Genomic DNA, 114,602 nt, shown 5'->3' with positions numbered 1-114,602 from the left:
ATGGTCTCCCGAATCTGTGCCTGTGTGTCCATCTTGAATTTGATTTTGGGGAGGAATTTGTTGAGGGGGGACAAGTCCAAAACTGGTGTCCACCCTCCCGAGACCTTTGGAATCACCAACAACCAGCCGTAAAAACCGGGGCCCGGGTCCGAGAGTTGAGATATAGCCCCATGAGGAGTGGGTGCGATATCTCTTTTTCCAGGACGCTCTCCTGCTCCGTCGAGCTGGGCACCTAAGGAGGAGGAGTGGATCTTAGAGGGGGGAGGTCCTCCACCCAAGACAGCATGTACCCCGACTCTAGCACCGACATAATCCTGTCGTAGAGTCCCAGAGCACACCACTGATGTGCATGCCGGGACAAGTTTCCTACTTGGAGGGGCTGAACGACTGGCGGTGCTGAATCGGGGCCCAGTCATTGGGGGTGCTGCCTTCTGGCCTTGGGCATGGCCGGTCGGCTTGGACGGACATAAGGTGGTTTATTCCTCTGCCACTGATTCTGCACACGCTGCTTTGACTTAGGCGGCGTGGTATATGGAGGGGCCCTGGTGGCCGGTCTCTTCAATGGCATAGAACCCTGGAGCCCCTGAGAGGTGTGGGCCAAATATGAGGCCACCTCCCTGTTTGTCTCTGCCCTGTGGCTGACAAAATGGGGCGGGAACTGGCCGAAGAGGGAGTGCTGCTGTGCTGGGATGGACCGCAGGGCAGCCCTCTCCTCCACAGGAATGTTAGAGAGGCTGAGAATGGCATCACGCTGCGCTAGCACAGTATTGAAGTGAAGGCTGGTAGCTGTGTCTGCAGCTGCCGTGAGACCATATGCTACCCTATTGCCAAAAGCGTGTAACCTCTGGTCGGTGAAGAGGCCAGGCGGGACAGAGGAAGGAGACCTGTGAAGGAACGCGTCGAAGGTGTACGCCGTGGAAACCTCGAGGAGGCAGCGGCAGGCCAATTTGTCCCACTCTGCTAACGTTTTAAAGGATAGGGTAGCTGAAGTGGGGAAGGTGGTGCGCTGTGAGACCAACATCCTGTCCTGTGCGGAGGGCTCTGCTCCGCTGTAGGCAGGGTGGTCCTGTGTGTACCAGGACCACACCCCTCCCTTGGAGGAATCTTTAAGGAACTTTCCCGGGGAAAAGGCGCCCGGGGCAGAGAGGGACTCCCTGCCTGGAGGAGGGATGGAAGCAGCACCCCTGACAGTGCGGGCTGGCTTATTAAGCCATTCCTGCACCATTTCTGGCACTCTGAGTCGCCTTGTGGTTCTGGAGTTAGAGTCACATGGCGTAAGGAGGGTCAAGGGTAACAAAGTAGCCTGAGGGACTGATTCGGCATACGTGACCCTATTGGGGAGGGTCAGTTCGAGCTCGGCAAAGTCCGAGTTTGGTTCAGGCTGGTCCCTAGGGAGGCGCGGGCTCAATCTGTCCCCCCTGGGATGTGGGCGAAGAGTGTGCTCCTCTGCTTGTTCGTCCTCATCCGAAGACAGGGGCTCCCACTCTTGTTCGCAGTCCATCCCCTGCTGGGTGCCATCCCAAGTGGATGTACCCACTGGGGCGTCCTGTGAGCTGTGGTCAGCCCAGCGGGATGAGCTGGGACGATCCCAAGCCGGGACCATGGCCGCCACTGTTATGTCCTTGACACCTGAAGCGGGTGGGGAGCGTGTGGACCGTAGGTCCAACCATGCTTGGGATGGTGGGTGCCACACCTTTTCAGAGAGGGCGTCCCTGGATGCAAGAGGGACCCACGAGTGCTGTGAGGGGACAAACACCCACTCATCTCACTGTAGGACCGAGGGCTGGGCAGGTGGGAACCGCAGGCTCCGCCGGGCCGAGTAGGCCCCCTGAGCAGCCGTCGGTCCTGACAAGGAGGCCGTTGTGACCGTGGAGGTAAACCTGTGGGTTGACAGAGGCCCGATTTGTGGACAGAGTGGCAATATTGGTCGAGGAGCTCGACCTGACTGACAAGAAGTCGATCCCACTTGTCGGGGCTGTGTGTGTCACCCTGTGAGATGTGCTGGGTTGGGTCCAGTGGGGAGCGGACAAGGGGCTGGCCCTTGGTGCTCCCGGCAACCCAGCGTGCACTCTAGGTGCGCCCCAGTACGGGTAGAATGGGGGTAACCACCCGTGGGCACCAGCCATACTGTGACCCTAACCCCAAGGGTCACTGGCGCGTTGACCTCCATGAAGGGAACAACCTGGCCAAGTCGGAGGGAGGTCAGGTCCGACTTGGGTGTCAGTCCCTCCCGAAGACGAGCGGGCTGACTGCCCAGAACCGCCTGACACGCGCGGGCCTCCCCCAGCAGGGGAGACCGGCCGGATAGCGGGAAGACCTGCAGAGCAGGTTGCCACGCGCCCCGAATCCCCTCCCGTGGGGAGACAGGGGTGGCTTGGCTCGGGGTGGGCAAAGTAGAGATCCCCCCTCGGAACCAAATTTTTCTCCCCCCCCAAAAGGAGGTGGGGGAGGGGGGTCGACAGAGAAGGGAGGAGGGGGAACAACAATGGGGCCCGTGAGGGCCGTCTCCGAGTGGGGACCCGGGTAATGGCCGGGCGCGGCCTCCCCTTGGGAGTCCGCGCCTAGCTGCGAGTCCCCACAGCCCGGAGAGGACTTGCCATTCCCCCTTCTCCCCGCCTCGCGCTGGGACACCTCAGGAGGCGACGCTCGTACCTCTTTCCCCCCGGTCCCCTTCATGACCGTTTTACTGGTACGAAAGTCGCCTCCGCGATCAGCGTCTAACGACGCCTCGCCGCGGTCCATATCGGGAGGAATCATGAGCTCCGGGCCTGGGAGAGTCTCTTGCCGAGTCTCAATCCCAGCATCATGATCCCTGCCTTCGTGGTATGGCACACGATGGAACCCGCGCTTAGGCACCCAGCGAAAAACCGACCCCAACAGAGAAAGGAAAGACAGGATCGACTTAGAGGCAGAAAAAAACGAACGAATCGAGGGTGCCGAGTCGAATCGAGTACACAGAATGTAAGAATACAATAAACACAAGCCGCATGCAACAAAATAAGGCCAAAAGGATATGCTGAATAGCCGAAAAAAGCGTAAGACGAGACAGAGCGTAAACCTGACAAGATGGCGTGGAGAGCCTTGGCCAAAGGAATGATTCAGCACTTACAGCTTTTAGAGGCGTTTGATTGGCTGAGAGCGGGCGGGCCCGTCTTTTCACTGTTAGCCGCGCGAAATTTGGCCAAGCTGTAATACAGGTTATCAACTGAGGAAATGGACGACACATGCTTGCTGTTTTTGCCAATTTTGATTGCCTTCAGTACTGCTCGTAATTTCGAGAAAAAATAAGATTGTGGTGGAACTACAACGCTGAGTCCATTCCAGTTAGTAAATAAGAAAAGTAAAAGGACAGTGATGAATTGGAGCAAAGAAAAAAAAAAGCTGATAAAACACACACACACACTAAGAGGCTTGTAACTGACTTTTATTAATGTGCATGCCAACCCAGGCAAACAAAAAGTACAGCCCTTCCCGCACATCCCAGGAACATTGAAGGTTCCAGACTCAATGGTCACACTAAGGGTGGTGTTTTTCTCTGGATTAGTGATTGTATTTCTGGCTCTTCCCGACCTGTGCATCCCAGGCACTCGCACAACATTCCATTCTCCCCTGATCACACTTGGGAATTTTGGGGTTTCTACCCCGGATTAGTGATTGTATCTGGAAATGCACAGTACCAAAATTATACAGTATAGTCCAAAGTGTGGCCTTTATCAACTAATTTTTGACAGTGGGTTTTCCCCCATTATTTTAACCCCGTGAAACATGATCAAATGACAACATTGCAATGTGGTCCACATTAAAAACAATAGTAATTAATAAAAAAAAAATATAAAAAAAACTAACAAAAAACAAAAACAAAAAAAACAAACCAACCCCAACCTATTTCAGAAAAAAAATCAAGTAAAGAAATGGCATCTCCTGAAGAGTATTGCTCCATTTCTGACCAGTTTAGCTGATGGCTAGTGAGACAACAAAAATACTTGTCATTGGTAAAATAATAAAGCTTGACATAGAAAAAGAAAGGGAGAAAAAGAGTACTGTCATAATACTCCAGTCGTGAGATCGGTGAGATAAACTGCTCAGACACTGTAAGAATTGAAAATTGTTTCTAGCAAAAAAGAAAAAAAAAGAAAAAAAACAACAACAAAAAAACCCAAAACTGATATAAGATAATAAACACATGTAATGTGTTCATCACAGCACTCAGTGATTATTCCTGAGGTATCTCGGTTTTTAAAAAAAAGTGATACCCAAAATCCCTCCAGTTCTTCCAAACCTGCATCACCACTCCCTCACCTTTCAGCACTAATCGCAACACACAGTTTGAATTCTCTTCGTTAAAAAAGAAAAAAAAGTACGCTATAAACTGTACACAGTGGAGACCTTAAGATAAAAACTCGCATCCTCACAAAAGAGGGCCAAGAGAGAGTGTGACTTCAGAAGCACTTTTACCAAGTTACAAAGTTAAAAACAAAGCTGAAAACATACTGGACATACATACATTCTGAGGGTGAGACAACCCTTCGGCTATAAACATGATCCACGAGATGGCCGTTTAGAAATCTGGCAATATTAGGGAAAGAACACCAGGGAATCCACACTGTCATTGAGAGCCTTTAACTTAACAAACAAAATCAAATGTTGCTCACTGTTCAGCTGACTGCAAAAACAAGTCATTATGGACTTCAGAAAAACAAATTTTGCTTTCCTTCAAAATTGTTTCTGTGGTCAGCTAAGAGAGGAGTGTGTATTTACATGATATACCTTTGAAGCAGCTGGTAAGATGAGCTAACATATAAAGACTGTCACTTGACAAGTTTCCTTGTATTTTCCCTAGGGTTATTTTCTGTAAAAGTTTTGTTACAAAAAGGAGGAGTTTGTATTATACTCCATGTTTGGTGTCATATACTGTACCATGTCAAACTGAAAACATGAACTTTGGCTCTCCATAGCTTTGTACTTGTCTGCCAACAGGATGTACACAATGAAATGGTGACCAGAAAAATGGGTATGCAAACCTACGTGTGGCATATGGATCTTCACAATCGTACCATAACAAACAACTGCTCTGCTCTTAAAATAGCATCATGCTGACTCAATGCTGACAACAAAGGACAGATTTACACATCAGATTTGAAAGACTGGTTGTGCAATTATCATTAATCGATCAAGTTGTTCACGCTAATACAGAACTTGTGCAGCATTCATTATCAGTCAAGTTGCGGAAAACATGCAATGCATCATACTGTCAATGCATAACTTCCATGCTCAGTTCCCACCCCATCTCCCCTTCACCTTTCCTCCCTGCTATTGTCATCTGTACTAAATAGAGAATTTGCCACCAACTCACAAATGCTTCACAATCATGTACCAGGCTGATAAAGAATTGTAAGAATGCTGCACAGTCTGCCATACTAGTTTTAATCACATGAAAAGTAATTAAAACTATATGACTTTCTTGTTCTGATCTAAGTGCCCACCAAAGCACCTCTCCCAAACTTCCCCACAGCCTTTTGATTCTGAATGGAGTTGATCTGACACATGAGGACTCATCTTTCTGAACTGATACTCTTTACAAACCCATCCCGACTACGCACGCACACATACACACACCCTCTCTCTCCAAGTTCTCCCTTCCCTCTAAAAAATAATGAATGGCTTTCTTTGATTCAAAATAGTCATGTGCATTTCTCCAGTACCATCCAGTTCAAGCAGGGATTGAAAAGAAAAAAAAAAGAAAAAAAAAGAAAAAGAAACCACATATGATTCAAGGTAAATTTCCCAGACATGTATGCAAACTGGCTAAGCACGTGAAGCGTACACACAAGACAGTTTGGTCCCAGATTGTCCAAGACAAGCCTTCCAGGGCAAAATTGTGGAGAAAGTAAGGGGGGTGTTCGGACTGACTAGACAAGTTCCAGAGTAGACCAAACAATGACTCCTTCAAGGTTCAATAATAATAAATAAATAAACCAAATAAATAGTACAGATGACAACCCCTTCGAAGAGAGATTCATCATGCTAAACACAACTTTCAAGTGAAATGTGGTTACACTGACAAAGAAATACTGATTTTGTGCTTATAAAACCCTCTCATCTTCCCTTTTAAGCAGATTTAAGGTGTCACTAACTTTTTATATTCAAAAAAAAAAAAAAAAAAGGGGGGGGTGGGTGGGGGGGGGGGGGAAGCAATATTTTTAAAGTATTAATTTGTGAAATATAGATATTTGATCTGTAATTCATTTTGCCAAGCAGAGAATGAAGTCAAACATGTTATCAAACAACAAACTTTCACCGACAGGTTCTGATTTTGTTGTATTTCACTGCTCAATCTGTTCATTAGAAACTGATGGAGGAAGGGGTGTAGGGGTTTTGCACAACTCTCTCTCCAGACCCACAAATAGAAGTATGACCAGAAAGATAACTATACTCTGCTGCCACAACTAGTCACAAAGTTACATCAGTTGTGGATCATTGTACATCTTGGGTCAACAGCTGATAGGCATGGTCATGGATTCAGTGGGAGAAGAATGCAGGAATGGGTGGGTACATTTGGTTTAACAATGGAACACAACATGGTCATGACAGCTAAGGAATGACAGAATACCATCACTGCAGATCTGTCATAAAATCCAGATCAGCAACTTTTTTTCTCCTCTACCAATGCATATCAAACTAAAATCTGGCACTTAGTTTTTACGAAACTTACACTTTTCAACCTGTACAGTAAATTCACTACCATATTTCCAACAATACAATCACTGTCAACTTTCCAATGATATAAAAAATTAGAGGTGCACCAACTATTTTGTCTCCTAATCCATACATTTCACAGTACATCACTGCGTCATCATGATATGTTGAATAAATGAGATGCCCTTAGTTATTCATACACTCTTAATAATAGGCTCTTTCTATGAAATGTTGCCCATCATTTGCAAGCAACAGATCATCCCGAATACAAGATTACCAAGTAACGCAAGATTACCAAGTAACACCGCCAGAACTATGCACACAAACCCCCCTCCTCATTCAGTAAAGAAGTATGTATGCAAATCTTACCTCACACAGGAAGAATGTGTCCATTTAGAAATCTCACCTCACACTGGAAACATGTGTCCATTTGGAAATCTTACATCCAAGTTCTTTCTGAACTTGTACCAAATCAGAATGGTGAATGGTATGACGTCTGAACTAAGTTTAAACTTTGCGTGCCCCATGTTCTAAATTTTTTTGTGCTTAAGGCTTGCACCCTGGAGAAAGTGAAAGCACAATCCTTTTCTCTTTATCAGTACACTGTTCTCACAATACACAAGCATTATCAGAATTGTTCACTTTTTTTGGTCATACTTTATTCTTCAGCTTTGTGCTGTGCTGTATTTGTACAGTATTCTGATACAATATGCTCAGACACCATACACAGTGCAGTGATCATGTATGTTGTGCAATTCTCAACACTATCTCCAGAAAAATTGCTGTGCAACAAAACAAAAACATTACAAGGAAGGCTCACAGCAACTCAGACAAGAGTATTATAGCATTATGTATACAGGATGAAATCAGATCACAAATGTGTATAAACATGTTTGTCATACACATTACTAATTGAGACAGCAAAAGGACCCAATTGTGAAGTGTCCCCCCCCCCACCCCCCAAAAAAAACAATATTGTAGTGCTGCGCCGTCTACCCAACTCACAAACTGACTGGAACAATCAATCAAAATACTCTAATGACTGGAATACTCAGTACAAATATTCTTTTGGGGGCACTGGACTCGTGCACAATTTTCACTCCATCTCTTCCCAACACAAAAATACTGTACAAATTCCCTGTCAACAACTCCATTAAAAAAAGAAAAAAAAAGAGCAATGGATCATTGATCCTATGGAAGATATGACACTGTTCCATTGATGCAGAGAAACTGAGAAAACGAGTGGTCAGGTCAACATATCAGGAAAGAGCAAAAATGTATGTCTTAGAGAGAGAGAGAGAAAGAGAGAAAATCCAGCCCAAGATTGTTGAATTGCAGTTAATCAGTCATACTAGACTCACTTCAGAGGCTGATTTCTGCAAAGCCACATGCAAAAAAAAAGAAAAAACAAAAAAAAAAAAAAAAAAAAAAAGAAAAAAAAAGGAGGAAATGCTCCATAAAAACAGAGAAAGATGACTATATTGACACTCCCACAATCTACGAGACCTTTTAAGAAAAGAACAACAATTTCAAGACTTACTACAGTAAAAGTACAACCGGATCAAGCATTACTCCAACCAATCCTTACACACATATTACATGTTTATATATTTTCTAATTAAAAAAAACAAAAAACAAAAACAAACCCATTCTGAGATGTAATTTAAGTGTGAGTCAACATACCACATTAAAATACAGGCTCTGATCTAGATAAGTTGAAAGCGATATTACCTGATCCTATATAAGGAAGTTTCATTTTAACAACCAACCAAAACACAGCCTTAAAGATTAGAAAAACATAACAGCCAGTTTCACCAGCACCACAATGATCCAAATGACAGATAAACAAATGAAATGAACATAAAAAAAAAGAAAAGAAAAAAACGAATCTTTTAGTAAATAATTAGCTCATGGTGGTTGTACAAAGGCATGCTTAAGGATCAAAGAAGACCTCAAACATCTCCACATCTCAAATGCATCACTGCCAACAGGAATTTTTTGCTCAACACTGTATGTCTGGAGAGCAGAAATAAACCAATAAAAAAAAGAAAGAAAAAAAGTGCTCAGACGAGCATGAAAAAATTCTGAACAGGTGTTACCAACAAATTACAATCCATCCATTTTGGACACGTACACACAACCTCTCATCTCCACAACTACACGCACTCGTCAAGATTATGTATTCAGTAGCTGCGCACAACATACACAATCACAGATCTGTACAAAATAAAATTACATTTACTTTTTTTCATATAAAGTCTCCTGTTCTAAATAGGATTAGAAACTCTGTGTTAGTCTTCCCACAAACACTGACAACATTTGTGTATATGGTACCAGTACACCAAATCGAGGTTACTGTTGGCCATGGGTAAATAACGGTTTCATGATTCACCTGTAAAAGTAATAAAAATTTTCCTCCTTCGTGTTCTCTGTGCTACTATTCTAAAACAGTAGCACCTTTCCAAGCATCACGGTTTGAAAAGAGAGAGCAAAATAAGCCAATAACATATATATATATGAATGTATATCATGGCCCAAGAACACAGTTGATTCTGTTTGCTTCTGGGAAAGAAGACAGATGGGGGACAGACACTTTCAAAGAGATTTTCATGATAAAAATCAGGGGAGGGGAGACTTTCTGCTAATTTTAGATGATAAAATTGTCAAGACAAAATGTGAGGGTAAATACAAAGGTAATCAATGTTGAACTGCAACAACCACCACCACTCGAACACGGTGGCTTGCTATCGTCCAACACTACAGTACAGGACGATGTCAAGACTGTTTACACATTTTCAAACTTTCGTGCATGTGTATAAAAACATAAATTCTTTTTTTTCCGTTTATATGATCCAGTTTCTGTCCCCCCCCCGGCCCCCCCAAGTCTCTCCCTCTCCACCCAGGTCATAAGTCATAAAATCCTGCCCAGGCTATTGTAAAGCTTAATTATTTACTATGCAAAGCACAGATTCTTGTTGTCAAAATTCAACTGTTTGTCTTGTTGCAATCCATTTCCATCTGAAACGTGCTCATAAAACCATAAACAATGGCAACCTTTTTAAACAAGAATTACCATTAAATCAGCACGTTATTCAGCAACCATGTGATGCTGAAAACGTTCTCATTCTGTACATAACATTGTGTATACAGGAAAATCAGTCCTTATTTTTGACTGAGGCTCACATTCTGCAGGAGATATGCAAGTCGTAAGAAATATGTAAACTGTAATAACAAGAACTGTTTGAAATTGTAAAGTATAACTCTAAGTGTTATATTTAGGACTTAAAAAAAAAAAAGGCAGATAAGTGGGTACAGATTTTCAAAAAAATGCAGGATATGCAAATTGCACGCATGAATATACAATCACGACTCTTTTTAACATATGAGAGTCTGTTGTGAACTGACAATGTCCAAACATGGATGGAATCATAATCATGTGATTAAGTACCGACATAAATTTTACCAGACTGGTTCTATACATACATATGTATATAAAGCATATACATACATATATATATATATATATCTTAACATATATACAATTTTATCTATTGATTTGTTCTTGCTAAGGCATTGCTAACACCTTCTTTGTGTCAGGTACAATAAAAAAAGAAAAGAAAAATGAAAAAAAGATACCTCTTCATAGACACAACAATGAAGAAAGCTGTGAACATTTTACAATGTAGTATATACAGACTATGTGTAACATACAAGATTTCCATTTCTCTCTCAAAATTGAACAGCTGCACCTAAAATGTAAATAGTGTTTGCAGCTAACACACGCTATCTCAGCTTTTTCAGCACAGTCCACAGCTCCTGTTCCCGTTACCAGATCTACACAGCAAAAATAACTTCTGCAGACGTGTCCATGTCTTTTCGACGCACTCCAGTCAGTACCTTGTAGAGAAGCAGCATTCACAACAGCTGTGTCTTACACTTTGAGAACACCAGTGCACATTCACAAGGCTCAATTTGGACTATGATAAAGAGAGAGAACAAAATTTCACAACACAATCAATATCTAAAAAAACCCGCCACATTACTCAAGAAGCTGGTCACCAGACATCCCAATACTAACCCTAAAACAAAAGGCTACTCGTAAACATTACTCCGTCTGCACTGGGGCAAAATAAAAAGACACCAAAATACAACCAAACAACCATGGAGGCTGTAACAAAAACAGACACAACAACCAACCATAGAGGGCGTAACAAAAACAGAAAGACACAACAACCAACTATGACGGTTGTAATTCAGGCAGATACAACTGTGAACCACAGAGTCCTGTCACTTTGTGACTGCTTTCCAGTTACCCAACAGGTATCACTGCTGCCTTCAGTGCCTCAGCTGAAGCTGGGAAACATGTCTCCCAAGCTGGAAACAAGAAACACCAGACACTTGGTGTCGACCATAGCAGCTGAAGGGAGACCACTACCACACTGAACACAACACATAAAATTGCCATACCCCCTTAACTCAAAGTCAGTTGGAACAAATCAAGATGTGAGGGGAAAAAAAAAGTGAATACAAAATACACGCCCAAAGCAAAGCAAGTCACAGACAGTGAGACAATCCAATCACGATGTGTGCCCATTTTTCATCAAGAAACAAAAAACGTTGCTTTCATCCGTTTAATTTTAATTCAAAACTCTTTCAACCAACTGACCAACAACCCAAGAAAAACCTTGATCACTGCTGCTGAAAATTTTCGAGCTCAGAGATTTACAGAAATTGATCCCCAAAAGATCCTAATCAATTCTGGATTGTTAGGATCTTGGGTTACACAGGTGAAAATGACAACCTTGGAAAAACAACAATCCTGATACCGTCAAAACCAGCCACCCACCCTCCAACCATTTCCTGTTCATATCCAAACCAAATTTCCATGCTACCTCCCACCCCCAACAACTTTTTCCTGTTCACATCCAAACACAATTTAAACTCTGTCCTCTCTTGCATCTCTCCTACAGAATGACACTGATTATCAACAGACTGGAATGGACTCAATATCAACCACGCGGAATGAATGACTCAGCATCTTTCCACAACTCCCCCACCCTACCCCTGTTCTCCAGGGTGACTTATGCATCAATCTGATGCTCTACAACAGCTGTGTCTTACATTTGAGAACACAAGTGCACATTTACGATGTATGTGTGACCATGAATAATAATTCTCAAATCGGAGTTTCACCCATCAACAAGTCACAGCTTAATATCAACAGCTGTCTATTCTGTCTATACTACCCCCACACTCTTCTATCAAGTCTTGTTTACTAGAAAAAACCCAGTTTACGAGCTAAAATAATCATTAAGAACTTTTTAAGACTTTCTTTACTTTTATAATCTACCAGTTATATCCAGTTTGAGCTTTTTCTTACTAAAAATGAAATATTCATGATTACTGATTCAAAGAATCAAAGCTCTTTTGAACAACTGAGAGTACTTGCTGGCTTAAAAAGATGGAAAAAGAAAGAAAAAAAAAAAGGTCTTAAAACACGCATCATCTTCAAGCTTAGGGAAAACAACTACAACAACAACAAAACCCAGAGAGGACACAAGAAAACGTGAGTCATGGAGAAGAAGTCCACCAGAGATCCTCCCTGTTTCAGCCAGGCAAGGGCAGGAAGCAATGACCAGCTTTGTGGCAGCCTGCACACACACACACAAAGTTTTAGTTTCAAATTTCGATAAACCCACTGGAGTAGGGAATATCACGACATTGTTTAATGAACAACATGTCCAACTCGAGAAAATAAATAGCAAATTAGGGAAAAAAAGTTGATGAACAAGATTAAACAACAGTCAATTTAATCACATTGCCTTATTTCAACTGTATATTTTTACGACAATTTAAAGACAATTGCAGAAATTTACACACAGAGTTCATTGAGGAAATCTTCACCTCCTTCGAATAATACACAAGGGCATATTCAGGACCCGGTGAACATTTACTCCACACAACACGCATGTTGGCAAGTGTGCATTCCAAACATAATGAAGGGTGCCTGACATTAATAATGATTCTGACTGCTTTGTCTGAAGAGCACCCACAAAACAAAAAGAAAATACAATAAATCTTCTGGAACCCTGTGTCTACCTACCTGACACTCAGTTGCCCCACCAGTCTTTGGAGGAACCACCGCCATAACTGCCACCGTAGCTGCCACCATAGTTGCCACCGTAGCCCCCATAGCCTGGGTTGTACTGTTGCTGGAAGCCCCCTTGGTTGCTGAAGCCTCCACCACCACCCTGGCTGCCCCCACCAAAACTCTTTCCTGCTGGCTTGTTCTGACGGTAGTCACGGCCACCAAACCCACTGCCAGAATTGAACCTATGAACACATCCAACCTGGAAGCTTAGCGACCTGTTCCCCAACAATGTTAACAGCATTCCTCTCTCTTCCCTTACTCTTAGGCTGTTGCTAAGTGTACAGATAAGAACTTTCAAGACTTAAAGGAAATTTTCTATCTAAAATTACGTTTAAATAACATACTTACCGTGACCCAACTAGTGCAGACTCCGGCAGGGGTCTGACATTCCTGTCCTGTGCAAACTATCCGCCCATGCGGAGCAGACGAAACTACGGCCGATAACCTCCCGGAAGTAGGTAACCTCCCCTTTGTCCCGCTGGTTATCGCCCTCTTTTGACGGCAATATGCCATCACCAGCGCAGCAAGCAGGAAGAACAGGAAGCGGGGAGGACGGGAGGGTCTTAAATTTGGGTCACGGTAAGTATGTTATTTAAACGTAATTTTAGATAGAAAATTTCCTTTTAATTACACATACTTAACCGTGACCCAACTAGTGCAGAATAGCACGACAAGGTGGAGGGCTCGCCTGTTCTACTGTCTGTGAGCTGTGATGGTCTGTTGTGTAGCTACCACAGAAGCGATGGCTCTTGCGCCATCAACCCGCAGGCGTGCGACATCTCTCTGGTAGAAGTCGATGAGCCATTATCCCTTAGGCGATAGGTGTCCCTCAAGTAGAATTTGACGAAAGTAGAGTGTACTGTGTCGCCTAAGGACATTAGTGCGGGTAAAGAAGACAGAGGTCCACAGCTGTATTGTGGGGGAGGTCTGTGGACCACAGCTGAGCAGATGAGCGCGGATGAGCGTCAATGCAAGGAGGTGCGCATGTGGTTTGATCTGATGATTCCACAACGGATGTGGGCCGATAGTGGAAGTGGTTTTTGTGTTTGAAGGAAACTGTGGCACGAGACAGAGGTAGGTCACCGTGTTGGGCCTGCCTCAGGCATGACAGCCAGATCTGTGGAGCTCCTCCATGCGAGCTGACAGGCGATGGGCACTCCCCCGCCCCTGGCCCCCCCCCTTTTTTGACGTTGTCAAAAAATGACAGCACTGGTATGTTGCCTATGCATAGGATGGCAGACATTTGGCAACAAAAGACTTGATGTCCCTGGTGTCTCTGGGACAGGGTTGTGTAATTGCCCAGGTAGGTACCATCACGAAGGGGCATACGGAAGGCTTGGTGGCTTCTCTGCCTGAGTGTGGCCTGTTGGAGTAACCTGCAGAAAGTTGTCGGCAGTCAATGGCTGGGTTGGATCAGGCTGTGGAAGTGCATTTCATGTGCCCACGGGTCACTGAGTCTCATTCAGTGATGGAATTCCCAAATGGAAGAGGGTTTCCATGGGGAAAATTTTTGTTGAAGGTTCTTTAGTGAGAGCTGTATTATCAGTGGTTTCTTAATTGCAAAGGGAAATCATTTGCAGCTTAGTCTTTCATGAATGACTATGTCTCTCAGACTAGAAGTCAAATTGCACTGGGACTTAGTGCTGTAGCCTTAGGCCTAAGTAGCCTTTGGGAACCTTCCCAATTATGAGTCCTAAGGCCCTCTTGATTGAGGGACCGGGGATGCAACTTGGGCAAAACACTCTCTACTATAAATTGTATAATCGAATTCCAGCCCGAATAGACTGGACAGCAGATGCCTCCTCTGCTGTTCTGATGGAGACTGTCGTACTCGACTGATTATCATATACTGTTCCTAGGAGGACACCAATCAGCATGGGTAAACCAGGAAACAGCTGCTGTGTGCTTCAGGGACGAAGGTGTTCACCATGCAGATTATGTTGCAATGTAAGGAAGCCGGAAAGAGTTGACGGGGTCTTGTGGTGCAACCGTGTGTCAGAAAGACATGGTGCTTGCTTCCGAAGTGACAACAAAGTCATCCTCTGACAGTCCCTTGACCGAAGGCTGGGGCTCCATGATGGGATAGCCTGCTTAGGCTAGCAACCTCTGGAAGTGTCTCATTGGAAAGACAGTGCTTGAGGAGGAATGGCCATCTGTAACCACAGCAGTGGCTGTGTGTAGAGGCCGAAAGGATCGGGCAGGGAAGACTAAGTGCAGAAAGTGCTTTCGAACGCCAATTGTTTGAGACGTTGATGCTGGATTTGTGTTCAAGCAAGGTGATGGGGTGAACTGATGTGCTTGAATGCGGCATCTGCCGTGCTGGTATGAGTGGGCAGTAAGGTACACCCCTGTGGCTAGTGGACGGTTCGTTGTGCTTTGTGGGACGCATCCGTCCTCGTCAATATGCCTTTCTCCCAAATGTAGAGGAAAACAATTATGACCCAGGCCTTCTGCTACTAGAGAGGAGTAGAAGAGATGGGCTGAGGGTGACTGTCTCCTGCCCAGTGGGCAGCTTTTGGGTCCGCTAAAACTTGTAAGGCAAGATAGACACCTCTTCATGGGAAGGCTGGCTAGGATGTAGGGCCTGTGTGGAGCCTTTGTCACAATCACAGTGGTGCAAACCAAGGGTTGTTGTAGGCAAGGGGAGAAAGAAGGGATGCCTTATAAACTTGGAAGGAATGAAAGGCATGTGTGTCCAGAGTGGCACCTCTAAGTTGGACTGCCTCACCCTTCCTTGTGCATCTCCAGCCTTATGGGTGATTGTTGCAGGCAAATGAGTTGGGTTGCCTTGTCCGTCCTTGCACCAAGAGAGGCATTCTTAGCCCTGTGGGTGTGAAGGGGGTATGTGTGGATCCCTAAGGACCAGCCACTATTGAAATGTGAAGGAGCATACATTCAGGCGTGAATGAGGCTATTATTATTTTATTTTATTTTTGTGAGTGCAGTCGTCCTCCAAAAGCAAGGTAGGGATGAATTTATGAAAATGAATACATATATGTGCCAAGGGAATAAAAACTTCCATCAGCTCAAGTGATGTCAGAAGTATGCCAATGACAATGAGATCGAGACACAAGAAATAAGCGGCTGTATAAGCATACGTGTAGCGTGCACCGATATACCCAAGTAAGTGGGTAAGTGTGCATAATCATCAATGGAAAGGAATCTGTCCATGCACCTACATATGAGATGTACATACGCATATGAATAAAGTGCCAGTACGTAGAGGCAGAGAGTTCTGGGCATTGTGAACAGAAGGCCGCAAATGCAAGTGTGCCTATATTGCTATGTAGGGAATCTCAATGAACAGATGTCAATGAATTGAGATAGAAATATAATTGTACACGTTAATATGAAAGTCGTCTGAACCTATCCCATAAGCACATACACATGTGTATACCGATGGATAAGTACGCATCTATACGTGAAAGCAGAAATGCGTATGAATGTAGCAATATATCTCATATATATGTATATATGTGTGTGTGTATATATATTAATATATATATATATACATATATATAGATTTTTTTTTTTTTTTTTTTTTTTTTTTTTTTAAATATGTATAGATTTTTCTATATATATTTCGTGATTGTTGCTTGTGATAATAAATCAAATGGATAGAAGGGGAAATATTGTGATGCATTTCCTGTAGCCAATAGCCTGAGAAACAGCAAGAAAAGTGCAGTTGCTATGCAAAGATGTGTAAAGTCCCTGACTGGGCATGAGGACCCAATGAGAAACCGAAAGAAAACATCGTTGGTGGACAGCACGGGGGGCAGGAGTGATGTGCTGTGTCGGCGAAACTAACCACAGCTTCGAGCGCCTAGGTTACAAATGTGGAGTTGCCTCCCTTGGCGCCGAAAATCATCGAAAAGGAATGTGTCTTTAGAGCACATATCCCCCTTGTGCGACGTGTCCTCGCTGAACAGGGAGGAGTGTCATGTTGTGTGTGAGAGTCCGTGGTTCGATGCCACCGTAACCGACACAGGTGAAAACGAGCGCAAGGGGAATAATTATAATGCCCCTTAGTGCCGTGGGCATCCCAACCCGAATCGGTCGCCATCGGACGCGAGACGGTCAGGGCATGTGGCATGACGGCGCCGTAATCCAGTGTTATGGGCGTCGTGGGCGAGGGGGTGACAAGTCCGTCGGCTTGCCGTGGGATGTGCATCCCCCTGTTGCTGAACGGCGGTCCAATCTCGCGAACAGCTCCTGCGAGAGGACCGGCGTTCAGTTGTCAGTTGTGTGTTGACGGATAAAGTGATAGACAAGATCGGCCCGAGCACTGCCGAGAGGCAGGATCGAGTTATTAATACATGTAAGAATTATCTTGATATTCATTGTGAAAACTTTAAATACAAAACTCATTTACATATTTTCTGATTTTTCAAGCACTGCGCACTCAATGTTGAAAAATGCAACAGACATACGTGGGGACTCTCTTTTTCTTCCCCACTTCAAGCGGGTAAAAGGCCTTGTCAGGCTTGCACGCCTTGATATTGATATATGATATGATATAAGAGGTACTCCAACGTGGAAGTGCCAATATTAGTCTGGGAAACAGCAGAGTTAGGCAATGGGGCAGAAGAATCCAACACTGCCTAAGTTCCAATGGGGCGTGCACGTACCTGCTCTGTGGGCGCAAGGCGCGGCACCGGAAGGCAGAGTGGTGCATAATTGCTGCAGCAAGTTTAGCGATGAGTTGCTGATTGTTTAGTTGAGTAGCTTGCTGAGACACCATTAGTGGATGGGAAACAGCAGCACTCGGCAGTGTGGCAGATGGGGTCATCACCGCATAGCTTGGTAGGACCGTGCACACACTCGCACTGAAGGCGAGGAGCAGTGCCGGTGCAAGGGAAATAACTGCGGCAGTCACCGGCAAGGGTGCCGAAGCAGGGGTTGCCTCCCTTGGATCGGGTGATCCGGACAAGGGGGGAGTGCACGCGTATGGGCAAGCGTGTCCCCTAGTGGTCCACCTTCCTCCCTACACCAGGGGAGGGCATCCCTACACGCCTCGGTCGCTATTGGATCCGAGACGGTCGAGGCAAGCCGCGTGGGGGGTCGCGTGATCCGATGTCACGGCCGCCACCACGGACGCATCGCACATAGGGCCCAGTCTAACGTGCGGATCCAAGACAAGCTGCCTTTTTTTTTTTTTTTTTTTTTTTTTTTTTTTTTTTTTTTTCTGTTCCCCCAAGGGATTGTGGCCATTCCATTGGTGCAACTGTGGGTATGGTAAAGAGATAGAGGAGATCGACTCGTACACTGCCGACTGGCAGGGCCGAGAAAACGCGGATCGCGTCGAGTGAGTTCGCGGATCGATAAAAATGACATGAAAGGTAACACTGACCTGAGTGTGTGACCACAAACCTCTAGAAGTCATCAGAGGAGGTGGCGGAGGTCTGGAGTCGACCGGAGGGAGAAGGCGGCGGGTTGGCGTTGTTTAGAGGGCCCAGAGTGTCAGCGAATCGATTGCGATCGCGCTTTAATTTTAGCACGATTCCCCAATCGAGCTACATAATTATGTGACCTGGTTGGAGACATAATTTGACCACAAACAAGAACGCCAGAGAATCGACAGACAGACAGAAAATACGAAAAAACTTAGCCGTATGAAGAGCACAGGTACAGGAGTCATGATGGCTGCCGGAAAAAGAGGGCGATAACCAGCGGGACAAAGGGGAGGTTACCTACTTCCGGGAGGTTATCGGCCGTAGTTTCGTCTGCTCCGCATGGGCGGATAGTTTGCACAGGACAGGAATGTCAGACCCCTGCCGGAGTCTGCACTAGTTGGGTCACGGTTAAGTATGTGTAATTAAAACAGCTTTTCGTTCTGGGTTTCAACTTCCTATCTTGCTGTCTTGTACAACAAATTACCAATAATCTATGTTCCCACTGCATTACATTTGTTTTGGGTTGTTTTTGTTTTTGTGTGTGTGCTTGATTCACATCCACAGAAAACTTCAAGAAAAGCAGTATGGTGACTGAGGCAGAACCAATTTAGTGTTGGATTTCTGATCCAGTGTTCATCAGTGATCAGTGTTTGAGGCCCCATTTCAACTTCTTGTTATGTCCTTGGGAAAGGCATTTCTCTGATTTTCCTCACTCTACGCTGGTGTGAATGGGTACCTGACTTTGGTATGGGGGAGGTTGAAACAAAGGAAGGAGAGAAATGCACCCCACCTTCCCTTGCTGACCCCTAGACAAAGTGGACATGAAGTTCACTGCCCCAATGGCAGTATGGATATAGAACAGGATCTGGCACCACCGCGCTGCATGACATTCTGTCACCGGTACCAAAGACATTAACTGAACCCAACTGTCCGTCCAAACCCATCCACCTCCCCCTCTCCCACACACTCATGTGTAAATAATCCAATCCTTCACCCCACTCAATATCACCTCTTCACACACACAAACTCAGCTAACCTGGCAACGATCAAGAATACAAGTCACTGGACTTCCACAACCCACACCTGAAGCCACAGCACCCCCCTACCTCCCCACCCCCAACACCTTCCACAATGTACACACCTTCGGGGTCCACTGCGGCGGTTGTTGCCAGAGGGGCGCGAGTCGTAGGAGATGGACTCCAGCCAGGACGGCACCTCCTGGTTGGCCTCTGTCAGCAGGTCCAACATGTCCCGCGTGATGTTGCGGTTCTTCTCGTTGAAGAACGACGTGGCAAGACCTGGGGGAGGGGAGCAGGGACAAATTATGGTCATGGTTGGTGGTCACTTTTAACACCATATCATCAATAACTGGGTTGTAATGTGACATGTTTGAAAAAAAAAAAAAAAAAAAAAAACCACCCCAAAACCCACCTCTTTTAACCAACACACACACACACATATATGGAAAGAGAGAGAGAGAGAGAGAGAGTTTAAAGAGAGAGAGAGAAGTAACCAAATCTGTCTCCATCATATCTATTCCTGAAAAAAAAAACAACCTAAGTGATTAAATTTTCAAGTGGAGAACAATCATTATCAGTAAGATACTGTTCAGGATTGTAAAAACAAATAATGAAAACTGAAGAGTGAAAGATTTCCTCCTAGATGAGTGGCCTCTGCATCTTCCAAAATGATGAAGACCCTTTCCCAAAGCTTTCATGGCTCAAGTGTGGTTCAACTAATTATTTTTACAAAAAACGATATAATGCTTCTCATGTTATCTGCTTTACACTTGTTCGAGTTGTTGTGTATATACATGTGTGTACCTTTCTTTTCATGGAAATGCTACTGCCCTTGACAGGCTGGAAGGTGGGTGAGTCAGGATTTGACAGGGGGAGGGGGAACAAAAGTGGATTGCTTGCTGAAATTATTAAAAAACAAAACAAAATCCAACCCCAAACTGGTCCATCCAACCCCCAACCCCATCACACCAGCAGTCCCAGACCACACCCCCACTTACCCAGGTTTCCCACACGCCCGGTACGTCCGATACGGTGGACGTACTCCTCGATATCGCTGGGCAGGTCAAAGTTGATGACGTGACGAACGTTGGGGATGTCCAGACCTCGAGCAGCCACCTGTCACATACACGACAGCCACAACACTGTGAACGTGCAGACTCAAGAAGACAGAACAAACTCGCACAGGTATTACTGTCGCTGGTTCTGTTTGATTGAATACATTACTATGAAGACCAAGAGTCATGGAAAAAAAATGCTTTCCCATTTCACTTCCATTCACCATGTAGCACATACACCCACCACACCTGCTTTATTGAACATCATGAAACATTTCACTTCCATTCACCATGTAGCACATACACCCACCACACCTGCTTTATTGAACATCATGAAACATTTCACTTCCATTCACCATGTAGCACATACACCCACCCCACCGGCTTTATTGAACATCATGAAACAGAAACAATTATTTTTGTAAGATTGCTGGTGGTTGAAAGGTGTAAAAAGTGAATGTGCGTGTGCAACTAAATTTGTGTTTATAAGTTACAAGATGCATGGTATTATAACATGCATGGGTTGAAAACAAGAGAAAAATAACTGCCCTGAAGTCTGTAAAATACGGTACTTATGTGCTGTGTGACAGAAGCGAACCAGGCCCACAAGGATCTACTACTCACAGCAGTGGCCACCAGGATGGGGCGATCCCCACCCCTGAACATCCTCAGGGCATCCTCCCTCTCCCGCTGGGAGCGGTCACCATGGATACTGGTGGCCGGGTAGTTCTCGTACAGCAAGAACTGCTCCAGGGAATCGGCCCCTTTCTTTGTTTCCACAAACACCAGTGTCAAGGACTCAGGACCAGCTGTAAAAGTGAATATTTTCTCACATCAATATACTGCTGTTTTGGGGGAAATAAACATGCATACTTAGTTCCCAAGGCTTTGAGCAAGTCCAGCAAGAAAATGTTAACAGGAATAAACGAATAATAAAAAAACAAAAAAAAAAACCCCAAAACAAAAAAACAACAAAAAAAAACAACAAAAAAACCAACAAAAAACAAAACAACGAAAAACAGAATTGTTCATTGTCCGAGGTGTCAAGTCCAGCAAAATGGAGTAACAGGAATGAACGAATGAATGAAAAATGAAAATCCCACAAAAAACGAAAACAAAAAATCACTTACTGCCAGAGGCGTTGAGCAGGTCCAACAAGAAAGAGCGCTTCTCGCTCTCCTCCACCCACACCACTTTCTGCGTGATGTTCTCACTGGTGCTGCCCACCCGGCCCACTGCCAGGAAGATGTAGTTGTCCAAGAAGTCACGTGCCAGCACCTGTGCACATCTCTCTGTTAGGCCTTACACATCACACACACCTGTAAACATCTCTCTGTTAGGCCTCACAAATCACACTCACACACCTGTACACACTTCTCTGATAAGCATAACATATCACAAACACACACACTCACACACATGTACACACTTCTCTGATAGGCATAACATATCACACACAAAAACCTGTACAGGATTCCCACTGATGTTTCAGAACAAAATTCCATACTTTTTTCAGACCAGATAAAAGTTTTTCTGAACACAGAGCTAAACAGTATCTAAAAATCTGTTTAAAAATCATTTGTCGACAGTATCATTATCATTTCTAATCTGATCACTTTTTGTTGGTCTGTTGATTGTTTTAAACACAAACATTAATGGCAATGGTCAAAGGTTCTTCCAGACTCTAATGGGAAATACATTTTTCAAAGACCGTATCAGTCTTGGAAATGGTTCTCTCATTTTTCCTAGACTTTTCCAGACTTCCATGACTCAGTATGAATCCAATGTCTAAACAACCGTAGGTCCCATAACGTTACAACAATCCAACTATTAACAACCTGTGCTTTGCCATATTCAGATTGTACAGTCTAAGACCCATTTTTTCTTCTTTTGTTCTTTGTTTTCTTTTTGTTTTTCTTTCAATCCACACTCACACACACAAATTTGTGTTCCAAGTCAATCAACACCTCTTTAAGCACAGTTTGCATAAAGAAGTGGAAACAAACTAGGGCAAAACAAACTCAGTCAGCAAAACCCAACAGAGGAATGAAAGCAGAAAAGTTGTACCAACCTGGATTTCCTTGGGAAAGGTAGCACTGAACATGAGAGTCTGTCTCTGGCCAGTGGGTGGCATGTTGTCCTTTTCAACAATGCGGCGGATCTGAGGTTCAAATCCCATGTCCAGCATACGATCAGCCTCATCAAGTACCAGATACCTGAAAAAAAAAACACCCCAAAAACCATAAATTATCCAGGAATTCATTTTTTTTTTTTTTTAATATTCAGTTGTGTCTGATATCTGCCAGCAACTAGAAGTATATCTTTTTGATACAGAATTATGTCGTCGATTTTCTCATGTGGAAGATTTCTCTGATACATAACCATGTTGGTTTTCTTGTGTGGAAGATTTTTTTCTGATACATGTGCTGTTCATTTCCTTAAGTATGTACAAAGCTGGGTACCTTGTCACATGCAAATATTACTAGTCAACTGAGCTGGTTTTAAAATGCATAAGAAAAGGAACTGGACTTATTTGTGTACATCTGTAGGCAACAGTCTAATTCTTAACTGTCATTTAGTAACATTAAGAATCTGTAAATTTCTACATCATACATTGATCATTTGTAATGTATTCCTCAGCTTCGTTTCAGTTTTCAAACTTACCCTTCAAAGTTACCCTTTGCTTCTGTGTAATGCATCAATTTCTCAATGCCATGCCTTACAGATGGCTACAAAAGCACTTCCACATACAGGAAACAAATACATCTGCAGGCAGAAGAAAAAGAATTTTTTTAAAAAGGGTGGCACTCGGATTAGCAGCCTGTATTTAACAGAGTGATGGGGAGTTTGTTGTATAATATCAGTTGGTTAAATATACTTACCATGTCAACCTAATGCAAACTAAGCCTATGGTTTGCTCTGTTGGCCAAAATTAACGGCCAACTCAGTAATAAGACATCCTGCTGTTAGTCCACTGTCTGCTAGGCAATCAAACGCCATTTTCAACTAAAACTGATGACGCATTCCCATGGCCACCACTTTCTGAGGTAAGCAGATAATCTAGCTGCTCAGTCTTTGCCAACCTTTAATGTGATTTAAATGTTAATTTCTTGCATGCATATTGTTGTTTACAGCATTCTGGGACATATGCGTCAGTATTAATGTCTTTTACATCATTTGTGTCAGTTCATGATTAATTTAATGTTTATTTTCTTTATCATGATCTCACTTTAATTTCTTTGTCAGGCTTGAAATTTTTGGGAACAACTTGTTCTGATCGCCAGGGGCTATATCCACATTTTTCCCCCCCTTTACTCCTCTGTGGGACTGATGGAGTGAATGTCCATGCCATGTTGTGAACACTACTCATTCTGTATCGAGGGGAAGAATAGTGGATATTGCCTCACAAAGCCTCACACACCACTCAGCCATGGATGAACCCATGAGATTGGGATAGTGCTCTCTCAAGACATCCCATGGGCTCTCCTGTTTGTGATTGGGCCGATGCGTCTTTGCAGATGGAACGGCCCTACCATATAAAACCAGTCTAGAAAGGGACTGAGGGGAGAAGTAGTCAGGCCTGACCCCAAGTCAACCCAACTGGAGGGTGGTTTGTTGAGAGTTGTGCTTCTACTGTGGCTAACGCTAATGTGGGGCAGGACATGTCCTCACAAGGGGATTTGGTGTCCGCCCTCTGAGAGTAATACAATACAGACAGTTCCACAGGAAAAAAACAGAAGACTGAAAACAAGGTTCTGACTGACTTGCAATGATCCAAGCCAATTTTGCCACGCTCAATCATGTCCACAAGTCGACCTGGGGTTGCCACCAGCAAGTGGCAGCCACGGTCAAGGTCACGCATCTGGGCTCCAATGTCAGCCCCTCCATACACCACACATGGACGCAAGCGTGAACGGTAAGAAAACTGTAAAAACAGAAACACAAGATTGACATAGAGAAATGCAGCTTACAACTATATCATTTGTGGTTTAACCACAAATAAATATTTTCCAGCATAACAAAGGCTCAAGTCAAAACAAAACACATCTTTCTATTGTCCTAAAACTTCTGAGAAAGAGAATTTTGATTCCACTCATCCATGGCCTCTTTGGTGGAGGATGGGCAAGGGATTACACTTCCTTTCCTCCATATGTGCATGCTTCCATTAATTAAGCCTTGCTGTCCAGTAATTACAACACACTATACATTCACACCCGAATCTCACCTTGCGGGCCTCATCGTATATCTGAGAGGCCAGTTCTCGGGTCGGTGCCAGAACCAGAGCCAGGGGGAACATTTTGCGCCGATATCCCCGATTCTGCACACAGAAAATAACCCTGCTGATGGACACTCACACAACATGGAGAACATACTGCACCAATATTCCCAATTCTGCAAGCTGTAAAATAATCCTACTGATTAACATACAAATACTAGGGAGAACATTTTGTGCCCATATCCCTTATTCTGCACACTGTAAATAACCTAACTAATGGCCACACTAATACCAAACACGGAAATGATAATGAAGTATATATATATATATATATATATATATATATATATATATATATATATATATATACATACATATATATACACACACACACATATTCACATATATATATAAATAAATATATATATATATACACACACACACATATTCATATATATATATAAATAAATATATATATATATATATATGTATACAAAATCATTTATTTCCAATGGCATTATTTCCTACTATATATATGTATCTGCTGTATCTTATGTTGCACTTCGTCTTGCAAACAACAACCGCTCTGAAGATGGAACTGAAAGGTGCAGAGGAAGGTCGCTTGATTTCAAACCAAGGATCTAACTGAACAGGAAAACTAAAGACAATACAACTAAAGACAATAAACCAATTATGCCGTGAAATGATTTCATTTACCTGGAATAGCCAGACAATGTATTTTCGTAACATTTGGCCATCCCTGAGCAAAGATAAGCAAAGAATTTCTTCAAAAATTGATTTAAGTATATATCAATCATCACACTCAAATAAAACAATAAAACTAGGCCCCAACATTCTTCACAGGCCATATGAAATATAAACTGAGAAGTTAGAAAGGAGTGCTGTGAAGTACAACTAATGAGTATCAACTAAGTTAAATGAGGGATAAATAAATTAAATAAAATTATCGAAGATAAATTAGGGATAATCTGGATTTAAAGAAACAACAGAGTGAAACCAATCCAGTTAAAAAAAAAAAAAAAAAGAAGGAAACAACAGAGTGAAACCAATCCAGTTTAAAAAAAAGAAAATAAAAAAAAAAATAAAAAAAAAGTTGACAGAAAATGAATGGAATCTGGAATAAACAGGGAAATCAAATAGCTTAAAAAAAAAAAAAAAAAAAAAAAAAAAATTCACAATCTAGTATGCAGTTCTCACCTGGGACTGCTGTAAAGAGTCTGGGGTGGGTCCGTTCTCATACACCTGATTCAGAATGGGCAACAGGAAGGCAGCCGTCTTGCCAGAACCTGTCCCACACACAGATGACACAAATTTAGATGTGTTTCTAGCCACTGCTGCTTACAGACTGTTGAAAGGCATGTTCATAAATGTTAGGTTGAGTAACTGTTGCACTTATCTCGTCCATTCCTAATCAACACGACTCAGATGCTGTCAAAGACATCTTCATAGCTAAAATAGTTTATTTTCATTATGTTTGTCACCCAACTCCTATATAACATATATACAATAAGAAAAAATACAGTAAAGTACAAATAAAAACAGCTATTCTTAATGCAACTTCTGACAGTTTGGCAGACACTGATAACAGAGTTTTCATCTGAACTCTTTTAACTGACAACCCTAATCACAGTAAGTCATTAGCTTGCTAAAACTGAACATTGTCAACTGACCAGAGAAATGAACCACTAGCAGTCACTGCTGGCTTCAATCATTACACTGGGGTCTACAATGATCATCAACAGACCCTCCCATCTCTTGAGTCAGTTTGAGATCAGTAATGTACAGGCCAACAACCAGGAAACTGGCAGAGTCGACAGCATTAGTTCAACTGCAGTTGTCCAGGTGCAGTAAATGAATGACTAAACCATTTGGTATCTTTCACCCATTATAACACAAAATACTACCTCCAGGTGCAGCAAATGTATATGGCTTATCCATTTGTTAACTTTCACTTTCACCCATTACAACACAAAACACCACTCCAGGCGCAGTATGTATATGGCTTAGCCATGTGTTATCTTTCCCCCTAATCAAAATTATAACACAAAATACCACCATTTTATTTCATTTTTTATTATGTCCACTACACTCTTTTATATGTTTATCCTTTTCATTTGTTGGTTGTTTTTTCCCCCCTCCAGTCCTGAAGTGACATGCCATCAGCAAACATCTTTTTATCTTCAGGGATCAGCAGAAACCAACTTTTTTTTTTTTTGTCCTCGTTTGGCAGTTACAATTCCCAATACATGCATTACATATTCATCCTGTCTTGCACCTTCATGCATACATACACAAAGTGTGACTGGAATTCACAAAGACACAAACATCACACACACAGTGTGACAAGGATTCATACACAGACACATTAACTGAGACTGGGATTCACACACACACGAACCATACATGCAAATGCACACAATGTGACACACTCACATGCGCACTCCACACAGTGAGTCTGGAATTCAGACACACCACACACACACGTGATCGGAATCCCCCCCTCCCCGCACCCCTCAACCACCCAACGTACACACAGTATGATTGGAATTCACACACACACACACCACATGCACACACACAGTGTGATTGGAATTCACACACACACATACAGTCTGCCTATGATTCATATACACATGCACACATCCAGCTGCCATCAACCCTCCCCTGACCCCCCTCCACAGTAACTGACCAGTCTGAGCACAGGCCATCAGATCCCTCTTGCCCAGCACGATGGGTAGAGCAAACTTCTGCACTGGGGTGGGCTTGTTGTACTTGCTCAGCACAATGTTGTTGCGGATGATCTCGCCCAACTGGCAGTCCTCAAACTGCAATCACGACAGTCATCACACATCCACTTTAATAAACTATTGACCATCTTTTGCACTTCCATCCTTTTTTGAAGTTTTCTCTTCACCATGTTTAGCAAACTTAACCCTGTCCTTTAAACCTGATTTCACATATTTCTTAAAATTGAAACTCTGCTTTCATTTGTTCAATCTCTCAATTTAGTTTAAGTTCCATCACATATTTCCTGAATGAGCAAATCTCTCCAGTCAACTGATTCAGTGTATCTAGTCAACGACTGATTCAGTGTATCTTTGTCAGTTATGCCGTGACCTCCAAATTTCAGTCCAGACAACACAGCTTTGGGTAAAAACAACAACAAAAAGTCATACAGTACAGGAAAAAAACCCAAAAAACACACACAAAAATAACAACTATAAAACATACACACACACACTAAGGCGCAAATTACACATGACAATGAAGAATGCACAGAGAGGACAAGACAGACAGACAGATGGGAAAAAAAGCATGTGGCTGATCGGTTATCATCAACATAAATAATTTGCAGACTAGAGTACCTTCAGCAACAAAACAACAGATGAGAACAGTTCAGATACAAGGAGAAAAAGATAAAGACAGGAGCTAAGAATCAGACTTGCACACACAATCCGGCAACAGGTAAAACAGAAGGCATTCTAATTCCAAAGCAAAAATAAAACAATAACAGATGGCTTGGGACTGAGAAGCATGAACAATCTTAGCAGCACTAAACTTGCTCAGTGATCTGTATTTTCCCTAAGCACCAAGACTGTACAGCTTATGGATTTTTCTTCCTAAGTCCACATCAGTTCCAGAGACACGGAAAATCTCCATGCTAGGCAAACTCTGTGCTGCTAAGACTGCTCATGCAGCCCATCCCAGAGCTCCACAAACAGTAGCACAAGAAGAGTGAGGTACATACACTTTCCACATGGGCCGGTGGGTTTTCACCAGTGGCCTCCACTGGGATGTCTTCATACTTGTCAAAGTTGATCCCTGTGTTGTTCCCTCCAAACAGCTCCCTGGGCACATACAATCACATTTTTTCCCTCTTTCATTAGGACCCATTCATCAATGTCACAACTTAAAACACAAGGTTATTTGCATTGATACTGAAAATATGGTCTTTGTTTTAAAAGAGGAGCAAGAAAAAAAAAGTGACCAGAATAAATGTCAACAAAGGGGTAACTAACCATTTTTTTTTCAAAACATTGCTGAGAGTGACTGATTTCTGTAAGACAGAACAATACTGACAAGATTGTGGCCAGGATCTACCAGCCATATAACATAAGTGCATGCCTCAATACTGAAACAATGTATAATAATGAAAAAAAAAAAAAATAATAAAAAGAGAAAGAGAGGAGAGAGAGAGAAAACCACACACACACACATATAAACAGGGGCACAGTACCAATACAGAAATCCATATAATACAGATATGCTTCAACCCAAGTGCAGTTATAAGACCCAGGCTGCTCAAAGAATCCCCTGTAAAGTGGTGGCCAGAATTTTCTTCCTTTCCACTAGATCTTGGGCGGTGGTCTGGGCACTAGTCATTCATACAAGACGATAACCTAACAACCCATATGTAGCATGCACTGAGCATAGATAGAAGAACCCATGGCAACAAGTCTTCCCGAGTAAAATTCTGATTTAACTCTACTGTGATAGTATAACACACTTGCAGACAGAAAAAAAAAAAAGAAAAAAAAAAGGAGGTGGCTCTGCACTGTGGCGATGCCCTCTCCTCTGAGAGAGCAGCCTGAATTTCACACTAAGAAATCTATTAGGACAATAGCAAGATGAAAAAAAGAAAAAAAAGTACTACAATACTGACTGCTCCAAGCGACTGTTGGAGGGCAGAGGGACAGACCAGTCCTCCTTGCCATCCTGCTGGCAGTCCTGACGGTTGTCCCATCGATTGTAGCCCATGTTGCCACGACGATCCTGGTTGCGGTCGTCATTCAGCGCATCCCATCGACTACTTGCTGGTGGCATAAGAGACGGGGGTGCACTCCCCTGACGGTCAAAGCGACCCCCTTGCTGATTCCATCGGCCATCCCCGCCTCTGCACAACACAAAAGGAAACGATGACTATAGTATCACAATGGAGATCATCTATCTGATTGATTGCAAAAGGGAAAAAAACAACAGCTTCTTGTAACTGTCTCTTGTCACAAGTGGTTCTGCCAATCTATATAAAACTAATGACTGAAAGCAGAAACTTATGCACCATCTCCTTTCATGCATCAAACTGGTGTCCTTGCAAAATCAACAGATTTCATCAGGTTCATGACTGCATAAATCTGTTTTATGACCCATTTTCAAAGACACCTGACAGGGTGGTCTTATCTCTGGTGATATACCCAATGCACTTCCAAAACTATTGATTGAGAAAAAAACAACAACGCTGGGGCAATCCACTGCTGTTCAGATTAATCTTATATCAAGAGAGACAAAAGAAAAAGGGTAAAGAGAGAAAGAATAAAAAAGAAGACCCACATGGACTGATGCTACAAGCCCAACCCACCATTATGAAGACAAAAGGAAGGGTATAGGATATCAGTATAGTATGGAAGGGGTAACAGGGCACTGGATGGGTTTGACATGACATTATTGCCTTAGAGTCCAGCCAACGACACAGGTCTAATAAGGACTGCCCAACTAGATAAAAAAAAAAACAACTTCAAATTAAAAAGGGTCATATCTCAGTAAAAAACAAAACAAAAAAAACAACAAAAAAAACCCCCTGTGCAAAACAGTAAATGACGAATTTTAACTATTAAGCTCTTTCAGTTACAAATGACGAAGCTGTGCTGAGGACATTGCATCATCTTTTCCATTTATCTTATCCATACATGGATGGAGGGGAAACAAGTCACCTGTTGTCAGCACGACCCTGGAAGCCGCGGTTGTTGTACTGCTGACCCCCACCCTGAGAGCCTCGCCCACCACGGTAGTCATAGTTGCCGCGGTTGCCACCACCACGGTCGCCGCCATAGTTGCCACGGTCACCACCATAGTTGCCGCGGTCACCGCCATAGTTGCCGCGGTTGTCTGAAAAGAGAACAAGGTCTTGCGGTCTGTATTATGCCCTTGTTTTCTAGGAGATTACAGTGTATCCAATAATGTTATGTGCTAGTCCTTACATCTCAACTCCCACCCTGAAAAGCAAAACGTGTGTAACTGGTTGGTTTTGTTACTTTTGCTGAATCAACACAAACAAAATAAAAATCAGCAAAATAAAAATCCCATTTCCACAAAAAATGCACACACATTAAAACATCACAAAAAGGCTTCTACTGATTCAACTGTGACCTCTTGTCTATCATGTAAAACATGGAAGTCAAAAGACATTTTATAATCAGCAATTTGCTGAAAAGTAAACGCACCCAACAGTTCTAAATGGTGTCACAGACACTAACAAGGACATATATTTTCAGCATGCTATTGAATTTGAACAGCATTAAATATATTTTGGTCACCAATGCACAGACTGATTTACTTAATAACTGTAATAGCCTTATGTAATTAACATGTCACTGACAGAAAAAGCTGTATGTTGTGATGAAAAATACCATCAGTTTTTTTTGTTTTGTTTTTTTAGTGGCAACAATGACATGCTACATTTGCACCAATGAAAACACAACATCAGAGACAAAACACACCATTATCTGAGGTTTTTCTGTTTTGCTCCATTGACACGCCACATTTGCACCAATGAAAACACAACATCAGAGACAAAACACACCCATATTGAGGTTTTTCTGTTTTGCTCCATTGACACGCCACATTTGCACCAATGAAAACACAACATCAGAGACAAAACACACCCATATTGAGGTTTTTCTGTTTTGCTACAGTGACACGCCACATTTGCACCAATAAAAACACAACTTCTTCTTCTGCGTTCGTGGGCTTCAACTCCCACGTTCACTCATATATACGCGAGTGGGCTATTTACGTGCGTGACCGTTTTTACCCCGCCATGTAGGCAGCCATACTCCGGTTTCGGGGGTGTGTATGCTGGGTATGTTCTTGTTTCCATGACCCACCGAACGCTGACATGGATTACAGGATCTTTAACGTGCGTATTTGATCTTATGCTTGCGTATACAAACGAAGGGGGGTTCAGGCACTGGCAAGTCTGCACATATGTTAACTGGGAGATCGTAAAAATCCCCACCCTTTACCCACCAGGCGCCATCACTGTGATTCGAACCCGGGACCCTCAGATCGAAAGTCGAACGCTTCAACAATTCGGCTATGGCGCCCGTCAACACAACCATCAAAAGACAGAACTTCCTCATCTAATATTTATCCTTTCTCTAATTTTTACTTAACGACGCACTACATTTGCACCAATCAATATAACCCTTTTTATCGTGTCAAGGCGAACAACTACATAGTATACAAGAAAAACACAACAATCTAACCACATTTTGTTTTGTTTTGAAACAGCAGTGATAAAAGACATTTACAGTAACACCAACGAAAACACACCTCTGTCACACCATTTAAAACTTGCTCTTTCTCCCAAAACAGCAACACAAACGACAAACCACCCCTACCTCGTCCAGGCCCTTGAGGGGGGCCACCTCCCCACCCCCCTTGCTGCGGAGGTCCTGACGGAGGGGGTTGGCTGAAGTCCGGGGGTATCACAGGCCCTGCAGGCTGCCCGCGTAGATGGGGAGGGACGTACCGGCTTCCACCAATGCCACCTGGCCAACCACAACAAAGGAAAAGCTGTGTTAAGCCATTACAGCGCATCATGAAAGGTGAGAAATAATATATGCACCCACCTCATGGGAAACCTGTGTTGAGGAAAAGACTAGCTGAGGAAAAGAAATTAACCTAATATAATGTGAAAGTAATGTGTGTGCATGATCATGAGGGTAGGAAGGAGTTGAACTATGAGGAAACAGTGAAAGTTAAAGATTCACTCTATTATGTTTATTATTATACTACTAAACAGGCTGTGTACAACTGGAAGGCAAATTCCCACTGACACTGCTGTCATTTACCGCAAACCCCACACTATCAGACTTTTTTTTGTTGTTGTTGCCCTTTCTAAATCTCCAACAATTTCAAATGAGTCATTCCCTGAGATACAGGCCAAGGTGTGATGATATAGAGCCGTCTATGTTTGATAAATAATAATATAAGTAATGCCACACACACAAACGTTCACATAGCTTAATAAAACGTCTGGTTTCAAATACAACACAGATGAAATGTGAAACAGGAAATTAATTGTATTGCATTATATTAGTATTATGTTGTAAATTTGTACTGTATTGCTCTATCACAACAGATTTACATGTGTGAAAGTCTGGCTGCTCTCCACAGGGGTAGCGTGTAGCCACAAAGCAGCGCCACCTATTTGTCTTTTTTCCTGTCTACAACTTGTGCAAGTGTGTTTGTTTAAATATATCAAAGTGGATTTTTCTGCAGAATTTTGCCAGGAACAACCCTTTGTTGGTGTGGGTTCTTATAGTTATACTCAATGTTTCATTTTTTGTTCCAGTTCAGCACTCACTAAACTGGCTTTCACTGACTTGTACATACTTTTATTAGTTTTATTACTACTATTATGTAGTTTTAAGTTCATCATTCAACTCCGTAAGATCTGTCCTTGTCAGATGCACTGAAATCTAAGTATTCAACCAATAACAAGTTTTTTTCCTTTTCTGAATAAAACAAAGGCAGATTACTTCAGATATATGTTCTCTGTCTACCTGTAATTTTATACAGCATAAATTTCATAAATCAAAAGTAAATGTAAGACACAGTAACAACCAAGAGTATTCCCCCAAAACAAAATGAAGCCCATACACTCCATATATATATATATATATATATATATATATATATATATATATATATATATATATATATATATGTATATATACCAACACCCTTCATTTGACTTTTGAGTAATATGTACACAACAGCAGGAGAAATAAGCAAACACAAACAAGAACAAAAGTGAAAGTTATCAAAGACAGGCAAATTATAAATCTGAGGGCTTAGAGTTGAACACTCTATATAAGAAAAAAACCCGAACAAAACAGAAACAATATCACGTTGCCTTCATCAATGTGGGTAATTCATACTAATGAGCAAAACTGCCAAATGTCACTGTATAAAGTGTATTGCATACTTAATCTTCTGGCCTTGTTTAAACTGTTTTGTATCTAAACACGCAATCAGACTGCTAGAAGCTTCTCAAAAAGTAATTCACATTCAATATTTAAAATAACCTAACGAAGTTTTGTGAATCTGAATGTTGTGAAATACACCCCAAAATACTACCTATCCAGGACACAAAAACAATAAGCATGCACTGGAAAATTTATGGGATCACAACAAAAAGTGAGAAGAATATAAATATAGACCTAACTAACCTATTCAAATGTTCCCAAACTGTGGTAACAATTTTTCCTAGCATAACTGAAAAAAAAGACAATAATAAATAACATGGTTTGTACACAAGGTCCCTCCAAAGTCTTATTGCCAAATATTGAAATAATTTTATGCTAATAATGAGTACTATCAATATAGTATACACAGCTCTAGTCTATAGTGTCATTAATGAGAAAGTGCAATGAAAATGGTCTATCACTCTATCAGTCAATGACTACACATCAATGCTGAAATGAAGTGAAAAGACAGCACATAAAAAATTAAAAATGCAACAACAAGCGGTGCCAAGAAACAATTTTGTTACTTACAGTTCTACACATGTAACAAGCTGTGCCCACAATTCTATTTCATTCTTTTATCTAAACTTACTTTGAGATGTTTGTTTCCTAAACTACTGTTTAGCCAAAGCTAATTTGAAACATCAAATGGATTAATTTGAGAACAGGCTTCAAGTTTTCAGAATCTAAAGCAATGACGACTGATTGAGGATTTTCATTTTCACATCGGAAACTTGACATAAAAAAGAAAAAAGTCACTTCACTAATTCAAACCGACCGAAATGATATGGTATGGCAAATAAAAGTATCTAAAAATAACAAAAAATAATATACAAACAAGGCTAAAAATTCCAAGTTATATTCTTACCCTGCTGATCAAAGGCAAACTAGTTCCAGGGTGTTTTTTCTCCAGTGTGAAATCACTCTTCCCGAGGTTAAACCCCTACCTTGACCACCCAACCTCCTATCATCCTCCACCCTCCATACATGTAACATCTGACAAGGCTCACAATTTACATACGATTTCATATCAGATGCAAACCAGCTGGAACTATCAGTCGACAAATACTGAGTTTGGCTTTAGTTTCATATTCTAAAAATTGGATTTTTTAAGTTATAAACAATGCAGTGCAGACCTGTAATATACAATGTAACATCATGTCTTATGTGTATTATTCTATACCAATTTTTTAATATATTTTAAAAAACTGTTTTAATATAAGTTTTTAACATGGCCCATCCTAAGTGAAAGAATATCAATTTGTAGTGCCAACACCAGATGTACAGCAACAGATAAACAACAGACCTGAACAAGCAGAAAGCATAAAACTAATGAAAATCAAGGGTAAATGCTGAACTCCCATGTTCAGCTCTTCAAAACCTTCAAGTTCAGCATTTTCAAAGAGCTTATCTGTCTTTAATACTTAAGTATAATTTCAGCAAAACAGAAAAGGGGAGGTAGCGGGTCATGAGGGCACAGGGTGGGGAATATCAAGTTCACACAAAGGGATGCATGTCATTCCTCAGAATCTGAAGTCTTCGACATTGATCATGGAAACCAGCAATGCCAGGATGGGCTGAGACTCCGAACCCTCCATTAAAAAAAACAAAAACAAAAACGAAACAAAAACCACCACACTCACACACTAAAACCTTTTATTTCTAAAATGGTTTGACAATTTCTATGTGTGGGGCACAGCATGTTGCCAACAACGTTTATATGTGGGGAGAAGGGGTGAGGGGGGGCGGGGTTGGGGTGGAGGGCAGAGGGGGGAACCCTTGCAACATACATCTACCTCTACAGGGGTACCTGATGACACACAAAAATGTCAAATAAAAAAGTGCTCCAGGGAGATTTTAGTGTCAGAAGAATAAAGTCCAGACTATTAGTATTACATAGTCAAGAACATTGGCAAGTTTTCAACACATGCTTCATTAATACATCATATATGTTGTTTTCTTTTTCTTCCAAAGTCAAACATGTCTTGAAATTCCAATTTTTAATAAATAATAAAAGCATGCGCTGCCTGTTTTTCATGTCACTGTTCCCAAGCTCAGTACAAGTATTTCTATTCCTAATGCTGTCCACACAAATAACAGAAGAGCAGACTCACAAATTACTTATCTACTAGTACTACCTTTCAAAAATTTTACAAATTCATACATTACTGAAAGCCGACCCAATGTTCAGAATTGTGTTTAACCTTTCTTTTTTTTTTTTTTTTTTTTTTTTTTACAATAAAAGCACCTCATAAATATGCCTGATCAGATTCAATCACAAGCCTTATCTGTCCATTTCACATCTTCACTGATTTTTCAGATTTTTTAACTAAGTACACGAACAAACTGAAAAAATAAAAAGAAAAAACAGAGAAGAAAATGCTTGCAAAATTAAAGAGAAGCAACATTACATGAACTGTAGCGTTAAGGCTTTTCACCACAAACAACAACACCAAAATTTCACAAATGGAACTAACTTTGTTCCAAGAGAAAACAGAACTTCTGAATCAGACAGCATGCATAACGAGGAAAAAAATACACAGAAATCAGGAAGGAACAACTAGTCTGCAGGTAAAATATACACCACCTTGGTTGTAGAAAACCATTTGTTCAGCTGGGAAGCGTACATGGTGGAAATTCCCAACATCTACAAATTAATAATAAACATATTTTATGGCACACAGTTTGTTTTTGTTTCTTTCAAAACATGATTCACACAACTCCTAATCCCTCAGCGTCCTAATTCTTTCTTTTTTTTTCTTTTTTTTCAAAAAGTAATTTCAAGTGTTTTTGATGGAAATTGCTTATTCCTTTATTCTTGTTTTACAAATCCTTTATTCTTGTTTTACAAACAGGATATAAAAATCAAGGTGATGTTATAAAAGAAGAAAAAGTCAGACTCACTCTGAGAAAGACACTTGGCCAGTGACAGATTTAGTGAGAACTTATTAAGCAAATTCTGAGATGACTGGATGTGGCACTACAACATTTGCAGTGATTTAAACGGAATATAATCCCATGTATTATGACTATTGCAGTATTTCACTATTTGTATAGCATACATGTAAAAATGTCTACTGTCCTCATTCTGCACATGTACATTTTTGCTGCTTTCAAGTAATGCCAACAAAATAACCATTTATTTCACTGAGAAACATAGAAAATAAGATGTGTACAGAAATAGTTTCATACTCAATTCAGAAAATGCAGGCTAATTTTGGATTAGTAATAAAACCCACACACCTGGGCATTTTGCACCACACATTTTAAATGTATGATAAACTGCTTTAAAAAAAAGAGAAAAAAAGAGAAAAAAAAGAAGTTTCAAGTTTACTTTAAAAGGGAATTTACAGATAAGTCTGAAACTAATGCCATCCATCACTGTGTCTGTATGACTCGAGTCTTATGACTTCAGGTTTTATTTTGAAACATAAGTAACACTATAATTTGTAAACATACATCTATATAATACTGTGCATGTGCACAAACATACATTTTCACTGCAACAAAACAGAACATAGAATCTGTTGTCCGATGTGGCTATCTGAATATCCCACAAATAAGTTAAGTGAAATAAAATAATTCAAACAACAATACTTCTACTATCAAGACAGTCTTCATTTCCTTCTGTCTTGACTCTCTTCTTTGAGTCTCAAATATCCTCATGACAAAAGTGATGATTGATCTCAGTTCTCATTCAGCAGGCAGACCCAGTTCCATTTATTCAGAAAATCTGATGTTTAATAATAAGACTTTCCTTATTTCATTATAAGCTGCAAAGGAAAAATGATGAAGTTTACTCTCTTTCTCAAATTACACCATCATGTTTGGCACATTCTGTGACTTGTCCCAGAACATCAACATGCTAATGCTCAGTGATCAGTTGCCTTAAGTTATTTCTGAACCCCAAAATGAAATAGGAATATATCATTTTGAACATTCTGAGATTTAAATCATTTATTTTGAGGGTGAACTTTTTAAAATGATATTATAAGCTTGTTTAATTTCCATGCAAAAATAGTTTAATTGCTTACTAGTTCAAGTGATGTTAGCATGATGGATAAATGGATGCACATAGTGACACACAGTTCCAACAGCTTTCAGTCAAATTAAAATCACTCAACAGAAAACCATATAAAATCACATATCCACAAAACACCCAACTAAAATTACCAGGACGGCAGGGTTTAAAATAGCATGCAATGTTTTTCCCATGTGATAATTCCTGCTTCACATGTACCTTTTAAATCATAGGCACAATTTACGAACCTAGTGCAAAGTTAACAATTCCTGTTCACACTAGATTAGATATATTAAAATGTTAAGTAGAAATAACCTATTTTCATGTTGTGTGTGAATGACTGGTGCGAAAGCACTTTGATTTGTCTCTGCACAAGATTAAGCACTATACAAGTACCATTATTATTATTATTATTATGTTCACTGCTTTTACTGATTTCGTCAGCTTTATTAATTGTTTACATAATGCAAAATCACCACTGCTTTTAATTTTATTTCAATTGAGCGTAAATGCTTTGTGCATTTTTTTCACGTACTTCATTATGACAGTGCAATCAACATCCTGCAAATACTAAAATTATAATTGAAATCAATACTATAAAAGCTATAGCTTAAGTCATATAACAGGAACTCTTTAACTATGAAACTGAGAACCAGCAACTCACTGAGCGAGTGTGAATGTGCTTGTGTGTGTGTGTGTGTGTGTGTGTGTGTGTGTGTGTGTGTGTGTGTGTGTGTGTGTTGTATGTATACATCTGTGTGTATGTATGTATTTAATTTTGTATGCCTAGGTACAAGGCTTTTTTTTTAACCCCCCCCCCCAGCCCCCCCCCACACACACACCCAAAAGAAACAACAAAACATACAATATGCTGATAGCTAGTGTTTTCTGTTGCTTTTGACTCACTTGTGTAAACAAAGTGAGTCTATGTTTTAACCCGGTGTTCAGTTGTCTCTGTGTGTGTGTGTGTGTGTGTGTGTGTGTGTTGTGTGTTGTGTGTGTGTGTGTGTGTGTGTCTGTGTGTTCATGGTAAACTTTAACACTGACATTTTCTCTGCAAATACTTGGTCAGTTGACAACAAATTAGGCATAAAAATAGGAAAAATTCAGTTCTTTCCAGTCATCTTGTTTAAAACAATACTGCACCTCTGGGATGGGCACAAAAAAATAAAAAAAGCCAAATTATATGCAAACAGCATTTACTGTTATATTTATATTTTTTGTATTCTCTTAACTTGGCACTTTGATCTGGTATTCTGACACAACAACAAGAGCAGTCATTATTATCATATTTTGTTCAAACAGGAACTTCTTTTGCTGAGCATGAAGTTTTATTTATTTTGCAAACGTTTTGGTGCAGATAGTAAAAAAAAAAAGGAAATTAATCTGTAATTAATGCTAGGGGACTTAATTCGCTTTAAATTGATCTTTCTCATCTTAAACATTACATTCTGAAATTATACTCAATACATAAAAAGCTTGTGTGTTTTACTCTCAGTGTTCAGGGCTTTCACTATGTTCATTCGCCCAAGTGGTCTATTTCGGAAAATACTAAAATCAATACCATGAGTGGACTTTACAGATCTACTGGCTGAGCCCTGAAGGTCATGGGCAAAAATCAATTGCGTACACATATTTATACACATTCAAAGCGCATGCTCATATTCTTCGCGAACGCGAACGACGCCATTTTGTTTCAAGTTGTTGACCTGCCCGTTCAATCCTATATTCAATGGACAATACAGTGTGAAGGAAAGTTGGAGAAGGAGACCGTTAAATATTTATTCAGAGAAAGATTTGTGAACGCCTCATCACTTACTGGATTATGCCCCAAACTGCCATAAAAATATAATTCACAGAATCAGTCGGAATTCACAGTTAAAAATTGTAAACTATGCAAGTTAATACCCTTGAACTGATCACGATGAAACGAAAAAATTTCCAGTCTTGACTTTTCTCAAAATGAAGTCCTTTTCACTTCATACGACGTTTAGAAGTACTTGTACTTGGCTCTACACGTTATTAGTTTAACAAAATACTCAATTTTCATATCAACTTTAAAACTATAAAACTAGAATGAACATAAAAGAGAAATTGAATCAACCATGTCGAACTACATTCCCGGCGGGTGTAACTAAACTTATACATCTATCTAGATCTAGAGAAAATGGCTAAATGTTGCAGTGTGATTGCGGCGATAGCCACGTCTCCTTTACTGCGGACTTAAAAAGAATTTTTTATTGCCCTTAAAGATTTTTTGAATGCCCAAGATACACCAGAATAATATGATTTAAACAGCGTTCTCACTGCGAATACCGCAATTGATTTATCGTCCTTTAAAAAGTATGTTCAATATTAAATTTTAGAACGCCACTTAAGGACCCACGATAGTGTAATGGGTAAGACAGTTTCTTCTCACCTGAACACGAATCTTGTTAGGACTTTTTTTTTTTTTTTTTTAACCCGAAGCTTTATAATAACAAATACAGAACACATTTTAACAATTAGATTTTTATTTTTATTTTTTATTTTTAAGTGTATCACAAGTGAGTCTTGAAGGCCTTGCCTCTCTTGTGGTGTTTGTTGTTTTAAGTGTGTATAAAAAGTGCTTCTTTGGTATCTTTTCTGTTGTCAGTATTGTATTTATTGCTATCTTGTAGTATAGCAAAGAAATCAAAGCTTGAAAGTTCCTTTGGTAAGGTTTGGAGAACAGAGCTGCTTGTTTTGCGTGTATCATGTGAAAATCACTTCTATTTGTGCACAACTGTGTAGTGTTTGTGTATAATATATAATTATAATTCAATCACTCCGCATAGGCGGGTAGTAGTTTGCACAGGACAGGTATCAGACCCCTGCCGGAGTCTGCTCTAGTGGGTCACAGTTAAGTATGTGGAATTAAATTATAATTCAATCATATGCACGGACTGTAAACAATTGACTGTAAACTGTAATTAAAAATGTATACCACTTTAGCAGCTTATATTTGATGCATGAAAAATCTGATATATCTGCTTTCTAAACAAATTTTGTATTCTAAACAGGTTAGACGCATTCTGAGTAGTGAGCCATTGCATTTTCAACAAGGTGCAAGGAAGAGGAAGCAACAATCTGTCACAGATGCCACACCTCAACAGCCAGCAACTGAAGACAGTCCTGCAGGTAACAGAATTGATAATGTCCTCAAATGACACCATCATTACTGGACAAGGGGATTCTATGGCTGCGTGTTTGGGCATACCTGACAGACCCTCTGAAGACAGTGCCACTGGGAGTGATGCTGGTGAACATTATTTTTCTGTTTTTTGCAGCACTGATGGTCTTGGTAACAGCTACCACTTTGCTGAAGATCTGGTGGATGTGGCATTGATAAACGTGAGATAAAAGATTGTACAGTGTGCATGTGTCTAAACCTGCATCTTGTACTTTCCTTATTGACATGTTCCAGTCTGTAGTTAGCCAACTTGCCATTTTATGTCCTGTGTTTGCAATCAGCATAACAGCACCTATCTTCTCAAAGTCCTTTAGCCCCAAAGAAGCAAATAAATAAATGAAATACTGAATCAGAATATAAGAAAGTTGTAGAAAAAACCACCACCACCACCCTGCTCTAAATGATTTGGTTTCAGTTTGAAAAACATTCCAGTAAAATGAATTACTGAAAGAAGTATGATGAAAGTTCCCAATAAAACATAACTGCATTTACCATTTCCAATGATAGAAGTGAGAAAAGGATGTAAAATCAGACTTTCCAAACTAGTTGATGAATAATAAATAATTACTTTTAATGTTCCTTTCGGGCAGTTTGTTTCAGAAACAGATGGTAATGAATGCATAAATTCAAAATTGTTTTTTGTGTTTAAAATCTTAAATTTTGCCAAACACACAACTGAAGATCTGAAACATGTCCCAGATTTCTGCAATACTAATAGCCTGTGTATAAACCAGATCTGGAAATGTATGACAGTCCAGTCTGTCCAAGGTTAATAAAAATTATATATATATATATATATATAGCCAAAAGAAAGAAGAAAAAAGGCATTAAAAGAAAAAGAAGATTGAAAACTCCCCAAATTGTCCAAAGTAAATAAGGGTGAAATGAAGTTTCATCGGAGAGTACAAAACTAAAACATACTTTTAGTTTTATTAATAATAATATGAATGTAATCAATGTAAATAAAGCAAACATGGGCAGAATTTCATCAGAACTTACTGTTTGGTCCTGGTGGTCCAGGGGGAAATCCTTGATGTCCAAAGTCACGTCCACGTCCTCCGGTATTGATGTCCAGACCAGCAAACTGACAACATTTATGAATTCATATAATAGTTGTATTAGCCTTTCTAGACTTTCTCTGAGGCTCTCAAAGACTTGTCAAGATGTTAGGCTAGTTTATTTATTCTATATTTTTATACTCTTTCAAAAAATGAGAATCAATGACCGGTTCTGTATTTTGGTTGTACCAATACCAACTGCTGGAGTTTCGTACTTACATCACATATACTATTTGCATCACATGATCTGTGCTCTTGGAGATGATTTGCTCTCTGAAACTGCAAGTAACAAAGGCAATTGAGGGAGGCAGAACATGCGAAACAGCAGGCTTTTTCCATTTTATGATTTCTTTCTTTTTCATATTCCTAAATGTGCTTATGATGGCAATTCATTTATTGTGCAGAGTTTGGTTTAGCAATTGAGGCTATCAACTGAAGAAATGGAAGACAGCACAAGTTTGTTGCTTTTGCTTTTGTCAATCACCTTTGGCATTGCGAGTTTAAAGTTTGATGCACATGCTCAAAATCCAAGATGGCCACAGAAGTCTCCAGCAGTCAATGCACATATTGATGTATGTATTACAAGAACCCTTTCTATGTAAGGCAATGCACAAACATACATTCACATTTTTCCTCGAATCAATCTGGATTTAACACCATAAGAAGGTATGACATTGGCAATATGATAATAGTTAATACAAAGGTGTTTCAGTGCTGTATCAAAAACTTCCAACATAGCTGCTCAAGTTTCAGTTACCTGTCAAATGTGAATCCTTTAATGTACACGTACATAAGATTATTACTGTTGAAAAGTCAACAGGCATAGATGAAATATGTCATTAAAAAGTTTAAAGTTTAATGGGATTTTATTTACTTTTATTACTCAAGAATACAGAAATGCCCAGCATGCACTAGTCATAAGCTGGTGATATTCAGCAAATTACTGTAACTGGTGCAAAAGGAAAAGAAACAAACTGGAGCGTTTACTTATCTGCTATGCGTGAACATTTTTATTCCCTCACAACCATCCAACATTGAATCGACCAACTAGTAGTAGTGGATCTCAACAAAGTGCTGAACAGTATTTCGCGACAAGAATAGTGCAGCCCAGACAAAGAAATGACAAAACTTCGGAAACTCAATATCAACTACTAATGGTCATAACCAACAGACCTATGCTCAGCTCAGCAGCAATAAATATTCTCACGGTCAGCTGGATTACTGATTGGAACTGACCCAACTGACCCGACCGCCATCTTTTTTTTCACTCACGAGGTTGAAGCGTGGAAGACCGGGCGGCTCTTGTGCACAATAATTTCGCAAGTCAACATCGTACCTTCCGAAGAGATTTGTTAAGATATATTAACAGGATTGAATAACATTTACCTGCTGCTCTAGACCCGGTCCATTTTGTGATGAACCATTAGGCATGTTATGAAGATTTGATAAAAAGTCGTCCCAAAAATAAAAGTCACGATCTGAAGAAAAATCCCAGGCAGAGAGAGCGAGAGAAAGCGACGTCACGTGGGAAGGGGAGATGAATCTGAGCAACAGAATTGATTGGACCTTTCAGCAGGAAAGTGATTATCGGACGTTGAAAGAGGGTAAAAGTTGGGTTGGAAGTTCTCTCTCTCTCTCTCTCTCTCTCTCTCTCTCTCTCTCTCATACGCATGCTTGGGAGGAATCATATAGAAAAGAGAAGAAGGGTGTCATAGAAATAATCAGATTGCTTATAAAGTTAAATTGCAATGATCTTTGTATATTTTGGAAATTATTTGATACGCAGATTGAGCCTATGCTGACTTACGGGGCAGAAGTTTGGGGTCTTAACAACAATAAGGATATAGAAAAAAGTACATACATTTGCTATTAAGCGTTTCCTTGGTGTTCCACTTCATTCATCAAATAAGATTCTATACGGGGAGACAGGCAGATACCCACTTCATTTAAGAACATTTGTAAAATGTATTAAATACTGGATTAAGGTAACACGTTTACCAGTATCAAGGCTATGTAGACAAGCCTATGAAATGATGTTGGTACAAGAGGAAGCAGGGAAGCAAAACTGGGCATACTTTGTTAAGAAGGCATTAATAGAAAATGGATTTGGAATTGTGTGGTTGTGCCAGGGCGTAGGGTATGAAAATGGATTTATTTCTGAACTTAAAGATAGACTGATTGCATCATACAAACAAAACTGGCATGCACAAATGGAATGCAAAGAAAATATATTTGGTTCTTTTCATTTAAACGTATATTCCAAACAGAAAAAATTATTATGATAATATCAAACAGGTGGCACAGAACAAACCTAGCCAAATTTGGACTAAGAACGACTTGGCTTTAATGCCAATAAAAGATGGTTTGAAACTGGCACAGTAACACAGTCTCCCTGTCCAATATGTAACTCAGCTACTGATGATGAAAACCATTTTGTGTTTCAGTGCAAATCTTATGATTTCATTCGTAAAAAATGTATTCTTTTTGAAAAGGTTGTAGTAAAAAGAGAAGATATGACAATGCTGCTCAGATCGAATGATGAAGACATCATAAAATCATTTGCTAAATATCAGTATTTCAGAAGCATGGGATTTTCGAAAGAAAACGATAAACGGAAGTTTAGATTACAAATATGAGTAAAGCAAAATTCATTTATTCATTTATGGGACAAAAAAAACTATTATAGGAGATATTATTTGATGATAATTTGATAGATACACATGATTGTGTGCATGTGTATGCAAAAATATTTATTCATTTTGGATGGTCGAGCTGACCGAAGTGATCAGCTGATTTATGTTTGTCCCATTTTCGGTATTTTTATTATTTGTGTGTGTGATGAGAATGTTGATTTATGTTTCTTTGTTTGATCTTATGTTTCCTAATAATGTATATTCCCCCCCTGTCACAAGGACTGTACAGTCAATGACAGTAAAACATCAAAGCGTCAAAGCGTCTCTCATACGCCACACACACACACACACACACACACGTGTACACGTACGGTACGCGCATGCGCTCGCCCCGAAACATATGGACGTTACCGGCGGTCAACAAGATCAAAATTTCTTGATCTCATTTGCAAATATAGTAAAATACATACTGTTTCTTCTTTCTTTCCTTTTCGACATTAAACGGGGATTTAATTATCATGATCACATCTGGAAATAATGTAAATGAGAAATCGAATAATTTTTCCTGTATTTAGTGTGCCGAATGATATTTAAATGTTTCGACTAGCTAGTTGAACCAATGCAGTGGGTCTGACACGGAATGGCCCATGCTCGCTCTCACGGTCGCGCGTGAATCCGCTGTCAAGATCCACGGACTTATTATGGACTTATAACTCACATCCGTGAGCAAGATCATGCCTCAGTGATCGCAGGTTTTTCTTCTTCTTCTGGGTGGGTAGCCATCATTGACTTGTCGATAAATCTGCTACACAAATTCTTTTCCTGGGGGTGGTTCCGAGTGGGCTGTTTTAATAAGTTCCAAGTTTAACAGGAATAGGGGGCTTGTGGGGAGGGAGGGGGTAGTTTGCTGTTGTTTGGAGCTGGTCAGAGGTTTGCCACCCTGGCCTGGAAGGCTGCCAGGGATGGCGCAGTGGCGGCTTCAGTGGGCAAGTTGCTCCATTCCGGGATGATTCTTGGAAAGAATGTCATCTGCCGGTACTGTGTCCTGTTGGATGGAATGTCGTATCATAGTTGCAGGGGGTGGAACTTTCTAGTTATGTGGCTGAGGTTCAGTATAGGTGAATGCGCAAAATTCAAAAGTTACTCAGTTACCAGAAGCGCTCAGCCCGACTGAGATGATCTGCTCATTGTAGTCAGTAGTACTGAGTAGTGTTGGGCCACTGGCAGTTTGACTGACTGCCTATATATAGGCCTCACGGCCTTTATTATCATTTTTTTCTTTTGTCCCCTTCAATATCTGTCTCCTTTTATTTCGGTGTGGGATACACATACCTTTTTCATTTACTGTAATTCCGAGGCATTCGTCAGTCAAAGTCAATAAGTTTTTCGTTTTAAATTGACTGATATTCATGTCAAGAAGATTTTTGAACACATTAGTATTTTGTGCGAGTTTAGTTTCAATAGGTATTGTATTCTTTATGTGTGCAATTCTATTAGCTAATGAATTTTTCCTCATGTTAGCATTACAGTGCTCCGGCTTCAAGTTACACTGAAATTTTCATCATTGAATTTCTTGTACTCTCAAATCTGACATTCTAAAAACGGCTGATATCACTGATTTTTCATCAGTCAAGTCAGTTGACTTCATATTAGCAATTCAATATTTTGTAAGTTTCTATTGAATCCCCTCTTAGCCTTCTACCCTTTAATGAATGCAGATTTAAGTATGCAAATCTGTTGATAGCTCACATAATTGCTTTCTTTTACTGAATAACTTAGTTGCTCTTCTTCAGTTGTACCCTTTCTACACGGCGGCTATAGATTGTCTCTTGAGGTATGGCTGCCACACAATATTACCATATTATACTTGTGATCTAACCAATGTTGTGTGCCTACTAGTAACTATTCTATTAGATGAAAATGTGCAACTTGAATCTACGGCCCACGTGTTAGACCTCTACTCCTTGTGGCCGCGGTTTGGGAGTGGCGCCGGGTTGTTTGTTAACTCACGTCCACCGTCATTTGGGTGTAAGAAAATGTCTTCAGTTTGTTTTGGGGTTTTAGTCAAATTTGAAATAAAATAATATTTTCCTCTGGCATTTTACAACGCCCAATCCGGAGCTGAGGTCTCACTCAGTCCGTGTATGTGTCACAGTGTGTGCAGTGTGTGCGTGCGTGTGTGTGTGTGTAATGCGCGTGCACGCGCTCCCAGTCACACACACACACACTGTCACGGTCGTTCAAAATTACACTGCGGAGAACAGACGTGAAACTGAAGTCCGGGACGCACAGACAGCACGCGACACACCTGACGCGACGCTGCTCGCGCGGCGCCGGCGAGTTCTCCCCGGCAGTCTCATCAGTCCCCATCCGATCCGCCCCCCCCCCACCCCCCGCCCCCACACACGCACACAGACGAACTGAACAAAAACACACGCGCGCGCGCATGCCGGCACGCACGCACCCGCACACTCAGTTCAAGAGGTGATATATCCCGTTTCCAAGGCATACCCATCAGTTGAACATTATATTGAACAATTGTCCACTTCTCTGCGAATGAGTGTTTTAGTGATTAAGAGCCCAGTTGGTATCTTCCATTGGTCTATCAGATTGTTTTCAAATGTAAATTAACACATATTCAGCAGTGTACGTCTCTGTGTAGTGTGTGCGTGACTGAAATCTGATCATCGGACACTGACAGGAAACGAATGACTCGTGAGCGCCCAATGGCAGCTGTCAGTCGGCTCTACCCAGATATACAGCCTCTTGTGCAGATGACTCCGTGCGTAAAGCGCTCAGAACGTGGTTTCTAACCGAGAATATGCGTTATATAAGTGTCCATATTATGATAATCATTGGTCATCTCAATACTGATGATTCTCTCACGGCAATCTCACAGTCATACATACAAGCGTGATCACACACACATACACACACTGCGCACAAACATATGCCCATGTATATGCATGCACGCCGGCGCACACCGCAAGCACAAACACATGCACACTTGACACACACACACGCGCGCGCGCGCACTGACACACATACACATCGTACACGTCACTCGTTCAGTACGCATGACTGAGCAAGCACACACACACACACACACATATATATATATGATTATATCAGTATATATATATATATACAAATATACATATGCCCATACATGTACGCGCGCGGACACACACACAAACTCAGTCTCTCTCTCTCACACACACATGTACACACAAACACACAGGCTGTGACATGCACACGTGCAGATACTGTACTTACGCTCACTCTGGCACACATGTCACTCGCTCACAAGTATGAGCAAACATAGATAAAAAGAAAAAAATCCACACACACAGAGACTCTCTCCAGATGATGTTAAACTGAAGACTACAATGACACATGCGTACGCGCACGTACACACACACACACACACGCACATTTACATATACATTAACACACACACACACACACACGCACATTTACACATACATTAACACACACACACACACACACACACATGCACGCATATACACACAGATATACAACTGCACATACATATGCATGGAGTGTATGTAGCAGATACATTAAAAAAAGGAAGAGAAAAAAGGACAAGAAAACAAAAAACAAAACAAAACAAAACAAACAAACAAACCACCCCGATATACCCACCTTCTCTCTCCCTCTCTCACTCACCACCCGCAAAGGATAAAAAAACAAACGAAAGCGACAGTCCATTTTGTTTCAAACTAACTTCTTTTTAAATCCTTTTTTTGCGCTTACATTGTTCACAATGCACAGAAATACGAGAAGAAACAAAGAAAATACACAGAAAATTATATCAGGAATATGCATGTCGTTTGTGTAATTAAACATGTACATGAGCGCAGCAAACGCAAAATACATGTCACTGGTAAGTACACATATTAAAGGTGTGTGTGGATAGAAGTCAGTCTTACAGAGGACATATATAACTACGACGAAAAAAGGAAAGAAAAGCATTATTTTCCTCCATCACATCATGCACGTCATACTTTTACATTTTCGCATTGCGACATTGACGTTTGATCTTTCACCTTGTTTCTTTACACAGCTTGATTTTTCACAGTGACCAATCAGTGTACCAAGTTTGATGAAGATCATGAATAAGACCCCTCTCTTGATTGCAGAAAAGTTTCCGATCAATATCATACAGAATATTGTGACTTTGACCTTTAACCTCCGATTCAGAATTTCTTTAGGAATCACGTTGTATCCCGTGCCCAGTCACAATATCAGGTTTGATTGGAATTGGAAGTAATATTATGGTCTCTATCAAGCTTTTTCTGTTTTGCCAGTTAATGGATGGCCTTGACTTTTGACCTCTCACCCTGCTTACCATTTCAAGTCATCATAATGGGAATGACTTCATGTCTTATCGATACCTGCCATCCTGTAATGCCCGATACCGGTGCCACTTAATTGTAGTGGCCAAAAAAAATGCCAGTGCTAAAGTTTACTATGGACACATAATCACACACTGTGTCATTACATGGACTCTATTTGTTTACACACGTATTGTGTCCACTGTGCATCAAAAATTGAATTCAGAACACATTGCTGTACATTATCGTTTCGTCTGAAATACATGATGTTTTTTTCTGAAAGTAATCACAGCTCCGTGCATTCATTAAAATGTTCAACTCAGTGAACTCACAAGCATACACACCCACCCACGTACGCACACATGCACACATCCGCACCCACGCCCGAGCGTGCACCGGCACACACATATACACACACGCGCGCGCGCACGTACGCACCATGACACAGAGTACGTATAAAGGTATGCATCAGATTAAATCCAGTCACGAATAACACTTGCTTCCGTTTACCCTTGTATATTGAAAAAAGAAGACTTTTTATTATCACTTTTTTTTTTTTTTTTTTTACTCCATTACAGTGATCATAAAAATAGGCTACCTGTACAACGATTCAGAGATAACCCGAATGAATTCGTAGTTGTTTCTGTTTACCCTGGTAGACTCGATAAAAAAGACATATTTTTTTCTGGACTACTGAGATAACATCGTTGTACACTTCAGAGATAACCGAAATCATCTCACCCAAAGAAAAAAATAACCCCAAAACGAACATTATGGTAACATGATCATATCGTTTCAACGATTACAGCAATGATCAAACAATGCAAGTAGAGTTTTCCAGTTCATGTGATGACCAACGCCAGTGGCCGGAGCCAGTGTTCAGCTTGTTCACATTTAGCTCACATGTCAGCAGTTAGTAATGTCTACCAGTTATTGCAAAGACAATGGCCACCAGCATCAAAATGTATTCTTCTCGAGAAGCCAACAGCAGTCGTATGTGGCTTTGTCAACTGCCGCCTTTCATTGCTGTGTGTGTGTGTGTGTGTGTGTGTGTGTGTGTGTGTGTGTGTGTGTGTCTGTGTGTGCGCGCGCGCGTGCTTGCGTGCGTGAATTTTTGTATTTATATATATATATTTTTTTGCCACACCAGATTTCTCTGTGTGAAATTCGGGCTGCTTTTCCCAGGGAGTGCGCGTTGCTACACTGACAGCGCCACCCATTTTTGTTTTTAGTATTTTTTCCTTTCCTATCGAAGTGGATTCTTCTACAGAATTTTGCCAGGAACAACCGTTTTGTTGACGTGGGTTCTTTTACGTGCGCTAAGTGATTCGAACCAGCGCGCTCAGATTCTCTCGCTTCCTTGGTGGACGCGTTACCTATAGGCCATCACTCCACTCCACTGTGTGTGTTGTTGTAAAATTTTGGTCGTTGTTGTTTGCTTTAGCATTGCTGGTTGATGTTATATGAATTATCATGTATATAAATTTCTGGAAGAGGATCGATTAAAGATGGCGTACAAAACAACAAAGTAAAACAGGGGGTGGATGTGTGGTGTGGTAGGTGTAATACAGAGATGCCCGGGGAATTATCCTTATATACATTCACCATCAAGTTAAACAACAACAACAACAACGACCTAAAATAGAATTCACGCACAATACAAAAAAAAAGAGAAAAAAAAAAAAAAAAAAACCAAAAGAAAGAAAGAAAGAAAAGAAAAGAAAGAAAACAATATCTAGCATCAACTAGTGGTTATGTAATCATATCAAAATGACACATTTGAATCAAAATATGACCACAAAGCAAATATCGTGACTTTATCACACAATCATGATAAAATTATGTGTTTCAATTGATCACAAACATCATTGTGAACATGCATAGCATATGCAGAAGTATTCATTTTCATCAGTGAATGCGCAAACTGATTCAACACAGTCTACTTAATTCCATAAAAATACCCAGCAAGTGTCACCATTTTCATGAATGTGCTGATTCATACACAGTCTACCCAATTCCAGTAAAAATACCCAGCAAGTGTCACCCCTAAATTCCTCTTACTGAATGAAAACTTAATTAGTCAGTCCTCAAACTAATATTAGTCCCCAGTCATTGTAGGTTTTGGGAAAATGACTTTTGTTTAAGTGTTCTGCATTATGAAAAATAAGTGAATTTTCATATCATCACGAAGGAAGGAAAAACAAACTTCTGTATGATTATAAAATGGTTGGGGCTTAAGTGGCAATACAGTTCAGTAATTTACCAAGCACTGTTGAGCTGATGTGTGAACGTCACATGAGAACATTTAGCTGTTAATATGAACGTCAAGGTCTGTGTATTTTCAGAAGTAAACCCAACAAAAACAGAGGTATTACATAACACGCGTGACATATCTACAGTTCACTGACCCTGATTATATAAATAATATATTTTGCGATTCTGTTGTAACATTGAAACAGTCCTCACTCAACACCATTATTATTCAAGGGACAGTACTCGTGATGCCGTCAGACTTCATAGTCAACTCCCCTGTGGTATGACGCTGACAGGTGCACGAACTGCTGTCGGAAGTGAAGTTCATCCAATCAGTAGACTGCCCAGGTGATGGTGTGGTTCTGCATCATGGTCAGGTTAAGGCTGATGATCTGTACAACCTGAGTGACAAGCACAGCCGTTAAAAGCGTTTTAAAAATACCTTTCTTTTCCTCCTCTTCTTCTTCTTTTGTGTGTGTTTTGTTCAGTGGTGTTCCATGTTCTTCACCATTGAAGGAACAATCAACGTCTATATCTCCATGAATAATATTTATGTCTGATGTTAATCAAATACGCCATACTACGAAAAGAATACATAGGTTAATTAAAAAAGAAAAAAAAAAGAAAAAAAAAAGAATGAGTTCATGATCAATTAGTTCTGCTCATCTGATTCTTCTTCTTTGTGTTATGTGGAGCGGAGTTCAGTGCCAGCGATTGTGGTGGTGGTGGTGGTGGTGATGGTGTTAGTGGTCAGTCGTTGTAGCGGAAAAGTATGTATGGTACCAGTAGCAGTAAGAGTGATGATACCTATGATAATGCTGGTAGCGGTAACAGTAGTTGTAATAGTATCAGCAGCAGTGGTGATTGTTGTAAATAAAGCAGCAGTGGCACACACACACACACACACACACACACACACACACAAGCATATACATACACACATGCACACAGACAGACACACACACAAACTCATATAACCACCACCACCACCACTTCCACCAACACCAACACCAGGTAACCATTATCACCACCACCACCTCATAACACTACCTTCACCACCAGTTTCAGTTTATATTTTCAAGAAGGTGTCATTGTGTGTGGAGGGATACATACCCACTACACCACATCAGCAGTTATAAAGAAAAGAAAGCAGAAAAAGGGAGCAGATGCCTGTCACCTGCATAACCCTGACCAGACATGATCAGGGCTTGTTTAATCATCTTCATCATCATCATTTTAATCATTGTTCTTATTATTATCATCTTATTATTTTTATTCAGCATTATCATCTTCATGATAAACATCAGCAGCAGTAGCATTAGCAGCAGCATTTATATTATCAGCATTAGACTCCTATTCTTCTTCTTCTTATGGTGATGATTACTATCATGATCACAATCACTGTTATTGTTATCATTATAAAAGAATAATGATGATAATGATAATGATAATAATAATTATCATTATCATCATCATCATCACTATTATTATTATCATCAACATCATCATCATCACCATATTACTATCATCATCATTATTATTAATATAATCATCATCATCATTATTATTATCATTATTACTATTATTATTATTATTATTATTAAAATCACCATCATTATCATTGTAATAATTAACACTATGATACTGATGATGCTTATTATCATCATAATCACCATCACCACCACCATCATCATCGCTCACGTTGTCAGAGAAGCGGACGTTCTGCTGCGGGTGGTGCTGGCCGTCCACCGTGACATCCAGTCGGGAGGAGGTCAGCCCGTAAATCTCCACAGTGTCCAGCGGCACGGTGATGGTGTAGGGTGACTTCACCACGTCCAGCTTCAGCTCCCCTGCCTGACGCACACCACCACCTTGATGTCACTACGGTGAGGGTGGGTGGGGGAGTGTTGGTGGGAGGGAGTGGGGGGCGGGGGGGGGGCTGTGTGGGGGTGGGTGGGGAGGAGGTGTGTGGCGGGAGGGGTGGGTATAGGTGGGTGATGGTCATGATGGTAATTGTGATGAGGTGGACTGGGTAGAAGACGAGGTGGGGAGGAGGAGGAGGGGGAGTGGGAGGAAGAGGAGGGGGAAGAAGAGTATGGCGATGATCAGGAGGAGGAGCAGGAGGGGGAAGAGGAGCGGAAAGGTGGGGGGTGGTGATGATGATGGGGAAGAGGATGGTGAGGAGGATGAGGAGAATGAGAGGGAGTTGGAAGTTGGAAGAAAATGATGATGAGGAGGAGAGGGACGAAGAGGAGGTTAGGGATGAGCATGATGATGGGGGGCGGGGGGCGGACGAAAATGAGGAGGAAGGAGGAAGGGAAGGTTGGTGATGATGATGAGGAGGAGGAGGAGGAGGGGGAGAAGGAAGAACGTGAGGAAGGAAGAGGGGTAGGAAGATAATGAGGATAATGAGGAAGGAGGTGGGAGAGGAAGATAATGTGGATGATGAGGAAGGAGGGGGGAGAGAAAGATGATGCTGTTGATGAGGGTAATGATGATGTGGGGAAGGAGGTGAAGGAAGGAGGGGGAGGATCAGGCGGATGGGGACGGTGATGATAAGGAGGAGGAGGAGGGGAAGGGAGGATGAAAAGGGGGAGGACAATGAGAAAGGAGGTGAAGGCGGATGGTGGTAATGATGAGTAGGAGGAGGAGGAGGAGGAGGATGGTGTTGGTGGTAGTCCTGGTGGTGTGTGTGTGTGTGTGTGTGTGTGTGCGTTTCCGTGTATGTGTGCATACGCGCATGTGTAAACATTGTTCAGGATTGCGATGATGATGATGATGATGATGATGATGATGAGGCGGAGGAGGAGGAGGAGAACGGTGGATGTAGGTGTGTGTGTGTGTGTGTGTGTGTGTGTGTGTGTGTGCGTGTGTGTGTGCGTATGTGTGTTTGTGTGTGTGTGTGTGTGCGTATGTGTGTGTGTGTGTGTGTGTGTGTGTGTGATTGCAGTCTGTTGACACCCACCTTTTCCATTGTGAAGGCGATGTGTGTGTAGCTGTCCATCGCTGAAACACAGACAGGGGGTTCATCTCACATTCCACGAAACAGGACAGCAAAAAACAAAACAACCCCTCCTCCCAAAATAAACATAGCAAAACAAAACAAATCAAACCAATCGAATTCACACACACACACACACACACACACACACACACGTCAAGCCTCATACAGACATACTGATAGTAACACACGTAGGTGATAGCATGCGAGTGAGAGGGGCGTAGGCAGAGAGAGAGAGAGAGAGAGACAGACAGACAGACAGAGAGAGACAGAGGGACAGACAGAGGATAATGCTGATGATGATAGTGGTGAAGAGGAGGAGGAGGGGTGGGGAGGAAGGAAGGAGAATGGATGAATGGATGGTTGAATAAATGGCAAAAAGAGCAAAATATTTATTGTCCAGGTTAAAACCAGAGCGTTGTCTTTGGTCAGCTCCAATGTAAATGAAACAAATGGTATACAATAAAAAAAAAAAAACCGTTCATATACATGATACATCCAACAAAACCATAACACTACACAGTGTAGACAGCATGACACAAAGAGAATTTAGAACAAAGCATTTGAAAAGCTGCCCTGTAAAACACACACACAAGCTTACCATCTGTCTCCCCGTCATCGAGGTACAGCTCCCCCTGTGCTTTCCACTCCTTGTCAAGGGCGACAATCAGCCCCATGGGGTTCATGCGGCTGAAACCAACCAAACCAGTTTCATTTTCATTTTCAAGGGGAACGTTATACCACATGATCAGGCGACTGGGGGCAGGTTGGGATAAGAGTGCGAATCACATGCCTGAAATGCGTGTTATTCTTCTGCGTTCGTGGGCTGCAGCTCTGACGTTCACTCGTATGTTTGAGTGGGCTTTTACTTGTGTTCTGTGACAGTTTTTACCCCGCCATGTAGGCAGCCGTACTCCGTTTTCGGGAGTGTGCATTCAAGGTATGTTCTTGTTTTCCATAATCCACCAAACGTTGACATAGATTACAATATCTTTAACATACGTATTTGATCTTCTGCGTGTGTATACACACAGATATCCTGGTTCAGGTACTGCACGTATCTTGCCCTGGAGATCCGAAAAAATCTCCACCCTTAACCCATCAGGTGCGCTGAAAACAGGGATCCTTCTCTGGAAACACGGGCGAGAATCCAGCTCTTTAACCATTCAGCCACCGCACGCGTCCATGACTGCGAATAAACCCGATGCCGGGCACAGGTCAAGCCTTCAGAGCCCACTGAATAATGCAGGACAGAAAGGACAGGGAAATCGTCTACATGGAGATGTTGACTACGTATCGGGAAATGGACTTTCGATTTGAGGGTTCCGCGTTCGATCCTGGGACCGGCGCCTGGTAGGTTAATTGGTGGTGTGTCCATCGAGATCGATGATGACCATCGTTGTCATCCAGCTGGGGGATGGGGGGAGGGTGGTGGTGGGGTGGGGGGGAGGATGCTCATGAATCTATCTGTGAATGCGCAGATAGCTGAATAGTCCAATCTGCGCACGAAATGTTCGCTGACAGTTGGGGCAGACAAAGACAGGCATATCATTGTCAGGGAGCTTGTTTGCCTGTGACTTTCTGGCCTGCCTCTTCTGAACAGCTGCTGCAGTCCTGTTGGCCTCGCACAACTTGGCGCCTTTGTGCACAGCAGTGCGCCATTTGTCACGGTCCACTGCAGATTCCTCCCAGGAGTCAGGGTTGATATCAAACGCTTTAAGAGAGACTTTCAGAGTATCTCTGAAGCGCTTCTTCTGACCTCCGTGTGATCTCTTCCCTTGTTGCAGCTCGCCATAGAAGAGCCTTTTGGGCAGCCGATGGTCTGGCATGCGCGCCACGTGTCCAGCCCAGCGAAGCTGGGACTGCATCAGGATGGTGAAGATGCTGGGAAGGGTGGCTTTTGCGAGCACCTCTGTGTCTGGGGTCCTGTCTTGCCACTTGATGTTCAGTAGCTTCCTGAGGCATGTTGTGTGGAAGTGGTTCAGCTTCTTGGCATGTCGTTGGTACACTATCCAAGTTTCGCAGGCGTACAGTAGTGTGGGGAGAACTACTGCTCTGTAGACCTTTAGCTTGGTCTCAAGACTAATGCCTCTTCTGTTCCAGACATTTGCACTGAGTCTGCCAAAAGCTGCGCTTGCTCTTGCAATCCTGACGTTCACTTCATCGTCGATGGTCGCATTTCGTGACAGTGTGCTGCCAAGGTATATGAACCGCTCCACCGCACTGAGTCTCTGACCGTTGACTGTGATGTTGGGCTCAACGTAGGGTTTCCCTGGGGCTGGCTGATGGAGAACTTCAGTTTTCCTCGTGCTGATGGTAAGGCCGAAGTTCCTGCTGGCAGTGGCAAACTTGTCGACGCTGAGTTGCATGTCAGCTTCAGATCCAGCGTTGAGGGCACAATCATCAGCAAACAAAAAGTCTCTGATGATGTCTGTCATGACCTTCGTTTTTGCTTGAAGCCTTCTGAGGTTAAACAACTTGCCATCTGTTCGGTAGTTTAGGCCGATTCCAACATCGCCATCTCTGAAGGCATCAGTAAGCATTGCAGAGAAACATGAGGCTGAACAGCGTTGGAGCCAGGACGCAGCCTTGCTTGACACCATTTGTGACAGCAAAAGGAGCAGATGTTTCGCCATTGTCCTGGACTCGAGCTTGCATGCCTTCATGGAATTGGCTGACCAAGGAAATAAATTTCCGAGGGCATCCGTACTTGGCCATGATCTTCCACAGTCCCTCTCTACTCACGGTGTCGAAGGCCTTAGTGAGGTCGACATAGGTGGAGAACAGATCAGCATTTTGCTCCTGACATTTCTCTTGCAGCTGCCTTGCAGCAAACACCATGTCGGTGGTTCCGCGCTCTTTCCGGAATCCACATTGGCTCTCAGGCAAATGACCTTGGTCAAGGTGTGCTGTGAGGCGGTTTAGTAGGATCCTGGCAAGTATCTTGCCTGTGATGGAGAGCAAGGAAATGCCCCGATGGTTATCACAGGCTTGCCGGTTCCCCTTTCGCTTGTACAAGTGAATGATAGATGCATCTTTGAAATCCTGGGGGATCGTCTCTTCTTTCCACATGAGTGAGTACAGCTGATGGAGTTTCTCAGTCAGCACAGTGCCTCCATCCTTGTAGACCTCTGCTGGTATGGAGTCTGAGCTAGGTGCTTTGCCACTGGATAGCAGACGGATTGCTTTCTGGGTCTCAAGAAGTGTTGGCGGATCGTCCAGTGCTTCGTTGATGGGGACTTGTGGGAGACGGTCTATGGCTTCATCATTTATGGAGGAAGGGCGATTTAAGACACTGTTGAAGTGCTCAGCCCAGCGTTCGAGAATTTTCTCCTTCTCGGTGATCAAGGTATTCCCATCTGCACTGAGGAGGGGGGATGATCCTGAGGATGTGGGGCCGTAGACTTCTTTTAAGGCATCATAGAACCTCTTCATATCGTGCCTGTCAGCATATCCCTGGATCTCATCAGCTTTGTCACTCAGCCACTTATCCTGCATCTGGCGTAACTTTTGCTGAACAGTCCTGCGGATGGCATCGTACGCATCCTTTTTTGATGTGGACTTTGGGTTGCTCAGGTAGGCTTGATGCAGACGGCGTTTCTCATCCAGAAGCTGCTTGATTTCATCACAGTTTTCATCAAACCAGTCTTTGTGCTTTCTGGTCATGGGTCCCAGGGTCTCTGAAGCTGTACTATAGATCAGCTCACGCAGGGTCCTCCAGTCAGACTCCACATTCTGGTTGTCCAGAGAGGCAGATTCCAGACGATCTTCCAGCAGCTCCACAAAGGACTGTTTGATGGTGATGTTATTCAGCTTAGCGATGTTGAGCCGTTTTGGAGCCTTCTGGCCTTGGGGGCGTCTCTTGGGCTGGATTCGAATATTCAGCTTCGAGACTACAAGGCGATGGTCTGTCCAACACTCGGCGCCGCACATGGTCTTTGTTACACGTACATCTTGCCTATCCCTTTTCTTGATGATGACGTAATCGATGAGATGCCAATGCTTTGAGCGAGGGTGCATCCATGACGTCCTGTTACGGGTAGGGAGGCAGAAAACTGTGTTGGTTATCAGCAGTTCGTGCTCTGCACAAGTCTGAAGCAAAAGCAATCCATTTGGGTTGCAGTGGCCCACACCGTGCTTTCCAATCACTCCATCCCAGGAGATGTAGTCAGAGCCAACTCTAGCATTGAAGTCCCCAAGAATGATGAGCTTGTCTGCTTTAGGGATAGCAGCAATGACAGTGAAGGTCCTCGTAGAACTTCGCCTTCACTTCATCCAGGTTGGTCATGGTTGGGGCGTAGGCACTGACAATGGTGAGGTGCTTCTGGCCAGATGCCAGTGGGAGTTTCATGGTCATAAGCCTATCGTTGACTCCCTTTGGGATTCCAGCTAGCTTGCTGACAAGTGCTGTTTTTACTGCAAAACCAACGCCAGCCTCACGTCGCTCTTCACTTCCTCGTCCATTCCAGAAGAAGGTGTAACCAGATCCCCGTTCACAGAGCTCGCCTTCGCCTGCAAGCCGAGTCTCACTCAAGGCTGCGATGTCAATGTTGTATCTGGCGAGTTCGGATGCAACTAGTGCGGTTCTCCTTTGGGGTCTGTCCGCGTTATCTCTGTCCAGGAGAGTCCTTATGTTCCAAGCACCAATGGTGAGAGGAACGATCCTTGTTTTTTTCTTTTCTTTCTTTTTGTTTCGACCGCTGATGTAGGGTCCCCCCAGCCGCAGTATGCTGGCCAGGGTGATATGGAGCAGGCAATTTTTAGGGCACCTTTTCTAGCCCCTTCCTCATGCCAGGGAGGTGAGCAGTGCATTCCTAAAGAGGGCTGCTCAGACGCTCAGACGGCTGCCGAGCTCCATCGCTGCTCCTGTCGACGAAGAACGACCCTATGGCCTGAGCCGCCTGCGTGCAGGTCTGCGGCTGAGACTGCCAGTGTACCCACACCTGTCGTTTCGTCGCTCGCCTGTCGCCACAGGACTTGGGGGTGATGAAGTGATGAAGGATGAAAGGTCATTTTGGATGACTGATGACTTGCGCGATGAGTTTGTTTAAAGTGAAGAGGAGTTGCGCAACGTCGACCTCACTCTCTCGTCCGGGTCCACCAATTTCCAGTGGCAAGACTAAGTCGAGACGACTGCAGGATGACCAAGATATCCTTTCGGTGTCTCATCTTGCTCTCTGCACTCCACAGTGCACTGCTGTAACCGCCTTCCTCTCCGTTGAACCGATAGGTTTCTTCCGCAGATTCTGCCGGATCCAGACTTCGCATGCATGGGTAGACACACCCCGGGGGCCAACTGCGTGTGGCATGCACACAGCACAGTGGAGCTAGATGGCCGTCGGTGGCTCTCCTGAGCCAACGCCCTTTTATGGATCTCCGTAAGGGTGTCTAGCCACCCGCCTCACCAGTCCCGGAAGGGAGCAGTGGGAGTGCCGGTTTAGTCGCCGGCAACCCGATCCTGAACAGGTTGTACTGGATTACTGGTTACCAGTAGCAGATCTAATGACCTGACCTAATTAAGGTGGAGGTGAATGTCAAAAATTATGTTTTTCTAATCTCCCAACTCAACAGGCATGCAGACCTGTTAGTGCTATAAATTTCCTTCGTGTGTATACATACGCAGATCAATTACGCACGCTTAAGGCCCCATAACTCATGTCCGTATTCTGTGAGTTCCCAAAACACACAGACAGCATGCACCCAACTGAAATCGGAATTAATGAGTAAAAAAAAAAGTTAAAGATCCCATAGCCTGTCATTACTAATGGAGCAGTGAATTCATATCCACTGGTTCTGGGCTAGGCAGTGGAAGGCGGGGCCCAATCCCCTCCCTCCGCCGTTTCAACCTTCCCCAATCGAAGTCAGTCACCTGGGTGGAGTGGGGAAAATCGGAGCAGTGAAGTGCCTTTCCCAAGGACACAACGCTATGCCGAAACAGCACCTCAAACCCCTATAACATGTGAACACCGGATCAGAAGTCCAACCGGCCTGACCGAATCTGCCACAGGGACTCCTCATATTCATCGGAATATTTGTATTTGTATGTGTATTTCTTTTTATCACAACAGATTTGTCTGTGTGAAATTCGGGCTGCTCTCCGCAGTGAGAGCGCATTGCTTGCTACACTACAGCGCCACCCATTTTTTTGTGTGTATTTTTTCCTGCGTGCAGTTTTATTTGTTTTTCCTATCGAAGTGGATTTTTCTACACAATTTTGCCAGGAACAACCCTTTTGTTGCCGTGGGTTCTTTTACGTGCGCTAAGTGCATGTTGCACACGGGACTTCAGTTTATCGTCTCATCCGCGTCCAGACCACCACTCAAGGTCAAGTGGAGGGGGAGAAAATATTGGCGGCTGAGTCGTGATTCGAACCAGCGCGCTCAGATTCTCTCGCTTCCTATGCGGACGCGTAACCTCTAGGCCATCACTCCAAAGCTAAGTATGGCGGGGTTATAAACGTCCAAACACGTAAAGAAAAAAACAAAAACCCAACCAAACCAAACAAAAACAAAACAAAAACAAAGCCCACTCATAAAGATACGATTGAAGTCCGCAGTTGTTGCCCAAGAACGCATAAAGAAAAGACAATCCAATCCATCACAACTTACCTTTCGTATGTCGTCACTGAGGGCCTCTGCCATGGGATGACGTAACCGCCACGCACGTGCAGGTTGTATTTGTCAAGTGGGGTGTCCAGTGTGATGGTCTTTCCCTCCATCCCCAGCTGCACCTCCTCTCCCTGAAAGCGACGTCATCACAAAGAACGCGTCACATGTCGTTCACCATTATTTTCATTTCTTCTGTTGCATACCAGACGGTTTCTGTGGAAGCAGGCCGGTTGTCTTATTTGGGATTTTTTTTTCAAAGAAAGAAAATGAAACACACACACACACACACATACTCTCTCTCTCCCTCACATGCACACACACACACTCACACAGACAGACACACACACACACACTCTCTCACACACATACACACACAAACACACACACACACACCAACACCACCACCACTACCAGTATCCTTCTCAAGTTTTACTCCTCATTTGTTTCTTGTCTTTTCACTGCAAGGTGATTTTAGACACGTACGAATTTATTCCATTCTACACACACACACACACACACACACACACACAGGAGAGACAGACAGAGAGAGAGAGAGAGAGAGAGAGAGAGAGAGAGAGAGAGAGAGAGAGAAGATGAAGAAAACTGGACCCACATAAAAACTTACCGTGCTGTATTCGAACCAGCGAGCAAGTGGAAAGTACGCGTCCACACTGGCCTTATTCTGCAAGAGAGACGCAGCATTATCTGTTAAATCTGTCCTTTCATCCACCCGGTTTCCACCCACCCGCTTCTCCACCCATCTTTCCAGCACATACAAAATTGTTGAAAGGAAACTAAAGATGAAACGCCAGAAATTTGCACAAGGGAACTAAATTCAATGAGCAGGCATAATCAATAATATCTAATCACGTTCGCGTTCACGCACACACACGTTTGCGCGCACGTGAAACTGAAGATGAAACGCCAGAAATGTGTAAAAAGGAACTAAAATCAAACAGCAGGAATAATAATTAATATCTAATCATGTTCAAGTTCGCGCACACACGTTTGCATGCACGTGTATGTGCGCAAGCGAACACAAGGGCATACACGCGCTCGTGTGTGAATATATACGCACACATCCACACCCATACACATAACGCAAGGACTTTATCAGTCTCTGTACCGACAAATGAACATTGTGGTCGCAGGGAACATCCGACGCAGCTATAAATCAGCCCGCTCATGTGGAACACAGCAAGTCAAACTCTGCATGGTTACCAGGACACACACACACACACACACACACTAACGCACACACACAGACCCAGACACACTCTCACACACAACACACGCACAAATACCACTCTTATCCTCCACACACACACACACAAACATACGAGATACACCTGTGGACACACACACACACCACACACACACACACACACACACACACACACACACTGATGATGTTCGTCTTTCGGATTCGAAGATGACCATGGCTTCAAATATCAGATGGAAGATCGGTGGCTGTGGGTCTGGAGGTGATTGACGAGGCCAATCCGGGCCCTGAACGCTCGCCCACATGTGGGACACAAGTGAGTGGGTGCTGTCGTGGCAGTGGATGCTGCTCGGGCCTTGCGCGCACACACAGACACACACAGAAACGCACAGAAACACAGATACCCACAGGTTCTAAAACAGGCGAGACGAGTAGAGCGGGTCCCAGAAGGAACTGCCTGTCAATGTCCCGTGCCTTCATGTCCACGGGGAACCTGCAATAAAATGCATAAATAATGATATTAATGATAATGATAATAATGATAACAACAACAACAACAATAATAATAATGATGATGATGATGATGATGATGATGATGATGATGATGATGATGATGATGATGATGATGATGATGATAATAGCATTGATGATAATAATATCAACAACAACAATAATTATGACACTGATGATGTAAAGAATAATAACAACAATAATGAAAATAAACAATTAAGAACAAACGAACAAACAAACAAAAAACATGTATTTATATATAGCGCTGAATCATGTACAGAGACAAAGCGTTTTCGCAACACCCCGCTGTCACATGCATGCGGGTCATCAAAGGTCTCGACGCTCCCCCACATCCAGCACCACCCAACCTCACACCACCACACAGCTCCAACACACCAACCCACGTATCATCACTCCACACCACCACACAACCCTAACGCACCACTCTAACAATCCCAACATACCAAACCCCCCAAACCCCTCCCCCCCCCGCCCCCCAAACACACAATACCATACTATCTCACACCAACTCAACCCACACAACTCCAACCCATCCCAAACAACCTTAACCCACCCAGCACCGCATGCCCAACGCACCACCCAACCCAACACCACCACAAAATCCCCAACCCACCATCCCACACCACAAAACTCCTGCCCAGGAAGTACAGCACAACACCCCACCCCACTTCACCCCACCCCTCAACATACAACCCCATCGACACACGACACCATCCCGCTGCACATAAATCCCCATCCACCCCTCACAATCCCCATCCACCCCACACCCATCCCACGCAATCCCCATCCACCCAACACAATTCCCACCCACCCCACACAATCCACATCCACTCCACACAATCTCCATCCACCCCACACCCACCCACATAATCCCCATCCACCCCACAAATCCTCCTCCACCCTACACAATATCCCAGCACATCGAACACAATGCCCACACAATCTCAACCCACCCAACACAATCCCCACCCATCCCACACAACCCCCCACCCAACCTAGCACTCCCCACACCATACCAGAACCCCAACGCATCATACCACACATACCATCCCAGGCGATCTCACACCGAACAGCCTACACGCAACACCCTATCCCACCTCACCCCTGCCCGCCAGCTCATCGCACACAAACCCAACGCACAATACCACCCCACCCCACACCACACACGCCTAACCCACCTGACAACTCACCACTCGTCCCAGGCAACCCCAGCCCACCACCCCACATCACCTCATCCCAACAAGCACCACACCACACACACCCCTTGTCATTGAACTCCTTGACTGTCAGGGAACCCCCCCCAAAAAAACAGTAAAACAATATTCAATCTGCCAAAAACTGAAAAAAATGATCTGGAGATAATATACTACTCTGGATCAAACGTGTGAATTTTTAGCCTTCCATAGACACCTTCCTTTATTTGATGATGTCATCAGTGACGTCCGTCACTATGGACGTAAGTGTTACGTCTTAGGGCAGTCAAGAGGTTTTTGATTTAAGTACAGAACGGCACAACAAACACACCACCACTAACAATCAAGCAACAGGTGACACTGACTCGAACAAGAGGGGTCTCATGACGGTGTCCCCAAGCAGGTGGGCCCTGTACATGCAGGTGTACAGGTAAGGCAGCAGTCGGTAGCGGGTCATCAGAGGCCTCTTCACGATGTCCACGAACCGCTGGTCAAAGGCCGCAGGGTCTTGATGCTGAAGAAAACACAAGGTGGTGTGACAACAGTCTCAGTGTCAGGTTTTTGACATGATGGATTGATTGATTGATATTGTTACTGACAGAGCTGCCTAGCCTATACTGATTGATCTTTATGGATACTGACAGAGCTGGCTAGCCTATATCGATTGATCTTTATGGATACTGACAGAGCTGCCTAGCCTGTATCGACTGATTGATATGGATACTGAGAGAGCTGCCTAGCCTATATCGATTGATTACTATGGATACTGACAGAGCTCCCCAGCCTATATCGATTGATTGATATGGATACTGACAGAGCTGCCTAGCCTATATCGATTGATTGATATGGATACTGACAGAGCTGCCTAGCCTATATCGAGTGATTGATATGGATACTGACAGAGCTGCCTAGTCTATATTGATTGATTGATATGGATACTGACAGAGCTGCCTTGTCTATATTGATTGATTGATATGGATACTGACAGAGCTGCCTAGCCTACGCAAGGTGGTGTAACAACAGTTTCACTGTCAAGTTTTTGGTGATGGATTGATTGATTGATTGATTGACATGGATACTGACAGAGCTGTTGTTTGTTGTTTTTGTTTTTTTTGTTTTTTTTGTTTTGTTTGTTTTTTACATGATGGATCGATTGATTGACACGGATTCTGACAGAGCTGCCTGGGTGGAGTGGTAGCTGATGCCTGAATACGCACAGACCCAAGGTGCTGGTCAGCCAACAACAGTATCAGTTTCAGTTTCTCAAGGAGGCGTCGCTGCGTTCGGACAAATCATTGTACGCAACACCACATATGCCATGCAGATGTCTGACCAGCATTGTAACCCAGCGCGTTTAGTCAGGCCTCGAGTACATGCATATATCTTTGTGTACCTATCAGAGTGGATTTTTTTCTTCAAAAGCTTGCCAGAGGACAACACTTCTGTTGCTGTGGGTTCTTTTTCTGTGCACCAAATGCGTGGCTGCACACGCGACCTCGGTTTATCGTCTCATCCGAATGACTAGACGCTCAGTTTGGTTACCCAGTCCAGCCTGGGAGAAGGGGCGAGAGTGGGGTTTGAACCCAGACCCACACGCCTTGACCATTCTGCCACCTTCCTCCTCTTCCAGCAAACAACAACGGCCTGTACAACCCATTTGATACCCCCACCCCCTTTCTCCTCACCGTTCCCCTTTATATACACACACACACACACGAAAACACACACACACACATACACACGCGTTCGTGCGCGATATCCGGTCTCCCGACACCCCCCCGCCCCCGCACACACACACACACGCACACGAAAACACACACACATACACACGCGCTCATGCGCAATATCCTGCCTCCCGACACACACACCCCACCCCCACCCCCCAACACACACACCAATTATCTTTTACGCTCACACTCTGACTCACCATAAAAACCTCGGGTGGGTCCCCTTTGGCATTGTGGTTACGGGCGAAGGGGTAGAAGGCACCCAGCTGATGCCAGCGAATGCACAGCTCATAAGTCGTCTCGTACCAGAACCCGCAAATGTCTGCTCCGTTCTGAAGTCACAGTGCATACCGTTGACAAGACCATCGCGCGTGTGTGCGTGTGTGCGGTTGCGTGCGTGCGCGTGCGTGTGTGTGATTATGTCTGTGTCTGCATGTGTGTGTGTGTCTGTGTATACGCGCATGCAGTGCCCATCATCTGCTCCACAGCTAATCTCGAAATTGAATAACCAGGGCGCTGAGGTCAATATATTTTTTTGACATTTAAAAGAAATTTTTGCTACAGGGAGAGAATTCTTGTTTCATGGATGTTGTACGAACTCAAGCAGGATGCCACACCTAATACAGTTTCGTGATTTGCTTTTCATTTGACGTCTATTATATTTTTTTCTAGCGATAACTGAACAGTAAAATAATGTACGCTCTCGTTTCCTTTTTTCTGCAATTAGAAAAGACTGAAGGTTAAAGATACCATACCCTTTTACGGCTATCGGAATACTGGTTTCATATCCACTGTGTCAAGGGCTCGGCATAGGAGGGCGGGGCCTAATCCTCTCCTTCCGCCGTTTTGACATTCAGTCCATAACAGGGTGTCAGGTACCCCCATTCACACATGGGTGGAGTGATGAAAATCGGAGTAAAGTGCCCTCCCCCCCGTCCCCCAAGTCACATCACCAGTCCGAAACGGATGCTCGAACCCTGATCACGTGGTGAGCACTGGGTAATAAGTCCAACGCCTGAGCCATTCTGTCACGGCGTTGAGCGGTTCATTCATTCATTCAAAAAACTAATCTATCACAACAGGAATGAATCTTATAAATCACAAACAGGCCTGGCCGAAACTATCGCTCGGCCAAAAATATTGGATACCTCAGCGAAACACCACACCACACCACATCACATCAAACCACACCACACATCAAACCACACCACATCAAACCATACCACATCAAACCACACCACACCACACCATACCACATCAAACCACACCATACTACATTCATGGATGCCTAGGTTTTTTTTAAAACCTGTACTCACCAAAGCAAACCCGAACATGCTAAACTCCATAATCCCTGAAACAGACAAACTACAAAGTCAACAGACAGGCTTCTCTCCAAGCCAATCTCTAAAGCTGAAAAAACAACAACAAAAAACACAACAACAACAATTATCTGACAGCAAAGGAATAGAAACGGTAATGATTTATTCATTTATGTAAAGACGCTTTTGCTTGTAGCTGTACCATTTAATATATATGTTGTTTCACGTTTTTGTGTGGGCGTATCAATACTGATAGAACTACCATGGTAATAATATAATGTCCACATTGGTATGTATGGATATTTCGGGAATTAATATGCTGACGAAAATCTTACGTTCTGCGATATATTTTTGTACATGTCTAACATTGTTATCATGCGTTCATAAATACAAAAAGACAGACAGACATGTCTCAAACAAATATAATTATACCAACACATCGCAAACTGGTATTAATCAAAGGCTAAAATTTAAACCAAGACGCTTCTTCCATTTCTTCATGGAAACGAAGACACCAGTGCTTGGATTTATTATTCACACACACACACACGTGCGCGCGCGCGAACACACAGAGACACACACAGGCATATACAGAGGCACGTCCCCCCCTCCACACGCACACACACACCAACAGTCCAATAGTGGACCAGTATATGACAGGCAAGCGAGCCTGGTTGTCCTCCCACCTTCCCCAAACACACACACACGCACATGCTAATAGACCCTCCCAAGCACGCACACACACACACGCACATGCTAATAGACCCCTCCCAAGCATACACACACACACACATACGCACACACGCACGCACGCTAACAGATTCCCCTCCCCCTCACGCAAACACCCCCACCCATCCCCGTTCCAAGCACACGCTCAAACACACACACACACATGCATGCACACACACACACACACACACCCCCCAACAGTCCAATAGTGGACCACTACATGACAGGCCAGCGAGCCTTGTTGTCCTTACCCCCCTTCCCCAAACACACACACACACACACACAGAAGCGCACACAGAAAGGCACACACACACACACACACACACAGAGGCGCACACACAGAGAGGCACACACACACACACACACACACAGAGGCGCACACACAGAGAGGCACACACACACACACGGCGCGTGCGCGCGCGCACACGCTAACAGATTTCCCTCCACCTCACGCAAACACCTATCCTTCCTTCTAAACACACACACTAACACACGCCCACCCTCCATCCCCCGCCCCCCACGCTAACAGCCCCACCCCCTCCAAACACACACACACACACGAACACACACACGCACAGTCTCCCACACAGACCAATGATGGACCAGTGCATGTTGGACCAGCGGGCCTGGTTGTCCCCCATCCACTTGGTGGCGTAGTGACCTGTGCCCGCGAAGGACGACCTCGTCATCGTCCACGGACGCTTGCCCGGGAACACGTTGCGCAGCGCCCTGTACCACACCGGACATGTGCAATGGAAAGAGTGCGAATCACACCCTGATGTACAGTGGAAACGATGTGTGTAACACCCTGAATCACAATGGCATGCAGTGGAAACAATGTGTGTAAAACCCTGAATCACATTGGCATGCAGTGGAAACAGTCTGTGTAACACCTTGAAGAATCACACTGACATGCAGTGGAAACAATGTGTATAAAACCCTGAATCACATTGGCATACAATGTGGAGAGTGTGCGAATCACCCCCCGATATACAGTAGAAACGGTCTGTGTAACACCTTGAATCACACTGGCATGCAGTGGAAACAATGTGTGTAACACCTTGAATCACACTGGCATGCAGTGGAAACAATGTGCATAACACCTTGAATCACACTGGCATGCAGTGGAAACAATGTGCATAACACCTTGAATCACACTGGCATGCAGTGGAAACAATGTGTGTAACACCTTGAATCACACTGGCATGCAGTGGAAACAATGTGCATAACACCTTGAATCACACTGGCATGCAATGGAAACAGTATGTGTGACATCTTGAATCACACTGGCATTCAATGGAAACAGTATGTGTAACATCTTGAATCACACTGGCATGCAATGGAAACAGTCTCTGTAACACCCTGAATCACATTTGCAGTCTGTGTAACACCTTGAATCACACTGGCATGCAATGGAAACTATCTGTGTAAAACTCTGAATCACAACTGCATACAGTGGAAACAGTCTGTGTTACTCCCAGATTCGTGCCTGAATCATACCGCTATACAGTGGAAATAGTCCCGTGTAATATTCTGAGCTGAAAAGCCCTTTTCAGCTCAGTGGTGTATTCCCTCGAATCGTGCCTGAATTACATCCAGACACACCAATGGAAACTCTGTGTAACAACACAAATCATGTCTGAATCACGTCCGGACTCACCAGAGGAAAAAGTCTGTGTAACAACACGAATCATACCTCAAACACACTGCTATACAGTGGAAACAGTGTTAGCACTGAGTGCAAAACAGTCCGTGTAACACACGGATTCGAGCCTGAATCACAACGGACACACCAGTGGCAGCAGTTAGTGTAACACCCTAGATCACAGCAGGCATGCAGAGGAAACAGTGTGTAACACCATGATTCGTTTCTTATTCACACCGCTATACAATGGAAACAGTCCGTGTAAAACTGCGGTTCAGACCGGGCATACAATGGAAACAGACAGTGTAAACATTGTTGTTCACCACGACCATACAGTTGGAACAGTGTGTGTGTGTGTGTGTGTGTGTGTGTGTGTGTGTGTGTGTGTGTGTGTGTGTGTGTGTGTGTGTGTGTGTGTGACCCTGAATCACATTATGATGATGATAATGATAATAATTATAATTCAAGAAAATAATGATAATGATGATAATATTCATCATCGTTATTGCCATCATCATCATTCTTCTTCTTCTTATTATTAGTAGTAGTAGCAGTGGTAGTAGTAGCTGTTGTTGTCGCCATCAGTATTTTCTAATACTTTTAATCTTATTCAGAATATGACGTTGATGATGATGATGATGATGATGATGAAGACGATGAAGATGATGATGTCGACAACGACAAAGACAACAACGTCGACGACAACGATAATGATGACAGTGATGTAATGATGAAGACGACGGTGATAATGGTGATGATGACGAGGATTACGATGATGATAATGACGACGACGACGACGATGATGATGATGATGGAGTTCCCCCCCCCCTCTGCCAGACTCACTGGTTGGTGCGCAGCGACATGGAGTGTCCGTACAGACTGTGGACGTCGTAGTGTCTTCCCCACGCCTGCTGGGCACTCATGCACAGGGTCTTGTCGAACATCTTGCCTTCTGGCTCTGCGCCCAAGATGTCTGGCATGCACGCATGACGTTGTTATCATTATGGTGATTATGATTATGATCATTATTATTAATAGTAGTAGCAGTAATAGCAGTAGCAGCCGAAGTAGTAGTAGTTGCACAAGAACAGGCTATCATCATTATTACTATCATCATCACTATTATTATTATCATCATCATCAGTGACATTATGATGATGGTGACGATGATGATGATTTGTAACAGAAGCAGTAGTAGTTGTAGCAGCAGGAGCAGTAGTAGTAGCAGCAGCAGCAACGGTAGTAGTAGCAGTAATAGTAGTCGTACTTGTTGTAGTAACAGTGGTAGTAGTTGTAGCAGCAGCAGCAGTAGCGCGTTCCATAAATGACGTCACTATTAGACAGCAATACAGAGTGCCACAATTGAAGTGCGCGTGTCATTTTGGACGTCAACACTAGATAGGAAAGCAGGAATGGTTATTATTCACGTATCCAGTGTGCATGTGATAAAGGGCATCAGCGCTCGAAAGGAAAGCCAACAATGGCTTTGATTCACATTTCCAGTCTGCATGCAATGAAGGAAGGACGTCACTGCTAGACATGAAAGCACGTAATGGGATAGGGGGGATGGTGGGGGGAGGGGTATGACTCACGTATCCAGTGTGCTCGCCACAGAAGACGTCATCATTAGGGAACAAACAAGCAACGGGGCCATGATTCACGTAATCCTGGTTGCGTATACACAAGAATAGGGTTCAAACACAAGCAGGTCTGCACATAACTATGTTGACCTGGGAGGTCGGAAATTGCTCCACCCTTTACCCACCAGGCGCCGTTACCGCGATTCGAACCCGGGACCCTCGGATTTAAAGTTCAACACTTTAACCCATCGGCTATTGCGCCCGTCATACATGTTACAAAGGACGTTACCACTACACAGGGGAAAAAAAAAAAGTACGGGGGCCAAAAACTTACGAGGAACATAAGGAGGAAAGTCCCACTGAGTCCGGCCGCACCCGTTCACTGACCCAGGCTTAAAGTTGGATGGCTCGTTCATGTCCTGAAGAAAAACAACAAAAAAAACAACAACAGCAGACGAGGGTGAACAATAACACAACTGCAGCAGAAAAAACCCAGAGGAAGAGAATGAGGTTGACGGGTGTGATGAGGAGGAGGAAGAAGAGGAGTGGGATGAGGAGGATTTGTATTTGAATTTGTATTTGTATTTTTTTTTTTTTTAATCACAACAGATTTCTCTGTGTGAAATTCGGGCTGCTCTCACCAGGGACACCGCGTCGCTACACTACAGCGCCACCTTTTTTTTTGTATTTTTTCCTGGGTGCAGTGTTATTTGTTTGTCCTGTTGAAGTGGATTTTTTCTACAGAATTTTGCCAGGAACAACCCTTCTGTTGCCGTCTTTTACGTGCGCTAAGGATGCTGCACACGGGACCTCGGTTTATCGTCTCATCTGAATGACTAGCGTCCAGACCACCCTCTAGTGGAGGGGGAGAAAATATCGGCGGCTGAGCCATGATTCGAACCATCGCGCTCAGATTCTCTCGCTTCCTATGCGGACGCGTTACCTCTAGGCCATCACTCCACCAATGAGGAGGAGGATTTGAAAGGAGGTGTATGAAGAGGAGGAAGAGGAGGAGTAAGAGGAGGATGAGGAAGTGGATGAGGAAGAAGCGGAGGAGGAAGAAGAGGAGGAGGAGGAAGAGGAGGAGGAGAAAGAGAAGGATGAGGAGGAAAAGGAGGAGGAGGGAGAGGATGGGGAAGAAGTGATGGAGAAGGAAGATGCAGAAAAAGAGGAGGAAGGAGGAAGAAGAGGAGGAGGAGGAAGAGGAAGAAACGGAGTAGGAAGAGGAGGAAGAAGAGGAAGAAGAGGAGGAGGAAGAGGAGGAAAAGGAGGAGGAGGAGGAAGAGGAGTAGAAGGAAGAAGCAGAGGAGTATGCGGATCTTCATGAAGAATAAAGGAAGAGGATCAGCCGACAGCCACTGAAGAAGAAGGATGGTGACGATGGCAGTCATCTCAAGGTGGAGCAGGAGAACAAGTAAGAAGACGACGACGACGATGAAGAAGAAGAAGAAGAAGAAGATGAAGAAGAAGAAGAAGAAGAAGAAACACAGAAGAAGAAGAAACACACACACACACACACACACACACACACACACACACACAAACACATAACCACAACACACTCTCGAACACACACACACACACACACACACATAGAGACAATAAGAAGACAAAGAAGAAGCAGAAGAAGACACACACACACACACACACGCACGCCCGCACACACACACACACACATAGAGACACTTGCACACACAAACACATAACCACAACACGCTCCCGAACACAGGCACATACACACATAGAGACAGAAGAAGAAGAAGCAGCAGCAGCAGAAGAAGAAGAAAACACACACACACACACACACACATGCACACACACAACAGACACATACACGCGCGCTCGCACACACACAGGCACCGCTCCCCTCACCCCCACCCCGACGAACCCCCTCCCCCCGCGCACACACACACACACACACACACACACACACACACACACGCGCCAACAAACAAACTTACAATCCACAAAGCGTCCACGTCAACACTCTCGTTGTTCCGATAAAAGTTGATGTACTTGGTGTACCAGTCCAAGACAGACGCGTTGGTGAAGTCCGGATAGACCGTGAGCCCTGGCCATACCTACAATACAATACAATGCAATGCAATGTAATGCAATACAATACAAAGCAATGCAATACAATGGAATATAATCTAATAAATACAATGCAATGTAATGCAATACAACACAATATGATATAATAATAATAATAGTACATTAAATTTGGTACGCCCAATGTAATGAAACAAATACCCTGGGCGTTTACAATGAAAAATACAATGATGTATGCATACTAAAAACATACGAATACACCCGCACGCACAAATACTCCCGCTCTATCTGCAACCCATAAACCCACACCCACTCCAAACAAGATGTAGACACACACACACGCACGCGCGCTCAAGCATATCTTGGCAGTTCAACGCATATGAACATGTGTACGTTTAGAATAGTAAAAAAATAGTACAAGTAAAAAAAAAAAAAATTGGACTAAAACATAAAAGTGAAGACAAGGAGTTATTTACTGATTTGAATGGCTGGAAATAACTGAGTTTTCAAAGAAGTTTTGAAAGACGGGCAAGAAACAGCATGACGGACAGGAAACGGGAGTGAGTTCCACGCGGAGAAGCCTGGAAAGAGAAAGTGCGTTTTCCATGTGATCTGGTTCTGTAGGATGGAAATTTTAAGAGACGGTCATCACATAATGACCAGAGCTGGCGAGATGGAGTGTAGTAATGCAGAAGCTCAGAAAAGTAAGGAGACATGCCAATCATAAATACATTGCCATGCAATCCAATGCTGTACAATACAATACAATACAATACAATGTCATGCAATAAAACGTTATGCAATAAAATGCAATCCACCACAACACAATACAATACAAAACAATACAACAAAATTCAAATAAAAAAACAAACCCCAAAAACAATGCAATGCGATGCACTGCACCGAATGGGTTGTCTCTGGCAAAATTCTGTCGACAACAAAACCCTCTTTGGCCTTAAAACAAATTAATACACTTGAATACAGAAACAAAAAGTACGTGGCGATAGCCTTGAGATGGCCTTAGTGGTCGGCGAGGCTCTAAGCACCATAATTTGATTTGATTTAGAACAAAAAGTAGCGCTGCACTGAAGCAGCACGTTCTCCATGTGGAGAGCTGCCCAAATTTCACAGAGAGAAATCTGTAGTGACAAATACAAGACAAGACAAGACAAGACAAGACAAGACAAGACAAGACAGCACAACACATTGCATCCACCTGGAAATCAATTACACATCCACCTCGTCACTCAAAACCACAGAACAGCCCTCACTCACCGTCGAGCCCAGCGATAAATAAAGAAGAGGAACCAGGAACATATCTTAATCATTATTCAAAAAAGGTAATAAGAATAATCCTAACAACAACAACAATCATATCAATAATACTAATAACTACTACTAATGATGATGATGAATGAATGAATGAATGAATAAGACTTTTTCTTCTTCAGCATTCCGAGAATGAATAAGACGAAGACTGAAGAAGAAAAATCTAAGACAAGACAGAAAACACACACACACACACACACACACACATATATATATATGCTCATGCATTCACATACATAATGATTATACATACATACACAAAATTACATGAACTGGAGACTTTCTAAAGCTTGTAGAATGGTGGGTTTCGATTCCCGTTACTGTTAAAACAATGCATATTCACAGCGAAACAAAACTTGCCCTATGTGGACACCACTTGGCAGTTTGGGCATTCGTCGACATCATAATGAATCACACGGTTGTTAAAAGCAGACTGAAGACCTTCCGAAGAGGAAGGTGGCAGAATGGATAAGACGCTCATCTACCAACACAGTGTCCGTGAGGGTCTGTGTTCGAATCCCGCTCTCCTCCTCTCTCCCAAGTTTGACTGGAAAATCAAACTGAGCACCTGGTCCTTCGGATGAGATGATAAATGGAGGCCCCGTGTGCAGCATGCACCTGGCTCATTGAAAAAGAACCCCATGGCAACGAGTGTTGTCCTCTGACCAAATTCTGTTGAAGAAAATCCACTCTGATCGGTACACAAATTTTGCATGCACGCACTCAAGGCCTGACTAAGCGCCTTGGGTTATGCTGCTGTCAGGGATCTGTCTAGCAGATGCGGTATAGCGTATATCAGTATCAGTATCAGTAGCTCAAGGTGGCGTCACTGCGTTCGGTCAAATTCATATACGCTACACCACATCTGCCAAGCAGATGCCTGACCAGCAGCGTAACCCAACGCGCTTAGTCAGGCCTCGAGAAAAAAACCCCAAACACAACAACAACAACATAAAACAAAAAACAAAAAAACACCAACAAAACACACACACACACACACAGATAAATACATAAAAATACTACTACTACTACTACCACTAAAAATATTTATAAGGCGCAAAATCTTGATGAAGTCAACTCTAAGCGCGTGCGCGCGCGTACACACACACACACAAACAAAAAAAACAATGATGATAAATAAGCAAATAAACGAAAAACATGCAGAGACACATTCACGTAGTCACACACAGCGTATAATCATTGATTAGTCCGTGACGCCTCCTTGAGATGAAATTGAAGACTTTCCGCGTGAAGCAATTAACCCTCTCCACTCTGTCAAAAAACAACAACAACAACAAACAAACAAACAACCATTGTCACCATTGAAGAGGTAAGCAGATAAAGTTTCACAGCAAATCTTTATTATTAACATACCTCCCCAACCAGGTAATCCCCGTTCTCGTCTTTGACATAGACATCATTCTTGGTTCCGTCAAGGTACATGTGGTATCCAGGACTGTTGTCCGTGACGTTGGTGAGCAGGGGCTCGGAAGATGCGACCCCTGGGTCCTAGCAAACATCGGTGATTCACGTAAGCATTACGTAGTTTTGCTTCACATAGGCAACACACGACCCCTGGGTCCTAGCAAACATCAGTGATTCACGTAAGCATTACGTAGTTTTGCTTCACATAGGCAACACACGATCCCTGGGTCCTAGCAAACATCGGTAATTCATCACGTAAGCATTACGTAGTTTTGCTTCACATAGGCAACACACGACCCCTGGGTCCTACCAAACATCAGTGATTCACGTAAGCATTACGTAGTTTTGCTTCACATAGGCAACACACGACCCCTGGGTCCTACCAAACATCAGTGATTCACGTAAGCATTACGTAGTTTTGCTTCACATAGGCAACACACGATCCCTGGGTCCTAGCAAACATCGGTAATTCATCACGTAAGCATTACGTAGTTTTGCTTCACATAGGCAACACACGATCCCTGGGTCCTAGCAAACATCGGTAATTCATCACGTAAGCATTACGTAGTTTTGCTTCACATAGGCAACACACGACCCCTGGGTCCTAGCAAACATCGGTGATTCATCACGTAAGCATTACGTAGTTTTGCTTCACATAGGCAACACACACACACACACAGAGCGTGTGTGTTATTATTTTAAAAAGATTATTATTCATATACACTAAATCTCTCTCTCTCTCTTCATGTTGCACTGTATTGTATTGCGTTGCATTACATTGTATTATATGGCATTGTATTGTGTTGTAATGCACTGCATCACACTGCAATGTTTTGTGTTGTATTGCATTGTATCGCATTGTATTGTACAAAATTGTGTTGTCTTCGTAACTGATTTATCTGTATTATTCGGGTTGCTCTCCTCAGGGAGAGCATGTCACTTCAGTGCATCACCACCTTTTTTGTCTGCAAGTGTATTCGTTTTCCAATCGAAGTGGGTTTTTTTATTTATTTATTTTATTTTATTTTTACAGAATTTTGGCAGGCACAACTCCCTTTGTTGTTGTGGATTCCTTTACATGTGCTGAATGCATGCCGTACACAAGACTTCCAGATTTATCATGTTATCCGAAAGACTTACACTCAGACCACCATTCAAGGTCTTCTTCTTCTTCCTCTTGGCGTTCATAGCTACACCATCAGTCAGTCCAGTTCTGGCGATGAATGATGTTGTTTTCTCCAGCTCTTCGTGGCTGCCATGTAGTTTGGAATCAAGGTATAACTGAGGGGAGCGGGTAGTGGTGGAGGCTACAACTCTTTGGGCGCATTACCACTAGGCCACCGCACGCGCGTGTTGCTTACCACAATGACGACGAAGTGCTGATGATGGTCTTTGAGGTCTTTGACCAGGTCTGGAAGCTCGGCCCACTGTTCTTTGTCAACTGTGAACACCACCTTCTGGTAGAAGCTGTCTATGTCTGCCCATTGCACGTCCTGTGTACACACACACACACACACGCGCGCGCGCGCACACACACACACGGACACGCGCGTGCGCACACACACAATCATACACATACATACGTAAGTACGTACGTACATACATACACACGCATACATACACACAGACACACGTATACACGCACACGCATACACACACACACGGACATCATCGTCGTCATCATCACCATTATCATACGCGCTTACAGCCAATGTATAACAGCACAATATTATTATTATCATAATCATCATCATTATTATTGCCGTTGTTGCTGCAATCATTATTTATAGTAGTAGCATTATTGGTATTATCATTAGCATCATCATCATCATCATCATCATCATCATCACCATTGTTCATTATCACGCCTGACAATCAAACTCCTCCAGCTCTTTCTTTGCATAGCTTGCGGAAAATACAAGTTACGCACACGTTTGTACACAACACCACCCCCGAAAACGGAGTATGGCTGCCAACATGGCGGGGGGTAAAAACGGTCACACACGTAAAAGCCCACACGTGTACATCATCGAGATCGTATTTACATAGAGCGCGCGAGGCGCTGCGTGAGCGACGCCACAGCCGCGCGAACTTTCCGCCATTTTGGACACCTACCCGTACACCGGCCTTTTGTAAGAGAGTGACAACAGAGTACAACAATGTCCGGAACGTTTTGTGCAGCTTGGGGCTGTTTCAACAGACAAAAGAAAGGGAAATCTTTTCACAGGTTCGTACCTATAATTTTCTTGATATTAATGAGTAAAAAACTAAAGAAAGGATGATTGACTTTACCCCAAACATCCTGGGAAATTTGCAAAAGTATGGTTGTCTCAGGTGACTGTGTTTGTGTGCGTCATTGTGTGTGTAGGGGTGTGTGTGTGTAGGTGTGTGTGTGTGTGTGTGTGTGTGTGTGTGTGTGTGTGTGTGTGTATAACTGTTGGTGGTGGTGGTGTGTGTGTGTGTTGGGTTATGGAGGTCTTACGACTGTCAGTTTGTGCGTGTCTGTATGTAGGCCTATGTGTGTGTATGGTGCATGATTCGGTGTGTGCAAGTGTGTGTGTGTGTGTGTGTGTGTGTGTGTGTGTGTGTGTGTGTGTGTGCGCGCGCGCGCGCGTGTGTGTGTGTGTGTTTATTATAACCTTAAGTATAAGTAAAAAAATTTTGATGAACACTCCAATGACAAAATAAACTTGAATTATTCGTGTTTTGTAATCAGATTCCCGAAGGACGAAGAGAGAAGAAGACAATGGGTTGCAGCCCTGAAGAGGGAGGGATTTCAAGCTACCGACTACTCCAGGATCTGTGGTGACCACCTTGCCAAACAACACAATTCTCTCATCACTGGAAAATATATTAGAAAGCAAATGAACAAACTTGTTCTCTTCAAAAACCAGTAACGTCTGTCCTAGAGACATGCATGTGCAAATGCACCTGACAATTCTTCACCTTGTGTCAGTCTTTCTGGTACATTGCGATGCTGTTAATTCACTGTGCCTTCTATGGCGTCCTTTACCCAGAAGAACATACACACAGTCATCCGTTTTCATGGTGCATACCCATGACATAAGGTTGGGGCTCGAACCTGTTCTGTTTGACTTGTGCTGTCTGATTCTGTTTTGGTTCTTTGTACTGATGTATGTCGAAAATTCCTTGTCCTATGTGCATTTATGAAACTGACTCTGAATCGCATTTTTTCTTTGAGTGTAATGTTATAGTACTCTTGAGAAGTATGTGTATTTTTTTTTTAGAAAAAGGTTTTGCGAAAAGGAGAGATTTCGTTTGTTGTCATCTGAAGACTGGAGATTTCGTTTGTTTGTTGTCATCTTATTACACATTCCTTTGCTACAGTTATTTAGGAAACATGCAAATTAAAAAAAAAAGATATTTTTCTGACAGTTAATTCACTGAACTGACATTTGGTGAATTTTTTTGATGGTCAAATATTATAATTGGAAATTTTGTGTCTGTTTGTGTGTGAACGCGCGCGCGCGCGTGTGTGTGCATGCGTGTGCGTGCGTCTGTGTGTGTGTGACTCTGTGTTTGTGACTGTGTGTGTATATGTGTGTGTGTGACTGTGTGTGTGGGAGGGGTGGGGGGGGACTGTATATATTATAATGCGAGAACACAATAAAAATACGAATATATTCCCGTTATACTTTTTCTTACCTCCATCCTCTGCCGTGACTCATTTTGAAGCTCACACACACACACACACACACACACACACAGAGTCACACACACACACAATCACACACACGCACAGTCACACACACACACACACACACACACAGTCACACACACACACACATACACAGTCACACACACACACACACAGTCACACACACACGCATGCATGCATGCATACAAACAAAAACAGGCACTCAGACGCGCGTAAACACACACGCGGGCGCACGCACAGTCTTTTCAAGACTGAGGTAGGATTAGACAAGTATCCATAAGAGGTGTCCAAAATGGCCGCGGCTCGCTCGCTCAGTTGGCGTCAAGTGACTGCAAGGCGCACACAGCGGCATTCCCAGTCCATGTTTATAGGTCAGTGGTGTACATACGAGTGAACGTGGGAGTTGCAGGCCACGAACGAAGAAGTACACAACACCAATACCATCATCATCATCATTTTCCTTCTCAAATCATCATCTTCTTCGATCATACACAGACCATAGTTCCAAATCCCAAAAAAAGGCGTTCACCTCCGAATGCTGTACTGTGTCTACAGGTCGTCTTCATCGTCAAGGTCATAATAATAATAATAATCAGTATTAGTATCAGTAGCTCAAGGAGGCGTCACTGCGGTCGGTCAAATCCATATACACTACACCACATCTGCCAAGCAGATGCCTGACCAGCAGCGTAACCCAACGCGCTCAGTCAGGCCTTGAGAAAAAAAGAAAAGAAAAAGATAAATACATAAAAATACTACTACTACTATTTATAAGGCGCAAAATCTTGATGAAGTCAACTCTAAGCGCGCGCGCGCGCACACACACACACACACACAGACAACAATGATGATAAATAAGCAAATACATGTAAAACATGCAGACACACGTTCACACATACACACACACATGCATAACAGATATGCAACAAACATGCAGTGTGGGTGTGCATATATATATTTGTATATATGTGTGTGGGGTTGGGGGTGGGGGATATGGGCGTATGTGTGTGTGCTTGTACAAGTAAGTGTGCGTGTGTGTGTGTGTGTGTGTGTGCGTGCGTGTGTGTGTGTGTGTGTGTGTGTGGGTGTGGGGTGCCGTGGAAGCTGCGATATGTAGCCTACAAATGAGTGTGTGGAGGAGGGGGATTGGGGGGTGCAGGGTAATGTGTGTGTGTGTGTGTGTGTGTGTGTGTGTGTGTGTGTGTGCTGGTGCTCATGTACGTTTATGTGTATTTGACTGCGCTTTCATATCTGTGAAAGTGCATAATAATAATAAAAACAACAACAAAATGTTCAAAAAGGACATGCGCCTATCAGCCCACTCTTCTGCACACACATAACATAGACGTTAGCCTAAGCCCGCAACATCGGATATTACACTTTTCGGGAGAAAAAAGTCACCAAACTTTAATTCCAAGGAATTTTCAGGCGCATCACGATAAGACGTAAAACATACTACGAATCACAGATGACGTCATTACATGCGTTTCAAGTGCACAGTTCGCGTCCTGTCAGATAGTCCATGCTGCACACATGGCCAGACATACGCTATAGTATTCTCTTTGTCATTGTGTGCTTGTAAACCTGCTGGGATTTTGGGGGACAAATAAATTATGAATCGTATTCTGATTTACACCATCATTTTAGAAACTGACAAAAAGGGGAAATTTCATATTCATTTGAAACTTGAAACATCATCAGTTTTAAACTGGACCTTTTTGTTTTCTTGTTGATTTTTGGTGTTTTTTGCTGAACTTCCATTTCGAAAAGTAAATGGACGGTCCCCCCCACCCCCCATTCATGTTCCTTTTTTTCTTTCTTTCTTTTCTGGTTCAAAACGTCCTTCAAGTTGTTGTGGTTGTAAAATGTTGTTCTATTAAAATGGAATTAGAAAACGTGTGGTTGTAAAATGTTGTTCTATAAAAATGACATAAAAACGTTTTAAAAAAAAAGAAGAAAAAAAAAGAACGAATGTCAAATAAACCGGGATTTTTAAAATGAAATCGACAATGACGTAAAAAGTCAAAGTGTGCGTCATGAAGGTGTGACGTCACGACTCACGTAAGGAATGCCGGCAGCCCGGTTTCTCTCCACCACCATCTTCATGTCTGTCAGATTGGTGTAGCCCCATCGGCTCAGCTGGTAGCCTAGCGCCCAGTACGGGGGAAGGACTGGACGTCCGATCGCCTGAATAGGAAGAAGAAGAAGAAAAAAATAAAAGAAAAAAAATCATATATACATGCACGCACACATGTACGCACATACACACACACAAACACACACCCCTATCGACCCACTGCACTAACGTTCCATACTTGAAAGATATTAGAAAAAAAATCGTTTTGAATAGATTGCTACACCGTTGAAAAAAGAAAAAGAAATCATACCAATAAACAAAGCAGGATTTAGAAAAAGGTCTGCGATTGAGCATTTGATTAGATTATCTACGCAAGTGAAGCAATTGCGCAACAATTTGCTCGTAGAAAAAGTGTTCTTGCAACATTCTTGGATGTTAAAAAGGCATATGACCAAGCATGGCATAAACAGTTACTGTTAAAGGTGAAAACTATCGCCCTAAGTAGAAATACGTACAATTATGTTAAGTGCTCTTTATCAAACAGAACTATGCAAGCTAGAATAGGAACAGCATACTCGACGCCTAGAACTCTAGACACGGGAATTCAACACGGATCAATCATAGCACCCATCCTTTTTTATATCATTATACAGGATCTTCCTAAAGCAATGTTAAAAAAAGAAAAAAAAAGAAGAAAAAAATCACCTTGGTTCAATATACTGATGATATCTGCATGTGGATGAACGTCACCTTAAAGTCAACGCCACAAAGAACACAAGATTACATCAGGAGATTATATCAGACGGATCTTAGCAGCTTGGCCGATACGTGTTTGAAAATGGGTTATCATTGTCCACTGATAAAACCAATATCATGCTATTTAATCCCAGAAGCAAACCAGCTAAATTACCAACTTTCAAACTACTTTGAGAACCTTTAGAATACAAATACTGTGTCAAATTTTTGGGAGTTTTCCTTACAACAAAACTGGCGTGGAATGTTCATTTCGACTATATACTAACAAAAGTAAAAAAAAAAGAACACACACACACACACACACACACACACACTCATACAAACACTCACACACAACACGTCTCTCTCTCTCTCACGTTTTAATTCAACCATGGCCCACTGATAGTGGTGGAAGTCGCCTTTATGATGATGATGACGATGATGATGATGATGATGATGATGATGGTTGACAGTGTACAGAATGACAACGTGGTTGAGAGAGTCCCCAAGGAAGGTGTATAAATCAACTTGGCTCAGTGTACGCAGTATAAATCCACTTGCCTCAGTGTACACAGTATAAATCCACTTGCAATCCACTTGCCTCAGTGTACGCAGTATAAATCCACTTGCCTCAGTGTATGCAGTATAAATCCTCTTGCAATCCACTTGCCTCAGTGTACGCAGTATAAATCCACTTGCCCCAGTTTGAGATGCAGAAATCCACTCACCTCAGAGTAAGATGTAGTTTGCATCAATGTAAGAGGTAGACATCCACTTTCCTCAGTGTGAACTGTAGAAATCCACTTACCCCAGTGTAAGCTGTAGAAATCCATTCACCTCAGTGTAATCTGTAGAAATCCATTCACATTGTAAACTGTAGAAATCCACCCAATTCAGTGTAAACTGTAGAAATCCACCCAACACAGTGTAAACTGTAGAAATCCACCCAACTCAGTGTTAACTGTAGAAATCCATTCACCTCAGTGTAAACTGTAGAAATCCATTCACCTCAGTGTAAGCTGTAGAAATTCACCCAACACAGTGTAAGCTGTAGAAATCCATTCACCTCAGTGTAAACTGTAGAAATCCATTCACCTCAGTGTAAGCTGTAGAAATCCACCCAACACAGTGTAAGCTGTAAAAATCCATTCACCTCATTGTAAGCTGTAGAAATCCATTCACCTCAGTGTAAGCTGTAAAAATCCACCCAACACAGTGTAAACTGTAGAAATCCACCCAACTCAGTGTAAACTGTAGAAATCCACTCACCTCAGTGTAAGCTGTAGAAATCCATTCACCTCAGTGTAAGCTGTAGAAATCCACTCACCTCAGTGTAAGATGTAGAAATTCACTGACCTCAGTGTAAGCTATAGAAATTCACTGACCTCAGTGTAAGATGTAGAAATCCACTTACCCCAGTGTAAGCTGTAAGAATCCATCCACCTCAGTGTAAGATGTAGAAATCCACTTACCCCAGTGTAAGCTGTAAAAATCCATCCACCTCAGTGTAAGATGTAGAAATCCATCTGCCTCAATGTAAAACAAGAGAAATCCACTTACCTCAGTGTAAGCTGTATAAACTCACTTACCTCCGTGTACAGACTGACGGCATGGTTGGGAGAGTCCCCAAGGAAGATGTAGAAGTCTAGAACACCGCCGATTGTGCGGAAAGTGATGGACGGGTCTGGCTGCAGAAACACCTCTGTGGATACCGAAAGCAAATAAATGCAACTTAACTTCTTCAGTGCCATGGGGAAAAACAGTAGAAAGTGGTGTTTTAAGTCATAAAACAATATCCAAAACAATAAGCCTAAAACTGAAAAAAGAGTATGGTGATATACCGCTCTAGATAAAATGTGAGAATTTTCAGCCTCCCAGAGTTATTCCCCTTTTTCTGATGATGTCATCACTGCACGTGATACGTATATGGCAGTGAAGGGGTTAAAGTAAACAAAATATAAATGAACACATCAATGAATGACAGGGAGATTAAATTAATGAAATTCAAAAAAAGGAGAAGAAAAAATGGAAATAAATATTAAACGAATAGATACAAACAAAACAGATAAATAAATAACCAAACAAACAGATAGATAGTTAAAGAAAGAAAGAAAGAAGATAAAAATGTATATTCTTCTTCTTTTTTCGTTCGTGGGCTGCAATTCCCACATTCATTCGTATGTATACAAGTGGGGCTTTTACGTGTATGACCGTTTTTACCCCACCATGTAGGCAGCCATACTCCCTTTTCGGGTGTGTGCATGCTGGGTATGTTCTTTTTTCCATAACCCACTGAACGCTGACATGGATTACAGGATATCTAACGTGCGTATTTGATCTTCTGCTAATGTTTACACACGAAGGGGGTTCAGGCACGAGCAGGTCTGCGCATTATGTTGGCCTGGGAGATCGGAAACATCTGCACCCTTTATCCACCAGGCGCCGTTGCCGAGATTCGAATCCAGGACCCTCAGATTAAAAGTCCAACGCTGTAACCACTCGGCAACTGCGCCCGTCAAAAGAATATATAAAGCATATGAATAACTGACTAGAGAGAGACAGAGAGAGAGAGAGAGAGAGAGAGAGAGAGAGAGAGAAGCAACAAATAAATGAAAGAAGTCCAGTTTACAGAAGGAAACAACACCCACTCTACCATTCAGGCTTATCTGATGTTTTATTACATAACTCTCTCTGTCTCCCTCCCTCTCTCTTTCAAGATAGAAATGCTGAGTGACAGAGAGACTCCGCTTGCTTGCTTGCTTGCTTGCTTGTGCGTGTGTGTGTGTGTGTGTGTGTGTGTGTGTGTGTGTGTGTGTGTGTGTGTGTGTGTGTGTGTGTGTGCATGCGCGCACACGTACGTATACATATATATATATATGTGTGCGTGTGTGTGTGTGTGTGTGTGTGCGTGTGTGTGCGCGTGTGCGCGCACGCGCGTGTGTGTGTGTGTGTGTGTGTGTGTGTGGAGGAGGGTAAGGACGATGGACAAAGAACGATTTTGTAAAGCTATATGGTTGCTGGAAACAAGTATGCTACTTGTTAATTAGAAGAAAGAGAGAGAGAGAGAGAGAAAATCAATGGACAAGTTCACGGGTGGCTGACCCATGGCATTGCTGTTCTTCAAGAAGACCATGTTGGCCTGCCCTTTCTCTTCCACGTTCATGTAGACCGGGTGCGCACCGTACAGGTTCCAGTCATTCTGGGGGGGAAGAAAATTGTATTGTGTTACTCTTTTAGTCACAATATATTTCTCTGTGTGAAATTCGGGCTGCTCTCTCCCAGGGACAGCGCGTCGCTACACTGAGAACGCCACCCTGGTTGTTTTGTTGTTGTTGTTTTTGTGTGCGTGTTTTTGGGGGGTATTTTTTCCGCCTGTAAATGCATTTGTTTTCCTTTCGAACTGGATTTCCTACATACTTTTGCCAGGGACAACCCTTTTGTTGCCGTGGGTTCTTTTTGCGTGCGCTAAGTGAATGCTGCATACGGGTCCTCCGCTAACATCAGAACCACACACTTTAACAATTGTTTGAAACTTTAAAACAATCATGCCCTATAAAGGGCTGCTAACATCAGGGCCACACGCTTTGACACTTGCTTGAAACATGAAACTGAAACAATCATGCCCCACATAGGTTTGCTTACGTCAGCGTCACTCGCTTGAAACATGAAACAATCATGCCCATAAAGGGTTCCTAACATCAGGGCCGCACGCTCTGACACTTTGCTTGAAACTTGAAGCTGTTATAATCATTCCCCTAGGGATGTTTACGCAAGGGCCACACACTTTGGCACTTGCTTTAAACGTGAAACTGAAACAATCATGTCCCGTATAGGGTTACTAACATCAGAACCACACACTTTAACAATTGCTTGAAACTTTAAAACAGAAACAATCATACCCTATAAAGGGCTGCTAACATCAGGGCCATACGCTTTGCCACTTGTTTGAAACATGAAACTGAAACAATCATGCCTCAAAAAGGTTTGCTTACGTCAGCGTCACTAGCTTGAAACATGAAACTGAAACAATCATGCCTCAAAAAGGTTTGCTTACGTCAGCGTCACTCGCTTGAAACATGAAACTGAAACAATCATGCCCCATAAAGGGTTCCTAACATCAGGGCCACACGCTTTAACACTTTGCTTGGAACTGTATTAATGAGCCCACCTAGAGACGCACACGTTAGGGCAACACCATTTGACACTTGCTTGAAACTTTGAAAACTGAAACAGTTATGACTCCTTAGGATTACTCACTTCAGGGGCCAGATCTCTGGTGAACATGGACCACCTCTTGAAGTTCATGTCATGGCGGAAGGTCTGGTGGCGATGCTCGCCGAATCCGTAGAGGTGGGACTTGGCGGGCAGCAGGGTGGTCAGCTGTAGGAACTGGGGGTAGAGAGCCATGCCTGGCACACCCGTGTTGAATCTGCCGTCACATGCAGACATCAGAATAAAAAAAGGCGGCTGGCGTGTGCAACACAGACACAGACACACAGAGACAGACAGACACAGACACATAGGCACACAGACACCACCCCCCACCCCCTCACCCTTCCTTCAAACATACACACACACGCACATTCACGCACACACACCAGTGCAGAGGTACTTACGCACACAACACACACACACACACACGCACAGGCACACACACACGCACACACACTGAGGCATCCCCTTCCCCCGAACACACGCACACACACGCAGGTATGAAAACACACACGTACATGCACGCACATACAGCCGATCGTCTAATATCACTAATAGTGAAAAGACGCAAAACTAAAGAACGAACACACAACCATGCAGAAGTACTTACGCAAGTACACACACTCACATATAATATATATACATACACACACGCGCGCGCAGGCCCGTGCACGCACGCGCGCGCACACACACACACACACACATTTGTTGACCGCCTTGTGAAGTGAATTCCAAACAAACAACAGCAAAAATAGCAGCAGCAGCAGCAGCAACAACAACACAAAACGATAACAATCACATTGTTACACTGGTTGACTGTCTTGTGACGAAAATTACAAACATCAACAATAGTAACTGCAGCAGCAACAACAACACAAAACAATAACACTTATAACGTCACATTATTTTTACCGTCTTTAGACATTATTCCAAAAACAACAACGGCAGCAGCAGCAGCAGCAGCAACAACAACTTCTTCTTCTTCTGCGTTCACTCGTATGCACACGAGTGGGCTTTTACGTGTATGACCGTTTTTACCCCGCCATGTAGGCAGCCATACTCCGTTTTCGGGGGTGTGCATGCTGGGTATGTTCTTGTTTCCATAACCCACCGAACGCTGACATGGATTACAGGATCTTTAACGTGCGTATTTGATCTTCTGCTTGCATATACACACGAAGGGGGTTCAGGCACTAGCAGGTCTGCACATATGTTGACCTGGGAGATCGTAAAAATCTCCACCCTTTACCCACCAGGCGCCGTCACCGTGATTCGAACCCGGGACCCTCAGATTGACAGTCCAACGCTTTAACCACTCGGCTATTGCGCCCGTCAAAGCAGCAACAACAACAAAGCAATAACACTCACATTGTCACATTGGTTGACCGCCTTGTGACGTAAATTCCAAAAAACAAAACAAAACAAAAAACAACAGCTACAATAGTAGCTGTAGTAGCAGCAACAACACAAAACGATAACACTCATATTGTCACAATTCCAAAACAACAACAACAATAGCAGCAGCAACAGAACAAATAACACTCACATTGTTGCATTGGTCGACCGTCTTGTGACGTTAATCCCAAACACTGGTTCTGAGTGAAAGGTGACGTCATACAACCGTGTGGTTTCATTGGCTACAGACAGCAGGTTGGTCTCCATGTCAAGAGCTTCCGATGGGATCTCGTAGCGCGTTTGACCCGTTGGGAAGATCTGAGCGAAAAGCAAATGAACAATTTGGCCTCTACTGAAGTCATCGTGTAGTGTGTGTGTTTGTGTCCGTGGTTAGATGCTTGTGTGTGTGTGTGTGTGTGTGCGCGCGCGCGTGTGTGTGTGTAGGGTATTTTTGTCGTGTGTGCGTGTGTGTGTGTATTTGTGTGTGCGCACGTGCGTAGGGTATTTTTGTCGTGTGTGTGTGTGTGTGTGTGTGTGTGTGTGTGTGTGTGTGTGTGTGTGTGTGTGTGCTTCATCCTCTCTGGATTTCTGGCATAGAGGACATAATAATTCTGAATTATTCACGGTTTTATAATGATATTTGTGTACTTTTATATCAGAAATACCAAATCAGAACGTGGATAGAGTACATCGCAGGTGTCTGTTCACGTTACACAAAAGGTATCTCTTCACTGTATGATTAAACACTTACAGTTTATACATACTAAACCTTTCACTTGAATGAATGTGGCTTTCCCACTTTTGCCACCTACAGTCTATCAGTCTTTGGCGAAACATTTGTACAAATCTATTTTCATCACCTACTCCTTGATACTCCCATGAATACCCAAATTCAAGTTCATACAAACACATTCGTACATTTGACACCCAATTTCGTTTGCCTCTTTGGTCTGAATCATATAACATATTGTATTATTTGCATGGCTGTCTATGAATATTCATTTTCAGCAATTTTAACCAATAGCGAATGCATTTAATAGCAGAATTTACATAAATTGGGTATCTATCGGTTTCTCCATAAACTAAATCATTTGGTGTTCTCATTTCAACCCCTACAAAAATTTTTAAGACCAAATAAGTGAACAGATTCGCAATACATGGCAGCATTCCTATCATGTCCCCACAATTCTGAGCCGTATTGTACCATAGGTTGTATCTGAGAGTCAAACATTTTGAGAAAGAGTTCCAGCGAGTTACTATTCAACAAGAACAATTTTTTCATAACAGACATCAAGGCATTCTTCGCTCTGCTAGATAGATCTCTGCAGGCAGCTACAAGACTCAAACGAGTAGAAAAAAGTATCCCAATGTATTTATAAACATTAACGACAGGCACAGTAATACCATCATAAACCCATTTCCCCCTTGCAGCCAAGTAACCTCATTTCCTGAAGACGATAATGTTGCTTTTATCCAAATTCACCCGTAACTGCAATCGTTTAGTTGAATTTTTCAAGTTGTTCAACTGCGTTTGTAACCCAACGACTGTCTCTGAAAGCAAAGGTATGTCATCAGCAAATAATAAAATAAACAATTCTGAGAAATCATTAGTAAATCTAGCACCATGTCTTCCTTTATCTATTACTTCAGCTGCTAATTCATTTATAACAATGAAAACAGAATCGAACTGCAGACATCTCCCTGTTTAACATCTCTTGTACAGCATATATAATCAGTAAGTTTGATACCACTTCTTATTCTTGTTTTAACAACATTATAGATATTCTTTACACAGTTAAAACGTTTTCCTTTTATCCCATTTTTGTCAGAATAGGCCACAACATATTTCGATTAATTGAATCAAACGCCTTTTCGAAGTCAATAAATGCAGCGTTAAGCTTGCGATTAAGGGATAACTGTTTCTGAATGAAGGCCAAAAGTGTATCCTGTTTTAAATCCTGCCTGGTGTTCTCCGGTTATGTTATAGCATTCTACATATTCTTGAAGTCTTCGGTTAATAATCGTACTTTATACTTTACTACTGATATCAGACAAAGAAATGCCTCTATAATCGTTGGTATTATTTACATCGCCTTTTTTTAATTTTTTTTTTATAAAGTGACATGGTAACAGATTCACACCAGTTTTCAGGAAATACGCCCTTGTCAAATAAAGCATTAAAAAAAATTTCACGAAGAATTCTACAATCTTTTCACATGGAATTTTCAAAAATTTCCCAATGATGCCATCAGGACCTGCAGCTTTTCGATTTTTCATTTTTCGAAGAGCAAACAGCACTTCTTCAAGAGAAACTGGACGACTCATAGCTTCAGTGTCCTCTGCTGGTAAATTGTGATCATCGTTATCTTGTGGCGAATCTTTAAACATTCCCAAAAAATTGTTTTTGGTCATCAATGGAAGCAATTAGCCTATCCAACACATCTTTATTATACTGTTGTTTTTTCTTATTGTTTAACATACGCTTATATTCTCTTCTAACTATTACATACTCATTATTATCATCCTTATCTAGTGTTCTGCGGCATTTTCTCAGTAACCTACGAACATTTCTTCTAGTATTCTTGCTTTCTTCATCAAACCAGTTCTTATGATGTTTATTTTTATCCACCCTAAATCTTTTCTTCATGCATGCTGCACACTCTCGAATGCAATCAATAAATTAATCCAAGGCTTCATTAATAACATCAATCAGATCAAGAGCTGTCTGTAATTTATCATGCATTTCTAGTTCATTGATTCTCATGTATTAAGTTTGACTATGTTCCTCACTTCACATAAATTTTTCTATCACTTGCTTATCATTATCGTCTCTCATTCTAAATGAATTATCAACTGAAAACGCAATTCGAAATTCAACAGGAAACATGATCAGATTGAAATATGTCAACGATGTTTAATTAACATAAATCACATGCAAGTTCTTAAAGATTGTTTGATAAAATAAAGTAATCATTAACACTGCAACCAGTTTTACATGAGAATGTGTAGCGACCCTCCCGGTCGCCATTACAGACTGCATTCAAAATAATCAAATTTAGGGCAGTGCACATGTTTAACAGAGATTTTCCATAGGCATGAGAGAGAGAGAGAGAGAGGGGAGAGAGAGAGAGAGAGAGAGACAGAGAGACCAAGTCACACAGAGTGAAATAGAGGGAGATCGACCGTGAGAGTTAGAAAGAGACAGAAACAGGAAGTGTGTGTGTGTGTGTGTGTGTGTGTGTGTGTGTGTGCGTGCGTGCGTGTGTGCGTGCGTGCGTGTGCGTGTGTGTGCGCGCGCGTGCGTGTGCGCGTGATGAAATTCACTGGTCATCCTCCAACCTTGATTCTCAAGCGGTGATCCGAGTGGAAATCAATGAGTACAGTCAAGTTTTCGTCCGGTGTCATTCCGTACAAGGGGGGTGTGCTGATCCGCTTTAACATGACCTTGAACCCACTGGCAGTCTCTTCCGGGTCGCCAGCCATCACGTAGCCATATTTCTCAGGGAAGCTACACTTTGGAGTGTAGTCATCCCACCACAAACACCTGGGGAAACGGGCAAGAAAAAGGAGAGCCATCAAAGTTTCATCGAAGTTGATTAGAATTGAGTTGTTGTTTTTTTATATTGAGTTTTGGTGAGAATAGTTGAATGTTTGTGGGTGTTGAAATCAAAATTCTTAGAAGACTCCCACTTCTTCGATTCAAATGTTCGTACGAAAAAGTTTTCATCTTCTTGAAACGTAACACCAAATCATATATTCGAAGGTTTACGCGTTGTATTTGATTGGGAAAACCAGATTTCATTAAACTTGTAAAGTGTTGTTTTCCATCCCTGACTCAGCAGTTCCTGACGTTTGGGTCTGAATTCATCCACTCCCCAATTATACTTTTTTATTGAAGTGATACTTTTCAGCCAGGCTTTGTGGCGCAAAATTGCCGCCACCAGAGATCTTCATTGCTGCCAGTCTTGTGCTGTCTTGGATGGCTTCTCCTAGGTATAGCCATTCTCCTTCAGTTCTTTTTCAACACTTCTGTGCCATGTCTATGTTATTATGCACTACAGTATAAGTATTGTTTCATGTGAAGCGCTTAGAGCTCATTATATGGCGGGGAAGTGGGGGTGGGGGGTGGGGGGGGGGCAGGGGGGGGGGCCATATAAGTACTATTCTTATTATTGTTTGTTGTATTAGTTTTAGTATTGTTATGTCTACCCTGGTCTTCATCGGACTTTTTTTCATCTGGTGTCTAGTGAATGGTTGCTCCTGGAAGAGGCATCTGGCGACATTCTGAAGACGTCTCATATCCAGCACCATCTTCTTTGCTTGATCTTTGCTGTGACGTCCAGTTCTTTTCTGGTTTTTAAGATGCGGTGTTTGGCCATAACATTTTCAGAAATTCTGCATTATGGAATAGTTCTGGTTGTTGCTGATGCTCTTGGTTGACTTTCCAGGAATCTAATCCCGAAGAGCGTGCAGAAAGAGACGGTATCAGTATCAGTATCAGTAGCTCAAGGAGGCGTCACTGCGTTCGGTCAAATCCATGTACGCTACACCACATCTGCCAAGCAGATGCCTGACCAGCAGCGTAACCAAACGCGCTTAGTCAGGCCTCGAGAAAAAATAAAATAAAATAAAATATTAACAAAAAGAAAAAAACAAAAAAAACAACAACAAAAAACAAACAAAAACAACCCCCCCCCCAAAAAAAAAACCCCCAAAAAACCAACAAAATATAAAAAATAATATAATAATATATACATAAAATAATAGATAAATACATAAAAATACTACTACTAATAATGATAATATTTGTAAGGCACAAAATCTTGATGAAGTCAACTCTAAGCGCGCACACACATACACACACACAGACACCCACAACGAGACGAAAGAGACGGGCAGCATCATTCTTCAGACCTGTCCCCCCCTGAAGGGGCTCAGAGACATCGTGTGGCCGACACCTACCCTGCTGTACACCCACCAAGCTCCCTGACTCCAGACAGGACTTTGAGAGGGCGACATCATTCAACAGGCGGGCTGGACAGACTGTGAAAACTCCTTGACCGCCTTAGGACTCAGCACTTACGCCCACAGTGACGTCACTGATGACATCATCAAAAGAAGGGAAATACCTCTGGAAGGTTGAAAATTCACACATTTGATCTAGAGTAGTATATAACTAGACCATTTTTCCAGTTCTCGGCTGACTGTTCTGAATACTGATTTATGACTGTTCTGAATATTGATGTATGACTGTTCTGAATACTGACTTATGACTTGCAACACCTCTTTCTACTGTTTGTTTTTTTCTGGCATAAAGAAGAAAGAGAAGAATAATGTGTGCTGAAAGCAATGCCCCTTGACTTTGCTTTTGGTACTGGTGGGTACCAGTCTTCCAGATGTTCCTGAGTGACGAACATGTCTGTATGGCTTTGGACTTTAGTGACTAAATTCCTGCTATTGCATCAACACCCGTTGTTATTTTTCAGGCGAGGTAAACAAACTCTTGAACATCCTCACCATCTACACCATCCATAAAACTGCCCCCTGGGAGGCCGGTGGTTTTTGTCCTGTTCTAGAATTCTGCTTTACACGAGACGGACGGAGCTTGTGATAAAGATGTACTGTTTTCAAACAGCTTCAAAAATGTTTGTGTGCCTAGTTTAAAAAAAGATATCATATATCCTTTTGTGTGTCCTAAGTGTTGTAAAAACAACAACAACAACAACAAAACAACAAACAACCAAACCACACACACACACGCACACACACACAAATATATATATATATACACACACACAAAAAACCCAAAACAAAACAACAACAAAACAAAGCAACTCGATTGGTCTATTAAATCTGTTCTTCCGTTGAGCGTTAGAACAAAAGAAGAATGTGTGTGTGTGTGTGTGTGTGTGTGTGTGTGTCTGTGTCTGTGTGTGCGTGCATGCTGCGTTTCTTCTACTGGTTCCTGTTCTCCTTTTTTTTTGTTCTTTTTTCCCCCCTGTTTTTATTTGTTTCTGTGCTGTTCTCCTTCACCAAGGCGTAATCAAGCTGTTGTGCAGTGAACATTACGGACTCACCCTCTCTCAGTGCACCGGTCCTTCGAAGCACCTTGGTCGGGGTGGCAGTCGATCTTGTATCTAAAATGAATACACAGGACAGAAGGAACTCAGAATTCAAGAAATGTGGTGTGTGTGTGTGTGTGTGTGTGTGTGTGTGTGTGTGTGTGTGTGTGTGTGTGTGTGTGTTTTCTCCGTTGTGGAACGCCTTCTGGCCCATTAATATAATCGTATGTCAGTCCTGCATACATCATCGTACAAACACGCTAGCGCACTCTCACTCACGCACTCCCCCCAACCCCCTCCCCGCCCAGCCCCACTCCCAACCAGCAACGCCCACCCCCAGACCACAGAGAGGGAGAGATAGAGAAAGACACACATACACACACACTCACTATGCAAGCAGAAACATAAACGAAACATTTAGTTGTGTGAATATTGATTTGTACATCATAAACAAATACAATCCATACCCTGTTCATGGTCATATTTGGAATGAAAAATCTGGATTCTTCTTTCAAAGTCTCTGTAAGTGTGAGGTTCTGTATGGATTTTTCCGATGAAGATGCTGAACCAGACGAGCGCGTGGGTGGATATTAGAGCCTCAATTATCGTTAACGTACCGGAGAGAGTAGGCCAAAGTGAACATAAAACCATCAAACAACAAAAGGAAAGATCATTTCCGTAACTGCGAGGCCATTTCCTCTAGCTTTATTTTTGTTGCTTGTAGCCCAGCAGACCCTACATGGCTAGCCATTTCCTCGTGAACATTGAATAACAACAACAATCACCATTTCATCATCATGATAATGATAACGATGATAACAACAAAACAGCAACAACAACAATAACAACAACAACAATAATAATAATGATAATAATAATAATAACAATGATGACGATAATAATAATAATGTTGTTGATGATGATGATAATAATAATAATAATAACCATCATCATCTTCGTCATCACTACTACTATGGAGAAGGAGAAGAAGATTGATGATGATGACGATGACACTACTGCTACTGCTGCTGCTACTACTACTGTTACTACTACTACTGATGCATAACATTTATAACTCGCAATACTTTCAGAAAAAAAAAACCCATCTCGTCGACGGGAATAGAGGTGGGCGTTGGGTGGGGAGAGTGGGGGAGGGGAGGGTGTTGGGAGGAGGGGGGAGGAATCGATCTGGACTCGCCCCAGATAATCCCGAAGTGTCATTGTGGTGGTGGTGTGTGTCCATCGAGATCGATGATGACCATCGTTGTCATCCAGCTGGGGGATGGGGGGAGGGTGGTGGTGGGGTGGGGGGGTGATGCTCATGAATCTATCTGTGAATGCGCAGATGGCTGAGTAGTCCAATCTGCGCACGAAATGTTCGCTGACAGTTGGGGCAGACAAAGACAGGCATACCATTGTCAGGGAGCTTGTTTGCCCGTGACTTTCAGGCCTGCCTCTTCTGAACAGCTGCAGCAGTCCTGTTGGCCTCGCACAACTTGGCGCCTTTGTGCACAGCAGCACGCCATTTGTCACGGTCCACTGCAGATTCCTCCCAGGAGTCAGGGTTGATATCAAACGCTTTCAGAGAGACTTTCAGAGTATCTCTGAAGCGCTTCTTCTGACCTCCTTTTGATCTCTTCCCTTGTTGCAGCTCGCCATAGAAAAGCCTTTTGGGCAGCCGATGGTCTGGCATGCGCGCCACGTGTCCAGCCCAGCGAAGCTGGGACTGCATCAGGATGGTGAAGATGCTGGGAAGGGTGGCTTTTGCGAGCACCTCTGTGTCTGGGGTCTTGTCTTGCCACTTGATGTTCAGTAGCTTCCTGAGGCATGTTGTGTGGAAGTGGTTCAGCTTCTTGGCATGTCGTTGGTACACTGTCCAAGTTTCGCAGGCGTACAGTAGTGTGGGGAGAACTACTGCTCTGTAGACCTTTAGCTTGGTCTCAAGACTAATGCCTCTTCTGTTCCAGACATTTGCACTGAGTCTACCAAAAGTTGCGCTTGCTCTTGCAATCCTGACGTTCACTTCATCGTCGATGGTCGCATTTCGTGACAGTGTGCTGCCAAGGTATGAGAACCGCTCCACCGCACTGAGTCTCTGACCGTTGACTGTGATGTTGGGCTCAACGTAGGGTTTCCCTGGGGCTGGCTGATGGAGAACTTCAGTTTTCCTCGTGCTGATGGTAAGGCCGAAGTTCCTGCTGGCAGTGGCAAACTTGTCAACGCTGAGTTGCATGTCAGCTTCAGATCCAGCGTTGAGGGCACAATCATCAGCAAACAAAAAGTCTCTGATGATGTCTGTCATGACCTTCGTTTTTGCTTGAAGCCTTCTGAGGTTAAACAACTTACCATCTGTTCGGTACTTTAGGCCGATTCCAACATCGCCATCTCTGAAGGCATCAGTAAGCATTGCAGAGAACATGAGGCTGAACAGCGTTGGAGCCAGGACGCAGCCTTGCTTGACACCATTTGTGACAGCAAAAGGAGCAGATGTTTCGCCTTTGTCCTGGACTCGAGCCTGCATGCCTTCATGGAATTGGCTGACCAAGGAAATAAATTTCCGAGGGCATCCGTACTTGGCCATGATCTTCCACAGTCCCTCTCTACTCACGGTGTCGAAGGCCTTAGTGAGGTCGACATAGGTGGAGAACAGATCAGCATTTTGCTCCTGACATTTCTCTTGCAGCTGCCTTGCAGCAAACACCCTGTCGGTGGTTCCGCGCTCTTTCTGGAATCCACATTGGCTCTCAGGCAAATGACCTTGGTCAAGGTGTGCTGTGAGGCGGTTTAGTAGGATCCTGGCAAGTATCTTGCCTGCGATAGAGAGCAAGGAAATGCCCCGATGGTTATCACAGGCTTGCCGGTTCCCCTTTCGCTTGTACAAGTGAATGATAGATGCATCTTTGAAATCCTGGGGGATTGTCTCTTCTTTCCACATGAGTGAGTACAGCTGATGGAGCTTCTCAGTCAGCACAGTGCCTCCATCCTTGTAGACCTCTGCTGGTATGGAGTCTGAGCCAGGTGCTTTGCCACTGGATAGCAGACGAATTGCTTTCTGGGTCTCAAGAGGTGTTGGCGGATCGTCCAGTGCTTCGTTGATGGGGACTTGTGGGAGACGGTCTATGGCTTCATCATTTATGGAGGAAGGGCGATTTAAGACACTGTTGAAGTGCTCAGCCCAGCGTTCGAGAATTTTCTCCTTCTCGGTGATCAAGGTATTCCCATCTGCACTGAGGAGGGGGGATGATCCTGAGGATGTGGGGCCGTAGACTTCTTTTAAGGCATCATAGAACCTCTTCATATCGTGCCTGTCAGCATATCCCTGGATCTCATCAGCTTTGTCACTCAGCCACTTATCCTGCATCTGGCGTAACTTTTGCTGAACAGTCCTGCGGATGGCATCGTACACATCCTTTTTTGATGTGGACTTTGGGTTGCTCAGGTAGGCTTGATGCAGACGGCGTTTCTCATCCAGAAGCTGCTTGATTTCATCACAGTTTTCATCAAACCAGTCTTTGTGCTTTCTGGACATGGGTCCCAGGGTCTCTGAAGCTGTACCATAGATCAGCTCACGCAGGGTCCTCCAGTCAGACTCCACATTCTGGTTGTCCAGAGAGGCGGATTCCAGACGATCTTCCAGCAGCTCCACAAAGGACTGTTTGATGGTGATGTTTTTCAGCTTAGCGATGTTGAGCCGTTTTGGAGCCTTCTGGCCTTGGGGGCGTCTCTTGGGCTGGATTCGAATATTCAGCTTCGAGACTACAAGGCGATGGTCTGTCCAACACTCGGCGCCGCACATGGTCTTTGTTACACGTACATCTTGCCTATCCCTTTTCCTGACGATGACATAATCGATGAGATGCCAATGCTTTGAGCGAGGGTGCATCCATGACGTCCTGTTACGGGTAGGGAGGCAGAAAACTGTGTTGGTTATCAGCAGTTCGTGCTCTGCACAGGTCTGAAGCAAAAGCAATCCATTTGGGTTGCAGTGGCCCACACCGTGCTTTCCAATCACTCCATCCCAGGAGATGTAGTCAGAGCCAACTCTAGCATTGAAGTCCCCAAGAATGATGAGCTTGTCTGCTTTAGGGATAGCAGCAATGACAGAGTGAAGGTCCTCGTAGAACTTCGCCTTCACTTCATCCGGGTTGGTCATGGTTGGGGCGTAGGCACTGACAATGGTGAGGTGCTTCTGGCCAGATGCCAGTGGGAGTTTCATGGTCATAAGCCTATCGTTGACTCCCTTTGGGATTCCAGCTAGCTTGCTGACAAGTGCTGTTTTTACTGCAAAACCAACGCCAGCCTCACGTCGCTCTTCGCTTCCTCGTCCACTCCAGAAGAAGGTGTAACCAGATCCCCGTTCACAGAGCTCGCCTTCACCTGCAAGCCGAGTCTCACTCAAGGCTGCGATGTCAATGTTGTATCTGGCGAGTTCGGATGCAACTAGTGCCGTTCTCCTTTGGGGTCTGTCCGCGTTATCTCTGTCCAGGAGAGTCCTTATGTTCCAAGCACCAATGGTGAGAGGAACGATCCTTGTTTTTTTCTTTTCTTTCTTTTTGTTTCGACCGCTGATGTAGGGTCCCCGCCAGCCGCAGTATGCTGGCCAGGGTGATATGGAGCAGGCAATTTTTAGGGCACCTTTTCTAGCCCCTTCCTCATGCCAGGGAGGTGAGCAGTGCATTCCTAAAGAGGGCTGCTCAGACGCTCAGACGGCTGCCGAGCTCCATCGCTGCTCCTGTCGACGAAGAACGACCCTATGGCCTGAGCCGCCTGCGTGCAGGTCTGCGACTGCGACTGCCAGTGTACCCACACCTGTCGTTTCGTCGCTCGCCTGTCGCCACAGGACTTGGGGGTGATGAAATGATGAAGGATGAAAGGTCATTTTGGATGACTGATGACTTGCGCGATGAGTTTGTTTAAAGTGAAGAGGAGTTGCGCAACGTCAACCTCACTCTCTCGTCCGGGTCCACCAATTTCCAGTGGCAAGACTAAGTCGAGACGACTGGAGGATGAGCACGGATGCAGTGGATGACCAAGATATCCTTTCGGTGTCTCATCTTGCTCTCTGCACTCCACAGTGCGTTGCTGTAACCGCCTTCCTCTCCGTTGAACCGATAGGTTTCTTCCGCAGATTCTGCCGGATCCAGACTTCGCATGCATGGGTAGACACACCCCGGGGGCCAACTGCGTGTGGCATGCACACAGCACAGTGGAGCTAGATGGCCGTCGGTGGCTCTCCTGAGCCAATGCCCTTTTATGGATCTCCATAAGGGTGTCTAGCCACCCGCCTCACCAGTCCCGGAAGGGAGCGGTGGGAGTGCCGGTTTAGTCGCCGGCAACCCGACCCTGAACAGGTTGTACTGGATTACAGGTTACCAGTAGCAGATCTAATGACCTGACCTGACATTGTAGGTTGAGGCTGGAACACTGGCTTCCTAGTCATTCTCGTGTTTTGGTTGAATAGTTTTGATTTTTATTCTGTCTACGGATTGCTCCTTTTGCCGACAGTTTTGCTCTTTTTTGTATTGCCATCGCCCATTAGTTTCCAACCGGAGTGACAGAACATACCTTACACATGAATCTGAGAACCATCAACTCCCTTCTCCTTCCCTATGATATCTGCCCCCCCCCCTCCACCTCCGCTCCCCGCCATCTCCCCTCCCCCACCTTTCATCTCCTCAACCCCCCTCCCCCTTCCCACCCCGCGCCCTCCCCCCCCCCTCTCCCCCTCGCTCTTTTTCCTGTGTATGCTGGTAAAGATTTTCGAGTCCCCCACTGAGTTGAAACGACGGCATATTTTTGTGTGTGTGGTTATGCTGTGTGATTCCTTTGTCCGTTCGGCAAGCGTGTGTAATACAAGTCGGTCTGCTGACCTAGACAGATAATATGTGACACAGATCACGGAACTGTGGAAAAAGGGGTGAGGGTGGCCGGGTGGGTGGGTGTTGGTGTGCGGAGTGAGTGGAGATGGGAAAAGAAGGGGGAGGGGAAGGTATGGTCACTTTTCGGCTGGTGCTAATCAAGAGTTAAGCTGGACTTCGCAGAGTCGGGTTTTAAAAAAAAAATTTTTTTTAAATATGTATGTTAGTTTTAGATTGCTGCTTTCATCTCAATGCGGAGTCTTGTCTCATTTCGTCGCAAACACCTTATCAAATTTGCACACACACACACACACACGCACAATCGCACGCACGCATGCATGCATGCATACATACATACATACATACATTCATACATACGTAAATACATACATACATTCATACATACATACATACAAACACATCCATCTATCCATTCATCCATCCACACATTACATGCTTGTACACACAAAAAACATACATATATGCACCGAAGGAAACAAGCAAAAGAAACACACAAACGGAACGATAGATGAGTGCAATAAATAAATAAATGAATGAATAAAGGTGAACACCTCCCCCTTCGCCACTCCCTCATCACCATACACACACATTACCCTTCTCACCCACCCATCCACCCCCCATTCTCCTACACCACTACCTCCCTCCCTCCCCAGCACCCCACAACCTCCCCCCCCCCACCCCGCCCCTTACACACACACACACACACACACACACTCACTTGGCAGTGTGATGAGGGGGGTCGTCGTCGGGCTGGAGAAGGGCGTTGAGGGTGAGGCCGACGGCCAGGGCCACGGCGGTGAGGACGATGAGGAAGATGGCGAAGGCTAGCCTCCCCTTGCTCGTCCCTCCACACACCCCCTGCTTGGAGGCGTCCTCCCTCTCCCTCTCCCCCTCCCCTCCTTCTGGACGACCGACAGCCATCTCTGACAGACAACGTTGACAGAGGTCAGAACAGAACAGGCACGACCCCCGAAAACGGAGTATGGCTGCCTACATGGCGTGGGTAAAAACGGTCACACACGTGAAAGCCCACACGGTACATACGAGTGAACGTGGGAGTTGCAGCCCATGAACAAAGAAGAAGAAACTTTATTATCCCATCAAGAGAAACAAACGCAGACAATTATTACTCAACACGAAAACATTAAACATGACTTAATTTAAAAGAATCAATAAACCTGTAAGGCACTCATAAAAAAACCGTATTGCATATATTCACTTAAAATGTAATTAATCATTATTGTAAACATATTGAAAGACACCAAGGTTATCATTGCATGTATTATACTGCACATTGATTAAAATAATATAAGACAAGATAAGAATAACTTCATTATTTCATTAAGAGAAATTACAGCAGGTACGGTAACAAACACAAATACACGCAAAACGAAGAAGTAAAGAATTAACACAAGGAGAATATCATAGAGGGACAGAGCAGAGAGACACGTTAAGGACAGACTGAGAAACTCTTACAGGGACAGAATACAGAGACACGTTAGGGACAGACAGGGAAACTCTTACAGGGACAGAGCAGAGAGACACGTTAAGGACAGAAAGGGAAACTCTTACAAGGACAATGCACAGAGAAATGTTAAGGACAGACAGGGAAGCTCTTACAAGGACAATGCATACAGAAATGTTAAGGACAGACAGGGAAGCTCTTACAAGGACAATGCACAGAGAAATGTTAGGGACAGACAGGGAAACTCTTACAAGGACAATGCACAGAGAAATGTTAAGGACAGACAGGGAAACCCTTAAAGGGACAGAATACAGAGACACGTTAGGGACAGACAGGGAAACTCTTACAGGGACAGAGCAGAGAGACACGTTAAGGACAGACAGGGAAACTCTTACAAGGACAATGCATAGAGAAATGTTAGGGACAGACCGGGAAACTCTTACAAGGACAATGCATAGAGAAATGTTAGGGACAGACAGGGAAACTCTTACAGGGACAGAACACAGAAACACGTTAAGGACAGACAGGGAAACTCTTACAAGGACAATGCATAGAGAAATGTTAGGGACAGACAGGGAAACTCTTACAGGGACAGAACACAGAAACACGTTAAAGGCAGACAAAGAAAACCTTACAGATACAGAATACAGAGACATGTTAGGGACAGACAGAGAAACTCTTACAGGGACAGAGCAGAGAGACATTAAGGACAGACAGGGAAACTCTTACAGGGACATATCACAGAGACACGTTAAAGACAGACAGGGAAACTCTTACAGTTACAGAATACAGAGACACGTTAAAGACAGGCAGAGAGACACCGAGGGACTTACAGAGAGAAACACAGTGACAAAAAGACACTGAGGGACTTACAGAGAGAAACATAGGGACAGAGAGACACTGAGGGACTTACAGAGAGAAACACAGGGACAGAGAGACACTGAGGGACTTACAGAGAGAAACATAGGGACAGAGAGACACTGAGGGACTTACAGAGTAACACAGGGACAGAGAGACACTGAGGGACTTACAGAGAGAAACATAGGGACAGAGAGACACTGAGGGACTTACAGAGAGAAACATAGGGACAGAGAGACACTGAGGGACTTACAGAGAGAAACATAGGGACAGAGAGACACTGAGGGACTTACAGAGAGAAGCACGGTGACAGAGAGACACTGAGGGACTTACAGAGAGAAACACAGGGACAGAGAGACACTGAGGGATTTACAGAGAAACACAGGGACAGAGAGACACTGAGGGACTTACAGAGAGAAGCACGGTGACAGAGAGACACTGAGGGACTTACAGAGAGAAGCACGGTGACAGAGAGACACTGAGGGACTTACAGAGAGTAACATAGGGACAGAGAGACAATGAAGGACTTACAGAGTAACACAGGGACAGAGAGACACTGAGGGATTTACAGAGTAACACAGGGACAGAGAGACACTGAGGGATTTGCAGAAAGAAACACAGGGACAGGGAAACACGTAAGGACTCACACCTAAGAGAAACACAAAGGGACAGAGACAAATGCAGGGACACAGCAGACACGTAGAAACACACACACACACACACACACCTGTTCACTAACATGAAAATATATCCTGTTTGCCGACCTGTGTACTTTAATACGGACAAAAAGACAGCGTTGTGTGTGTGTGTGTGTGTGTGTGTGTGTGTGTGTGTGTGTGTGTGTGTGTGTGTGTGTGTGTGTGTGTTGTTTTTCGATTCTATTTTTTCTGTCTTTATGTTCTTTACATTTTTTTTCTTTTTCAACTGCACACAAGACAGGCAAATTATCCCAGTTTTGACAAGATGACACAGACAAAGTCAAACTGTACGTGGGAGTGCTCGTGTGTATGTGTGTGTGTGTGTGTGTGTGTGTGTGTGTGTGTGTGTGTGTGTGTGTCTGTGTTTTGTGAGCATGAACGCGCTCTATCAGTGTAGTTTTGTTGGCAAGTTCACTGAACATGCCAAGTGTGTTGGTATGCGCAACAAGTACATAAAACATTCTTTCTTGTCGTTTCTCTGTCTCTCTCTGTCTCGTTCCTTCAGTGTGTTTGTGTGTAGTCTTCAGTTTAACGTCTTCCACTTTAAGTGATATTAGACGGGGCAAAAAAAAAAAAAAAAGAAAAAGAGGGGGATGGGGGGGGGGGGGGGGGGGCGTGGGGGGATGGTGGTGGTGGAGGGCGGAGCGTGGTGGTGGGAACGGTACTGGGCAGAGGGTGATGAATGATGTGTGTGTATGTGTGTGTGCACATATGTGTGTGTGTGTGGTGGGGAAAGATACAGAGCATTGGAAAAAATAAGACATTAAAAGGGGAGACATAGGCACAATATAGAAGGAAACGCTGACATCAAACAACTGCAACAACAAATGTCCAAATGGACTATGCAGCAAACCTTCTGCAATAGCAGATAACAGTGTTTGTGTGTATTTGTGTGTGGGTGCGGTTGTATGCGGAATTAACACAGAGAGAGAGAGAGAGAGAGAGAGAGAGAGGGGGGGGGGGGGAGGGGAGTGGGGGATGGTGGGGTACGGGTGTTGGGCAGACAGAAACTTTGACGATGGTAAAAAATGAAGTGCGTTAAAGATTTTCCCCCCCTGGGGGTGGGGAGAGGAGATCACGCACATATAATGCATACACCTGCAATACACACACATGCACGTGTATATTTTGCCCTCATACAATAAGGCATCGTAAACAACATGACAGCAACCAACAAGTAATGCATGAACACAAAGAACGGGTGAGGAAGTTTCACAGGAAAACCGTAAAATACAAACAAAAGATACATATATCAACACACAAGCATCACATCAATTATTATCAGTGGCAAAAGGCGGGATAGGTAATGTTTTTTGAAGGTGGTTGCAGGGCAATGAGTGGTGTTTGATCGTCTCTGGGAGTGGCTTCCACAGAAAGGCGCCGGCCGCCGAGTACGCCAGATCAGATTCAGATAGATCAGTTAGTGGGATTGGGATATAGACGTTCTCAGGGCGTTTCTTGATGAATTTATTGGAAACTTATTTTTCTATTAACGTTGGTGGTGCATTTCCTGTCATAGATTTAACTGTGCATTGCAATTTATTTATGCTCTAACCTACTGAACAATGCCGCCGGGGGAAAACATTTGCTTGTTTAGCGAGAGAGAGAGAGAGAGAGAGAGAGAGAGAGAGAGAGAGAGAGAGAGAGAGAGCACTAAACATAAAGAAAGAAAAGGGGAGACTGACTCTGGAAAACACACACACACACACACACGTCACACACACACACACACACACGCACATAGAAAACACACACACACACACACACATACACACAGAGAATAGCAAAGATTCCAGAATAGAGGCAAATTTCTCTGTTTAGCCTACGGAATCTGGAACTGAGTTAAAAGCACCCAAGCCGTTGACACTCACACTCACACACACGCGCGCGCGCACGCACACACGCACACACACTCTTAACACACTGAATGAATCAAATAAAAATGAATAAAATAGATAAAAGGAATGTAAAAAAATAAATTGAAAGTAACGCTACACATAGGTATTTCAACTGACAACAAATATTTACAACCAAATTACAACAACTTTCGATGGCCTAATAAGTACATCCTGTAACTAAACCACACGTCTATCTTCCGAAGACGCGGCATCCAAAAACTACACAACTTGAAGCCGCAGACTTACCTAAAGTTTCCAACCTGCTTACGAAAAATTCAAGAGTGTCGTCTGCTTCTCCACTAAAAAAAGAAAACTGAAAAAAAGAAAGACTCCGTACGTTGCAGTTACAAGCAACACAAAAATGTCACAACACGCTTAGAGAGCATAACAAAGAAAACACGCAGAATGTTCTCTCATTTATCCAAGTACGTACACTGAAGCAGGATCTTCGGATCTTCGCCTCGAAAAGCATGAATCAGAAGCTGTTGCTCCCCAGGCGGCCAAACACACACATACGACACAACACAGTATTTGTCACGGACTTGCAAGAAGGGCGCAATCGCGTTCAGTAAGCCAAGGAGAGTCAGGTCCTAAAAGATAACACACAAGGAGCTTTCCGAGGTCAGGGTCGGGATCATACAGACTGATAAATTGCGGGGGTCAGTCTGACCACCGTCGCAACGGACTACGGAGAACGCATATTAGAAGAAGAAGAAGAAGAAGAAGAACAACAACAACAACAACAACAACAACAACAAGAAAAGGTTGTTTCTGTAAACTGCAATGTGGAAGAAGAAGAAGACGACGAAGACGAGGAGGAGGAGGAGGAGGAGGAGGAGGAGGAGGAAAAAGTTGTTACTGTAAGTGATGTGTGAAAGCAGCAAGGTGGAAGGGGTCCAAGTCGCCTCAGTGTTCCCGTTTTGCCTATCTGGCTTTGATCACACAGCAGCCATCAATGGCCTCTTGAGAGAGTTTGACTCTTTGCCCTATTTCGCCTACCTGCCGTTCCTGTTTCGCCTATTCTCAGTTTCTCTGTCTGTGTGTCTCTGTCTCTGTTCTTGTTCTCTCTCTCTCACACACACACACACACACACACACACACACAAACTCCAATAGGGAAAGTGTTTGTGTTTTTTTTAACACACACACTCAAACACACACACACCCACACACAAACACACACACATGCGGGCACGCATAGACACACATACGCGCGCGCGCGCACGCACAACGAACAGACAACTGAGAACATAGGCAAACTGGGAATAGGCGAATCGGGATCACTATTTTAGTCATAGACGAATCAGGAATGACATCGTCATGATTATGCACATGCAGAGTCAAAACTGTAACGAGACTCTGGCGCGACGTGTTGGTGGTGGGGACTGATTCATACCCGTGCTAGTTATTTCATTCCTCACGTTTGTGAGAACCGTGCCACGAAAATAAAAACCACAAGGTGTTCTGTGTTTTTAGATAAAAGACACTGATGCCGGTGATAAGGAGAATTTGGTCTACTTTTTGACTGACTGACCGATGCCACTCAGTGACAGAGCTAGAAAACGAGGACCACTTCTGGGCCGCATGTTAACCTGGACATGTCGTATCGACAGTTCCCTGAGACTGTCCGAGTAATGCCAGTGGAGCAATGGAGATAATGGGGCAACAAAGCACACACACATATACAAACACACACGCGCGCGCGCAAGCACACACACACACACACACACACAATCACCCAACCACCACACTCATCCATCCACCCCATTCCCCACCACCACACACACAAAGACAGAGACAGACACATAGACAAAGGAATTTGATCAGTATCTTCTTCTTTTTTTTCCGCATAAGGGCTGGGATAAAGCATTCCAAACCTTAAGTCTTAAAATGGAGAACTAGCGTTTACGTTTGTGTGCACAAGAGACCATTCATTGTTTGTTAAAAAGGGGGTCAACGTGCACGTGTGTGTGTGTGTGTGTGTGTGTGTGTGTGTGTGTGTGTGTGTGTGTTTGTGTCTGTGTGTTTGTGTCTGTGTGTGTGTGTGTGTGTGTGTGTGTGCGTACGCGCGCGCGTGTTTGTATGTGTATGTCAGCGTTGCTTGATTACATGTTTCGATGCCCCCTTTCCCCTCACAGTAGTTTGCGTGAAATAAACTCGTGTTCCTGTTGCCTTGCCTAACCTTGCCATGGCACAACTCATTGTAACTGTCACGTAAATGATATTCAGTCAGTGCACGTGCAAAGCACTCATTCATTCTACAAACGATCGTGCATGCTTTGAACAATGGAACCAGTTTTGTCACTTAATTGTGTCGTGTACGTCCCTTATCAACCGTTAAAAAAACTTAGGGCAAAAATGCGTTTCAATAACGAAAACAAGAATGACAGCAACCAATAAACCTACCCCCCACCCCCCAGCACCCCGCCTCCTCCCCAAAACAAAACCAAAAAACAACCAAACAAACAAAACAATAACAACATAACCACCAGTCCTGTTCGGTTTCTTGCCCCCTCCACCCCCCTCCACCGCTCCCATTAACCCATCTCCCCCACTCCCTCCACACTGCCATGGGACGTACTGTCTTCCTGTGTGTGTTCGTGTCGCGACAACCCGAACGCCGTTATCAAGTCAAATGACCCAAACTTCACACATCGACGTTATCATAAATTAACATAACGTTATCACTTCCTTCTGCGCGTTCACCTTCAGTTCACTTGTTCTAAAAACAAAACAAACAACAACAAATACCGATTAGAAAAAAAAACCAACAACACTGACACATGCAAACACGTACCGCGTACACTACTCTTCATTCTTTCTCGAACATTTCGTGTAAAATGTGTTACCAATATCAAACCACTCTTGTTATACGATATCTATCGCGTTCTACCAAAACATACACTTCAAACAAGAAGAAAAAAAATCACACTCACGATTTTGCCCGGGAAATCACTGAGCCAATCTCTCAACAATAGCGATGATTACTATTCCTCAACGTTTCCGAAGATGACAGCCACCGATAAAAATTCAGAGAAGATCAGATTCAACTTTGCCGTTAATGTCCACATAACTCGCTCACGTGACGTGCCACACTTTCCAAAGGCAGGAAGACTTGTCCTCTTCAAATATGGGGCAGATAAGAACGTGTACTCCGGTCCAACAACACCCCTACCATCCCCCAAACACACACACACAGATCTAACAGCCTTGAGCGGGGGCCAAAGGCGGGGATGGTTGGGTGGGGGGGGGATGGACGGGGGTAATATTGAGGCGTACCTGGGCCATGCACAACAGCAGGAAAGGTGCAGCTATTGAAATGAAACGGGAGAGGGGATTTTGATTTCGACCGTGGTAGCTGAACTTGAACTGAAATGTGGAACTCTCAATTCACAAAAGGCCGTAAATGAATCTCGGGTGTGCATGCGTCGCGTGCGAGCATGTGTGTTGTGTCACGGTGTGTGTGTGTGTGTGTGTGTGTTGCATGCGTGCGCCGGCCCGCGTTTGTGTATTGAGAGACTGTGTATATCACTGCTGTATAAATGGCATTGAACATTCACACACAATATTCAACATGAACGCAAACAAGATAACACTGGAGTTTCAGAAACTTTATTAAGAGACTTACCACTGATACATGTGTCTATCAAAAGATCTGGGTACACATTGAAGACCAACCTACAGGCACATGCAAACTAAAAAGCAACCAAAAAGTAAACTCTCCCGACGAAAAGGGTACTAATATAAAATTAGCTTAAAGGACTACAACTAAAAAAAAAAAAAAAGCTATAAAGAACTAAATTTGACTTACAGAGCAGACGGAATGCTTATCTGAAATGTGAAGAGATAATCTGACCAATAGACAAAATGGATAATCCAAAAGAAACAGCCTTGCAAGGAACACCCCCTCCTCCCCCGCCCCCCACACATACACACAAAGACTTAACGCATTCAACCCTATAGTGGGGAGTACACAGCCTCGGCAGGATTCCATTCCATACTGATGTGGAGAAGACCCCCACACAAATAAGTACGGTTTATCCTTGAAATTAGACGTGGACACGTCAGGAAATATTGTAGAAAGTTAGTTTGCTTTCTTTCTGGTTTATGCATATGTACGAACGTGAAAACTGTTTTAACTAATTTATTTTAACGTAAGAGTAGTGCTCGGGTGCAGGCTCTGTGAGTTAAAACAAACAGTATGTAATAACTAGAGAGGCAAGGCCTTAAAAAAAACAAAAAACAACAACGTGTCCAACCTTACACCTAAACCACCAACATAGTACTCATGGAACATGATTCCAGGGCACTGCATACACACCAAATTGATTATCTTGCAATATTTTTCATGCATAACTGCTGTGACACTTATTATCTTGCAACATGTTTCATGCAGGACTGTTGTGACACCTTGACCTTTGACCTATAACCTTGGGCAGCATGTAGAGAAAAAAAGAAGAAGAAAAAATCTGAATAGGCTTATGTTTAACCCTCGTAACCCTTACCTGGCATTGTCCCGTCTTGACTTTCAAAACATTATATTGTTCTGGCCACAGTCGCTGTGAACTGGGTGAAAAACGCGAACCTTATCATACTGGATTTTTTTTTTTTTTTTCAAATCACGCCATGACATTGTGACTTTCACTCAATTTTGACTACAGAATTTGAGCCTCAAAACCATTTATTAATCTGTTTGTCCATCTATTTCTTTTGCATAAAACGTTTGTTAGTGATCGGATGGGTAAGACCTTATCTCTTACGCAAAGGTCTACATGTCTGTTTTTTCCCCCACGAGTATGCCAGGTTGTCAGCTACACTTTTGATCTCAGTGTTTCGATTTCAGTGCAGGCAATGCTGTCGTCTTGACCAGTCACGACACAACAGATGAACAAAGTTGGATAACAGATGTATAGTAATTTTTTCCTGTTTTGTCACGTTGATGATATTTTCTTAATTTGGCCTCAAACACTGGTCAGCACATCACCATGAAGGGGGTGACTCAAAAAAGTCATATTAATTATTATCATTCTGCGCAGTTTAGGCCTGCTATAGAACTGTTCCATTTGTGGCAGCTGAGAAATTATCAACGTTAAAGTCCTGGGACACACACAAACACACAGAGAAAAATAAACAGGCTCGATAAATTTGTGTACAGAGGATACTCAATAAGAAACGAAGCACCCAGGAATGTATGTGTTCAATAATAATGGTATTCAGTACCTTCATGTACGTGAACTCCCTACAGAACCATTTTGACTTTGAAAGAGACAAATAGACACATGCAAAACCCGAAACAGGGCGATATCACAGACTCATTGTGTTGGAACACATGAAAACAAACAAACATAAAAACTAATAATTTCTATGGGGTATGTGGATAGTACACATCTGCACAAAATGCCCTTAGTATCCCAACATGTTCAGCATTTCCGCTTGAACAAGCAACATTGGTATCATACACACACCAACAGTTTTGCAGGAATGGGAGGAAGCACCTCACTTATTCTATTTTATTTATCAATATTTATTTTCTGATAGCTTCGTTATGTCTCCGGTTCATTTGTTTAGCCTCCGGATCAAAAATATATTCTTGGGTCATTCCAGGTTTGTTACCAGAAAACGTCCGTGTCAATGGGATAAGCTTTTGGTTGCGTTTTTGAAGACAGCATGACATTCCATTTCTTGTCCACTCGTGCACAAATACACGAGTAAGCCAGACTGAAAAATTTACGAATCTGGATACTATGTTTCGGGTGTTCAAATGCTCCTGACAAGAAAAAACAACAAAACAATAGCAACACAGGAAGATGAAATTAGCATGTTCAAAATGACTGTATACGACTTGGTTAGCACCAGTTTTTGTGTTTTCATTAAAAACAACAACCCCCCCCCCCAAAAAAAAAACCCAACAAAAAAACCACAAAAAACCCCAACAACAACCCCCCCAAAAAAAAACAAAAAAAACAAAACAACAACAACAAACAAACAAAAAACCCCTCCCCACAGAGCTTTCTGAATTTACAGAACGTAAACAAGAAATACATTGCACTTGAAAGAAGCCATTCAGATAGCCACAGTGGTTAAAAAAACAGAGAGCACTTGGTGAGCTTTTCTGTTTGTTCCTGATAACAGTGCTGAGCTTTGTTGTGCTTTCCTAGGTATAGTGCTGAGCTTTGTTGTGCATTCCTGGGTATAGTGCTGAGCTTTGTTGTGTTTTCCTAGGTATAGTGCTGAGCTTTGTTGTGTATTCCTAGGTATAGTGCTGAGCTTTGTTGTGTTTTCCTAGGTATAGTGCTGTGCTTTGTTGTGTATTCATGGGCATAGTGCTGATCTTTGTTGATTTGTTCCTGGATATAGTGCTGAGCTTGATTGTTTGTTTCTGGGTATAGTGTTGAGCTTTGTTGTGTGTTCCTGGGTATAGTGCTGAGCTTTGTTGTGTGTTCCTGGGTATAGTGCTGAGCTTTGTTGTGTATTCCTGGGTGTAGTGCTGAGCTTTGTTGTGCTTTTCCTGGATATAGTGCTGAGGTTTGTTGTTTGTTCCTGGGTGTAGTGCTGAGCTTTGTTGTGTTTGTCCCTGGGTGTAGTGCTGAGCTTTGTTGTGTTTTCCTAGGTATAGTGCTGTGCTTTGTTGGGTATAGTGCTGATCTTTGTTGTTTGTTCCTGGGTATAGTGCTGATCTTTGTTGAGTGTTTCTGGGTGTAGTGCTGAGCTTTGTTGTGTATTCCTGGGTATAGTGCTATGCTTTGTTGTGTATTCCTAGGTATAGTGCTGTGCTTTGTTGTGTATTCCTGGGTGTAGTGCTGAGCTTTGTTGTGTTTTCCTAGGTATAGTGCTGTGCTTTGTTGTGTATTCCTGGGTATAGTGCTGAGCTTTGTTGTGTATTCCTGGGTGTAGTGCTGAGCTTTGTTGTGTTTTCCTAGGTATAGTGCTGAGCTTTGTTGTGTATTCCTGGGTATAGTGCTGTGCTTTGTTGTGTATTCCTAGGTATAGTGCTGAGCTTTGTTGTGTATTCCTGGGTGTAGTGCTGAGCTTTGTTGTGTATTCATGGGTGTAGTGCTGATCTTTGTTGTTTGTTCCTGGGTATAGTGCTGAGCTTTGTTGAGTGTTCCTGGGTATAATGTTGAGCTTTGTTGTTTGTTCCTGGGTGTAGTGCTGATCTTTGTTGTTTGTTCCTGGGTATAGTGCTGAGCTTTGTCGAGTGTTCCTGGGTATAATGTTGAGCTTTATTGTTTGTTCCTGGGTGTAGTGCTGAGCTTTGTTGTTTGTTCCTCGATATAGTACTGAGCTTGATTGTTTGTTCCTGGGTATAGTGTTGAGCTTTGTTGCGTGTTGCTGGGTATAGTGTTGAGCTTTGTTGAGTGTTCCTGGGTATAATGTTGAGCTTTGTTGTTTGTTCCTGGGTGTAGTGCTGATCTTTGTTGTTTGTTCCTGGGTATAGTGCTGAGCTTTGTTGAGTGTTCCTGGGTATAATGTTGAGCTTTGTTGTTTGTTCCTGGGTGTAGTGCTGAGCTTTGTTGTTTGTTCCTCGATATAGTACTGAGCTTGATTGTTTGTTCCTGGGTATAGTGTTGAGCTTTGTTGCGTGTTGCTGGGTATAGTGTTGAGCTTTGATGTGTGTTGCTGGGTATAGTGTTGAGCTTTGTTGTGTGTTGCTGGGTGTAGTGTTGAGCTTTGTTGTGTTTGTTCCTGGATATAGTGCTGAGCTTTGTTTTTTTGTTCCTGGGTACAGTGCTGAGCTTTGTTTGTTTGTTCCTGGGTATAGTGCTGAGCTTTGTTGTGTTTGTTCCTGGATATAGTGCTGAGCTTGATTGTTTGTTCCTAGGTATAGTGCTGAGCTTTGTTGTGCTTTTCCTGTGTATAGTGCTGAGCTTTGTTTTTTTGTTCCAGGGTATAGTGCTGAGGTTTGTTTGTTTCTGGGTATAGTGCTGAGGTTTGTTTGTTTGTTACTGGGTATAGTGCTGAGGTTTGTTGTTTGTTCCTGGGTATAGTGCTGAGCTTTGTTGTGCTTTTCCTGTGTATAGTGCTGAGCTTTGTTTTTTTTGTTCCAGGGTATAGTGCTGAGGTTTGTTTGTTTGTTCCTGGGTATAGTGCTGTGCTTTGTTGTGTTTGTTCCTGGATATAGTGCTGAGCTTGATTGTTCCTGGGTATAGTGCTGAGCTTTGTGGTGTTTGTTCCTGTGTATAGTGATGAGCTTTGTTGTGTTTTCCTAGGTATAGTGCTGAGCTTTGTTGTGTATTCCTAGGTATAGTGCTGAGCTTTGTTGTGTTTTCCTAGGTATAGTGCTGTGCTTTGTTGTGTATTCATGGGCATAGTGCTGATCTTTGTTGTTTGTTCCTGGATATAGTGCTGAGCTTTGTTGAGTGTTCCTGGGTATAATGTTGAGCTTTGTTAATTTGTTCCTGGATATAGTGCTGAGCTTGATTGTTTGTTTCTGGGTATAGTGTTGAGCTTTGTTGTGTGTTCCTGGGTATAGTGCTGAGCTTTGTTGTGTTTATCCCTGGGTATAGTGCTGAACTTTGTTGTGTTTATCCCTGGGTATAGTGCTGAACTTTGTTGTGTTTATCCCTGGGTATAGTGCTGAACTTTGTCGTGCTTATCCCTGGGTATAGTGCTGAGTTTTGTTGTGCTTTTCCTGGTTATAGTGCTGAGGTTTGTTGTTTGTTCCTGGGTATAGTGCTGAGCTTGTTTGTTTGTTCCTGGGTATAGTGTTGAGCTTTGTTGTGTTGCTGGGTATAGTGTTGAGCTTTGTTGTGTTCCTGGGTATAGTGTTGAACTTTGTTGTGTGTTGCTGGGTGAAGTGCTGAGCTTTGTTGTGTATTCCTGGGTGTAGTGCTGAGCTTTGTTGTGCTTTTCCTGGATATAGTGTTGAGCTTGATTGTTTGTTCCTGGGTGTAGTGCTGAGCTTTGTTGTGTTTGTCCCTGGGTGTAGTGCTGAGCTTTGTTGTGTTTTCCTAGGTATAGTGCTGTGCTTTGTTGGGTATAGTGCTGATCTTTGTTGTTTGTTCCTGGGTATAGTGCTGATCTTTGTTGAGTGTTTCTGGGTGTAGTGCTGAGCTTTGTTGTGTATTCCTGGGTATAGTGCTATGCTTTGTTGTGTATTCCTAGGTATAGTGCTGTGCTTTGTTGTGTATTCCTGGGTGTAGTGCTGAGCTTTGTTGTGTTTTCCTAGGTATAGTGCTGTGCTTTGTTGTGTATTCCTGGGTATAGTGCTGAGCTTTGTTGTGTATTCCTGGGTGTAGTGCTGAGCTTTGTTGTGTTTTCCTAGGTATAGTGCTGAGCTTTGTTGTGTATTCCTGGGTATAGTGCTGTGCTTTGTTGTGTATTCCTAGGTATAGTGCTGAGCTTTGTTGTGTATTCCTGGGTGTAGTGCTGAGCTTTGTTGTGTATTCATGGGTGTAGTGCTGATCTTTGTTGTTTGTTCCTGGGTATAGTGCTGAGCTTTGTTGAGTGTTCCTGGGTATAATGTTGAGCTTTGTTGTTTGTTCCTGGGTGTAGTGCTGATCTTTGTTGTTTGTTCCTGGGTATAGTGCTGAGCTTTGTCGAGTGTTCCTGGGTATAATGTTGAGCTTTATTGTTTGTTCCTGGGTGTAGTGCTGAGCTTTGTTGTTTGTTCCTCGATATAGTACTGAGCTTGATTGTTTGTTCCTGGGTATAGTGTTGAGCTTTGTTGCGTGTTGCTGGGTATAGTGTTGAGCTTTGTTGAGTGTTCCTGGGTATAATGTTGAGCTTTGTTGTTTGTTCCTGGGTGTAGTGCTGATCTTTGTTGTTTGTTCCTGGGTATAGTGCTGAGCTTTGTTGAGTGTTCCTGGGTATAATGTTGAGCTTTGTTGTTTGTTCCTGGGTGTAGTGCTGAGCTTTGTTGTTTGTTCCTCGATATAGTACTGAGCTTGATTGTTTGTTCCTGGGTATAGTGTTGAGCTTTGTTGCGTGTTGCTGGGTATAGTGTTGAGCTTTGATGTGTGTTGCTGGGTATAGTGTTGAGCTTTGTTGTGTGTTGCTGGGTGTAGTGTTGAGCTTTGTTGTGTTTGTTCCTGGATATAGTGCTGAGCTTTGTTTTTTTGTTCCTGGGTACAGTGCTGAGCTTTGTTTGTTTGTTCCTGGGTATAGTGCTGAGCTTTGTTGTGTTTGTTCCTGGATATAGTGCTGAGCTTGATTGTTTGTTCCTAGGT

General features: G+C 43.1%; 2 protein-coding genes across 4 annotated transcripts; both read right to left on the bottom strand.

The window, feature by feature from the left end:
• Positions 1-6,193: 6,193 nt before the first annotated feature.
• LOC143289112 (ATP-dependent RNA helicase DDX3Y-like) lies at positions 6,194-43,381 on the bottom strand. Of its 2 annotated transcripts, XM_076597973.1 has the most exons (18): positions 43,257-43,381; positions 41,812-41,896; positions 36,168-36,227; positions 31,949-32,098; positions 30,260-30,434; positions 29,215-29,445; positions 28,300-28,399; positions 27,241-27,376; positions 25,749-25,837; positions 24,540-24,632; positions 24,079-24,239; positions 22,386-22,530; positions 21,445-21,592; positions 20,939-21,123; positions 20,258-20,375; positions 19,382-19,538; positions 12,800-13,029; positions 6,194-12,347 (listed from the first exon to the last, which is right to left on the bottom strand). In XM_076597973.1, exons 1-17 carry the CDS (start codon positions 43,299-43,301, stop codon positions 12,807-12,809), a joined length of 2,301 nt encoding a protein of 766 aa, XP_076454088.1. In that variant the 5' UTR covers positions 43,302-43,381; the 3' UTR covers positions 6,194-12,347; positions 12,800-12,806. The 2 variants fall into 2 exon arrangements, with proteins under 2 accessions (XP_076454088.1, XP_076454089.1); XM_076597974.1 differs by lacking the exon at positions 36,168-36,227.
• Positions 43,382-48,234: 4,853 nt separating this feature from the next.
• On the bottom strand, positions 48,235-107,608 carry LOC143289111 (sucrase-isomaltase, intestinal-like). 2 transcript variants are annotated; one of them, XM_076597971.1, is made up of 25 exons: positions 107,370-107,608; positions 100,233-100,437; positions 93,651-93,710; positions 90,913-91,117; positions 87,725-87,891; positions 86,224-86,395; positions 85,069-85,165; positions 83,556-83,668; positions 81,216-81,341; positions 76,837-76,968; positions 75,425-75,559; positions 72,631-72,750; positions 71,004-71,088; positions 69,933-70,062; positions 68,037-68,173; positions 66,713-66,747; positions 65,597-65,728; positions 64,035-64,183; positions 62,354-62,438; positions 61,349-61,405; positions 60,724-60,854; positions 54,717-54,805; positions 54,080-54,120; positions 52,816-52,968; positions 48,235-51,515 (listed from the first exon to the last, which is right to left on the bottom strand). In XM_076597971.1, exons 2-25 carry the CDS (start codon positions 100,433-100,435, stop codon positions 51,447-51,449), a joined length of 2,823 nt encoding a protein of 940 aa, XP_076454086.1. In that variant the 5' UTR covers positions 100,436-100,437; positions 107,370-107,608; the 3' UTR covers positions 48,235-51,446. The 2 variants fall into 2 exon arrangements, with proteins under 2 accessions (XP_076454086.1, XP_076454087.1); XM_076597972.1 differs by lacking the exon at positions 107,370-107,608 and adding an exon at positions 104,680-104,912.
• Positions 107,609-114,602: the final 6,994 nt, after the last annotated feature.

Source organism: Babylonia areolata, chromosome 13, assembly GCF_041734735.1.
Source record: "Babylonia areolata isolate BAREFJ2019XMU chromosome 13, ASM4173473v1, whole genome shotgun sequence".
NCBI lineage: Eukaryota > Metazoa > Mollusca > Gastropoda > Neogastropoda > Buccinidae > Babylonia > Babylonia areolata.
This window is presented reverse-complemented; position numbering and strand designations above follow the sequence as displayed.

What these genes read in the sequence shown, in the direction of transcription:
- LOC143289111 (XM_076597971.1), bottom strand. Translation starts at nt 100,435, where the DNA reads ATGGCTGTCGGTCGTCCAGAAGGAGGGGAGGGGGAGAGGGAGAGGGAG. An exon ending in AGCACTTCGTCGTCATTGTG is followed by an intron (nt 75,560 to 76,836) that starts GTAAGCAACACG and finishes GATGTTTGCTAG; the next exon opens with GACCCAGGGGTCGCATCTTC. An exon ending in ATGAGACCCCTCTTGTTCGA is followed by an intron (nt 62,439 to 64,034) that starts GTCAGTGTCACC and finishes ATTTTATTGCAG; the next exon opens with GTTCCCCGTGGACATGAAGG.
- LOC143289112 (XM_076597973.1), bottom strand. Translation starts at nt 43,301, where the DNA reads ATGCCTAATGGTTCATCACAAAATGGACCGGGTCTAGAGCAGCAG. An exon ending in TATACGATGAGGCCCGCAAG is followed by an intron (nt 24,240 to 24,539) that starts GTGAGATTCGGG and finishes CTGTTTTTACAG; the next exon opens with TTTTCTTACCGTTCACGCTT. An exon ending in ATTGGCTTGGATCATTGCAA is followed by an intron (nt 22,531 to 24,078) that starts GTCAGTCAGAAC and finishes TTTTTTTTTCAG; the next exon opens with GTATCTGGTACTTGATGAGG.